This window comes from Epinephelus lanceolatus, chromosome 16, assembly GCF_041903045.1.
Source record: "Epinephelus lanceolatus isolate andai-2023 chromosome 16, ASM4190304v1, whole genome shotgun sequence".
NCBI lineage: Eukaryota > Metazoa > Chordata > Actinopteri > Perciformes > Serranidae > Epinephelus > Epinephelus lanceolatus.
Genome location: NC_135749.1, coordinates 19,897,147 through 19,999,139, shown reverse-complemented (window position 1 = coordinate 19,999,139; position 101,993 = coordinate 19,897,147). Strand labels below are relative to the sequence as shown.

Genomic DNA, 101,993 nt, shown 5'->3' with positions numbered 1-101,993 from the left:
CCTTCACACTTACCCTTCTTACAAAAGTGAGGGGTTCAGCCTTTATGCAGCATATGCTGTGGTGTAACTCTTGTGGGCCTTATCAGCTGCTATCAGAATGACAAGGAAAGACAGAGCCACATCACTCACTTCACTAGAGTTGTCTTTAAATGCCATTGATCAGAGCTAAATTGCTCACTGAGACAAAGACTGACCCCTTGATATTGTATGATGTGATAGGCTTACAATGGCTTATAAATAGATTAACGGCAGCCTGCTTGTGATCTGCATGGCTGTAAAGAGGCATGGATTAGTGTGACATAAAAGTGACTTTTATTTTGACCAAATTCAAGACTTTTAGACCATAAATGTACACAGAAAAGGCACACCTTGGTGTACAGACATAAACCGGAATGCAAGAAACTTGTTTGATGCTCAAAATCTTCTGGCTGAGGACTGTATGTGTCCCCCCACCCCCCAATATTAAAACAAAACCTACACCCTTATTTAGTCAGATTTTGTCTCAGTAGAGCTGGATGAAACCTTTCTAGGTTTATCTAGAGATAGTTTTTTTTGGTCAGGCAAGCTTCAAGTAAACAAGTGACAATTTTTGAGTATCATGGTACATCTACATGCAACACAACATGGCCTCTGAAGCAGCTGCAGAGGGCAGTGTTGTCAGTGAAAAGCATAAAAGCCCCCCTCTACCTAAAATCAAACTAGACCTCTGCAGCCTCTTCCAATGTGCTTTACCTGAGATTTTTAAATTTTGCACCTTAAACTATGATTTTTCATTCACCAGAGCTATGACAGGTAATGAAATAAGCTATAGCATTTCATCATCTCACTGGTCTTTCTCCAGCAACGTGTCACCTCATCAGCTGCAAGAGTAAATTTGTGTTTAAGCCTGTAATGTTGTTAAGAATGATGTGACATATTTGCCCTCAGTCAGAGCTGTAATCACATTGTAATTTACCCTCAAATTGTGGGCTAACATTAAGTTTTCACTTCGGGAGAGATTAACAAGTCATGAGGGTGCAAACGGTCTTTTTCCTTCCAAATAAAAATACATCAAACTTTATGTTCATTTGTTAGAGATCAAATTCATGGGTGTGTGCTTGAGGACATCCTATAGCTGCAATTTCCCCACATGGATGGTTACCCCTTTTCCACCAATGTGGAACAGGTTTAATTCTGGTTCCCGCACCAAATTTTGAACCATTCAGAGCATTGAGAACAAAAACAAATTGGTTCAGAACCTTAAATGTTTGTTCCCAGTTGGACCTAAAAAAATTAGATTTTCTGTGACGACATTAGTGTGTGTGTTATTCTATAGGTAGTAAAGAGAGGATGAAGAGGGAACAACAAAGAAGTTGAATGAGAAATGATTGGGATAAAAAAAAGTGTGCACTGTGCAGCGGTCTTCTTAATTGTCTTTTGGATAAAAGCAAAGGTGTAATAACAGAACAAAAGTTCACAGATAATCAGTGTGAGCCGCCATCTTGCTACTGCTACTTTCATTGTGTATTATGCAACGCCCTCCATTGCTGACACATTCTTAATTATAATCAGTCCACTCAACACAGGTGGAAACACGGGCTGGTTTGCTAGCTAGAACAAAGAGTCCTGAACAGAAATGATTCAAGTACCAGAGCTAATTTGGTGGAGAATAGGTAGGAGAGGTTGTCTCAATGTAAGCAGCTGGTGTGGTAAATAGTGGAAAACACAGCTTCTCATATGCATATATGTCATGTAAAGAGAGGAAACAAACACATTGAGCACAGCACACTTGATTTTAATGTTTTAATTCCACTTACATGAAAGCACATAACCAAGTAACGTACTCAGAGTGTAACTTGCAAATTTTGAATCCTGCATCCCATCTTTTTAAAACCAAGATAACTGTAATTAGAAGAAACTGGCACTACTTTGTGACTACTAAATGGTCAGAATGCAGCTTTCTACCAAGTTACTTTAATAATCAGTTTATGTTTTGCATTGTTTTAGTTTGTCTTTTCATGACGTACTTTCAAGGAAGGTAAATGTTACTGTAAACCACCTGGTTCAAGCTAAAGCCTAAGCAAAAATTGCCAGTTTCAAAGCACGGCTAACCCTCACACCATACTACTGAGAACCACATACATTCCAGGAGTCAAACCAAGAGTCAAAGGGAATAAAATACACAGAAAGGAAATACAAAACACCTGGATAGAAAAGGAGTAGAAAGCCACATAATAGCACATGGCAAAAGTATCCTCTGCACTGCTGGAAAGATAAAATATCAAAAGTTACAGTATCGAGCCATTTTGTCAAGTTGTTCACTTTGTCTTAGGCTGACTATACCTTGTCATGTGTTGTGGAAAATTGCAGGAAAATTATAGCTTACGCATTTCACTGAGAGTGAAAAGATGTCAGTAAAATGGAATGTAATCCTCTCAACAAAATGATCAACCAAACTTTTAACTACAGTTTTCCCAAGTGGTCATTCACACAGAAAAACCTTGCCTACACCCGAATGCACATAGAACCCACTGAGCCGTGACACATGTACCATCCATAAAAACACTACCTGCTACACTGGACACTGACAGGGCGGGATGGATACAAGCAATATGGTAACAGATCTTTACCCAGGCAAATTCTGCCATCAATATGATCACTATTGTCAGATGAGACTTAAAATTTAGTGAAGTCAGACCGCTGTGACCATTTTTTTTAACATGTTTACGTGCTTCCAAGGATTTTGTAGATCCAAGTGTCCCAAAGATCATAAATGTTGAGTTCAAGTAAAAACATAGAAATTACAGTTAGAGGTTTTTTTGTTTGTGTTTTCCTGCAACAGCAGCAGTTTGCTACAGTGAATAAGGTTAAAGAGCATGGGGCTGATTTGGATCTAAGGGAGGATTTCATCTGGACTGAACCACGGACAGAAAAACAAAATAAACATCCACTGTTTGACACAATGAGTAATGTTCAAAAAGAAAACAAAGTAACAGATCTATTCCATTCTTTTCTCTGTGGAGGTGCTCATACAATTAACACACACTTCAATGTATCTGCACACACATACTGTACTGTACACATTGTGAGTGGAGTGTAAACATACATATCCGTGCATGTATGTGCATACACAACCACACACACAACTTAGGCTGGTGAGAGGTAAAAAATGTGTGTTTTTCTTGTTTATTTTCTCTGAAGTTCAGTTCTGAGCGACCTGCTGGTTCTCCGTCTCCTCTCCCTCGCCCTCGCCTTCACCCTGGGTGTCTGACATCCACAGCTGCAACAGAGCAAAGGATACTAGGATTAGTGCATGCTAAGGCCCCGATCAGACAGAGCGCATTTGAGAACCACTGCACTGGCCTTTTTGTAGAAGCCTGCCCCTATCAGACTGAGCGCTTTCTTGAGCTGCGTCATTCTTTAAAAACTGTTACTGCTAAGCCACCACCGAATCATGTCCTTTGCTTAATTGCTATTTTGCTGTGAAGCAAACTCACAGATAACTTAAAATCTGCATAAAAAATGGACAGGCAGAGGGCACTACAAGAGGCTTTCCAATTAAATGGTGGTGAAATTTTAATATTTTGTGTTGTAAATGTCTTTACTATAACTTCCTGTTAGCTTTGCTGACAGACAGCCGGCTAGCCGCATTAACATGCAGAGACACAGTGCCCACTGCCCAACCTACTGGTCTCATATTAGCTACCCCTAGCCTTAGCTGCTCTGCACTGTGCATCACCTGAGTCAAGTGGGAGCCAGCTAACAGCATGACTCGATCGGCGATTACTGCTTCTAACACTGTCCCAGTGGCAGTGCAGCTTTGCTGCGGAAAGATGGTGGCCACCCTCTAGTCTCCCCCAGGAGGCCCCAGTGAGCAGATGGCTTCATTTTGAGCTGCAACACCCCTTTAGCATCTCTGTTAGCCCCACTAGCTGTGCTGACACTGCTAACAGCATTAAGAAAGGTAAGAGCAGCAATGCTAAAGGGAGTTTACAGCTCGAAAATGAGCCTCTGTACCCGAAGTACAGAGATAAGGGCCAGCAGAAAGTTTAAGTGTAAGACACAGCTGACATGCAGAGAGATGAGGATGAGACACTCACTGTCAGATTGTCACGGAGCAGCTGCATGATCAAGGTGCTGTCTTTGTAGGAGTCACTGTTGAGAGTGTCCAGCTTTGCAATGGCATCATCAAAGGCCTGGAGGACACAAAGAATACCATCAGTGCTTCCAAAAACAGTGTGCAGGCTTCAAAGGAGATTATAAACTCACCAACATGAGATGGATTTAAATAAATACTGGTCAGACAAAAAAAGACATGATTTGAATTAGAAAAATGACAGACAACAGCAATTAATGGTTTAAGATAAAAGGGTATATGAGTTCTTTGCTTAATAAAAATTCCATGGTGAAAGTAACAAGACCATAACAATCACAGAATATAGCATTAGTCAAATGAAGCAGATCACATAATGTCTGATGTTCCAATCTTTGGGGATAACCTTGCAGTTGATGCTATGACCCTTACTGAGTGTGTGTTTAAAAGTTTATCTTCATCAGACATAAGCCTGGAGGGGATCATGCATTCTGCCGTGTGTGAGATTGTGTGTGCATTTATCTGTCTGTCTGCAGCAAACTACTGGACCAATCAGCCTCACATTTTGTGTGAGTATTTATGATTGTATGCTCAAGGATCTTACATGGTTGTGGTGATTCACAACTGTCCAGAAAAACTGTTTTATACTGTCATTGACTGCTGACGCCTCACTCCTGTTGACTGACCAGTAGGGGCCAAAGGTTTACCAGAATTAAACTTGCCAACAAAAAGCTTTATTGTCCATTGCAGGTCATGCCACAGAAAAGTTTGGTGTCATTTTGAAACACAGCATCTGTTATGCAGCACAGAGGATCTATACAATCAGCAACGTTTTAAGGAGGGCACCTAAGATTAGTATCACTTCAGATTCTGACCAAATTTCTCACTCTCTGTTCCTGAGATATCATGTTAAATAATGGCCACAAAAGTTTTTTGCAGAGCATTATGATGTCACAGTGGAGTTGACCTTTGACCTTTTGGATACAACATGTCATCACTTCAATTTTTCCTGTTAGGCATTTGTGTGAGATTTTGTCATAATGAATGCATAATGAATGTTTTGTGAGGTCACAGTGACCTTGACCTTCAACCACCAAATTACAATTTGGATCATTATTGAGTCTAAGTAGATGTTTGTGCCAAATTTAAAGAAATTTCCTGAAGCTGTTCTTGCAATACCACGTTCACAAGAATGCCACAGACAATGATTTTGACTCTTGACCATCAAATTCTATTCAGTTCATCCTTGAGTGGACATTAGTGCCAAATTTGAAGAATTTCAAGTTCTTCTTAAGATATCATGTACACGAGAATGGGACTGACGGACAGACAACCCAAAAACACAATGCCTCAGCCATGGCTATCACTGGCGCAGAGGCATAAAAAAAGAAAACAGCGTTGTTCATGTTGATGTTCAAGCTCATTTTCATTAAATCAAATCAGGTACCACCATCACCCAAGTGTACTTGCAGCATGTTTATCAAATGCAAAATACTAAGAAGTCAGTAACTTCCTGGTCACACAAATCTTCCTTCTCATCTCTGTAGAGTTGCACATGCTCAATACTGGTTGAGCGGCCAGGACGAATCAGACACGGACCTGATAACATCTATGAATAGATATCCACATACATGAACATAATAAAAAGCTAAGTCATCATCAGACAATAGCAAATAGGTTACAAGATTGCATTTTGACCCAAGTATGACAAAGATAAAACATCTGCTTTGAAAAGGGCCGTAGCATTCCTCTTGTATCCAGCCACTGCCCGGATGAGTACCGTGACAGGGAGAGTCTCCGTATATAACCCAGGATAAACACCTCCACTTTCAAGTAAACTTCTCTTACAACCAACATTAACCCCATACAATTCCTTTAGAGGACAGAACAAATGGAAATAGAATTAAAGAGATACAAAAATACAACACTAATGTGAACAGAGAACGGTTCTTACCTTCTTGGCCAGTTTGCAGGCTTCACTAGGTGAGTTGACGATCTCATAAAAGAAGACAGAGAAGTTAAGAGCGAGGCCTAGGCGGATGGGATGTGTAGGCTCCATGTCTGCATAGCTGATATCCAAGGCTTGCTGGTAGGCTTCTTTTGAATTTGTGATGATATCTGCACATATGAAGATAGACCACTCAGGAAGCAGATTTTTTTCAAATGGGGAAAAACAAGATATCGTGATCATGGAGCACATACCACTGTGCACCATCTGTGTATGTGTGGTGGTGCATGTTCCTGCTTCTCAGACTTCTTTTTGATAATCACAACAACCTTTGCCAATATTTACACATATCAAGTATTCAAAAACTGAACTTTAACAGCCTGCATACAGTATAACTCCCATAAACATGACAGGCAAGCCCTGTTTGTGGTTCAACTGTCGGGTAGGGCTGCTGATTGTTTTTTCAACTAATCATTTGGTTAACAAAATGTAATTTAAAAAAAAGAAAAAAGCCCATCATAATTTCCCTAAACTCGCCATTACAATTTTGTTTTGTTCAAGCAACAGTTTAAAACCCAATCACATTCAGTTTAAGACAAAGAAAAGCATCCTCCCTCGTTAGAAGCTGGAACCATGAATGAACTGTTAAAAAAATCCTCAGAGTTACTGATTAATGTTCTGTCAATCAAGTGATTGTTTTAGCCCTACTGTCTACTACAGTAGTTCACACCAGTTGCTTGCCAAGACACATTTTGGGCTTTGGCCAGCATTTTACAGTTAAAAAAGTTATTTCAGCAGCATGAACCACACAGCAAAGACCTACTGTTACAGCAATAATTTAGAATTAAAGGTTCAGTGTGTAGGATTTAAGGGGATATATTGCACTAAACAAAACTAAACACTGGTTCTAGATAGAGCCATCTGCACTGTCGTGTCGGCCATCATAGTTCACAGCTCCTCCGCAACGAGAGCATTGGAAAAAACAGATTTCTTTTTCTACATGGAGCTGCTTTATTTAGTGTTTTTACCAGTTAAGATTCCTGAGTCTGTTTGTTTTGGAGAGAAAGAGACTTGTGCGGATAGTTCAGCTTCTGGTAAAACCCCCCCCGAATGTCTCGATCTTATCAGAGAAATAAAGGTGAGCACACATTAGCAGGTGCTAGGCTAGCAGTCCACCTGCAATATACCCAACAGCATAGGTCAAACACTAATGTGTAACATAAAACTGCTTAATTCAGTGTTTTTAGTGCACTCTAACCTGGTGAAGTTTCAGCTGGTTGCAATCTGCGACCCTACCCATCCTAAATCCCCCCCAAATCTTACACACTGTTCCTTTAATGGGAAAAAACAGGACTCAGTTAAGATGACAAAAAAATCTCCTCAAAATCAAAGAACTATCAGGTGTTATAAGTGCATTTTTAAGGTAAAGCCTTTAAGACAACAGCCATATTGGAACACTACGGGTCACAAACTGCCCAAGAAAAGGTGATAAACCACCTTCGGGGGCTGATTTTCCAGTGAGATGAAAACGATTGCACTAATTTCAATGCAACTGCAAATATACCACTGAAAGACACAGTATGACCCTCAACACAATCTGAAATTGAGAAAGAAGAAGAAAGAAAAAAAAAAAAAAAAAAAAACCACATACAAAGAAACTCTAAATATGCCTCCCAGCAACCAGCAGCAGCCAACACCCTGGCACTGCTCCTGTTGCCATGACAACCCAGCAGCAACCCTTGCATGCATTTCGGCTGATGGTTGTAGGTCAAGGACAGGGAGGGAGTCAGTATCCTGGCTACAAACAACACCTGAGGCAAGCCAGGTCACCTCATTTTAAAGAGGATTTTTATGGACTATTAATCAGCACATATGCACCAGATGTGCAGCAGCCTATTGCCGTTGAAACAAAGGGCTGGATCACACAGCACTGTGTGATTTTGGGGGATGATGGCATGATTTTTTTAAAGTGTTTGAAGTGTCTTGTGTATTGCTCATGAACCTTCAGCAATAATCTCTCTGTGTCATGTGATTTCCTCACGTGATTGCCCCGAGAGATGGATGGAGAAACTAATAGCCATGTATGATGACAAAAACAAACCTCCAAAATGACTTCAACTGTTACAGGACACATTGTCTGCTTTACTTACCGTCCTTTTTATTTCCAGTGGCCACCTCAGCCAGGTAGCGGTAGTAGTCTCCCTTCATCTTCAGGTAGAAGACTTTGCTGTCAGCAGGCTCAGCCTTGGGGATGAGATGATTGTCAAGCAGCTCCTGCAAGTGAAGGCGTGCAACATTAGTGTTGAAAAGTGTGGAACTCACCACACAACTGTACTGGCAGAAACAAGTCAGCTCAGGAGTTAACTTAATGTTGACAACAGTATTTGAAGAGGCGTGTTTGAGTGTGCAACTGGAACCTTTTGACACAACAGTCAGCATATTTGCTTTAAAAGGACATCCTTGTTGCAGACCGCTTATTTCCTGCCTTCCTTCAACACTGTCAGTCAAGTCTTTCATCGCATTTTTCTGAGACATGTTTGCTATTATCACCTCATATATGTTGCATCTTTAAAGGTAAAGATTTTAACATTTAAAATATAGATTTATGAACACATATTGACTATGCAGGGTTCCCACATTGTTTCATAAACAAAAATCCCAAACTTTCCAGTGACTTTTCAAGGAAACTTTTCTCTGCAGTTGCACCTCCACTTCAAAAAGAAAAGTGTGCGTTTTTTTCTTTGACTTTCTTTCAGTTTCTCTTTTTCTTTTTCTTCTTCTGTCTCCAAGTTTGCACATGGCCCTATATTCTCATGTCCTTACATGGAGATTCACAGGGCGTTTACCTGTGCTAATTAGGATCAACTGGCACACCCTGTCAGCTTTTGAAGACGGTGGGATTCATCACGATAAGAACACAGGTGCGAACAACTCTCCCGTTTAAGAACATGTCAAATCTGATGTACACTTTCTTAAGACCGAATTCAAGAAAAAACATAGGAAGTTATTGGTGAACGAGGCCCACTGGTCTGTGTGTGCCGCACAAATGGAACGTAGAGCTTGTTTGCAATCATGTGACTATTATGGCACGCAAAATTGATAAATCCATATACTGCGTTGATTGGAAATCGACAGGACTACAAAAAAAGGTTTGGATGAACCTGCAGGCAGCATGTATTGTCAGAATATTAAAACTCATGTTGGATGTGATCCATGCAAAACGAATTAAAGTTATTTTTCCCGCACCTTGACCGATTTGCCCGGTGATCGTCATCACAAATTACCTCGTCCTCCAGACTTCTTAACATTACTAATGTTACACAGTAAGCTGATGAAACCATACAAGAGTCTACTGGATTATAACTATTTTGTTTGCGGTAGGATCCACGACTCAAACGACTACTGTCTTCATTTTTACCGGGTGAGTAAATGTTGGAGTTTAGCTATCTTTTATATTTCCACTCTGTAAATGGATGCACCGCTGTCAGGCTAATGTTACTAGTCAAAGTTAGCTAACTTTAGCTACTTTTTTCTGCTGTCTAGGTCACCTGTTCCCTGGTGAAACACTGTGGAAAATCTGGGCCTTGGCTAAACATACAGAGAAGCTGTCACAGGTTGTTAACAGGTTAAGGTTAACAGTTGACATAAGTCGACTCTGTTCCTCCAGGCTGAAGATGGAGGTTTTTGATACACATCTGCTGCTGTTTCTCTGAGTATTTTTTTCTTACTTTATGTTCCACTATTTTGTGGACTTAAATTGGCCCTTATTTTTCCCGTTTTGATCGACTGGTCTTTTGTGCCACAAGGCATAGAAAACAAAATAAACTGATATACACAGCCGTCATTGTGGTTTTCACTGTTGATTTCCACATAGCAACATTTGACATTTTAATAACTTAGGAGTACTTCCTTTGAATACTTGTTTCTCACATTCTGTCCGTTCCACAGGAAGAGATTATTTCACTTGTAATGCTTTGTGGTCTCACTAAAAACAGCCATCTTCTGAACGCCTCCAAATTTTTTCTTTGTCTTAACAGCCATCTACAGATCTTGATCTTATTTCCCCTCCATCCACCCTCTTCACCCCTCTCCATTCGACATTTTCAGACCAGGAGTTTTCATAGCTCTAAGAACTCCACTTTTGTTCCACGGGAACTAGGAACTTCGTAGTCGTTCTGAGGTCGTTTTTTAGCTCCAATTTCAGAGTAGGTAATCACGCAGCACAAGAGGAACCGTGAGTCACAGAAGTGCGCGCTGACTGGTCGCACAAGGACAAGACAGCACCAGCAGCTGTCATTTAAAAAAAAAAACGTTAGCTATTAGGCATGTAACGATATATCGAATTTCGCGGTGTCGCGATAAAATAAATTCTCAATACGGTCGTGGGAATGCCATAGTAGTTATATAGCTGCGTTCTCCTACAGAGCCAGTAATATGACTGTGCGACTACATTCCCCACAATCCTTTGCATGCAACTGCGCGCACAGGTGAGATGAGACCCCTGCAGCTCAGCCTCTCAGCCTCCGACTCTGCCCATGCGTGACCAGAGGAAACGAGACAAGTGAACAGAAATGCTAGAATGGCGAACAAAGTAAGGAGATTGAGTGTTCTTCTCTGTGGATTTTCTCTGCGACCATTCGTCATAGTGAGAAGCCATATATGGAGCATACCACGTGAATCAGCGAAACCGTAGTTTTCCGACAAGGCCAAGCACTTGTCGGTAGTCCAATGTTTTCACAGCGAAAAAAAAAGATAAAGTTACACTAAAATTATGTATAACAAAGCTTTCATACAGCTTTGCACACACATTACTTTTGGATGGATTACTCGCGAATGCAGGCTCGCACAGAAATGCCACACATATCATATGAAAGCGCAGGACCAGAGCTTTCCTCTCCTCATCTCCTGTTCTGAGTGTTAGGGTCTCCTTGATGTCAACACTGTCAACCTGGCGTGAACAAACTGAGTGAATGTGTGTTTTTGAGTTTTTCTATGACCTCCAGGGAAATGGCTGGGCTTTATTTATTTTGGTTTTCTTTTACACACATCTCTACCCACCTCTCTCTCTCCCTCTGTATCTGTGAGTGAGGGATTGTGTGTTTTTGAGTTTACATTATTTATTACATTTGATGAAAGCACATGTTCAGCTGTCTTGATTTGTTTACGATACTTTATGATACACTTCCAAGTTAAAAATAACATGTTGTACAGTGTACATGCAATATTTTTGAATAAAATAGCTATTATTTAACAATAAATTGTCTCTTTTTTCCCCTTGTATAAATATCGTGATATATATCGTATTGTGGACTCTTTATCGTGATAATATCGTATCGTGAGTTTCTGGTATCATTACATCCCTATTAGCCATGTAAACAATACAAAACACAAACAACTGATTGTAACCAAAAAAATGGAAGAAAACACGGACAAATGGACCAACAGTGAAGTCCAGGCTTCATTGAACATCTATTTGACAGTGGTGACACAACATGATTTTGACTTGTCAAAGCCAAAGTCATGTTGTTACTTTGTTGTCACTTCAGCATTCCTATTGACGGTGCAAATGCAAACAGTAAAAAGCCCTTAAAAAGGTCTGTAGTTCTCAGGGGGAGCTTCCTAGTGGGCAGTTCCCTCAGAGAGTTGCAGAACTGTTTGGTCTGAAAACACCTATTGTCTCTGCTTCTTACCAGTACTTCGTTGCAGATGTCATTCAGCTCCACCTCAATCTTCTCTCTGTACTCCTTGGCCAGTGCCTTCCTCCCAAGTTCCTCAGACTTCTGCTCAATGCTGGACACCACCCTCCAGGAGGACCTCCTAGCTCCCACCACATTCTTGTAGGCGACAGAGAGCAGGTTGCGCTCCTCATTGTCGAGAACTGAGGACTCCACTGTGACATTCTTCATGGCTGCCGCCATGTCATCATAGCGCTCAGCCTGCTCAGCCAGTTTGGCTTTCTGTACCTGATCCTCCTTGTTTGCCATGGCTTCTGCATGGGCCGAGGAAGGAAGGACAGACGAGAGGGGGTCGGAAAGGACAAAACAAAGGGGACAGGAGACGGATTAGGAAGACAGAGAAGAGAGTGTTGGGGGAGGGCAGGGACAAGACAGGAGCAACATAGTGGGGAAGGGGGAGGGATATGATCAGTTAACTTACAGGAGGGAGGGCTACAGTGCATGTTAACACATTGTGTGTCCTGCAAAACCTGATTTCTCTGAAAAACCTGGCTCTTGGTATGCATGTTGTAAACGTACATTCAAAGATGCGTAAAAATAGCAAGCAGTCAATAGGGAATAAACACTTTTGCTACTCCCCGGAACACAATTTAACAACAAAAAAAAATCCTATCTGTGTTTCAGTCTCTCACAATGCTTGGAGTTTTTTATCCAATAGTTCGTCTTGAGTGTGTGCACACCAAAGCAGTTTTTGGATTTCAACCAGCTTGGCTCATCTGCACTCAAGCTGGCACAGACTTGATTTATACTGGTGACTAAAATGACTTGGCATCTAAGTCATTGGAATATGAAAAGGGAGAGCAGTTTTCTGTACAAAGATTTTACATCAGCAAGACTTGAAGATAGAAATGTGCAAAATAGCACTATGAATCAAACACTTCCAACAAAGTGGGGTTGTAGCAGGGCCCATGTTGAAAATAGAAAGTTCCATTAGTGAATGATCCTTTTCACGATCCCATAATTTTAGTTGTTGTTTTTTAAATAAAAGCCACCTTTCAATGTCATTAATCTGTACGTGTTTTCAAGATTGATTATTTGGGATGTGAAATGTTAAATGTAAAATACTAAATAATAAAAATCACAATTTCTCACAGCCCAAGATCAAGATGTTGTGTGAAGTCATCAAGTAACCTGCAGAATATTTGTCAATGAATCGTTTTGTCTACTACTAACTATCACAGTTTCCTACAGCACAAACTGATGTCTTTGCATTTTCATTTAAATTCACTGTCCAAAACCCCAACATATTTTGTTACCAATCATGCATGACATAGAAAAGCAGGAAATGCTCACATTACTGTGAAATCGTCAGCATTTTTGCCTATTAACAGCTTACGAAAATACTAGCAGACACATTTTCTGTCAATTACTCAATTTGACAAATAATTTCAGATGTATGTTACATAATTTAAAAACGAGGCTCTATCTGTGGTTTAACGCAAGGCAGAAAGTATAATATAATTTTAGCCTTTAGAATAACGCAGGTGAGGTTTTGCTGTACAGTTACCAATCAAATTTGGTTAAGGGTTAGTTTTGTTCTGATCAGAAGACACCCAATTCAGCTATTTCTTTCATAAGAAAGCTGCTTCCTAGCTATAATTCCCTTGCTTCATCTCGGGAGAACTGGGAGACTGCTGCAGTGCATTAACAATACATTAATTTGCAGGTTATTGCTTATCAGCTGCCTTAAAAAAATCAAATGCTACACCTATGAGACCACCTTTAAAAAAAATCTCACGACCCTTGAGTCACATTCGCCAGCATGCAGACACCTGCACCCTTCACAGGAATGTCGGCCACCCAGTTTCACGTCACACACACACACACACACACACACACACCTGCCCACCGAGCTCGTACTGTGTGCGGCAAGGACACAAACCGCAAAAAACAGCCTTCTTACATGATTTGGCTTCAATGTTTTTAGTGTGCAATGTGCAAAATGCTCAACAACGCTGCAGGTGGACAGATAAGACCCAAAAATGGTGTCACGGTCTGAGTTTAACTGGAATGAAAGGAGCCTAGCTTAGTTCAGTCCATAGTGAACGCCCTTTTTCGCTTCCCGGAAAACGACCCACCACTGTCGGTTTTGAGAGCATTAAGTGTTAATTTTAGGTCGCTACATGTACAAAAGCTTAAGTGGTACACCCAGAAGCTGCCTCCTGGACACAGCGTGTAAAAGAAATAGACGGGTTAAAGTGCAGTAACGCTTCCCATTCAGTCAGCGCCGAACAATGACTGAGCAGCGGCGCATCACTGGTTTCCTCTTACCGCCCCAGCAGCAACGATTCACGCAGGTTTAAAAGAGTCCCCGAGCCACGCGAAGCAAATGCTACGATTCCCCGTCGAAAGTACCACCGTTCACGAGGAGCAAATGCACGTGAACTAACCTGTGAGTGTCGTTAGACGATGCTGTTCCTGATTCCCGGCCGCACAGCTGATGATCTCTCCCGCTCATCCACGGGGTTTCCCTCCAATCAAAGACACGGCAGCAGGGTCGCACCGGGACGGATGACGTCAGACTCGAGTTGCTAGGGCAACCGAATTTAGAGGCAAAATTTTTAAAGCCATGGAAACTCAGTCAGCGGACAACTTTTCTGTCTTTTTTCCTCCCTAAATGTTTCCTTAACATATATTAACAGCAACTAAATGTTATTTTAATCATCAAATGACGTAAACTATGCAGTTAAAGCACACTATGTGTGTCCGTCTTCATTTGGTTCAATAACCCTTTTTATTCTCTGCTTCTGAAAGCATATAACCAAATCTACTAAATTTGGTGTTACCAAATACGTTACAGTGACTTTTTATGACGCATGACTGTGAAAAAAAAGACATATCTCATGAGCGTTTGTCCGATAACGTCCGCAAAGGTTCATGGGAGATGTAGTTTCTTTGTCTATCTTAGCTGTGACTGGAAGGTGTTCAACTTTTACTGCTTATATAGTAATAGATAACGATGTGTCTTAAAATTAGGACGGAAAACAGCATCCTGTTTCAGTGTTTAAAAGAATAATGAAAGAAATCCTTTATTTAACAAATATTAAAGGGGGACTACGTCCATTTTTAAAATTCATACATGTTATTACAACGGTCGACCAGAGTTCATGAATACTAGTAAACATAAACAACTATCTTCCAAAAGCTAGAGTGCTAAAACTCAAATGTGTGATGTCATAGGGTATAAAGGCGGGAGCTGCTCCATAATGAATTGTGAAAAATGTTACAGGGTGTGTTTGTAAATCCAATCTGACGCTGTACACCAAAATGAGAGTGTGGAGCGATCTATTTCTATATGAATAATGAATGGTTAGGTTCATCACACATTCACCCCACTTGTCTCCCCAGACAGAGTGCCCAGAATGTGCCCAGTACATTACAACAGCACTCCGACCTTCCACGTGCTCCAGTTTGTGCTGCGGTGCAAGTATTTCCAAACATATCCAGATGATAGTGAGAGCATCCAGGGGAATGAGTGTATGGGTACATTTTCTGTCTCAGAGCTGAGAGCATTACAATAGTATAAAGCTCATTTGGGCATTACAAATGCTCCCATTTATGGCCTATGGAGCAGCTCCAGACTTAGCTTACAGCTCATGTTCACAAGTATTGGCTGAACGTTCCTATAGGCCATTAAAATAACATATTGGAATTCTTAATTTAGGTGGTGTTCCCCAATCTAACCCAGAGGTGGAGCGTGACTGGCCCAAAGTGATCTTTTTTTGCACTCTTATTTTATCTACAGTACAAGTGTCCTAAAAGCTTTGAATGATACCTTCACCCAAGCAAAGATACACGGTTGCTTAACCAGGCTTTACAGTGAATCTATATGGTATCTGACAGGCAGTTTCGTGTCCCCCTCAGCAGTCGAGTCACCATACCTGTTTAACAAGTTGCACTAGTTTTACAAACAGCCACTTATCTGTCCCTCTTGTATCAGCAGAGATCCTGTCCCTCAACCTGTCTTGCAACATAAATAGTTCCATTTTTATTATGACATTAAATAAATAACAGAGACCCCGGAAGCTCCACATAATGTCTACCTCAACAACAGCATCACCAAAATCTGAAGATAGGCTATTCCAGCAATAAGATGCTGTAGAAAAATAATCAGCTTTTCTACAGGGTTTGCCTTGGTTGGGTAACGTTAGGGTGGGGGTTTGAGTTGTAAAGCAGGACAGTATGTTGCAAAAGACTTCTGTATTGTTGATTATTTGGGCCAAATTAACCCTGTATGTTTTAAGTCACTGTCACATAACGCCAGAAACCACAGTGTTCCTTCAGTACCAGTGCAGTGAGAGTGGTGTCTGGTTTGCAGTTGTTTTTGTCTCTGAGATATGGGCCCGGAAATAGATGATCTATAGCCGGTGGGAATCTAATTAATTTCTTCACCTAATTAAGTCAACTAATTCATTTTGTGCAAGTGCCCCTCTTTTTCCCGTCAGCCTGTGTGTGCTTGAATCCAAACAGACAGGCCAAAACGCAAAAAGGAAATCCAGCAAGGTGTGTGTGTTTGTATGAATGAACACGTGTTGTTTTTTAATTCACAAGATTACAGATGGAAGAGGAGGAGGTGGACTGTGTGTGTGGAGACAGGGAAACAATCTGAGCTATGACTCACTTAGCTGAGGCGCTGAAACCATTCAAAGAACAGGCAGCATAGCACTGGCTTCATTTCTCTGTTCTTCTGAGTACTCACAGTAAAAGGGGAAACAAGAGTTTTTTCTCAGGCTCATGATAAAGAGGTCATTCAGAGACACTGTGAGTACAAGGCAACCTTATAACACCACTAAATGCAGTGTTGTGGTTATGTCTTTGTCTGTACGGGCGGGACAACACGTCTTTTCAGCCACTGAGTCTGAGCTGAACTGATCATCCATCACAGCTGGAGAAAAAGCCACGACAGGAAATGAATGCTTCTTGTGACCAAATATAGACAAAGACATTATTTTCAGCTGGTCGACTGAGTTATGGGTTCAGACAGGACTCACTGTTTTTGTTAATTAGACAGACGCAGTGCTGCAGTTTGACTCATTTCCTGTTGTCAGCAGTTTGGCTGACGCAAGGCTTTTATGACAGTCGCTATCAGGGTCTACATCACACCACTGATATATTTGTTTCATTACAATTTGAATGTCCGTTTCAGATATGGCACCATTTTTCTTACCGTTAGCGTCAGTGTCATGTTTTCCTCGTGTAACCCTTTTTTCCTCTCAGCTGAAAGTTATTTGGAGGATGCTTTAATTCTTAAATCTCAGCATAAGATTTTTCTGTTAATAAAGTTTGAGTTGTATGTACTTATTTCTTTTCCTGTTTTGAGCTGTTTGTTATGACGTACATAGACTTCTATGTTTTGCAATTGAACCCAGAGAAAAACCAAGAAGAAAAGCACCCAGTGCACCAGGTGTTAAAACCTCTATGTACAAGCAAATGTATGGATTATTAACATGACCTCCCGGGATGACGTTCAAGTCTGTGAGTCTTTTGTCTTCCCTCCAGACACATGACAGGGTGACTTCAGTATTTCTTCAAACTGGACCCTTTTTCCCAACATTTTTGTCTTAGTGACTCATAACAACAAGCCCCTTCTACACTGCCAGATTTTCCGTGAATGTTGGGCCTTTTGCAGGCAAGCTGCAAGTGTTTAGACACACAGAGCCAGATTGGCGAGTTGATCCAAGGGGCCCAATTTTCCACCTCGTAGAGTAGTCATATTGGTAGAACCCCTTTAATTTAAACAGACCGAGGCGGCCTTCTGCAATGGGAGGGGCTGTTGATGACTTGTGGGAGGAGCTGTTGATGACGCACACATGCGACCCACTGGCGGTGGATAAACAGGAAACAGCTGATAGCAGGAATTAGCGAGCAGCTAGTAGCAAGAGGGAAACGCAAACCTGACAGACACTGTGAAGATGAGCAACTGGGGAGACAAAGAATTGCGCGCCCTGCTTGTCCTCGCAAACGAAGAGGCCATTAACCATCAGATGACAGGGACGGTGAAGAACGGGCCGACTTATGAGAGAAGTGCTGAAGGACTGACCAGCCGCGGCTTCCCTCCCACGTCACTGTTTACGTCACACGCTGAGCTACACGTTTTGTTCCTTGCTTACGCCCCCCATTGCCCCAAAAAAGGCGCATTCTGTATAAACAAAAGTAGGCAAGCGGCATTTCACTGCACTCCTCGATTTTGTTTTTATACTGCCAATGCTGAAAAAAGACTGCAGCCAACGAAACAGGCCGCAGTGTAACATTGTTATTTTTGTCACTGACAGGCTCAGATTGTAATTACAGGTATCTGACATTATGGAAGGGATCCCTACAGAGATAGACGTTTTTGCTGAAGAGTGAGATCCTTTATGTTTAACTATGATAAGCCAGGAAAACACTATTGCCAAGGCCACCACACACTTTTTAAGAATTAGTAATGTTACCATCATAAAACACACTTCATTAAAAGGTGACACACAAAACAGTCTTTTTTACTCTTCCAACAATCGCCAACTCTGGTTGAAATGAACCCTTAATTCACCTAGTTAGATGTGGAAATACGCTGGCTCTATACAGTAGTGATTTCGAGCCTGTTTCTGGTTAAAGAAAAAAATCTTACTCTTTAATAAAAAGGCCTTCCTCTGTAAGGATCCTTTCCATGATGTTGTCAGACACTTAACACAATAATCTGAGCCTGTAAATGAGAAACAAGCACTTTTAGTGGACATAAACCGAAAGTGCACAAATGCCCCATGTGGTTATATTGCAACCTGTTTCGCCGCTGTTGGCTGCAGTGCTTTTCACTCAATACTGGACCAGTTTCAAAACTTGTTCTTCCCATTAGACAAGTAAACACTAAAACATGGGACATTGGGTCCAAGTTTAAAAAATACATGTTACCCTTTAAGGCTCCTGATTGGCTTAATGCTGTGTGCAAAATATTCATTACTATTCATTCATTATTGCACATTTACAAGTGACAGCTGATGTCCTACAAATAATTCACATTTATACAATTAAAAAAAACATTTTGACTATGTGAGCAGAGCAGCAGAGAAATGCTGTCAATTTGGACAGTAAATATTGAACTGTCTGCAAAAGTACACAAGCTGACAAAACCATGAAAGCCAGAGGTGCATTATAGTCCACCAGGACAGAAAAACAAATAAAGGTGCATCATACAAAACCCTCAGGCAGAAAATTTGCACTCTATGAAAAAAAACAAACACCCTCTAGACAAACACAGATATACAACAAAGTAAAATTTAATAAAATGCTATAATACATAATTGGAGCATTCATTCATTTTCCAAGCGTACAAATGTTGCCGACGCGCTCCCGTAAAATTTTATTAACTTACAGTTCATGTAGAAGCCTGCAAATGGCTAGCAAAATTTCACATTTTAGCGACCTGACAAGAATTTAAGATTAGCTAGATGAAAGATTGCAGTATAACACGGCAGACAGTGCTGTGACAACTGATATGAGAGAAAAATACCGCAGCCTCCTTTTGATTCAAGCACAGATAAAATAGACGAGGTCAAATTAATCATTGCCTTGATTGCAGCAAATTTAAAACCAGAAATCTCCTACCCAAGCCAAATCCATGCTCTGTTTAAGGACAATATGCATTTACCTCGTGAGTCATGTTTGCTATAAAGGTTTGATTAGACTATTCAATCCACCAAAGCTTCAGGCAGAGGTACAGGTGCTAGCAGCGAGAAATAAATCAGGGCAGTGAAGCGTCTGTTTAGAGAAACTGTGTGAATGAAGGGAAAAATCTTCATTCACCACTTGGATTGTTCCTGGATCATACAGATCTTCAGTTGCCCTGAAATTAAAACCAGCGTTTAAGTTTACCCTGTGTGTATTTAAACACAATCAAAAATAGGACTGGATGGGAGGAAGCATTGTGTTCAAGGCAACCTGGCCTGTTAAAGCCTAAATGAAGTTAGGTGCTTCATGTTGGTTATATCAAATCATCCATTGCTGTCAGACTGAGTGCAGAGTTGGTGCAGGGCCTTGAAGGAAATCGGTTCGGTGTCCAGGGTGACCGTTTATGCCTCTACTCCCTCTAACTCGGGGGGCAGAGGAGATTTCGGGTGCTTGCTCTCAAAGTGTTGCTTGAAGGTTTTTGGGTCAGGCATCTGGGACTGCAGGAAGGGAAAACACATGCAGCAAATATGATGTTATAGTTTGGGGAAATATCAAATGATCAAAAGATTTCATACAATTCCAAAAAGAGGACCAAATGGCAGCAGAATTAAATGGAAAGAAAAAGCTTTTTCCCATCCTGAGTCGGGTTTTGGCTTGTGGGTTGTCAGAGTTGATACATACACACCTTGCACACCGAGCAGGTGAACACCAACGCTGCCTTGGCTGCCGTCTTTTGATCATGCCCCTTGGCCTTCTTCATCTCCGCCTGTCTCTTGGCATTTTTCTGCTGAGACTGAAGCTTCTGATGCCCACGTGCCATTCTGGCAAAGCCTATAGGGAAGGAAGCAAGGACAAAGAACTTACTGTTTACTGATACACATCAGTGTTGTGGACATACTTTTTTTTATCATTGCTGATACACATCTACCATAAACAAGTCAGTTAGTGAAAGCCCATTAATAGTTCTTTTTGTGCTTAGAGATAAGGATGCATAATACCATGTTTACTGTGATAGCAAAGGTCAAGTAATGGTGACAGAGATCATCACAAATTTTGGTCTATGAGACAGGCAATTCTCTCATTATTTTACATTTGTCGTCTGCAGGGCTAAACTCTAGGACTTTCTTACAGGCAGCTGGAAGTTAAGTGGATATACACACTGTAAAAGGAAAGCAAAGAACCAACATCTGCTGGTCAGCCATGGTCAGACAAAAGTAAACAAGATAACGCTTCGATTTAACCTGAACTGACATGCAGGTGCTTCTGCTGAATCACAGGCAGGGCTATAAAACCCTGACATACAAAAGAGTAGGAGGAATTCATGTCATGAAAGACATTCAAGGCATGGGAAACTAGTGACTGTAAACAGGCCGATACCAGGAAGCAAGTATGCCAAGTATAATTGTGTTGTATGAAGTGAACCTGTTTCCAGGTTTTAAATCTGCAAAGGTAACAAATCTGTTTCTTGGAACAGGGCCAGGTTTGGCAGGTTATGTTGCTGCAGATTTACGTGCAGATGGCATGTTTGAGAAAGCAGTATCAGGGAGGGAAACAAGTTCTCTCCTGCCCTCGCAGCCATTTAAATAGGGATGTTTGCTGGGCGTTGGGGTAAACCAGTTCCTCCGGTTCAGCCCAATTTCATCTGATGGCGCTTTCGCGAAGATCCTTCCCTGATAAAGGTCTAGGTGGATGAAGTTAAATGCATAAGTACTGTGCCTCTGTCTCATTACATAACTATAATGATGTCCCCTATTAAAAATCAGGTTTATAGCCTTGGTGTTGTTTGATGCATAAAAACATATTAAAAGGAAATACGAGGCAAACATCTGCAACCATAAAATCTGTTAAAGGTCCCCAGGGCAAAACGTACCTCTGAGCCCCAAGATTTGACACAAGGACCTCATAATAGGTATCAACTGCACAGATCTTTCTTGATTGTTGTCGTGCTTTGCCTTACATTTATTCCTTGAACAATGTTTATTGTATGTTTAAAGCATGCACCATAAACCAAGTGAGTGAAAACCTGCTTGACAATGAATACTTCCTGACTCTAATGCAGTAGTACCCACCTTAAAGCCCCTGACAGTTTATAAAGTTGGGTGGTGCATGCTCCCAAATTACCACAATCTAACTAAGAGGCTTTCAAGGCCCCTGGAGGTCTAGGAACTTTGGGTGGTTGCCCATTTCGCCCCTTTGGTAATCCAGCCTTGCTTATTGGCAGCTTCTATAAATAGTATGCTTCAGCTATGCATTCAGTGGTAACTAGCGTTGGTTAGCTTACGAAACATTTGGCAAGCCTGTGAGGCTGATCTGTATCAACACCATATATAAGCTAGCTGATTTAAAACCACGTTTATTTGGTGCTTAGAGCTTGAAGGATGTGATGTTATGACGTGATATTTCATTATTAAAATGTAGGAACAATGAGAGAATACAGACAGAATTAGCATGTTAACTGTTAGCTACTGTTTGTGTCTGAGATTTCATACCCTCCCCTTCTCTCTGACTACTGCTCGGGCAAAGTCCTCCTGTGAGCTCCTTGAGACACAACAGTGAAGATACCACACCACAGCACACATGGCTCCTTGTCATCGAGGTGACACCACTTTGTTTCTCCTTGCCTTAGCCGAGCTGTTAGCTGGAGCTCTAATGTAGGTTAGCCTACATGCTAACGATAGCCCAAGCTCACTCCGGCTATCTCGTTAGCTTCTCGGCTAACCTTGAACTGAACATTTCCTTCGGCCTGTGGGTAACATTAACCAGACAAATATCAGCGACATGTTTTAGATTCAAATGTTTTAAAGGGGCACTAATTCTTACCTCTTAAAGATAACAGTACGTGTCGTTTGCTGGATACACACACAAACACAAGCGTGACAGCTGCTCAGCTCCCAGACAGCTGAAGGCTATTGCCGCGTTCAAAGACACTCGAGAAAATCGGTTTTAATATTAAACACCTACTTGCGTGGGTAAAACATTGTATACATGTGAAGCTTAAAGGGTGAATAAAAGCAACATATGCTAGAGGGAATGTATTTTCTTTTGTCAGACACGTTACTGTCGCCATGTGTAGAAAATAAAGTAACTAATCCAAGGGGGTAAGCACCGAAATTCGTAGGGATGAAGCCATTTTTACGATTATAACGTGATTCCTGAACGCACTGTTTTTTTTAAAGAACTTTATTCAACAATACAACGTACAACAAACGTCACGCGTAAAACCAGAATACAACAATAAATGAGGGATAAAAACATAAATTACAATGAAAGATGAGTGACATTCTACAAAAGCTGAAAATAAAAAAAATACAATAACAAGAAAAGATGGACAGAGGGTTGTGGACCTAAGGATTTCTGCTCAAAAGTCAGGAATTTCCCCAATAAAATAAATGAACAACATAGTTCAGAGACCTTATCATCACAGTAACAAATTATATATCTAATAGTGAAACAATGAGAGACATTTGTGGTACTGAAAACATGAGAACTTATATCAGACCAAAATTTTATTGTTATTCTACACTATAAGAATGAATGGATTGAGGTTTCATCAGCATGTCACCCACTGAGTGATTGTAGTCACCAGGTTGCAGACACATGACGTTGGCAATGTCGCCCCTCTATGGCAGAGTTTGGTTAGTACACATCCACATACACTGCTGTCAGGATAGGAGAATCTGGTTTTCTTAAAATATTAGCAGTTGGAGGCTGTGGTTAATTCACTGCTTTATTCTTAATAGCTTTGTCATCATTATTGCATGATTATCTGAAGGCCTATAAAATGTACCTCCAGACACAGGCTCCTGTTATTTCTGTTTTTCTTTTCTTTTTTTGTGAGTTAGGAGATGGAAGAAGATTTCCTGTAGTTTGTGTCATAAATATTCGCACATCTATGGGGCTGGGAAAGTGTGCTTGCAATTAAAAGAGCCCCTGAGAAAGAGATTTGGGCAATAATAACCCTTTTATCATTTGATTATGATTTTTTTAGTAGAATGAAGTTGTGTTCCCGTGTCACGGGTCTGTATCATTTGCTTTTTGCACCTCAGTCTATGTTATTGCTGGTTTGACTACTACACTAAACACTATAAATCTATAACTGGCATCGTGCATATGCAGGGGACCAAAGTTCTTTGCATCATATATCAATTTTTAAAGATGAGTGTTTCAGAAAAAGTGAGGCTCTGTTCCCCAGAGCAACACTAGGGGGCAGGTACGTCAGACCACTGTATGCTGGAGTGTTGTGTGGGAGGATTAAGTTGCTGTGCCACCAGCATCCCCAACATGTGCACACAGGCTTAACCTAGTAGTAAGAATGGCTGTAATGCTACAAAAGTTAATTTCTCAACACAAGAATCTCAAATACATTTACTGCATGCACTGCTAGCCCGTTAAGGTCTGACTTGACTGTCTCACATTTATTCAAATCTATTTTTAATCACAGTTGAATAAATAATGTAGCCGAATGATTTGCACAGACCATGATGTGGTTCATGGGACTGCATCAGATATTCATCTCTCCTATTTGTGACTTTGTTTTGGGAACAGTGGAGCCGTTCACCTCCGTTTTGCATTTGACTGAATGCCGCTAACATGTAAATCAACTGCAACTCCAGTGGTGGAAACAAAGACTCATATGTTATCCCGGTCACATCAACATGTCAGTGTGAAAAGAAGGTCATAAATCGTAGATTTTATTGATCCAGTTGTGAGTTGCATTGATGTATTTGTCTATAATAGGAAGAATACGTCAGTCAAATCAGTGTGTGTCTATTTTTATTCACTAACAGTCATGGTAGCACTCACTCCTGGTGGAAGTCTTCCCAGTAGTAAGGTGTCATGACTTTCTTGGGAGAAATTTTATCATTGTGAGAAAAGTCTCCAGCCTGCCATTGTGTCCCCCCCTCATCATAAGAAAAGAGAGACAGCCTTTTGTGAAGGGGGGGAAATATCTCTCAAGAGAGAAGGATGTGATTATGCTTTCAGAAGGGGGCAAAAAGTAAAAAGAAAGAAGAGTGAAAAAAAAAGACAAAAGCCACACATTGCTCATGTTCCCCCCACCCTGGAGCTTGTTGTGCAGGGACTTGCTAGCTTAGGTTTGGGGTGAGGTTGTCCAGCCTTAGGGCCTGTGTGAAAACAAATCTTCCAGGTGTCAGCTATTCAATGGTGGAAGAGAATATTATCTGGCTGTCCATTGTATGTATGAATAAGCAGGGGTTTGCCGCAGACAGCCTGAGATTTTTTTCCCTTTTGGGTCCTTTCCTTCCGCCACAAGGGCTTTCAGGTTCACTTTCGGCTCAGCCAAGTTGTTGTTAAAGGATCCTTTTATTGTAAATTATCTTTTGCAGTTTCTGGTTTGTGTTTCTCACTGCATGACCACATATCCAGGATCAGCTAGTTTTCAAGAGAGGGTTAACCAGGGTCGAGGGAGAACATTTTTTTAAAAGATGCGTTTCAGGGTAGAAGAACTTGTCTGGCAACAAAACACACAGAGAGGGAGAAACAGTGGCTGTCAGGAGTGTGACCTCCGTGTTTCTCTGGAGGCTGTTGAGGGAAGAGGAAGTTGGATTTCATCTTCCCTATTGGCCACTTCCTCTCCCTGCTCCCTTCTCTTGTTTTTCCCCCTCCAAACCAACAGGTTTTGCCACAGTCCACTGTTGTTGCAACACCATGACATGTCACAATGCTGCCAGACCAGTTGGGCTGTACACAAGCCGTGACACAGTCACAACACGTCCACATGCAGGTAACTTTCACTGCTACCTTCAGAAGCCTCGTACCACGTGACTTGACTGACAGATATAGCACACACAGCTCTGTTCTTAAAGGGTGGGTCTATCATTTTGGTAATTCTATTTATTTATTAGGTTTTTATATCATTCTGTAGCTTTTGTTCCCAGTAGTATCCCTAATGTATTCAAATCCAAACATTCAAATTCAGGTTGAAGTCTGTATGTTGTACCATCAAAATGCTATTTGCCCTTTTCTGACCTGACACAAGTGTCTGCATGATGACATTCATGGGTGGATTATGAGACAATGGGCCCCTGGGCACAGATATGGAAAGGACCATGGAGCCCCCTGACACTTTGGACCCCTTGACCTATTACCACCTAACTGGCATGGAAGCTAGGCAGTGTACTGCTTTGGACATGACGTTGGTTTGGATTGAAAAGTCACACAATAACACAAACTAACTGATCTAGGCAGTAGTAGACTAAGAACTCCCATGTTCTGTGAGGTAAAAATTAATGTTTTTGTCAAACAAGTCTGGTGGCTTTGAATAGAGCAATAAATGTCTACAGTTTTCTGTCTGAAAAGGCTGTCTGGCAGCATGGTAAGGCAGTGAAAATATTCTAAATATAGCATACACACAAACTGATATTAATTGTTTTAGGTGGTCCTTCTTGCTGTGCTTTTGGCTAACACATGGGTGCATGCACACCAGGATAGAAAAATTTCACACCTTTATTTGATTCGGTTCACTTTCGCACTGCACTTTTTAAAGTAGACTAAACCGCCTGGACAACGTCACACAGTTACAACTGCTCTGTTGGGGGCGGTATTGCCCGAAACGACCACTGACCAGGAAGAAAAAAAGCATGAGGAAGAAGAAAACCCGGTGCATCGATTGGTCAGGACCGAAAACTGAAATCCATCCCCTTCAGCCAGCTTGGTCACCACAAAAACAATGGAGCAATAGTCCTCTGACCATATATCTATAAGCCCCTGCACCTCCTCACTACTCCACGTCTGCCCATGCAACATTTTCCAAGTTTTCTTTTTTTACCTCTGCTTCTCCTGGGTTTGTGCTGTTGGCTTTGTTTGTTTTTTTTCCTACCCAAAACTGTGCTCTATGTCACTTCCTCTCTCTGGTTCACTTCCTCTCTTTGGTTCCCTGAATGGTCCATTTGCATTTCCCACTGTAAGCGAACCGCACCAGGGTTCACTTGCAAGTAAATCGAGACCCCCAGTTTTTAAAGGCCCAGTGTGTAAAATGGGTTGAAAACAGTGACATCAGTGGTCAAATTCTAGATTGCAGGGCTCACTCGCTCACCCCTCCCGTCGGGTAAATGACAGCGGCCTCGTAGGGACAAAAAGCCTTGTGCAGACACAAGTTTTTCAGGAGTAGGTCTATCTAGCGATGAGGTGAATATTTATTTAGAAATCTAAACCATGTTAAGATATTGTTATGAATCCCTCACGAGCAGGAGACCAGAGTAGCGTTCGGGAAAAAGGCCTGTTTATTTGAGCACTCCAAAAACTCTGGTAACACTCCAGGGGGTAAAAGACTCCGTCCCAAACTCTGACTCTTCTAGCGTAACACACACACTTCATACACACATACTCACTTACAGTACCTAGCGGGTACCCCCTCCCCTCTCTGCTCCACCAATCTCCAGCCCGCACACTAACTGACAGCGTAGCCGGTAAACAGAGCTCAGCTGTTTATTTAGCCTAGCAGTATCTCCGGACTATAGTAGCTGCAATGGACGACTTTGAACGCGATTTTGAAGAGTTTCTTGTAGCGGACACAGACCCAGAGCCATACCTGTTTGAGCCGGAGCATACAGATGAGGAACTCCATGTGCTGGATGCTGAGCGGGCAAGAAGAGAGGCTGAATCCTCCGCTCCCATTTTGCTGCACAGAATGGGATTCGGTGCTACTGCTACCATCGCTGGGGAGATATATCATCAGGAGGAAAAGCACCGCAGAGAGTGCATCACAAGGAGTGAAGTTGCGTCTGCGTCCTCGCAGATGACGGTTCGGGTTCATTCTCTCCTGTTGTGTGGTAAGTGTGGTCCATTCGCGATCTTTATAACTAAAAAAACTTTTCACTACTCTCTATCGACGAACTACTAACACTCTCTGCTGTTTCCTCCTCCTTCTTCCTTCCTTCGGCTGTCTTCGTTGGTTTATTTATACACATGAAACGCGTTCTCTGGCTGGCTGGATTGTCCGCTCGGTCTGCCGTACATACATGGCGGCGCAAGATGGCGAACTCTCTAAAGCAAGGCCCTTGCTATATATATATAAAAGCATAATTATAAGGCTACGAAAACCAAACGAATTTTATTTTATAGCGATTATACACTTATATAAACATATTAATGGGTAGAATATTCAGATTCAGATTCAGATTTGACAATAAACCATGCCAAATATTACACACGGGCCCTTTAAGCGGACCAGGGGTCGCTCCATTCCAATCAAATCGAACTATTCGCGGAAGCGGACCAAGGTTCATTTAAAGTGGACCAAATAGCGCCAGTGTGAATGCGTCCTAAGTGTCTGCTTCTCCAAACTTGGAGTGTTCTGACTGCTGTCTACCCCAGATAACACACTGTTTATGGAGTATGAAGTACCGCATACAGGCCCACTTTAAAAAAAAATCAGAACTATCTCCTACTAATAGCGCTCTAACCATGTCACTACTTTTTGCTGACAGCTGAGCGGGCATTTCCATTTGAAAAATGCAGATGGAGTCGACCTACAAAGTGTATTTTGGCAAAGAAAAGTTATAAAATCCCAAATGAAACCACCAAACATCCCACATGAATGTATCTCCGTAGGGGAGAAAGTTAAAACCAAACTTAATGGTACAAAGCAAGAACTTTTTTGCAATGCAAATGTATTTCTTCATTGGTTTATTAAAACTGACCCTGAGATGCCCCAAGAAATCACATCAAGAGGGCAAACCATGCCTCCAGGGGGAAGAAGTTAATTTCTTACCTCAACACACACACAGACACACACACACACACACACACACACACACACACACACACACACACACACACACACCTCTACACGCAGAGCGCAACTGAAGGAGAGGCGAGGTCTGGGGTCGAGCAGACATAAGCCGGGCAGACAGAGGCTGATTGTGAAGGTGGTGACAGCGCTCACTAACCACACCAACAGCAGCAGCTCTGCACCAACTGTGGCTGTTAGTGAACGGAGTCAACAGCATCGGATCGGATGTCAGTTTTAACACAGATGTCATGGAATCTGGTGGAGACATAATGCTTTGTAGGATATCCTAAACTCCTAAAATTAAACAATATTTATTTGTGGCTCCTCTTGAGTTACAAGCAGATCCAGTTTTTTTTTTCAAGTGAACATAGTGTTTTACAAGAAAAAAGAATTTATGTAACAGAAATACATCTTTCATCCTTATCTCTTTAACCACTGGGTGACCAGTGATCAGTTTAATTGCACACAAAGAGATGACAGATTTGAGGAGTTGATGACCCACACACCTTACAAAGACACTTAATTTTGCTTTTTCCTCTGTTTTGTCATCTATCTACATAAATAAAGGGATATTTACCTTTATTTACCAGTTTAAATGAGCCTGTCAATCTGCCCAGATACCATTATTCCCCTTCTCTTGTCATCTCCTGCTTATCTTCCACTTCCTCCATCCCACCCTCCTGTTTTCCTCCCTGCTGCCCACCTGGAGAACGACACACACCGCCCCACGACTCTCCATCTGTGTCTCAGCTGTGAGTTTCTGTACTCAAACACATCCACTCTGACACCTAATCCTGGCCAAGTCCAGACAAGCTGCTTCTCCCTGCGAAAAAACTCCAGGTATGTAGGATACACCTTTCACCTCTCTCACAGAGTGGGACACACACACACACACACACACACACACACACACACACACACACACAGACGAAGGTATTCTGTGGCTCTTGGCCCCTGACTCTCCTGTCTTGCTCATCTCATGCCTGCATGTGGCGGCTTGTACGGTAGCCTTCGCACTATTTCAACTGTCATACCGCCACATGGCAGACATTCCAGCTGTGAGAAGTCATGCAGGGAGATATACACTGATAAGAGAAAAGCTTATACATAACCATTATGTTAATGAAGTCATGCAAAACTCATTTCTGACTTCGTTTTCTGAATAGAGTTAATGCCCCTGACATGTAAAAGCCCCCTCTTGCATGTTTGGTGTCTCTTAGTGGTAGTTTTGCATCTCATTGTGGTAGTTTTACATCTCTTTGTGTCTTTTAATGATAGTTTTGTATCTCTTTATGGCTGTCTTTGCAGCTGTTATGTGCTTCTTTTGGTAGTTTTATGTCTTTTTGTAGCTGGGTCACATGTTTTGTAGTTGTTTTTGTCTCTCTCTATAGTCCATTTGAATCTCTTTATGGTAGTTTGCGTCTCTTTTTTGACATTGCATCTTTTTTCATGGTAGTTTTGCATCTATTTGTAGTCATTCTGTGTCTCTTAGTCGTAATTTGGCTTGTGTTTTGTTGTTTTAGTTCTATTTGTAGTCGTATGCCTCTTAATGGTAGTTTTGCATCTGTTTGTAGTCCTGGTGTGTCTCTTCATGGTAGTTTTGTGTCTGTTTGTAGTCATTGTAATTCTCTTTGTGGTAGTTTTGCATCTCTTTGTAGTCATTATGTGTCTCTTTGTAGTAGTTTTGCATCTCTTTGTAGTCATTATGTGTCTTTGTAGTAGTTTTGCATCTCTTTGTAGTCCTTGTGTGTCTCTTCATGATAGTTTTGTGTTTGTTTGTAGTCACTGTATGGATCTTTGTGGTAGTTTTGCATCTCTTTGAAGTCATTGTAATTCTCTTTGTGGTAGTTTTGCATCTCTTCGTAGTCATTTTGTGTCTCTTCATGATAGTTTTGCATCTCTTTGTAATCATTGTGTGTCTCTTCATGATAGTTTTGCATCTCTTTGTAGTCCTTGTGTGTCTCTTCATGGTAGTTTTGCATCTCTTTGTAGTCCTTGTGTGTCTCTTCATGGTAGTTTTATGTCTGTTTGTAGTCACTGTGTGGATCTTTGTGGTAGTTTTGCATCTCTTTGAAGTCATTGTAATTCTCTTTGTGGTAGTTTTGCATCTCTTTGAAGTCATTGTAATTCTCTTTGTGGTAGTTTTGCATCTCTTCGTAGTCATTTTGTGTCTCTTCATGATAGTTTTGCATCTGTTTGTAGTCATTGTGTGTCTCTTTGTAGTGGTTTTGCATCTGTTTGTAGTCACTGTGTGTCTCTTTGTAGTAGTTTTGCATCTCTTTGTAGTCCTTGTGTGTCCCTTCGTGGTGGTTTTGCATTCCTTTGTAACCATTGTGTGTCTCTTTGTGGTAGTTTTGCATCTGTTTGTAATCACTGTGTGTCCCTTTGTAGTAGTTCTGTGTAGGTTTTGTGCATGTCTTTAAGGTAATCTAGTGTGTGTTTTTTTTGTTTATCTTGCATCTCTTTAAGGCACTTTTGCGTCTCTTTGTGGTCAATGTGTGTCTTATTGTGGTACTTTTGTGTCTCTTTGTACTCATCTTGCATCTCTTTGTACTCATTTGTCATGTCGTTTTGGTTGTAATGCATCTGTCTTGCAGTTGTTTTGCATCTCTTTGTAATTGTTTGATTGACTTTGCAACATTAAATGTTAACACTAATTCCAAACAGACAGCCCTGACAGACACCAGGGCAATACATCCATGTATATGGGAATAAATGGTAATAAAGCCGGACAGAAATATGCCGGAAATACATCAGCTATTCATCTTTTTTTCTCTCATGCTTTAAATGAGTTTTGTTGCCTCTCTCAGTCTGTTATTCATCTCTCTGTCTGTGTGGTGTTAGAAGAAAAGGACCCCACCCGTATTTATCTAGCAGCGCCATTCAAACATACGGAGAGAGCTCAGTAAAGGCCCAGGTGCTCTGTAAAACAAATTAGACAAGGGAGGATAGGAGTGATCACACACGCAAACACAAGCTTGCTCTTGACACACACATACACACACACACCACTGACGGTTTAACTGAATATGAAATGTACTTTTTAGATTTCCATATAAGAGTGCCTGAAGGCATTCATAAGCAAAAGGCTCATATTTTGTCATGCAAACACCGTCTAAGGACATCAACACTGTTTGGAAATTGCATCACAGCTGCTTCTGAAAATCGAATTGAGGGGGTGTTTATCTTTTCTGCATTATTTGTGTGCAACTCTGCAGCAGTGGTGGAAGAAATGCTGAGACCTTTTACAGCAGTAAATGTAGTGGGATTGAAAGTACATTGTCTCCATCTGAAATGAAGTGGAGTAGAGGAGTGGCAGAAGAATACTTGGATTCTTTAAATATGTAAAAGTACCAATAACATATGATCCACACCAGTATGAGACAGCATTTATTAGCTACTGGACCATTTAAAGTATCTGATGGAATAAGTGCTGAGGTCTTTTACAGCTGTCAGGCAAATGTACTAGAACTAAACGTACATTGTTAAATTGTCCCTCTCAATATTTAAAACATTTGTCCCCAGGGACGTAGCACCAAATTCTGGGCCCTGTGCACAAGTTTTCTGTGTGGGCCCCCCCACCCTTCCTCTCTTGATCCATGTCTCCCTCCTGCACCTTTTGAAATATTTTTTACAGTGTCAGTTTGCTTCCTTTCCCTTTCCTTTGATCTTTCCTTTCTTTCTCGGAACCCTTGATTTCCCTCTCTTGGGGAAAAACATGACAGTGTACATCGTCTCAAGCTGCAACTAGAGATGAATCCTAATGCAGGGGTGGATTAAACCATTTCGTGCCTGTAAGAGTGTCAGTTTATTTAACCAATCTGAATTTAGTTATGGCCAAAATTACTTAGAAAGCCACTGCTGCAAGGACACCGCCCCGCACATGGGACGCCCACTTCACCCATTAGGCCACTGAATGCCCCAGCGGACTCATATTTTGACAATATTACACATTAAATTGATGCAGAAAAGTCACATATCAGTGCGTAAAAGTTAAAAAAGTTCAGGTGGAGGACCCTCAGCCAATGTCAAAACAAAACCTACGCCTTGTGTCACAGTATGATTTTCCATTGTGATAATAAAATCTTCTATCAACAACATTACTTAAAACAACAACAAAACAAGGACTATTTAGGGTCAGTGGTCACAAATTGTTGTGCCACACCTCAGCTGTCCTTCAGCATTGTTTGAGACACACACATTCACACACACACAGATGCGGGGTAATCCCAAACACTGGGGTCTCCTCATACAATAGCTTCATTAAGGGGACAATGGCATTGTGTCAGCTAATGACAGGGCTCCTCCCTGCCTTCTGTCTGCTCTGAGATTACCTGAAACACACACACTCACAGAAAAGTCATGAAAATTCAGAGGGGGGAAAAGGTTAAATGTAGAAAACCTGTGGGGGTGTGTCAGTGTGTGAGGCTTTTTTTTTTTTAAATCAAATTTTCTAGAATAAAATATAATCTCAAGTATTTTGTTTTTGTGTTTTGAGTATGCAATTAAAAAGACACATGATTTTAAAAACAAAATGAAGGAAAACACAAAGAAATGGTAATTATTTCCATCCATCCTTGTTGCAGTTTAGTACCGAGAGGAAACGTCAGAGCTCAGTAGTTGGCTGTGTCCCTGTTTTCTGTCTCATTATGGTGCCTTCAATGCCGTCTTTTCGCTTGCTTGCAGGTGAGGTGGGCCTCTCTACCTGCCTCTCTGACCCAGCAGCCAATCAGAGCCCGGCTCAATCTGCAGCAGCCAATGAGCGCCAGACTCGCCCTGCACCTCCAATACTTTTTTTTTCTTTCTTTCTTTCTTTTTTTTTTTACAGTGAAAGAATTTCAGCCAAAGTTGACCCGCTGCCATTAAAGCGAGCCAAGGCAAATATTATAATGCATGGCAGCAGGATGTGTGCATGTTTGTCATTATAATCTGCAGGACAAATTGAAAGACGAGGTGCGCGGAGTGATTGGCTGCGTGGGGACAAAGGTGGCTTTTACCTGCCAGGTGGAGGAGAGACAGTGAGGAGGGACAGGGAGAGGGGCAGGGAGAAAAGAAGCGGGGCGAGAAAAGTCGACTTACCTGTAGCCCAACTTCTGGCAGCTCTCTCACTCTATTACCTGCTCCGACTTGAAAGTCCAGTTTCACGAGGAAGAATCGTAGAGGAAGCAAAATATGTCACAGGAGACAGACAAGTAAGTGATCGAGCGCGCGGAGAGGATCTTTGATGCTTTCAACTTAAAGGGAAAACTTTTCCATTTTTACTCGCTAATTAAAATAAACTTTTAAATGTAGGTTTTAGGTATCAGCGGATATAAAGACTTTCTGGTTGTATCACTTTGGGATATTTCTGACAGATATTAAAGTTTTATTTGGATGAAACAAGTAAAGTTGGCGCCGTGGATTTCATTAGAGCTGAATTCGCCATTTTTGACTGATGGGGGAAAAAGTGCAAGGACTGGATTTTCTAAACACTTAAATATCTTTGACTTAAAATGACAGTTTTATATCTGCTTCAGCATTGCAATACATGTTTCATATTGTGGGCCTACAGCGTGCAGTGTGTGTGCGTGTGAATGAGGACAGGTTGTGTTGACTGTGGGCCTCCTGTGTTGTTTTGTAACACCAGAAACTCTTTTATTTATATTAAATAATTAAGTATAACCTTTGTACTTTTGTCACAGCTGTTTCTACAAAAATCAGAAAGTCATTTTTAATATATCTTTTTTAATTAATATTAATATTATTTAAAGAAAAAGAAGTAAAAAACATATTAAATGTGAATATTTTCTGGTTTCTTCACTCCTTTATGACAGTAAACTGAATATCTGTGTGCAAACAAGACATTCAGGGACGTCATCTTGGGCTTGGGCAAACACTGACAGACATTTGTCACCATTTTCTGACATATTATAGGCACAACAACTAACAGATCAATTGAGAAAATAGTAAACAGATTAATCGACATTGAAAATAATCATTAGTTGCTCCACTTTTAAGAAGAGATTTAAATAAATGTACAGATTTAGTCAGCATGGGCTCATCACAACAGGTTGTTTCATTGTCTTTGAGTCCTGATTAATACTTATTTAAATTACTGATGATTACTAGACTTGCACTGAAATAGGGCAGTTGTTCCTAACATGGTGATTATGATCAAATATTATTAGTAATGTGTATTTAAAACAAATAAATGTTTCTTAGTGTGACTGTCTGCCACTATTATGACCCACAGCGGTAATATTTACTCAGATCCACCAGAGTAGAGACATCACCTCTGGCCTTTTTACACCTGCAGACGTTGGTTACCATGGAGAAGTCGGCCAGAGTTTGTTTTATATATATAAATATCCTGGGAGCCTCTTTTCTACCACTGCACCTTTTACTATAAAGGTTTGCATCAGCGTGACATCACAAATAAAGGCGGGATCAGTGGGTTTGTTTTATTTGGCAGGAAGATCTGGCAGATGGGAGTTAATGCCAGTAAGGAGAAACTACAACAGTAATACGAATTAGTTACTTAATGTCGTACGTTTCCGAGCTTCACAGCTAATAATATTACTGATTAATAATCCCGGTTGGTATCGATTAAACTATGACAGTTTGATGCAAGCACAAAGCAGGAAAATGAACTTGTATCCAGCTTCTGCATTATAAATGGATAAGTAAAAGACTTTTTCCAAAGGTGCGACATTACACTAATGCCGCTCATTGCACAAGTGCAAGCTGACACATTCAGAGCCTCTCCTGTGATTGGCTGAGTTCAAAGAGATGTTGTGACAACATTGTGTGTTTAACTGGTCTGTGATCTCGACTTAAGTGGGCCTACAGAGTGGAGACACAAACCCACATAAACACACTCAAGGCAGACTGTAAAAAGGGCTGTAGCATATTCATTTTGGATTAACTTTTGATCACTTGTTTGACGGAGAGAACGTCCAAAATAATGACAAAAGATATGAAAGTTTTCACATTTGTGAAGCCAAAATCAGCAGGTTAATTCTCGTCAACACAGGGCTGCAGAGTATGAGGAAAATATAAGATGACGTTGAATGTTGCGGCATTACATGTGATAATCAGATACTAAAGTTTACTCCACAACATTATTTTATTGAACAAATTAAACAGAGTTGAGTGCAATATCACATCACAGTGATGATAAAATACAATATATTGTGCAGCCCTGTGTCCACTTCAGATTCAAACGTCTATGTGTGTCCATCAGTAAGCGTCTGGTGGTGGTGGTCCCCAACGAGAGCTCCTTCCCTGCAGTGCGGCGGGCCTACACAAGCGAGGATGAGGCATGGAGGTCGTATCTGGAGAACCCACTGACAGCCGCCACCAAGGCCATGATGAGCATCAACGGGGACGAGGACAGCGCCAACGCCCTGGGCCTGCTCTACGACTACTACAAGGTCTGGATAGATGGTTTGATGCTTGTCTTTGTCTTGTGTCATTAACGAGAAACTGAATATCTTTGGAGTTCTTGAGTGGTGGTCAGACAAAACAAGACAGTTAAAGATGTCACTGTCTATTGTTACTTTAAAGAAGATTGAGTAAAGCATGTACTGAGATTTCCTTGACTTTTTGGTAAAAGCTGTAACAGTTTGGATGCTTAAAATATTTAGATGTGGCGCATTGCAGTGTGCCCTTCTTGCTTGTTCAACAGGAAACCCTGAGGACTGGATCCAATAAGTTTTTACAACTCTAATCATACTGTTTCAACCTTCAGAATAATTTTTCAGTGCAGTATTAATCTCAGTCATTTAATAGCATATTGATTTAGACGTCTAGACAATTCCAAATGACTTTGACTGTTCAAATTAAAGGAACACTTGACCCCCCTAATGACTGTTTGTGTAACAGTTACCCACCTCGTGTTACGTTGAATTTGTGAAGAAAACCTTCTTTTTCTCTAATGCCTCCACGGTAAACAAACAATCAAAAAAGTGAGAAAGTTATTGATGAATTGAAGTCAAAGGGGTCCTTGTTTAACAACAGCAAAACTATATCAAACCATCTGTTAACAAACTCACTACTTCCCACACAGACAGCCCTCTCTGACAGGCAACAGAACAGAAAGTGGTACTTATGCTCTTTCACAACCAGACTCCATTGACAAGCACAATAATTTTACCTCACTGAACACAGGAGCTGCTGGTCACAAGCTGCCTCAATCAGTCTTTGTTTGTGTTGTGTTATTGTATAACTTTGGTGTTTTAAAAGGTTAGTTCGGATTCATCAAAGTCACCCAATAACACAAGCAAACTACTGATTGAGGCAGTGGAAGACCAGCAGCTCCTGTGTTCAGTGAGGTAAAATTACCGTTTTTGTCAATGATGTCTGGTTGTGAAGAGAGCGTCCTTAAATTTGACTTTTAGTTCAGTTACCCATTGCAAGGCACTGTCTGTTTGGGAAGTACTGAGCATATGACTGGATAAATGAGGCTTGGATTATACTGCAGGAGTTGTGTGAGAGTTTCTGAATGGATGTTTTGAATTTTCTCCATTTTTGGATTCTTCTTTCACTGCAGAAATGTGAGGAAAACAGAAAAAAGTGTTGAAGTATTCCTCATCAGTGCAACAAATAATTCCCAGCTTACTGTTACTATTAAACCACATTTCTAACTACACTTCTGCTCAAAAACACATTGAGCAGACACCTGACGTAAACAGGCAAAAGCTATTTTCCACTGTTTCGTCAAACATGATAAATGAAAGAGACAGAAGTCATTCATCCAACACACTCTGACTTTTACAGCAGGAATAAATAGAAAAATGTCAAGTAAAGATTGAAAGCCGGCATAACACATCCTGCCTTTTTTTCCTCCTTCCAGGTGCCTAAAGAAAAGAGGCTTCTGCCAGTTCCCAAAGTTGTTGAAATTACAGAGGAACAGGAGAAGAGGTCAGTGAATTTGGGTCTCTCAGTGCCTCGCTCAAGGTTGCACACACATGTACAGACAGACTGAAAAAAATGCTAAACATGTAGTTGCTGGCAGATCTTTCCCAGCAGTGTGTGGAATTAAATCCTGGAGCTCAGCTATTGTAGCATCTGACATGTTGCACCTGTGGTTCATAAGAATAAAAAAAGAAAAATGGTTTAATTGAGAATAAAGCACAATTTCCATAAGATAATATCGATATGAGACAAACACCTCCAGTGTGCATGAGCACAAATATCACAGACCAGTGAGTCTTGTTTTGCTTGGAGATCTGATACTGAATGAAAGGAGCACAGGCTGGACTGAGGCCAATGAAAAGCTCCTTATGAGAAGAAGAGATGCAAAAGATTTTATGATATAATGTGTCTCTGATTTGTAACAAAAACCTTTTATCTCTAAAAAAAAGGCAACTTTTTTGTAATAAGGGCAACATAAATGGGGAAACATTTTATTTATTGTAGCGTGAATCTTTAAATAAAAGCAGGTGTAAATCAGGTTTAGCGTTTCAGACGTGCCAATCTTGAAATAATTAAAGCTGCTCTGAGGAGGTTTCTTGGATGTTTACATTCAGTATCACTCACCAAAATTCACAGTGTGTGTCCTCGAGGCCTAACGAGCATGCTGGCAGCATTTATTTACCTCCAGTTCACCAAACTATTTCATTACTCAGTAATTCACATTGCCGTGCTCGGTGGTTTTCTCAGCCCACAGAAGCATGAAATTAGTCTGGAATGCAAAATACAGCACAGCCATTCAATAAGGGTGGAAAGTAATTAAAAAACAAAGAGCAGAAATTCATCCTGAATCCTATTTCATCCTGTTTTCGTTCAGGTCTGTGTTGCCGAGCAACCCCAGCAACCAAAATGAGGCGGAGACGGTGGACAACCGTGTTCAGGTCCTCAAATCTGTTCCCGTCAACCTGTCGCTGAACACGGAGCACCAGGAGACCAAACGGGAGCACTTCAGCAGCTCCACCGAGGCGGCGACAGGGGATGGAGCCTCGCCAGCTGTGGCTGTGGTGAAGGCCGAGGTGTACGCGCCCGTCTTCATGGCGGGAGCGGGGCTTCACTACAGGGTGGAGGGAGAGGAGACGTCAAGGGTGATCTACGAACAGAGTCCGTACGAGGTCACCACAGTCAGTCACAGCTCGTATGTGAAAGAAGATCAGCAGAGTCCGCCTGACAGCCCGTATGAGGAGGAGAGAGATGGGGTGAGACAGAAACAGATACTGCGTTGTTACAGCAAAGGAAAACTACACCCAAAATGGTGGTTTCTGAGACAACTATCAAATTTGATCTATAATTGTATTATTACTATGGTGAAATCAGTAGAACAATAAAACACAATATGTGTGACAGGCCTTCAAACCATGCAACACAAGTTTTCCTCCTGGCAGACAAAAATTAAATGTCTGTCTCTCAGATGTTTGACAGTCATTTCTGATCATATCATATCGATAGGCCTCATGAAATAAAAGTGATAACATTTATCTACACCCTGAGATTGATCATTTGTAACCTTTTGAATCCTGCACATTGACTGCGACTCACCACTATAGGCACTTTTTTTGTCCTTGATCTTGAGGAGGGAAAAATAATAATAATAACAATAAAAAGATAATAAGCTCTAATTGCCTGACAGTCTAATGCTAATTGACTGATTGAATGATTCACGCCATTTATTGTGTTGCCATAAGGCCGAGTGACTTATTTGTCGGTTTACCCGCGGGACCCGCTGCTTTCCGAGTAACGTTAAGTTCTTAATAACTCATAGAAACAGTGCATGAAATAGTCCACCTTCCACCTACTCCTTCCCCTTTCTCTGTCTCTGTCTCTCAAACGCACACAACGGATTGACTGAACCCACTCGTAGGGGAATGGGTTGCGTATGTCTGCTATGATCAAGACAAAAGAAACGTGTAACGAGCTTTAAATTTCAGTAATTGAAGTATTTAGTCACATGTTTAATTACCACTAAAAGTAGTGCAATTACATTGATGCATGGCTTTGTAATTAAACTGATAGGAGGGAATTAAAAACACATTTTATTTGAACAAAAACTGGACTGGTCGACCATTTCAGGGCTTTAAAAAAAATGTTACCAATTTTTTATGACTTGTAGGCAAAGGTTATTCAACCCAAAACATGGTGATGGTTTCTTTCTTTCATAATGATGACCGTCAAAATGTATAAAAGTTAGATCATAAGTCAGGATTTTAGTCAGGTCGTCAATTTAAGTGTTATTATTCTGTTAGTTATACATACGGAACAAACTGCAGCTGAATGACTAATCAGACACACTATGAGGTTGCTGAAAGGCACTATGGGAAATTTAGTAAAGCACAGGGAATAGATGAAGACAGATTAAAGGGAAACTACAGCACTAGCAAATGGAGCATCACATGCTGATGATCTGAGGGTGGAGTTACTGTGTAATGATACATGAAGACAGATGGATGTTTAAATATGATTCACTGAGAGTCCAAAGGGTCATTACCAGAACAGGAATCTACAAGTATGTGTTTGCCTGAAATCTCCATGTCGTCATTCTGATCTTTATTTGCAACAATACTGTTTTGTTTTTTTTAAAATAATTTGCAGCATTGTTTAAGCAGTTCCTCTCACGCTAAATGAACTTGAATAATTTCCTCTTTCTGTGTGTTTTCTGCATCCTCAGCAGAAGTACCACACACCTTCCTCTCTGGCTACAGATGACTTCTTATTTCACCAGGAGGGAGTGTAAGTCACTCTGAACACAATCACATAGTTTATGAGTTATCCACACATATGTTACAGTGTGAATATTCAATTATGTGCCATTTTAAAATCAAAACAGCGAGTTGAAATGATCCAGAATGGAATGCAAAAGTGTGTTCTGTTGTGCCCCCATCCCACCTTGTTATGTCCAATCACATATCATTCTCTGTTTGTGTGTGTCTGTTGTTTGTAGTGACAGCTTCCAGTACACGCTGGACGCCACTCGCTCGCTGCGTCAGAAGCAGGGCGAGGGACCAATGACCTATCTGAACAAAGGCCAATTTTACGCTGTGACGCTCAACGAGCTCAGCGCCAACAAACGCCTCCGTCACCCCACCAGCAAAGTTCGGGTGAGGGTTTTTTTTTTATGGTATTAAGTGAGCCCAGTTTAATAGTTTATATATAGTTTATATTTTACGTAATTAAAGTGGACTTATGACCAAACATTAAGTTTTTCAAAGCTGTTCTTACCTTTCTTTATATATTAACATAGCCATGTGTAATGTGAGCGGTGACTCTCCAGTTCCCCTCAGCCGTACAGAGCATTTTAGCATCTTTCAGCTCGTCGTCTCAGATTCACAGTCTCCGACTTTTCCTGCAACAGGCAGCTGTTTCCAGTGGAAAAGGCTCTTATAAACCCACCGTACACTATCTACTCACCACCAGACAGCAGACAGACACAGTTAGTAATTATCTGGTGACCACAGTGGAGCACTTAGCGGCTAAAGAGACAGATGTTTCCCTCGGGAGTTGGTTGAGACCAAAAACAGAGCTAAAAGAGCTTGAATACTGGACTCACATTGGGCACAAACATGATTCCAAATTGAGTAGTTGACAGAACAACAGATTTGAAGATAATTCTGGTTAATTATATCTTGGGTATTTGTAGTTTTGTCCATTATTTCTAATAATTATTATATCATACTCAGAGTAATTGCTGAGATCTGGCACCATGGCTTCTAGAAGTCATCAGGTGAGCTACACTTTATTCTGAGATTAATCTAAAAGTTAGTGCACCCCAAAATATTGGTGATTACACAGGGAAAAAACTGCAGATAACTACGGCAAGAGCAGTATGTCAAAATTAGTCTTTAAAATGGGATTTATGTGTAGAACAGATAGTTTGAATGTCGTTAGATGTTGATATTTTGTTGTATTTAGTTTGTGGCGTCCTTCAATGTCAGGACAACGTCTGATGCCAACGGCAATTTGACATATATTCTGATGACAGATGATGTTGATATTTTGTCGGTTTTAAGTTATGTTGTTAAGTAACCCAAGTTCAGCGTCTTCCAAACATCTTATGCCAATGTCATCTTGATGTAGAACAATGACAATTAGTCATAACATATGGGGAACAAAACCCAATGTCTTCTGATGGTGTCAGACTTTTAAAATATCGTCAACCTGATTTCTATTTCAAACAAAATGTAGCATCTGTTCGATGAAGGAGTCCAACATCTTTCTGAAGTCACATTGGTGTCTGGTGCCAGCTGGGATAGTTCTACCCTTTGCCCCTTGCTGTCAGACAGCCCTTTCCGACAGGGAACTGAAGCTGTTACATTACCCTCACCAAAGCCACCAGAGTCCTTTGACAGGAACAGTAATTTTACCTCACAGCACACGGGAGTTGCTGGTGTGCTGCCAACTCGATTGTTTTGTTTGTTTAGTTTGTTTGTGTCATTGTGTGACTGTAAGAATTGAACTAACGCAGCGTCCACAGCAGAACAAGGGTTTATATGTAGCAAGAATATGATGTAGAAACCTACATCAGATCTCATAGGAAAAAGTTTTGAGTAGCATTTTGACGCAACAGCATACACACTTTGACCAAAATTGGAACTCTCTGATTTGAACACATAGGGGAGACTACTGGGAAGCTACAGAATAAACATTAAAACCTCAAAAAAATAAAAGATTGAGTCAACCTTTGAAGAAGTCATAGGAGACATCTGGTGGGATTTTATGCTCTCTTGAGTCATCTAAACTTGGGCCTTTGTTCCTGTCTCGTTCCCCTCCTCAGAGTGTGATCATGGTCGTGTTCAGTGAAGACAAGAACCGAGACGAGCAGCTGAAGTACTGGAAGTACTGGCACTCTCGGCAGCACACAGCCAAACAGAGAGTCTTAGACATCGGTAAGACCTAGACTTTCTCTTTGTTTATAATATGTGAACAGCTGTAATTCTTGAATGAATCAAAACGAACAACACGAACCGAAAGACAATGACAGATTTATGTTGCTGCACAAGCTGGAATGCACCTAGCCAATAGACAAGGCATGACCAAACTCAGAGCAAACAAGCCCCCACCCAACTGTCTGCCTGAGGCTGTTTAGCTGCCCACCTTCATCCACCATCAGACAGGAGGCTGGGCTGCCCTTCACACACACACACACCTGAATCTCTTAATGTCTAGGTGTTGCTGAGACACACAACATAAATCCTCTAATCTCCTCGACATTGCCTGGGAGATTGAGCAAAACACTCATAAGAGAAAAAACTTGATCATCCAAAACAACGTGACAACCTTTCTCTTTCTGGCAGCGTTTCCCACGAGTGTACGCTGTCGACCTGCAGCCTTCTATTATATTTGTATCTTAAAACTTTTGACCTTTTGTCTGCCGGCGTTTTTCCGCTTGACAGATTCGAATTTGAACCGAGCATTTTTACGCCTTGTTGAATGAGTGTGTGTGAGAAGCTCGTAGGCGGTTTGTGTTTGACAGGTCCGAGCCTGCTAACCAGGCAGAGATTCAGAGGTATGTGGGAAACTTGGTGTGGATGGGAGACACACTTGCTCACAAACACACACACCTATACACAGCTTGTTGGGACAGGGAGAGGAATGCTAGCTGCGCTGTTACCTAGGCTGGTTTTGGTCTGTTGAAAGTAATTCTTACCCAATTTAGATCTTCATCTTAATTCCTATGTTTACATGAACCAAGACAAATCCTAATCAGCCTGCGATTCACACCTATCTGTACTGTGTATCTGCCTACTGTTCCCAACCTGGGCGTAGCAAGGTAGATTTAAGATTCGATTTAAGGTTGTGATTTTTACTGTGGCAGGAAAAGGAAAAATACAAAATTCAGCTGCATCAAATAAAGTTTTGGATTTTTCTCTAACCTTTACATTTTTTTTCTTTTGGAATACTGAATACTTGCTATGTTCATACTATGAGCGACAAAGCAACAGTGGTACCAGCTATATTATTGCAGAGTTGCTACTGAAGTGCTGCTTGTTAACGTAGTTACATCATCACGGGCTTGTGTGTGTCTGCTACAAAGCACCTCGACTATACGTCATCTAACTTTTGTATTTGGTAAAAAAAATATCTGTGCTTTTAATTGATGCCTGAGCCCCATTTTGACATCACATTTCACCACCCAATCAGTGTCGTCTTGGCTCCTTCATCAATGCGATTTTTACCATTGGACTTTGGATTATAATAGAAAATAAGCTCTATGGCAAACAAATGTTAATGATACTTACATGTTTTGTTCAGCGAGATAATCTTCACAAATGAACACCACTTTCGTGATTTTTGAAGCCTTAATGAAATCATCAGAAGTAAAAAGCTAACGTTAGGCTATGAATCAATTACACTACAGTCACATGACCCAACGTCACCACTGCCATGAGGCTGTAAAGCCGCGTTTGGTGTGATGACTCCCTGTAGTCTCATTTAGCCACTTGTTAGCGACCATCTTTTTTAAGAAAAGCTTCGAAGTTGATCGAACAAATTGTGAAAGTCGCTTGTGTCAACTTCAGACCTTATTTCAGGCATCTAACCAAAAATCCATTCAACAAGACTTCGAGACGAGGGAACTGGGAGTGCTACAATGCTAACTCATTTCAGGGGTTTTAGGACTCACCCCTGAGGCAATCTGTTGCATCCCCATGTGCACAACAATGCACATGGGGATGAAGTTAGCATAGCATCAGCTAACCAAAATAAATAATGCAGTACCACAGCTAGAAACAAGAACAAATGATTGGTTGGTGCTTCACTGCGTTATTGGTATTAAAAAAAGTTGAGGCCAGCTCCAGTCTGGTTTTTAGCTTGTCATGGCCAATGTACAGCAACAATGTCGGGTGTCAGATGTAGCTTCACCAGCTTCCATTTTAAATAACTTAGATGCAAGATTGATATCACTTTTATATCTCTCTGTTAAATATAAAGCCACAGCCAGCAGCCCGTTAGCTTAGCTTAGCATCAAGACTGGAAGGAGGGAAAAACAGGTAGCCTGGCTGTGGCCAAAGGTAACAAGGCCTACCTGCACCTCTACAAGCACATCAACAAGAATTAGTGCCTTGTATAACCACAAATTGACATCTTCCCTTTGTTTGAAGTACAAATTAAACAAAGTAGATGTAATGTGTCATGTAGTGAGCTTTAGAGGTGCTGCTAGCCAGTCTGCAACTAACGATTATTTTGATTGTCTGTGAATCTGTCTCTTATTTTCTCAATTAATAGATTAGTTGTTCGTAAAATGTCAGAAAATGTCAGAAAATGTTGTTAGTGTTTCCCAAAGCCCAAGATGATGTCCTCAAATGTCTTGTTTTGTCCACAAACCAAAGATATTCAGTTTATTGCCATAGAGGAGCAAAGAAACCAGAAAATATTCACATCTAAGAAGCTGAAATCAGAGAATTTTTCTTAATTTAATTGCTGACAGATGATCAATTAACCAGTTAAGTGTTAGATTCTTGTCTTTATGCTAAGCTAAGCTAACAGTCTGTGGGTTGTGGCTTCATATTCACCGTAGTGTACACACGTGAGAGAGGCATTAATCTTCTCCTCTGACGCTCAGCAAGAAGGCAAATAAGTGTATTTCCCAAAATGTCAAACTCAAGCAAAATGGGCTGGGAACTGCTGTTCTAAAAAATGCAAAAAAATGTGTTTACAGCACATTTTGAAATGATGCTACTGAAGATAACTGCAGTGCAGTAAGATGACGTTTTGTTGTTTTGGTGTCAAACAGCGTTTCAATATTGACATGATTTATAGATGAAACATTTTTCAAAGCCGCCAGTTGATCCTGTCAGGAGGAAGTGTGTTATCTATTCAGCATGATTATCTTTGGCATCCTGTTACATTTGCCAGTGTAATGAGTCTGTGTTTGTTTGTGCGAGTGACTCATAGACAGATAATGTGCATCAACAGCTATACAACTATCTGCTCAAAGATGCACGCACAGTTTTAGCATGTACAAACATAGTTCCCTGTGACTGACTGCCGACAAGGATGTGAAGTAACCACTTAACATATTAAAGTTTAAAATTACAAAACGATTAATTGACTAATCATTTTAGCTCTAATTTATATATGTGAATTTAAGACTGTGCGTTAAAGTGGGGAGTCTCATTAAACAGCTCAGTAGGTCAAATGACCGACCCCTCCACCCTGCTCCTCAGAGCCAGGTCGGCCTGTAGCTGGATGCAGCCTGTAACCTGAAGCTGTCCAGAGAGCTGATTTGAATAGCGGTGGAGGGTTTGCCATGCCCCTGGGCCGCGTCACAGAATGGATCATTTGAATAGGATTATTTAACGGGGGATACTGGCGGACAGGCATGTTGCTGCCTGCCCTGCTGCTTTGTGCACCTGCTGAAGGAACAGGAAGTGTCGTTGTCACGGCAGTTGGGATGATGGAGGAGGTTGGAGGTCACTGAAGCAGAGGTGTGTGTGGGGGGGGTGGGGGGTGGGGGGGGGGGGGGGGGTGCTTTGAGATGTGACCAGCAGAATTGTTGGGACGGACAGATTTTTATTGTAGTTGAAACCCAAACCAAACTTTCCTACCATGTTCAAGCTTATTTCTACTGAAGATGTAAATCTTTGTGCAAAACAGGTGACACATGCATAGTTTACTTTTTTTTAAAGGAGCAGTACGCAACATTCAGAACATTGATACGGCAACAAACAACTATTTGCTTTGTAAATATCTAGTGGAGTTACACTGTCCTGAGCAGAGAATGAAGTCACGCTACCTCTGTGTGTGCTTTACTCCAAACGTCTCTGTTCTTTGTTGTGGTGGACGTAGGCCTGGGCGATATGGCTAAAAATGTATCAGTCGATATTGATAATTATCACGCTAAAAAAGCCAAATCATCATTTTTTTCAAGTTCAAAGGCTGATTGTTGCTCCTGAGCAAAGGTTGAAGAAACAACCTGGTTAATTGTGGTTTAAACTTTTATATATTGTCAGAACATGATGTTTGCCAAACAGCAGGACATTTCACAAATCTGAGGTAGATTCAAAACAATTACAATCAAGATAATGTCAATAAATAAAACAAATAGACAAAGAAATCTTAAATCTGTTCAGGAGCATGTCAGACTCTTTGTACAGATGGTTTAAAACATGCTATGTAAGGCCTGGTTGTGATCTTTGTGAACTTAACTGATGATCTTACCTGGTGATTCGCTGAAATATTTGTAAATGTATGTCACTACTGGCCATTGACTGGGATCATTTCTCCAAAATAAGCAAGGCAAGGAGAAGAGGACACTGAGATAGACGGATGATATTGAGTTTGTCAGTGTAACTTTTGCTCTCTGGAAGACATAAGGTGCTAAAATAATCCTTTGACATGCTGATATCTAATGTTTTTAGCTAACTACGGGCATTTTGTTAGCATTTTAGCCCTTGGTTGCTAATTGTGGCGCCAATATTTTCCCCATCCAGTAGGTGTTGTTTTCAGAGTGTGACATGTTACACTCTCTCTAAAAGATAAAAATAACTATGAGAGTGTTGAATGTTGTTGTAAAATTAAAATGTTATCGTGTGCATTAGAGGCTGGTATTTTCTTCTTCTTCATCTTCTGGTTAATGGCAGGTGACAACTACCATTTAAGGTGCATTGTTTCCCCCTTCTACGGGTGTATGGGTGGTTTAATTATATTGAACATTTATTGAACATTTATTATATTTCCATCAGGGAAAATTGTATTGAAATAATTATCATTATCATTTTATCCCCCAGCCCTAGGTCGAATGTCCGGCCGCACGTGTATGTGAATGCGTGTGTGTGTGTCCCATTGGCATTATTTTTTTCCCAAGTTGTGTTCTGCTTAGTTGGAAACATGCTTGGGAAAAAATGTGCATCCCACTGACTACGTAAACTTTCTACTGGTAATGTTGTGGAAGCATAACACCCCACTGTGTTTCCCCCCGCAGGTTAACAAAGCTAGCTTTGTCAGCACTGTTGGTATTGTTAGCACTGTTAGCACCATAGGCTACTAGCCACCTCCATATTGAGAGCCGTGTGCAGACAGACACTCCCGGCCCAGACTCTGAATCATAGATATGCTGTGAATGTCCCACACAGCTCCTTTGACATGCCTGTGAGCCTTTCCCACAGCATACCTTAGTACTCAGTGACTCACATTTAAAGTCAGTCCAGTTTGTGGTCCCTCAGGTCAACAATAGCCGCCGATGCGCTCACCTGACTGGCTTTTAATATTGTTCTCACAGCCAGATAGCCTCCTGTGTTTCCTCCCGCTGCCTTTGAAGCCTTTGAGAGTTTGTTTGCTCAAGCAGATAAGGTTTTATCTTATAAAATTGAAGCGTGCCATTTGATTGCTTATCTTAACAAACAATAGCTACCTGCTTGTGTCATTTATTGACCAATTTGTGCTGTGTACAGAGGGAAGATATGATGTTTGGTCAGGATTTTTTTAACAACAGATATCAACAAAGTAAAACTTGATCATAGTAATTTTGACTACGCCTTCATAGCTGAAGTTATATTTGAAATGTGACGGCAGAAATAACCCTCCTTCTGTTTTTGTTCTCACAGCTGATTACAAGGAGAGCTTCAACACGATCAGCAACATCGAAGAAATCGCCTATAACGCCATCTCCTTCACCTGGGACGTGAATGAAGAAGCTAAGGTACAAAACAGAAATATTACAGCCTTTTTTTTTTTGTGCAGGTACTTAATGTCACTGTAATTTTCCTAGAAACCGGTCTACTATATTTACTCTCGCTGAAGGCGTGTTGTAGATGAAAAAAAAAAAAAGTAGTGGGACAGGTTTTTTGTGCTGATTCAGATGTTGGCAAACAAACGCACTGGCTTGACAAATTAACTGTGATGCAAGAACCTCACCTGTAGACATCACAAACACTCAAAAATGGTGAATTAAAGCGTCAACATTTTGTGATAATACAAGAATTAAAAGCCTAAAGAAGTTCCCGTCAGTATGTTCTTTGCTGCCCGTCACAAAGCTGATGTGCAGTGTTGTGTACTTTTGCTGTGTTTGTCTTCTTTGTCTCTGTGAAACCCACTCCTTTGTGGCCGCTCCTTAAATGGAGCTCCATCACTGTTTAACTCCAGAGGCCCCCAAGGGCCAACACACACCAATCCCTGTCCCCACCCTCTGTTGTTTGTTTTGCCCTCATTTCTGTGTGAATGTGACCGACTGTGTGTATGTGTGTGTGTGTGTGTGTGTGTGTTATATGGCTCGTTCATTGTAATAGCAGCCTGCAGACAAAGACGTTGCTGGAGGAAATCCAAGCACACTTCTCTGGGCCAATATTGACTCTTTCTCTCTCTCTCTGCTTCTATTGCTCTCTTTCTCTTAATCTGTGTGACTATTGAGCCTGAACATATCTGTTGCAGCGCAGAAACAGGTGTAATGCCCAGGTGCTTTAATCTACATGTTGTATTGTGCTGTTGTAGGGCTAGAAAGAGGAAGTGAAAGAGTGTTCCAAATGTCTGCATTAATTTCTACAAAGAAAAATTAGAAGCCGTCTCAGAGAGATAGATCAAGTTTTTAAAAAGTGTTTTCTAGTAACGTTTTTACGTATGAAACTTTCTGACAAGTTATTTATACCTGTAAGGTAAATACAAGGATCTAGTTTTCACAGGTGGGGGCACAAAAACCTCAGTGGATACCACATTAAAGCCCCACTGCAGCCACTGTTACTTCCTGTTATTCAGTTAACGTTCTTTCTCAAACAGTGAATGGCAGTGTGGTTAATAGTTGGACGCAATACATCAACATTATGAAGGCAACCAGACTGCCATTCCAGCGTATGTTTCAAGGTCAACATCATTAGTAAGGATAGTGATAGCATGGATATTAGCATGAGACGTACACTGCTTGCACACATCTCATCACCTGGCAGAGCAGCAAGCGGCAAGTTTGCTACGTTCCACAAGCTCTCTTAGCTTTTTTACGCCTCAGCACTGGCAATAGCCATGGCTGGAGGCGTTACATTATCAGGTTGTTCGTCCATCCGACCCATTCTTGTGAATGCAATCATTCATGAAAGCCTTCAGGGATTTTCTCCAGATTTGGCACAAACGTCCACTTGGACTCAACAATAAACTGGTTAGATTTTGGTGGTCAAAGGTCAAGGTCTATGTGACCTCATCTGTCTCATTCCAGCTTCTTTAGATTTAGCACGAACGTCCACTTGGACTTAACAATAAAGTGGTTAGATTTTGGTGGTCAAAGGTCAAGGTCTATGTGACCTCATCTGTCTCATTCCAGCTTCTTTAGATTTAGCACGAATGTCCACTTGGACTCAACAATAAACTGATTTTGGATTTTGGTTGTCGAAAATCAAGGTCACTGTGATATTGCATCTGTCTAATTCTCATGAACACAGTGTCTCAAGAATGCCTTGAGGGAGTTTCCTCAGATTTGGCACAAACATCCGCTTGGGCTCAAGAATGAACTGATTAGAATCTGGTGGTCGAAGGTGAAGGTCAAGGTCACTGTGACCTCACAAACATGCTTTTGGCCATAACTCAAGAATTTATACGTTAATTATGACATAATTTCACACAAATGTCCAACAGAGTATAACGCTGAAGGGATGACATTTTATATTCAACAGGTCAAAGGTCAGCTTCACTGTGACATCATAATGTTCTGTAAAAACACTTTTCCAGCCATTACTCAGCGTCATATCTCAGGAACAAAAGGGGAGACGTGGTCAGATACTGAATTGGTGACACTAATCTTGGGTGTCCACTTTGCAACTGTGCTGCTGTTGAGGGGAAGATGTGTCCATGTTTTCACAGATATGGATGTAAACTGTAAATGCAACTTGACTGGTTCGCTGAAGCAGTAATTGTTGTTCTTTACCATGAGATTTGCTATACTCTCATTAGTTGTGTGGGTTAGAAACTGAATTAGTACTATATCTATTCAATTTTCATATTTTTCAATTAGAAAGAGAGCTCATAAAAAGCATAATGTAGCTTTCGGTGGGGCTAGCAGTGGTTATCTTCATATAAATACCTTGTATTCTTAATTGATTCACTCTCTTTAAGGCCTCACATTCAGCAACTTGTAGAGATGTTGAAGCTGAGGCTGAACTTTTATTTCAGAAATAAGTCCTGCTTTTCTTTTGATGCTAAAAGAAGACTTGCTGCTGCTACTTTTATGCTTAAGATTGACAGTGGGCATGTTTTATACATGCACGCATCTTCTCAGTGACTTCACTCCATAGATACTGTACACCATGGAGCACTGAGGTTCATTATAAATCTTAGGGCCCTCACTTGCTCCCTGTGTTCTAGGGTTGGCTGACCTGCATTATCCATCTGTAGATTTTATTACTGGCATGTCCTTATTTATAAGGCAGTTCTTAACTTGCTTCCTTGAAATATATGTAGATGTATCCAACTAAAATTTGCTGGACGCTCCCAGATACACTCTGATATTTTTGCAAGACCTACTCTTGAAATGGGAAAAAGTCGGTATGCTGTCCCTGCGGTTTGGAATCTGCTGCAGACTGATTTGGGTCCTGGGGAGCTGGAGGAAGAGGCATCAGGTTGTAGGTGCTTAGACTAACTATCTGCCTCTGTGTGATCAAAGATACATTGACCTGATTTCTTGATATGCTGTGATTTCGACTTTTTTTTTTTGTCTGCAACTTTGCTTAGATGTGCTGCTGTCTGTCTTCACCAGGACACTTCTGTAAAGGAGATTGTTAACGTCAGCAAGGCCTTAGTATAACACAGAAATCAATGCAGAAATACAGCACAGTCATTGCACTGCAGAAACCCTGCAGTATGTTGCAAACAAAAGCAGTGGGTGCCAGATTATTGAAGGCTAATTTTCCTTGAGTAACCAAATAAAAAGAAACAGTTCCTCGTTAATCTGGTGTGCTGTGTAACCATGCAGATTTCTATCTACAGGGATTCTGAGATATCTGAAACTTCTGCTGCAAAACAAACGCAACAGAGGTGAAAGGAATTTTGTTTGTGTTTCTCAGAGTGTTGAGAAAAAAAATACACATGAACACCCAACAACAAAAGTGTCTCTAGAAACGTCACCCACTGTGGATAATCCATGACCCTCTCTCCCTCTACAATCACTAATAAATAGAAGAATCCACATGGATGCCAGTTTTTATTGTCTGTTCTGGGCCACGCTATGCAAGCACCAGCTATTTGCACCTGTCAACGTTTTGAGTTGTTGCGCATGTTTTAGTGTGTTTAATTGTGCACAAAAAATGAAAACATTCCTCTAAAGAAAATAGCTGGGAAAAAAAACAATTGTTACCTATTGTAATACCCACTTCTCCCTCCATCCTCGATGTACCCTGCAGATCTTCATCACGGTCAACTGTCTGAGCACTGACTTCTCCTCTCAGAAGGGCGTGAAGGGTCTTCCTCTGATGATCCAGATCGACACGTACAGCTACAACAACCGCAGCAACAAGCCGCTGCACAGGGCCTACTCACAGATCAAGGTCTTCTGTGACAAGGTGAGAAATCACTGCCTCTCCGTCACCCATTTCATTAAATATAGATACTCTTAACTCATCATAATGAGGACAGTACAGGAGAAGATGTGAGTTGTTTTCCTGGATGTTTTTAAATGTGCCAACTTGAAGGGCCAGTGGAAGGATTCCTGTTGTCAACTGTGCGACTAAAGACCTCTGACTCCTTGATAAGTTACTAAGACAAGGTTCAGTGCCATATTTGTGCTTCATTTAAATACATGTTCGTAATTTTGGTGTTAACAAGATATTTTTTAACCATCTTTCTTCAAATCTGGCAGGTGACTTTCTTCTAGTTCACACTGCATGTTAAAATATTCCTCTACATTGTACTTTAGCCTCCTCAAAAACAACATGAGGCTCTGTAGCCCATGGAGATTTATGCAGTTCACTCCACTGAAAAACCTTTCATACTGACTGCAACTAATGCAACCAATAAATCTGCAGATTATTTTCTCATTAAACCAATTGTTTCATTTGTAAAAATGCCAGAAAAGAGTGAAAAATGCTTGTTATAGTTTCCCCACAGCCCAAAGTGGTGTTTTGAAATTGCTTGTTTTATTCAACCGTCAGTCAAAAACCAAACGATATTAAGTTTACTAAAATATGTGAAAAATAAAAGCAGCAGTTGAATGTGTTGAGCTGCTGCAGTCTTTACCATCCAGTGAATATGCTGTTTGACGGCACTAAAGGTGGAGTGAGTGAGTTCAATCATGACATCAGTCCTCCCTCTAGTGGTGTCACCTGCACAGTGAGCCTCCACACACACCTGTACATGTAGTACACACATACACCATGCAATACAAACCTCTCCTCTCCTTTTTTGACTTTTCTGTCAAACAGAAACAACATAGTGATTACTCATTTTGTCAGCGGAGAAGTGTTTTTGAAGGAGGCTCGTAATATTTTCACAAACTGATGTGTTTTTGTCTGTGTTTTTTTGTTTGTTTTTTTCTACCTCAGGGAGCCGAGAGGAAAATAAGGGACGAGGAGAGAAAACTGTTCCGCAAGAAGTCAAAAGGTTTGAGTTGCACGTCGAATCATTGTTTGTAACATTTTGGCATCAAAATCAGACGTAATTATAGATCCAGGGTGTGATGTGAGGACAAGAGAAGAATAAAATGCACTTTTGATTACATGAAATCACACTGAACACATCTCACTCTCCTGGTTTTACATAATAGTGACTACAAGGTGCTGATTTGGATGTGAGTGGTTGTCTTTTTGCTGGAAAAAAAGATCTGTTCTTTTCTAAATTTCCTTCTTCACCGGTGTTCAGGTAAAGACGGAGGTGTAGGCGTGATAACCATTCCCAAGAAGTCCGACACCACTTACTTCAAGACCATGAGCGACTTGGAGGCTCAGCCTGTGCTCTTCATCCCCGACGTTCACTTTGGTAACCTGCAGAGGGCTGGACAGGTAGATACACTCATACACACACACACACACACACACATTCTTCTTTTCTATAACCAAAAGCGAAAAAACTTGTTTTATATCAGCTGAGTTCATCTGCTGGAAGGGGAAATTGGAGCCACAGCTCGGTTTCCGAATGACCCGAGGGCTGCATTCAGATCCAGATCTAAACTTTTAACATTTCTGTCTGGTTTTGCTAGGTGGGAAAGTTTGTTGACTCAAGGATATCCATTTTCAGCTACTTCCTACAACTACTTAACTACATTTCAGAGGGAAATATTCTACTTTTTAATCTTCATTTGACGGATATAGTTTTCAGATCAAGGATGATAATACGATGATCAACTTCTCAGATGGTTTTATTTTAATGTTTGATGCCTGACGAGGCCCAAGTCTCACATGTCACAAAAACACACATTTAGTTTTTCTATTTATTTTTTTTTTATTTTATGTCCTATTATCATCTCATGGTTTATTCTGTGACCTTAAGAAGGGGCTCTCTCCCCTAAATGGAGACCCACTGGACTAAACTACCTTCTTTAACAGTATATAAAGTAGTTTGAATTAGCTCCACCTTGACCAGCTACAGCAGCATGCATCAATATCAACAATCTAATCATAAATATATAAATATTATCAGTCACAGTGGCTATTTTCGTGCAGATTGAGTGAATATAGCCTATATTCTGCTGATAATACTACTAATACTACTTCAGAGTTTTTAAGTGCGGTTGTATGACGCACTTATCCGTAGTAATAAGCTCTGTACTGGTGTGGACAGGCACAGTAACAAAATGTGTTCTAGCTGCCAAAATCTTATCTTAACTTCTTCTTAATATGGTGTTAACCTAAACTGATAATGATTTTTTCATGGGGCTAAATTTAGTTTTGCTGCTGCCCTCGTCCACAGCAGTACATAGTTTAGCTTACATGACCGTAACTGTTTTTTATTTGTGCATAAAGCTTAAAACTTGCATTAATACCTAACACTTCATTTGCAGGTGTTTACCTTCAACACAGAGGAGATCGAGAGAGAAGGGTGAGTGTGCGTCAACAGGAAATGGGCTTTTCATTTACATCAGGTCACACAAATATAATAAGTATGCCAGTGAAAGCAGGCACAGATACCGAGCAAATACATCAAGATGAAGTGCATGTCACCACAAATGCAAACACTGTGCATACCTTTACAGCACCTGACGCTTGTCTGATGTCGCTTTTGTGTGTTTTTCACCAGGAGTGTGCTAGTGAAGAGGATGTTCAGGCCGGCAGATGAAGATCTGTGTCCGTCGCCTCACAAACAGATCAAAGAGGAGACACACAAGAAAGGTATAAGATGGTGGCTTTCTCCGCTCATTTTTTAAATCTTTTTTCTTATCATTTTTTAACGGACATCAGAAACCACATAGTTATTATGGAAGTTTTGATTATTTTGATGATTATTGAAGAATTATTTAGTTTATAAAATGTAAAAAAAAAAAAAAAAAAAGCCTAAAGTGGTGTCTTTGAATTGCTCCTCTGTCAATAGAAATCAAATTTTCCAGACATTCAAAACATAAAGATGTGAAACAGTCTTATTTTTGACATGCTGAAAACACAACCTGTTCTCAATCTGAAGTCGTCAAAAACCACCGCTTGCTCAGTGATTTTGGCGTCAGACACCAACGCAAAAAAGGGAATCGTCAGTTTGAAACGCTGCTGGATAACAACGTAATTTAAGAGCTAGAAAGTCTCTGTAGAGTGTACGGGTATATGGAGGTGGATGGGTCCAACAAACCTGGGTTTTCACCCAGGAACCCAGTGTCCACTTCCTGTATGAATGTTGAGCCAAACCATGATGTTTTTTTCTAAACCTAACCACGTGCTTTTGTTGCACAAGGAAATAAACATAAATACGTGGTGTTTTACCGACGTAAGTTTATTTTGGAAAAGACTGTATGCATCAAACAAGCAAAACTGGGGGCTGGGGGCTTCGGTGGCTTAGTGGGTAGAGCGGGCACCCCATGTACAAGGCTGTTGCCGCAGCAGCCCGGGCTCAAATGCTTGTATATGGGCCTAATGACTCATCACATTAAAGAAAATATTACTAAATATTATTAGCCTGACAGACGATGTGAAACCAACGTCTAATATTCACATTATTGCATTATGTGTGCTCAAAGCACAGCTGCAGCTCACAGTTAAAGGTTCACTCTTCCTCCTCTCTCTGCAGTGCTGTTGTATGTAAGAAAGGAGACAGACGAGGTGTTTGACGCTCTGATGCTGAAGTCGCCCACGCTCAGAGGCCTGATGGATGCTGTGAGTGACGCCTCTCTGATTACATGTGAGAGTGATGTCAAAGGTACAATTTGTTTGCAGCAGAGCGCCTGTTTACAAACTCCTTCATTTGTCATTGGCAGATATCAGAGAAGTACGGCGTGCCCACAGAGAGGATAGCCAAAGTGTACAAGAAAAGTAAAAAAGGGTAAGTGAGGACATGAAGTGCAGGTTTTTTTTGCCTATTTGGGGATTTATGTTATGAAATTAAACTTTATGTGTGTTTTGTATCAGGATCCTGGTGAACATGGACGATAACATCATCGAGCATTACTCCAACGAAGACACCTTCATCCTCAACATTGAGAACTACGCAGACGCCTACAAGATCACGCTGACAGAGATCTGACAGCTCGTCGGCTGACTTGAAGGACCGCAGGTTGAGATGCAAGAGACGCTGTGACTGCCGGTTGGCTGAAATCTACAAGGCTGCTATTGATTGGCTGATAAGCTGACTGACAGTATTGGAGACAGTCCATTGGCGACGTTGCTCTGGGGTCAACGTTGACACACCTGATCCCTCTCTGACACTGTTACACTATGAAGCAAGTCGTATTTTCTGCGCAGGAGGACGACAATAATAAAAAGAGGACATTATTATTCTTATGAACTCATATTTACTTCCTCATCCTCTGTGTCGTGAGGTGAAACGATGGAGCACACATCCACGTCCTCCACTCTTGCTGAATATTTTTTATTGTATAAAAAAGTTCTACTTTTCTGTACAGTTTTTGCCAAATAACGCATCAGGAGTAGCCTCATGAAATGCCTGGTGCACTGTATGTATAGCTTGAATTAGTTGGTCCTAATTAACGTAGCTTCTTTGCATGCCAGCCAATTGTTTTTGTTAGTTGTGTTATTATTTATTAATGACAATGTTTTTGCATTTCTTTAGCAATTTTATCCAAGGATTTCAAGTACTTTACATTTCAGTGACTCTGTCTGTAGTCACCCTCTCTAAGTACTCAAGGAGTTTTTAAATGGCTTATCTATTTTTTTAGCCATGTCGTACTATTTACACGTCAACAGATAGCTCAAGTGTTTGTTTGTAGGACCTAACGAGATGGTAATGACTTAGAAAATATACCGTAAACAACTTCTGTCGGGTGACAAATGGCACTTGGCCTCATGTGCTTGGCTGTATTGAAAAATGAATAAAGGTATAAACACAGAAATGTAACTTTTGGTGAAACGAGTGAGTCTTTGTGAAGCTGTAGCTAAGGCGCAGCTAAATGCTAACATGCTGATGTTAAACAGACACAATGAAGATGAGAAAAAAGGTGAGGCGGCGTTTAGCTTAAAGGAAAGGTTGCAATGCTTAATGCCTTCATTTTGTGTGTTTTAAGGCAACCTCCCCACACCAAATGCAGCTGGGAGATGTTTTCCTCGAGGGGTTTCCACCTAAAAATGGATTCCTTGGTTATAAAAAAAACATGATGCTATGCATACAGTAAGCACTACTGTAATTGCACCGCTTCGTTCAGTGGCATTTATCTAACGCTATACAGCTCAACAAGTTGGATAAAGTGAGTGAATCTCATTTCACGGTACATCCCTCAGGATTATACTGCATGAGTTGTGTGTGTAAACAGATTTTTGTTTGTTTGTTTCGACAGCAGTTTACAAAGCAAAACATAGAATATGGCAAGCAAAGTAATTTTTCCTGCTGTTCAAATTTTAAGAACTTTGTAGAACATTTTGGGAGAGATTAAGAGTACATATAAGCACCATATGTTGGGGAGACTTGAGGAGGCATTAAAGAGACAGGAAGGAAAAAATAGAATAGCAGTGAATGAGGTTTGCTTGACTGAACATCATAGGGTCTTTTGTGCGATACCTCCACAGAGTCAGGTCGTAAGGGTCTTACGTTTTTCACCCAACTCGCCCAGAATTTAATGAGCACATTTTTCTGAAGATGAAGAGATTGGATGAAGAGATGATTTACAATATCTATCCACTCCTCTAATGTGGGGGGTTCAGGAAGCAACCAGCGCCTTATATCAAAACACCAAACATACACTTGTCAGAACGCTTTGCCTTCAAATTCATACATCCTAAACATAATGTAGAAAATTGCAAAGGAAGATCAGTATTAAGAATCTTTTTTTAGTGCTTAATGAAATTCTGTCCAGAAAGGTCTGATCACTGGACACTCCCAGAATACATGCCAGTGATTGGCCTCCTGAAACCCACTGTCTACAGCACTTGGCGTCTCCTCCAGCAAAATGTGCTCTTGCTTAATAAAAAGAAAAATGAATAAAACATTTCCACCCATCCATCCATCCATCCATCCATCCATCTTCATCCACTTATCTAGGGCTGGGTTGCAGGGGCAGCAGGCCAAGCAAAGCGCCTAGGACATCCGTCTCCCCAGCAACACTTTCCAGCTCCTCCTGAGGGACTACAAGGCGTACCCAGGCCAGATGAGATATGTAATCCCTCCAGCATGTTCTGGGTCTGCCCCGGGTCCTCCTACCAGTTGGATGTGCCTGAAATACCTCTAGCAGGAGGCGCCCAGGAGGCATCCTGATCAGATGTCCGAACCACCTCAACTGACCCTCTTTCGACGCGAAGGAGCAGCGGCTCTACTCCGAGCTCCCTCCGGATGTCCGAGCTCCTCACCCTATCTCTAAGGCTGAGCCCAGCCACCCTATGAAGGAAACTCATTTTGGCCGCTTGTATCCGCAATCTCATTCTTTCTGTCACTACCCAGAGCTCATGACCATAGGTGAGGGTTGGGACATAGATGGACCAGTAAATCGAAAGCTTCGCCTTCTGGCTCAGCTCCCTCTTCACCACGACACACCAGCAGAGCAACCGCATCGCTACAGAAGCTGCCCCAAACCGCCGGTCCATCTCACACTCCATTCTACCCTCACTCCTTAACATAACCCAAGATACTTGAACTCCCTTGCTTGAGGCAGTTGCTGCATTTCCACTGAAATTTACACACATCCAGCCAGTCCTCATTCGATATAGACAAATTACCTTCTCTTTCCCATTTCTTTAAAATATATTCTGTAGTGTTGGGTTTTCTTGTTGTAAGGCCTTTATAGAGTTTAGAAACAGCACCCCTATTTGAGACATTTTGTGGGCATCAATAAATACTCTCAGTATTGGATCATTGAAGTCTGTAATAATTCTAAAGTTATGTTCAAAGTGACTGCGTACCTGGAGACAAGACAATAATCTTTCTTAAGGTTTTCAAATTCTTTAAATCATCTCTCTTCTGTAAGGGAACAGAATGTTGTTAATCCTTTTAAAATCCAGGACTTTAATGTATTATCCATTTTATTAGGCTTGAAAGCAGGGTCGGAGGCACACCATTGAATAATTGGTCATTTTTGATCAAGTTTATATTCTCCTCTTATCACATTCCAGATTTTTAATTGAGCTGTAATAGAAGTTTTGATATAGTTTTGCTAGTGTTTAACTTGGTCCCCGTTTACTTAAATCAATCAAACATGTTTGCTGTTCTTGGATTCTTCACGTATTGGAAGCAGGCGATAACAGTTTTCCTTATGAATTCAAGGTAACAAGACATGAATAACTTAAACATAAATAGCTATTTTGTGTTTGAGGTGTTCCTTTAAACTTATTGACCTGATGATGTGAGACAAGGAGTCGCCAAAGTTACAATTCATCCTGTGTGAAACATTAATGTGTGTTGCAAATATCATGATGATCTATCCTGTTACTTTCAACAAAAAAAAATTGACTCCCATAGTGGTGTTGACGGAAAAATTAAGGAATCAAAGAAGTCATCAGGATTTGTCGCCTGGTAACCACGACATTTATCGACAATCCATCCAATACGTGTTCAGCTATTTCAGTCTGGAGCAAAGTGGTCCGACTCGCTGCTTACAAGGGTAATTACGCCTTTATTACATGCTACATTATGTCTAAATATATAAATGTATATATACATAAAAAGACAATCAGTCAATTTCCCATTTTGTCTTTATTTGAATAACAAAATGGACATCCTACACAGAACACATAATGCAAGTTAACAATACAAAATCTACAAAATGATACAGTGACAAAGTTTTTTTTGTTCGACAGGTATCAACTGTACAGTATAAATGGATACAATACTGTGTTTTTTTCCTTTTAATTGATTCATCTATATTTGGCACTTGACCACAAGATGCTATTGAAGTGAAATGTGGGACTGGCATACCTGATCACCTACTTGAAACGTGCAGAAGCCCAGAGAATTTATCACAGCTATTTTGTCCGTCACTCATCTGCCTGTGAAGACTACGATATTTCATGTATGTTTCAGACCAGCAGGTGAAAGTTAAGCAGAATGGAAGCAGTACTATCAGTAAATCCTTCGAAAACACAGTGAGGTTTGGTGGATGCTGCTGTTAACTCACTACCAACGTCAGCGCATTGTTCTGCGAGTCATTACTGTGTGTCATAGTCATAAAAATATTGTCACAGTAGCAAACAAAATGTCTTACAATAACATTTGTTTTTAAAACTTGGTGCACATTCATGAGATGAAAAGTCATATTTGCACAAAACTTGAGATTTGCAGATGCTATTGTAGCACCGTTATGACGCATACACCATTGGGAGACTGCTTACACACTGATTACACACAGTACAGGAACTTAATGACTGCCAGCACTTCCTGGGAAATATGGTGTCAGCAGAGGGGCATCTTGGGATTAAACTGAGATCTGTAGCTATTTCCTCTCTTAAAAGGACAAAAAAAAAGAAGCTACAAACAAATGTAGCGGTGGATATTGGAGGCTGAATGCATAGCAATATGTGTGGTCCTCTCCTTTATAACATCTCTAGCATAAATATGAGTGAATATACTGTACAACTTTCTTTCATATCATATTTGTCAAGTAAAAGAAAATAAAATGTTTATTGTCACATTGCAATAATTTATATGTCAAAAAAAAAAATTCCACTGCGGCAAATCGCCACAGTGTGATCACAGAGTAAAAGAATATATAAGTAACGTACTATATATTCATATAACATCTAACTTTTTTCTTTTTTCTTTTTTTTTTTTGCTTATACACATGTTGAATCGTAGTTGAAGAAAGAGAATCACAGCTCGGTTTATACGCACGTGTCAAGTTCATGTGTTTATCAGTAAAATGATGATGGAGGTGTGAGTGTAGATTTGTGTGTACGTGTGAGGACACAGAACTTGGCATAAAAAGTCACTTTCAACAGACGGTTGTAATCTGTAGTCGAAATATCCCCCTTCATTTAGAAATCTGAGTCAGTTTTGGTTTGATGTAACATTCATCACAAAAATACATAAAAAAAAAATTAAAAAAAAAAAACGGCTTTCATCCTTTCTAAAATTCTTCTATGGTTAAAAACTACATTTTCCAGATCTCCTGTCTACACACTGTAAGCTGTGAACACTTGTTGTCCCAAACTCACATACTTCATTTCATCCAGTGTTAATGTGAAATTAGACTGCAATACTTTGTGAAGATCTGTCCGTCATCACTCAAAAAACCCGGGTCAGTTAAAAGAAAACAAAATGATCAGGGATCGTGTTTCAAAAAGAAAAGAATTAAAAGAAACAGCGAACTTGGATTCGGCTAAGTGTACCTCACGAACCTGTTGGATTATCCTTGCCGGCCTTCTTCCCAGACAGACGTAGCAGAACGTTGATTCAGTGTTTAACAAGTCTTTGATGGGATTTCAATCCTGTGAGTTATGTTTGTACCGTTTATGAGACCCGTGATGTCTGTAGCGCTTGACCTGGCATAGAGGCACATGTACAGTTTGTGCGTGTGGGCATCTGAAAGATTATATATGCAGCAGGCTTTGGTATTTGAAGTATGTACAGTTACATGTCGCCTATGTGTGTGTGTGTGTGTGTGTGTGTGTGTGTGTGTGTGTGTGTGTGTGTGTGCATGTGCATGTGCCTCTAAACCTCAAGTGATCAAATGTCAACAATCTCAGGTGGGTCAGCTGGGAGAGGTTTTGAAAATGTGTTAAATTAAACAAACTGCAATGGGGAAAAAAGTCCAGTTTCCTACTGCCCAGCACTGCTGGGGTCGCACTGAAGCAGTCGCACGATGGAGGGGTCGTTCCTCGCTCCTTCAACAAACTCCTCAAGGGACAGTTTACCTGAGAGAGAGAGAGAGAGAGAGACGGAGATTATTATTTAACTGTCTTGCTTCTTCATTACAGCAGAACTAAGATGATCAAGAACAGATTAAAACAAAACAAAGAGTAGATATCTTTCCTGAGGTGATGTGACACATCATTATCAAAGTTATTTGCCTGCAGTTTGGACTGCAGGAGTGCATGTTCAGAACTTCTCCAATGTTGCCAGACTGGGTGATTATCCACTTCTTTTCCTTAATTTGGTAGATTGTGACCTTTTCTCTTTTTTTTTTTTAATGAAAAGTTAGACTATATTTCAATACACTGGCCCATATTCCCCTTTGTGTTGTATGACTGATATTGACAGGGCACTGAGTTCAGTAGTATGGAGTCATAGGAGAGCCATTAAAAAGAATAAATGCGTAATGGAAATATAAAAATAAATAAGTAAATTTATAAAATGTGGAAGTATCAGGATAAAAAAATAAGTAAGTAAATAAATTAATATAAAGATATTAATAAATATAAAGACACATAACGAGAAGAATAAATAACTAAATAAAAAATAAATAAAAAAATAATGAGTAAACTAAAGAATGTAGAAATATAAAGAGTAATAAATAAAAAATAAATAAGTAAATAAAGAAATATAAAGATATAAAGAAATATAAAGACAGATGACGAGAAGAATAAATAACTAAATAAAAAAAGACAAATAAATAAAAAAATAATGAGTAAACTAAAGAATGTAGAAATATAAAGAGTAATAAATAAGTAAATAAAGAAATATAAAGATATAAAGAAATATAAAGACAGATAAAGAGAAGAATAAATAACTTAATAAAAAAGACAAAAAATTAAAAAATGAGTAAACTAAAGAATGTAGAAATACAAAGAGGAATAAATAATAAATAAACAAGTAAATAAAAAAATGTGGAAATACAAATAAAATATAAAAGAATAATTATAGCATTTTTGTTATTTTTCATTTTTGCATCTAAGTAATTATTGTTTTGTATATTTTTAAATGCATTTATTTTATAAAATTTAATTTATTTATTTCTAGCCTTTAAATTTTTTTTTTTTTACTTTGCTGTTTTTATGGCACTCCTATGACTCCTTATAAGTAGGCTCAACATGCAGAGGCTGATAATAGATGACCAATCAGTTAATTATTATTTATTTATTAAGCAGGTTGAAACTGTTCTTTTTCGAGTTATCATTTGATCATAGCTGTGTGATAAAAGCCTTTTATGACAGGCTCCAGGCTCTGATCTGTGTCAGTCAAACCTGGCAACACTGAATTTAATTAAGGCTGATGTAAAATTGATCAACCAATAGCAGCCGGAATAAAATAATATGAGATGGATCGCTGTGTTCATACTGTTTCAGCAGAGTGAAAGGAAAAATCTGAGAACTAACCATCTCGATTTGTGTCCATCTGCCTGAAGATCTTGTCTGTGCGCTTCTCAGGTGTGGACTCATCCTCAGGCATCTTCATCACCGAGGAAACCATCTTGTAAATAGCCTGAAGATGGGGGACACATCAGAAGGAAATTATTAACACAAGTATCATTATGAAAGCTTTTATGTGTCTGACTGCATAGCAGATATCTCAGTCAAATACTCCAACAAACAATACAACCATAAAGAGTCTACAGTCGGATCACGTTCCATATCAGTTATTCTGTCCAGGAGCACAACTGCAAGCACAGTTGCATCAGCTGGATTGTTGCAAAGTGCAGTGAAATATACAGTATATGCAATCCATCAATCAACTTATCTCTTCAGGGAGGAAGAGAGATAAAGGATTACTTTCATTATGTTTGGCTCTGGGGCCTGATTTGACTCTGCAGAGACACACAGGAAGTCTTCATGTCTAAAAGACGTAGGTTAGGCTTTTAGAATTAAAGATACATCAAGAAAAGTGTTCCTCATAATAATGAACAGTGTGTTGGCTCATCTGTCCAAATAGCGAAGAACCAGAGCAGCTGTGTTCATCTGCATCACACACACACCACTGAGATGGCAATCATTCTTATTATCAGGTAGTTAGTGTTAGATTGTGTGTTGACTTTTTAAATTAGTTGATCAATCAAAGTCTGCAGCCACAAAATCTAAATTATTTAATTACATATAATGATAAGACACAAGCAGCTCCAAGCATTTGAATAGGGGTTAGAAAATGTTTTGCATTTGTAGTAGATAAAGGGATAATTAATTAAAATAATGTAAATTAAAATATCAGTATTTCTGCTGATCTTATCGCTTCATCAAGTACTTGGCATTAACAGTTATTGTTGTTCTGACGCTAATTTGACAGCTTTATTGAGAAAGATAACTCCAGAAAATAAGGTTACAGAAACTTTATATATAGTTGAAACAAATAAGTAGATTAAATCGACTGACAGAAAATGAATCAATTAATTAGTTTCAGTAATTTATCAAGTAACAATAACATGTAACAGCTTCTTGTATGCCAGCCCTGTCTCTTAGAAATTGTTTTTATACAACTAATTTGAAACAGCAAATATGCTTTTGAGGGAAACAACGACGACCGAGATTCGTTTTCTCTTAACATAATGAGGAAATGTTGCTAATTAATTAATCTGGCAAGTTGCAAAAATGTTTACCAAAATGTTCACTGACAACATATTTAATTTGTTTTACCCCCAAAAAAGGCAACACATTTGTAATACACTGTCTACCATTATTATTTTATTATGACCTTTCATATTAAATCATGATTTTTCCCTAACCTCAACCAAAGTGCTTTTGTGACACGAGTATGGACGCCAACCCGAAGTCCTAGTATCACAGTCTATGTCCATTATTTCCCCTGAACACGTCCCTGCACGTTCACTGATAGTGTTTCATTGACTCAAAGAAACATTGTCTCTGAACATATCCAGGCAACGATTACGTTACCACAACGTAATTATGGATGCAATCTACTCATACACAAGTGGAATTTCTAGGAGACAGGGTTGGAAATGTGAAGATGTGTTGCTTTTCTGTGTTTTATATCCGGGAAATTTAGTATCTTTCAGTTTTGGAGCATTGGTCAGACGAATTATAATACTTAAGACGCCACATTGGATTCTAGGTAATTGTGATAAACATTATTTACAACTTTTCATGGACATGGGAACCGTCAGTGAATCCAAAAAAAAAAGATAACTCAAGAAATGTTAGTTAAAATAATCATTGGACTGACATATTTTGCCCTCTACACATAAACACACACGCTCACTTCACACGCTATAAATACAGAACGCTGATTGGAGAATGGGATTACACATTCTTTGGCACTCTGCTCGCTTCAGCACTGCGATGTGTGATGTAACGACATGTGTAAGGGATTGCTGCTATGTGTGTCTGACGCTCTGACAGAAGTCTGAACCATTTATCCAATAAGACGCGGAGCCCGTGTGAGACTATTTGTTGCAAAGCCACACTGGAGCCGCAGAGGAAACGATGAGGGGACAGCTCTAGAACGGCAGAGCCGATGGATGCGGCACTGCTGAGTCAATAGGAGAATCAGAGGAGGGCAGCTCCCCTCTAGAAATACACCAAAGTGTTATTTAGAGGCGTATGACGGCTCGAGAGGAACTGCTGGTCTCTAAAATTACACAGCAGCTGGTTTTCCTGCTGTGGGCAGCCAAATGGTGCAGAACACAGAGGCAGATGGATATATGATGTAGCAGCTGGTGTGGATGGCTGAGCAAAATGTTGCTTCGCTGCAGGAGAAGTTTTAGGACCAGGGAAGATGGCGTTACCATGATGGCCACTGCAATACTGAGGGATATATAAAGCTAGAGAAGCAGAGTCTGAATGGTTGAGTGAAACAGAAATTAACATGGAGGGAACCAAAACAGACTGACACCCAAACAGTAAACCCACCGTTACAATCTCCAGCATCTCTGCCTTGCTAATGTATCCGTTCCCGTCCAGATCGTACATACTGAACGCCCACTTCAGCTTCTGGTCCAGCCGACCACGAGAGGTGACGCTCAGGGCGATGATGAACTCCCTGAAGTCTATAGTCCCATCTCCGTTGGCGTCAAACGTGCGGAAGACGTGCTCAGCAAACTTGGAGGCGTCTCCGTAAGGGAAGAAGTTGGCGTAGATCTTCTTGAACTCCTCCATGGATAGCGCGCCGCTGGGGCAGTCCCGCAAGAAGCCCTTGTACCACTCCATGATCTCGTGCTCGGTGAAGTCCGTGTTCTCCATCAGGTCCTGCATGACGTCGGGACGGAGCTTGCTGTTCTGTTTGCCCATGGTCGCTGCTGTTGATGAAGCTGTGGGTGATGTGAGGGCAGCGGCGATTTAGACTGCTGATGGTGAGAGAGAGAAAGAAAGAGAGACAGAAAAAGGTTGTTAGAAACAATCTGAAATGACCTTGAGCCTTTTTGATGCAAGAGGGAGGAGGAAGGACAGAAATCTTTTTAGTTTTACAAGCAACTTGTAAATGTGACGATAACAGTACTAAAAATAAGTGATTGGTCGTGACACAACATCCACATTGTGAAGACATAAACGATTAAAACCAGGACAGTTGGACAATAGTGACACTGTTTTAGAGGAACAAATGTTTTACTTCTAACAGCGGACAGTGGCAGTCTAGATATCTTAGGTGTTGAGACTTAATTTTTGGACACTTTCAGCCTGGTGGGGATCTTTGTCTCCTTCTGGCTGTCCTTCATTTGCTTATAAAGGGGAATACGACTGCTTTCACTGAAGTTGAGCTCATCATCGTTGAAGGACGCCTCCATTTAGGAAACATGATTCATTGTTACTATGGCATTTTCATTGGGTTAACGCAATGGCATAAAATAATAAGAATTTTACCAATAAGCTTAACAAATTATAAGCCGATAATAAATCGACTAATCACAAATACATCTTAAAAAACAGAATAATAAATACAATCATAGGACACAGACAATACAGTCTAACAGTACAGTGCGGACACAACACCAACACACATCATCAACATTCACTCTCTGCCTGCTCCTGATGAAAACGTCTGCCTCTTAGCTCCTAAAAACGAGACAGGCTATCATATACCAGCTAAACTGCTAAATAATTTCCTGTGGGAAACCCTGTGGGGAGTTTTGGGATGTCAGAGTGCCCTGACATTATGTGTACATACACTGTTAACATCACAGTGTTGTTATCACAAAGAGCTGTTATTGAAACTTGAGTAGAAGTGTTACAGGTCCTGAGACATCAGCTGCTCAAAATTGGTCCCTACTAACCTCTGACTTCTAAAAAAGGGACGTTTACATGATGGAAAATGCAGTAGTCAACACAAACTGTGGATTATACATTGTTTTTGTCAATGGTTTTTCTTCACATCATCTCTAAGTTGAGTGTGTGTTCGTGTGCACATGCACAACAAGAATTCAGTCTTGCACCTGCAGCAGAAGACCACCAAATGTTTTCATGGTGCACAATCACACACAGCTACACCCACACTTACAGTGTAGCACACACACCCTGCTGATAAGCCCAATGCATGCCAATGTGTCTGTGCGTGCATCTCTGCAGATGCAGCTTCCATTTCCTGCAGGAACTACGATGCTGTTGCCTCCACACACACATACACATCCTCTGTATTAATAGTCAAAATATTTGTTGACCTAGTTTGGGTGCTTTTGAAGTAAAACCTGAAGAAACAGACACAATATATGAGAGAAAGCCCTAGAGTCCAATTTGACTTGTGCTTTCCAAGTGTATAAAAAGATGTATACAAGCCACCAGGCTGACCCAACTTGGTGTGTCTAATAAAAATCACACTCCTCTGTAATGAATGAGTCGCTGCAGAAAATGAACAGGGAGCCTTAACACTCGACAGAAGACGCAGTTCATCATTTAACCCTGCAGCTAATGTGCTTAGCACTTTCCCGTCAGACCGCTAGCTGCTGCTGAGCTCTCCGGGCTAAAGAGAAGAGAGAGGCTGTTCCAAGCTTAGTCGAGGATAATGACAGATACAATCAGCAATGTCAGGTCAGGCCAAAGCAAATTACTGTGCAGGTAGCTTGTTCCAGGAAGGGAAACAAAAATCTGTCACCTCTGTGTTCCCGGTCAACGTTTGTGCCTCCTCTTACTTTGTTTAAAGACCCCAGAGCTAAAACATGAAACCGCTGTTGCGCTTTACACTGATGCATTAATTAAGACCATCAAGACTGAAAATGAGCTGCCATCACGTTAACTTCGCTGCAATGTGCGTGCTCTTCTTGCTAATTACAATAAACTTGGCATTAATGGAAAGCGATGCTTCAGTGACAAACTCAACAGGAAACAGACCATCTTGAAAACACTGCACAAACTGACTCAGCAACTTTGGCAATTTAAGTGACACTGTACAAATGCGAGAAAGCGGATGCAGTTTGAATTAAACTGCATTTTCATTAGTTCTGTTAAGTGCTAATGTGAGGACTCAGTATTCTTCTTCTCCCTTTGTTTCACATTCGTATGTTCCATAAAACAGCCAGCTATAATCCTTTAATTAACTCAGAGTAAACAATGGGCTCTAGCAATGTGGCAGCACCCTCTAATGACTTCCCGGCTGTTACCCCCAGTTCAATTCAATGCCAGCGTGAAAAGGAGATTAACACCTGTTTAGACACTCATTGCTCCTGGAAGAAAACACAGCAGCAGCTACACAGCGGGGGTCCAGTGTGAACTGCTGATATACAGACTGGAAGTACGTCTGCCTTTAAATTAGACCGAAGCAAACAGTCTAGACCTGAACGGAGCAATGCGGGGGGCTGTTGACAGCACAACAATAAAAGCTAAGGTATCGGCTAATATGCTCGTAGATAACTTTATTAAAACAAGACATTTTTTTGTGCTCAATACTGTGATGTTTCTCTGTTTTCTGGTGCTTTATAAACCAAATGGTTAATCAAGAAGATAATTCACTGGTTAATCAATAATCATTAGTTGCAGCCTGAGCAAATTTACCACTGAAATACTCCCAAAATCTTCATTTAAAGGCCCGTGAGCACACCCATATTGCATGAACACAGGCGTTTTCAATTACTCTCTCTGATTAGACCTCTTCTCAGGACTGTTTTTCTCACAGCAGACATTTCGGCTCGTCACCGCCGGGGAAGCACAGGTGTAACAAATACTATTGATTACATGTCCTAGTAAGCCATTCCAGTGAGCCAGCATGCACAGCACCAAAACCCTGAAGCTCCTAAATGGACCGCATCATTATTAAATCATTATTTACACCTGTGCTTTTCCTGCCGTGAGACATCAAAATGTCTGCTGTAAAAAACCTGAGCAACCTGAGCAGAGGAAATAAAGAAAGGAAATAAAGGATTCCCCGGGACAAAGATTGTGAATTATACATAACTGAATGGAAATACATCTTAAGGGTGTAAATTCAAGTACTGGCGTTCCTGTTTTAGACATAAACTAAAAAACAAAACTAAAACTAGAAAAGTTGCTCTGTAGAGTGCAGATCTCCAACAGGTGGCTAGAGCTCCCTCACATTCAAGATGGCAGCGAAGATGACAAAACAGGACTTTCTTTTACTCATGTATCATGCCTGACTTTAGAGGATCATGACATATCAGGTATAGAATAAATCTGCAGGTGCTCTGATTCAAAATGAGACCATCTTTTAGTTTTTGAGCCACAACGAAGACCGAAATGTGGCCCGTTGTTTTTAACTGAGCCCCTACCAGCCGGTTAAGAGGAGTGAGGTGTCGGGTTTTTCAACAATTATGAACCACTGCAACCATGAGAAGTTTTGCACATACAGTCATGAATGTGCACACAAATAAAGTATTCAAGACTAGCTGAAGACAGACAGATACAAACTCTCAGACACACACCACCAAAAGCATGGTCGGCTCACGCCTGGTGGCGATAACAAGCCAGCAAATACTTGTCAGCTGATTCAACAACTGAATTTGTTACTTGTTAAATTAGATTCACCATAGGACCATGACAGAAGCTCTTACACAACAGCACACAGTGAGAGGAACAGCTTGAATTCGTCCTCTCCTGTGTTCAACTTCAACCTCAACTTTACTGATAATCTGCAAACAGCGTCTGACGTCTGCCATATATTTGTACACAATCTTGAATTTTTGCAGCCAGGAAGTGAGACAAAGAGAACAAACCGTAGCTTACATGTTGTGGGCAGAAGGATAATGATCACACTATAGCCTGACTGGACCAAAGTGACATTGGCAGGTATACATGCAGTTTAATGTGCTGCAGCTAAACTTACATTATGGAGCACTTTTCAACATGCTCATTCAACAAGCTGGGGGGAGGACAACACGTGTGTTCATGTTTGTAAGATCGATAAGAAGGAGACTTCAGCAGGAAAGCTAATGTCGGTTCTTCACCATAGAAACCAAGTACACAAAACAACATCACCGTAATTTTCCTACTCACTGTGTGCACCCAATCAAAGTTAGAAATGTTTCTTGTCGCACCTCGAGCCTGCTTCACTTGGATACATAAATCATGTTTGAGGTGTGACTATCAACTGGGAGCATCTCAGACACAGTCAGTCTACCCTGCACACACACACACATATCAGACTGTCAATCTGCTAATCAACAGGTTGACGTCATCATGACTAACTCTATTCATTTCATTCACCCGCTCCTTCTTTGTCTCATGCAGTAACCCAGAGCAGTACGTTCTGTGCAACCTGCATTTAAATATTTTAATGGATTGCGAAGCGTTTTTAGCAGCCAGTTGGCAAAAAAAAAACAAAAAAACAACAACATATTACTTTACACGCTGTCTTTGATAGCATTTAATTATACTTTCTGTGCAGAACTGACGGCTTGTTTTAATTGTTTGCTTTCAGCTGCGGCTCTAATCATACAGACGCCTTTCAGCCAAACTGTTTACACACACAGAGCCGACTAAAATGTTTCTCTCCACATGACTCTAAATGACGGAAGCAAGGTTAATTAGTGTTATTTTTACTGGCTTCACAGCAACATATTATAATGACATTTTCACTTTTTTTTGACATTTAATGGAAAATATTTTTAATTGACTAATTGGTGACGGAAATAATTCGTTGCAGCTCTATTGTGTCTTATGAACTCGTCTTTGTCTCATACTGGATGCTCTATTATTTTCATATTCACAATTTTACTTATCTATATGTTGCTGTTATGCTGGTTTTTAGACAATACAGCTGGGGGTTGTTTGTGTGTGGAGTTTGCATGTCACTCCCTGTGGGTTTTCGCTTCCTCCCACAGTACACAGACATGCAGGTATTGCTCCATGTGTACAGTGTGTATGAGCAAAAATGTAAGTTGTTGTGAGTCTGCCAAACAAGTGTAATGTAATTTAAAATCTAATGCTAGCACTGCACCCCATCCCTCTCTCTCTCCCGTCTATGGATGGATTACTGTTTGGATGGATTACTGAACGGGCCTATCGGGCACAGGCTCAGGGTGGCCCCCTGGCCTTCATCTACAAAATGACACTTGAAGAGACACATACTGACCAGGAAGAGACTCCAAATGATCAGGGAGAGACACAAAATGACTACAAAGAGACACAAAAAGACCAGAAAGACACAAAATGTCGACAAAGGGATGCAAAACAGCTGCAAAGAGACACGATGAAACTCATGACGACTAGGAAAAGGAAATACAAAGAGATGCAAAACACCTGCAAAGAGACATAAAAGACTTATGATGACTAAATTAGATGAAAAAACAGCTGCAAAGGGACATATAAAGACACAAAATGACTACAAGGAGACACAAAGAGACACAAAATGACTACAGACACACAAAACAGCTGCAAAGAGACATAAAAAGATTCATGACTAAATTAGATGAAAAAAAAAAAACAGCTGCAAAGAGACACAAAATGACTACAAAGAGACACAAAACAGCAGCAAAAAGGTGCTTAAAAACTCTAAAGTCTCTCTTGCTCCTATGTAGGAGAGGTGCTTGGGCCTTCTCATGTCTGTACCCAGGCTCACTGTCTCATAATCCGCCCATGCTCCTGGCTGAAAGTTTCTGTATATGTTAAAAGAAGCAATGATGGGATGAGAGCTCAGACCTCCACCGAACATCCTTTCAACAAGTCACCCCTAAGATCTCAGCTATTCCTGGCTCTCGGAGATCACTGACTACATTTAACCGCTAAGGCTCTTACCTGCTGCTGCTGCTGCTGCTGCTGCTGGCAGACCTTTGATGGCCCTATTACATAACCGAGGCTTTGACAAGTGGACAGGTCACGTGATCGAGCCAAGTCTCTACCTCTGCCACCTCATGAGGTCAAGACAAGCTAGTGGACACCAGGCACTTGCTTAAGCTTGCGAGTGCGTCTGAGAGGAGAACATGCCTGAGATAGAGTGACATCAGCCTGTGCAGGTATAATCCAGCAGTCACACCAACAGTACACACATGTTGTTCAGCAGAGGACAAGATCAACCTGCTGGGCTTTGAGACAGATTTAACTCCTAAAACCAACAACAACCCTGCATCATAGTCACCTGAAGAGCGAACAACATCATCAGTGGCACCAACAAGAGACTCAAAGTATCTAATGACTACAGCAAGCTACACATCTACAATTATTAAAACAATATCCACTCATCTGTAAGCAGGGTAAAAAATTAGCACCATCCACCAGCTGAATGCTGGTAAAATATCCAAGCGGCTCGTAAATTTGCTTCACTCACCAGCCCAAAAAAACAGTGGCAGTCTAGTAGCTGGTAAAATTCAAACAGACATTGGCCGGTGGATTAACAAGTTAATTTTGAGCCATGTCATGTGTAAGACTGCGGCAATTATTTTTTATTATTTTATTATTATTACCATCCACCCAATAGTCCAAAACCCAAAGATTTTACATTAACTATAATATATATATTTTTTTAAAGCAAATCTTCACATTGAGCGTAAACCAGTGACTGTTTAACATTTTAGTTAATAAAAATTATTATCAATATAGTTGCAGCTTAATTTTCTGTAAACCAAGTTACTGACTAATCATTTAAGCTCTAATATTTGTTAAATATAAATGGTTTCCACTCCAACACAAAGCATTGAAGCAAGCATTCATGGAACATTTAAGTTTCTTTAAATACTGGTACTACCTGAGCCTCAATACTTAATTTGAGGAAAATAAATATATTTTAACCCTTTTTCCAGTTAACAACAAATGATAAATTGCTCAAGAAACAATGTTCAAAAGCTTTGCCTGAAAAAAATATACATTAGTTAGTAGTGTTGTCATGACACTGGAATTTCTAACTTCGATACAATACCTTGAAAAATATGGATATCTGATACCATTTTCAATACCATGTGGTAAAACTGAGATTGAGTGCATACTTTGTTTTTTTAAATAAATAAATATAACAAGGCTTTAACATGACAGCAGAGAACAGCAGAATAACTGTAGTGAACATTAACAATAAGAGAGAGCCAAAGAGTGCAAGCTGCTACTGGTGTATTGATACTGCGGGAAATGAGTACTGTCACAGTTTCAGATATTCCAAATCTATATGTATTTCTGACAACACTACTAGTTGGAAATTTTTACTGATTTAAATAAGTAAGTATCTGAAATAGAGCTAAAACTACAAGCAAATAAACCTTATATGACTGTAAAATTAATGTATTCGGGTTTTAGACTGTCGGTCGAAGACTGAATTGATCACGAAAATGATCAGCAGATTAATTAATAATGAAAACAACTGTTAGTTGTAAGTAAGCAACCCTGAAACCTTAGGTAGTAGATGCTAGTGTTGTCAAAAATATTGATTTATCAATGCTTATTGGTTTCAGTATTCATTTTTCACTGTATCCATACACCGGTACCAGCTGCAGTTTATCGCTCTCTGTTACTGTCAGTATCGATTTTTAATGTTTACTACAGTCATTCTGCTGTTCTCTGCTACTAAACAAGACGAGGAAGGTCTTCGTTGTCATGTTATAGCCTTGTTACGTATATATATATATATCTTTTAACAAATGTTTTACATTAAATGCCCTTAATGTCAGTTTTTCCCTGTAGTAGATGTTTGAGTATCGATGTTTTTCAAGGTACTGAATCAAAGTTAGAAATTCCAGTATCGTCACAACTAGGGTTGAAGCTGTATACCGGTTTTAAGGTGTACCATGATATAAAAATTGACAATTATCAAACCGAGCACATTTGCTTATCTACGAAACTGGACAAATGCAACTGTATTGAGAATATTTTTTTCCACAAAGGAGACTTTTACACAAATTTCCATTTTTAAAAAATGGTTTCAAGTTTTATTTTACTTTTTACACATAATTCCAGTTAAAAAACAGTTTCCAGTTTCACTTATAGTAATGATAGTCATTCCTTTTAGAGCCACTTTGACATATGATAATAATAATTCTGTAATACTGTGCTATTTTCTGACATGGTTATCATACCATGAAAATCTCACACAACACTATTAGATGCACACTCTAATTACCTGACACATTTCAATATTTAATGCAAAAGTAATGAGGGTTCATATCTTTGCATTCACTGAAAATGACCTGCTTTTATTTTGAAGAGACATCTATTTACTCCTGACATGAAGCAAGAGGATGAAATCCCACACGACTGAGCTGCAGCAGCTGAACGGTTGACTCATTCTTGCTGTTTGAGTCAAAAGCCCTCAACACGGCATTCCTCCTGGAACATCTTGTTGCCCGCTTACGTAACAGGCACAAGTCTCCATTTAGATCCTTCAGGTAAATCTTAAACCAAAGGTCCTACAGATAATCCCAGACAGCAGGAGAAAGCTGAGGGGAGGCCTGACTGAGCAAGGGGGACTGAAAGAGACCCGATGAGCGATGGCGAGTTTATGAATGATACATTCATAATGCAACATGATCCCTCTGTGATCAGCCTGCAGAGCTGAGGCCAGTCATTCTCCACCTAACAGACAGGCAATTATTAGACCTGCAAGATCTGCGAGCTGTTTGCACCCACAGGTCAAAATTAAATAATTAGGTTTCATTTCAGCTGTGATAAAATACCTAAAAACAACAACTTTACTTTATCAGATTAAACCCGTTCAGCCGAGGACAAATTGGAACAAACCTGAGAGGCAGCAGCTCGAGTTAGAGTTAATTTTGATCTCAGGCACAGACACATGATTTTGAGAACTGCAACATCACAAGGAGTCTTTTTTCTCTGCTGTTTAAGCGAGTAATTGATTCTGCAAGAGCACAGAGATGTGTGTTTGATTAACACAGTCCAACAACTGTTTTTACAGCAGCATGGAAAGAAACCATCAGGGAGGAGCTGAAAGCTGAGATTTTTTTGACATTTTTTGCTCAAAGAAATGACTTATCAGTCTGTCTGTCTGTCTCCTAGTTAGGGCACAAAAGGGGACAAAAACATAAGGAGCAGGACTCAAAAGAGGCCCCACGATATGATATCATCACGATACTTGACGTCATGATACAGTATAATTGGGATTTTAATCATTTGGGGATATGCTGAGTATTCCGATAACATAAACTACTGCAATATATTGCGACCAATTACCTTTTTTCAAAAGGAAAACTTGACGAACCCAGGCTGCTGCAAAGGACTCAGCCTACATGGGGCACACACTCTACTGGGTGAGCTAGAGGTCGCCCCACTTCAATCATTTTCATTGCAGCAAAATGGCGTCCCTGTTTTCATACAGTATTGCAAAGCACAGCCAGTATTCCCCTACCCTAAAAATTATATCAGTCAGTGTGAACGTAATAATAAAGAATCTATGGCCTCCCATGCTTAAGTGTGTACATGAATAAATACATTATCTTGTAGGTGGAGAACATTTATGTGCAATTAAGAAAGCTGTTGACACTAAAAAAGGCGGCGGTTGTTGTCACAACTGACTCTGGACGCTCTGCCAAAGATCAACATCAGTGTAATTAAAGTGCAATTAAGTTCAGTGCAGGCGACAAACGCTGACATGGCAGCAAACTCTCTAACACTACTGAGATCCTACAGCACATCAAAGACCCAACTCAAGACTACTCATTTAATCTCAGACTCACATCTACCTCTGCAAATGAGCGACTGAAGACCACCAACAGCATGTTGAGAACATCAAAGTCATGTCAGAGCGCGTAAAGCAACTGAAACTAGCCTCTAATGTTGAGCACAGAAAGCTTGCATGGTGTGTGTTCTCTGCAACAAATGACTATACTTAAAAAAGAAAAAGGTTAAAACACATTAGCCATGACTCTTATAAGTCTGGCGTGTATGAACTACGAGGTTACGAGCTTCTCAGCTGTGCCATTTGTCTCAAATTTTACAGGATCTAAAACGGATGCCCTGCAGGTCTCCTCAACATCTCGACACACCACATACATCAGTCTCAGCAAAGGTCTTCTGCTGGCAGCCCGTTCGCAAACACATGTCAGCAGCACATTTCAAACCACTGTCGAACACAGCACGGCATAGCATTGGGAGCACCAGTGCTCACGTTACAAGTATCGTGAGGAGCGCTGTTCAGTGTAGCATGCTTTAATGGCTCCTTGAATGTCTGACTGCAACTCTATCTCCTGTGTTATTTAGTATAAGGTCAGGGCTGTTGGTTCGACCGGTACCAGAGTCTGTCTGGGGAAACTAACGTCTTCAGCAGAACAACTGCCACTAAGCAAAAAGGATTAGAAAGTCAGGTAAAAGTAAAAGACTGTTTGACTTCTAGAAGTTAAATTAATGTTCCTGATTTGTATAATTTTGATGCCACAGTTTCCTGACATGGATATTTGGTTTAAAGCTGAAACACCTGACTTGACTTTGGCTCCCAGCTTCTCCAGTGTGAGAATTTACTGCTTTTCTTTGTTATTTATGACACTAAATTCAATATATGTTGGTTTCTGGAGTGATGGCCGATAAAATTGGAGATTGATTAACAGATTATGATACCAGAACCAATACCAGTGCCCTCAAAGTAATACCAATACCAATACAGTACCTTATTTGTTACCGTTTTTCTACTTCAGTCAATACCCACATGTGAATGGAAGCATTCAGTTGCGTAAAATGCCAGTGTACTTTCGAATATGTTGGTGGCATCTCGTCACGCTGAACTGTTAACTCTGTCATATACACTTCACCACACCAAAGACTATGTGGGTTTTAGCTGCTAGAATGGTCAGCAACATGTCACATTAAATTAAAGAATATTTGCGGTGACTGGCTGTGAGAAAAACATACAAATAGTCATTTTTTTCTGGATCTGGACAGAAAAGTTTCAAATGCAAGTACTAGCTGATTGGAGAAGTTTCAGTGCTACTTGGTGCAGGGTTATTTGGTCGAAACTTTAAGGCTATGGAGTACAGATACCAAGCAATGTCGGACAAAACAAGAAATTTGAGCACGCCACCAAAGACTCTGAAAATTAAAAATTAGACTGAACAATTCATTGAGAAAATAATCAGCATGTTGGTCTACATATGAAGTAAACGTAAGTTACAGCCAGCTTCCCCCAACATAAAACAGTTCACATTAAACTGAGGCTGAAGGTCAAATCACTACTATAACACAAAGTTTCATAGCAACAGCCCTAAAAATAGCCCCAACTTCCTCTTACACTTCCTTAATATTTGTGTTTATCACAACACTACCTTCATTATGGCCTCTATCTGTCATTTCAATGGACATCAGTGGAATGTGAATATTGGCAAATGCTCCGACACAACTGCCATTACGACTCAAATATTTGCACAATTGACAGGGTTTTATTGTTCTCAACATTTTGTTTCTTTAATGGCACCCTTCAAATGTAATTGACGTGAATAACAACGTGTTTAAAAATCTCTTTCTCTCCTTGATTATTTCTTAAACCATTTCTTTACTTCTCCAAATCCCATCCATACTGCCTTTGAGAAACCTGAGGCAGCAACTTCATCATAATGCAGCACACATGTCATGAGCTCCCATTGTCAGCCAGAGAGCTTCGTGCGTCAAGGCGCTGCAGAAAACCACAATCATGACAGAGAAGCCATTATGAGGGAGCGAATGAGAACAAGATAAAAAAGTGTCACTGACAACAACTCCAAGAAGGCAGAGCTGCAGCACATTCAGGATTGGACAAACACACACACAAACACACACACACAATCGCAGCAAATTGTCACTGATTGCACGAGGAGAGTGCTGTTTACTTTGCACTGAATATCTAAAAGGGCGCCTCTCTCTGAAACAGCCTGTTGTAAAGACAAAGGCTACAGAGATGGAAATGTCAATCTGTCCGATGACTAAACAACTCCCACCCCTCTCAGCCACTGATATCTGCTGCACAGCATGTGTGAAAGGCGGCTTTCTATCTAAAATATTATCTGTGTGACAGGCCGAAATCTGTTTCTTTATCTCAGCTTTTGAAGTGCTTTCTTCCCCCTTCAATTTAATCTTTCACTCATCTGTGCTTTCTCCTGATCACTCTCCCCGTCCGCTTTCTCTAAAAAAGGTCTAATTCAATTCAAAAGAGCAGTGACTGCTTCACAGACGAACATAACTACAGAGGATGCTGCCACTGTGGTCAGTCTGGCCCAAAACAAACCCACGCACACAAAAATAGAACATCTGTTCAAATTTAGCATCTGCATGTAAGAGTTCAGCATCTTGAAATGTTCGGAGGGATGCTTTTTGACACCAAGGGGGCTATTATCTCGACTCCACCCTTGCATCAGCACCTCTGCAGGTCTTTAAATTTTCTTGCTGTGTTGTGTTGGCTGCCTGAAGTGAAAGGAGGAGCCAGATGGAGTATTTCACTTCAGTTGTGGTTTAAATTCCCTAAAAACATTTCAGACATTTGGAAGCCACAGAGCTTTAAAGACAGCAAAACTGGATGTCACTACATGTGTCTGTGATAGTTCTCCGTTTACTGTGCGTGAGTGAACCTGTTTCCTCTCATTTCCTGCATCAACTTTTTTTTTCATCCAGTGAACTCGAGCTCGTCTTATCACTGAAACATTTAATTTTCTCCTCATGTGTTTGCTCGTGTCTTTCCACAACACCGCCCGCTCTCGATCACTTCGTCAACACTTCACAGGGACCGCCAGAGGAAATTCAACTACGACAGGTTCTTGTTTAAATCCCACATCAAAACCAAACCAGTGGTGTTCAATTACCACAAGTCACCAGCCAGAAAAAAAGTAAATTTACACAGAGACTCTTAATTCTACAAGTCACTTTGAGGGGCAGCAAACTTGTCTTCAGTCCTCAGTAGCAGCTTGACTTACTAATGAAAACCTGAAATCAGTATGGTCCACTGATAGACATGTAATGCAGGATTGCAACTAGTCTCATTTGCTGGTTGTTTTTTTGTTTCAATTATTTAGTCTGTATACTGTATAATAGAAAAGCAATACATTCTCATGTTATAGAAGCTGGAACATGTGAATTTTTGGCATTTTTATTTTATAAATGACTTGGCCTACACCACATTAGTCGATTAATGGACTTAATGTTTCAGCACTACTTGTTTTATATTGTTTAAGTCTTTGGATTTGGGCTCAAGAGAAACTGCGATCCTTTTTTCGCCCTCACCTTTTGACATTTAATAGACTAAACAATCAATGACTTCGCAATAATTAAAGTTATAATGACTGTAAATAATGGAAAATGGGTTATTTATGCTCTAGTTAAAGACAAGTTTAAGTGTAAAGTTTCTTATTAAACATATTCGAGTAGGAGTAATTTAAACACCTCACTTTGGGCTGAGGGAAACTGCAATTTTTGGGGCCTATAAAACAAGAGAAAGCTACAAATCCTCACTTTTAAGGAGATGAAACCTGCAAGTGTTTAATAACTTTACTAGATGTATAGATGTCTTAAGCTCTGAGTGCTACTTTCTACCCAAGTCCTTTGTTTCTGAATATTTGGGAACTATAACAGATTGTATAGGAAGTATCACAAACAGCATTCATTCATTCATTCATTCATTCACAATAAAACAGGCATTTCAATTCACTTGTCAAGGTGAAGCACCACCAGTCCGCTGCTTTAATCCACTGACTGACTGATGTGTATTTGCTGAAATGAGATACCCTTTCTCATTCAACCTTGTGTGGTGGCAGGACTCCCTTTTCACTTCCTGTCCTCACTGATTCCTCAATTAAATATGGAGAGTGTGTAAAGACAACGAGCACCTGTACCGGCTCCCCTGAGAGTTCATTTGGGACAGAAGAAGAAGCAGCTTCATCCGATTAGAAATCTAGGTAAAGCTTTATCCGCTGCTAGCATCTTGTAATGCTAGCGAACTGCAAAGTTGTGGAAGAAAATGAGCACACAGTTATTCCTGCTGTGTTATACAGGTGAATAATAGTGTTAGTAAGAGTTTGTGGATGTAAAGTAGCCGCTTCATCCTGTAAACTCATCTCACCTGAGCTGCAGGCAAAAAAAAGAAAAAGAAAGGAAAAGTAACAGGAAGCGGGTAAACTGCGAGGGAGGGACAACATTAGCGACAACTTACCTCGTATTTAAGTTGCGGTGGAAGGCCTGTTCAAAGTCTCCCTAATAGTCCATTACCTCGTGTCGAAAAGTTTCAGAGGCGAGGGGGGCAACAGGTTGCAGGAGCCACTCAGGAGCTGCAGTTTCCCGGCTGCTCTCAGTCCAAACTCTGCCAGGCTTGTTCCGCTGCTCAGACTCCGCTTCGCCCTGCAGCCTCTCGCCGTGACGTCAGGCTGCTCGTCACGTGGTGCCGCGGCGGCCAATGGCAGGGGAAGCCGCGTTGTCGTGGCAACAAGAACCCGGCCCATCCGTGTGATTAGCATGTGAAAAATTCACACACAGAAGTTAGCTGTTTATGTGACTTATAAACTCTTTAAAACATGGTTATAATATGAATATAAGCACAAGTAGTTCTGTAGTATTAAAGAGTGGCAGTGTAGTGAAGCTGGCGTGTTTTATAATGTTTTAAATACCTCAGGAATGTGAAGAAATTGTGACACTTAATAGTGAAACCTGTTTGTTTTGGCACATACCACCTACAATACTGCACATACAATAGGCCTACATTGTATATAGCTTCCCTTTTTCTGTTTATCTTATATATTTTTTTCTACATATACTGCATAATGTCCTGTATTTAATTTATATCTCTATATCTTTCTCTTTAATTGTGATTCATGGTGCACATCTCCCCATTTCCTTTGCTGTTTTATCCCTTTTGCACCTTGAGGATCAATTAAGTGTTATTTTTTTATGTTGTCTTTGCTACTTACTTTTATTTTGATGCAAATGTAATTTGATGCAAATACAATTTTTAGCCATAGTTTTGCATGCATTATGTGTATTTATCCGCCTTGCTGTTTTTCCCTAATGAGGAGCATTTGCAACTTAATCCTTTGCAGGGATTCAAATGATAAAGATAAATAGTTGTAGACTTTGTTTAGTTTTTTTTTTCTTCTACATTACCTCAAATTACCTCTGGTTGATATATTCTGTTGGACTGACAACATAATAAGCTTATTCATTTCTGAGTACTGCATGATAATGATGATGAAAGAGATTATGGTGATGATAACCATGCATTTGCAGTGGCCCAGTACAGTACAGGTGTTCCCTTGCAGGCACATTGGGAGCCACGCTTTGCCTAAGATGATTAGTGGAAGTCAAAGCCACAGGGCTTATTCAGGCGGTGTTCCAGGGAGCATTTTCTTAATGGCCTTATAAAGTACACTGAGAACCCCTCCAGCCAGCTGAGTCAGCAAACTCCTCCTGACCTCAAAAGCTAAAATTTAAAAAAACTAAACATACTGTAATAAAGAAGTTATAAATGTCTGAAAAGCATTCAGGACACATGCAGACAGGCATCATCTTACCTTATGTCAGATAAAATTTCATGCTGCACTTCTCTGTAATACCGCAGTCCAAATTAATGACCGCTATAACATTGTCCCTTAAAATTTTGGTGGTAAATGATCTTATATAAACCCTGATATTGCCACAGTGAGTTGAAATGCATGTATGAATGCATACACCAATGGTGACACATGCAACATCATACTAAGGTCAGTATGCAGCAAGCAGTCATGCTCCACCAATATGAAAACAAATCTCATCATAATTAGTCAGAGGTGGAATGTGTGTGCATCCAACCCAAGGTGAATATGGGTGCAAAAGCATTTTTTAGGGAGTCATGTCAGGCCTTTATTATAGACAGTAGGTCTATAGAGATATAAGAAGAAATGAGGGGGAGAGTGATGCAGCAAAGATCTCCAGCCAGACTGGAACCGAGGACGTTGTGGTTCATGCTAGGTTTATTAATTCCCAAGGTACGTTGTACACGGACATAAAACACTGATACTCAACTTACGACCAAAAGGGTGCTAAAAGGGTGCTGTGTGACAATTTTCTAATGAACAATGAAAATAAATGCAATCACACTGAGAAATTTATTTGTACTTTAAATTTTAATATTGTGCCAGAGTGAATAAAAAAGCCTAAAAATAGAGCTTCAAAAGACGGGCCAGGGGAGGATCCTCCGAACCCCCCAACAGAGGTCTGTGCTAAGGCACGAATGTTCCCGATCCTAGAAGCACCCTTGCGTACACCTGACCTGTGCTGCGACTCAGTTTGCCTCTTAGCAAAGATGAGTGCAGACAGCAAACTTGGAAACATGAAAACAGACAATTAATTTACTGAACTGGCCCCTGGCCTCCTGTCATTTTGCAAAAGTGACCACCGGGCCAAGTAAGTTGAGTATCCCCACCTTTAAACATAGTCCTGCATTCAGAGAAAACATCAAGTTCTCAAAATATTGTAGAGTGTGGCATGCAATTTGTGATCATAACAATACAAACCTTAAAGGAACAGTATGAAAGGTTTAGGGGGTTTAGTGGCATCTAGTGGTGAGGATTGCAGACTGCAACCAGCTGAAACTTCTCCCGCTTAGAATTCCTTCAGGAGGTTTTTACCAGGAGCCGAATTATCTGCAGAAGTCTCCTTGTCTCCAAAACAAGGAGACCCAGTGATTAAAACCAGTAACAACGCTGAATTAGCTGTTTCACATTTCAAATCAGTGTTTCTCCTACGCTGTTGGCATATTGCAGACGGGCTGCTAACCCAGCACCTGCTAATCTGTGCTCACATATGTTCTTCGATAAATTAATATGCTCACCTTATTTCTGATCCAGACGTTCAGGAGGTTTTAAGCGGGAGCCAAATTATCCTCAGAGGTCTCTTCCTCTCCAAAAGTGGGCCCAGTGATTTAAACCGGTAAAAACAATGAATAAAGCAGTTTTATGTTAAAAGTCAGTGTTTCTCTGACACTGTCATTGCTGATGGTCTACAGAAACATGCTGGTGCAACACAGCAATCTCCATGGCTGAGGACCTGCTCGCTATGTAGATATAAACAGCTCATTCTGAGGTAATGACAACACAGCAAGTCTTATTTTCAGGTCATTAAACACAAGAGAAAACATGCTTATTATATATATTTCAATTCTGCCAATATATGCCCCTAAACCCTACACACTGTACCTTTGAATTTACAAATAATTTTGTCTTGTCCTGTCTCATTTAGGCCATCTATATGTTTTTATTCCACATTGTTGTAATTAAAATTACAATAAGAAAACTTGCATGTTTTACACAATAGCTTATGAAATGTCAATGACCCAATTTTCAATCAATCAACTTGGATCATGATTCTCTGACGTCAGCACCAGTGCAGTTTGAGGGTGAGCCATTCAGCATCATGGTAGCATTATTTGGTATTGTAATGCTGTAATCCACTGTCATTGGCTGTAACCAGCAACAACATTTGTATTCACTCTTACCAGGAGTGAGAGAGCTCATCAGTGAGTTTGACCCTGAGGGAGAGTCCCTGAGTACTGTGGAGCTAGCACTGCAACCTCTCACTAATAGGTTTGCATAACATTGATCTGACTGGAGAGCAATCCCCAACTCTGCGCGCGCACACACACACACACACACACACACACACCAGTGAGTTCTGGTTCGCCACAGCTCAAACGCCAAGAGGCTTTGAACTGAAGAGCCACCTTCTAAATCAGCCGGCCCATGGCTCTACACGGGCTCTGTCATTAGGTAACAACGGCTTTAGAGACAAGCCTAAGTAGCTGGTGCTGGATGGAGAAGCTACTGAGCTGCACAGTACAGGACCAAACACCTCTTCTCACTGATTATCTGTTATCTAACCACACACAGCGCTAACCTTGTACTGCTTTGAACCCGCTGAGGAGTGTGCCCAAAAGTTCTAAGGTGAGCTAAGCTCTCTGGCAGCCATCCCTGAGGCTGAGGACTGTGATCTTATGAGGAAAGGTCTCTGAAAGTTACACTTTCTGAAAAGTTCTCCACAACAAAAGTAGAAGTCTGCATCATAATGACTTTGTTACTGTCTCTGTTATGATTTTGTTTTCAAAGTTTCCACTGACTTTCCACTGAAAAGTACTGAACAATATGTGATATCACGATCTGCTGAGTGGTTACAGATGTTTAGTGAATATTATAGTGTTCCCTGTATCAGAAGACAAAGCACTGGACACCAGTGAGGAGCAGGTGATCCTCCAGCAGTCAGAGAACAGGGCCAGCTCTACTGAGTCGACCTGTGCGTCATGAGCAGCAGACTTATGCTCAGGCTGACTGGATTACCCAAAGGGTGAATTTATTCTCAACCAGGACATGCTGAGTGCTGCATGTTGAGCCTCTTCAGAACCTCAGAAGGGAAACAAATGTGAACTCCCTGTTGTATTCCTGCGAGACAACAGCACCTACAGGAGGGGATATCCTCTAAACTTGTTCAGGAACATCCCGGGCAGAAAACCCTGTGGGGGAAGCCTGAGTCACTGAAGACATGCGCTTTTTTATTTAGCACAGAATCGGTCAGAACAATGACCTGCAGATGTCTGCTAACAAGTTCAACAGGATTTAGACACAAGAAGTTAGCTCAGACATGAAAACAGCAGCAGATACACAGTGAAGGGAACAGAGATGTTTTTTCACAAGACAGCACAACCACTTACATTATATTTTCAATGTCTAGAGAGCTTAACTGGAGTTAAGTGCATGCAACACACCCATGCAAATCCTCCGTTTTCCTCAATGCAATCACACATGTGCTAAAAGGGTCAAATTAGATGCACTCTTTATAATATTTCCTGCTGTTTCACTATACACCAGGATCATGAATGAAACATGACTGGAGGACTGCCAGTTATTAATATCAGTTTTAAAAGGAGACCAAATGTAAGAAAATAGGTTTTGCAAGACTGCGATAATGTGCTTAAAAGTAACATGATAATATATCACTCACAGCGGCCATTTTCTGCATAATTAATACTTTTTCTTCAGCTACATTAAGAGCATTTTGCTGACAGTACATTCTTGTAGTGAGATCTTGTATTTCTCCCATCACTGTTTAGTGGCACCAGGGTCTGGAAATATGTGTAATACTTTGGGAAGTGCCAGCTATTGCTTACAGTTTTAAAAAGATGCAGCAACATGAAAAAAAGTAAAAATGCTTGCACAAAGTAAGTTAAATCTAGCCATAAGGTTCATTCATTCATTTCCCGCTGTCTCTATGTGTCAGCCCTGTGATAGTCTGGTGACCTGTTCAGGGTGTACCCTGCCTCTTGCCCAATGTCAGCTGGGATAGGCTCCAGCCCCGCCATGACCCTCAAGAGGATAAGCGGTTAGAAAATGGATGGATGGATAGATCCCCCTAAATCCTACACACTGGACCTTTAAATCACATTCATACAATGATGAATGTAAGCACCCCAAACAAGTCACCATACAGGACTCTTTCTGGTCCAGTTTGATAACCCATTTAATTTGCTGATTGTTTGCAAATATAACCAGCATTTACCTGCATCATTTCTGACTCTTAACAGACCATTTTTTATCATTTTGTCTCTGGGAGTGACAGCAGAAAACAATTATATATATATATATATATATATATATATATATATATGGAGAGAGAGAGAGAGAGAGGGAGAGAAAGAGAGAATTTCTCCTGTCTTGTTTCTTGTTTCACTGCAATTTCCTTCTGCCAGAAAACACAAGAAAGCAGATACCACAGCCCTAACACCATTTATAAATCCTACAAAGTCATGTGCATTGTTTGGGAGTTTTATTTATATCTGCTCTGAGGAGGCACAGTGAAAAGCAGCTACACCTTGACTTCAAAGAGCTCTGCGGCGCTGATAAGCTGAGTCAGGATGAAGCTGTGGACGCACGTCAGCAAGTCTCCTCTGGGCTGTACCGTGACAACTATGACACCACAGGTCAGGTATAAGTCCTCACCTGTCTGCTGACATGAGACCATGACACGCGGCGCAATACGTTTGTACTGAGCCACCATGTGAAGTGTTTATAAGGAGGGGTGGTACTGACACTTTCAACTCGATGAAATGTGTGATGCATTACTCTTAAAATGCAAAAAAATAACCTGCCCTTTGACCTCCTGCTATGACATGTATCATAATTCCATGTTTTCTTATTGATCAGAGCATTGTCAACAATATCCAAAATGCTGTGTGATGGTGCAGATATAATATTGCTGTGTCTAACATGTGAGTCAGCACTTTGCTCCAAGGCCACCTGCTGTATGGCGGCAAATCAAACTGGAGATCTGAACTGGCTTAATGAAAGCCTTAATGACTCCTGGCCAGAAGAGATAAAACAAAGATGAAGGTTGCAGCTTCAGATGCTTGAAGGAGAGACAAAGAGAGGGGGCTGGTAAACATACCAAAGAAAAAGAGAAGAAGATGGAGAAGACACAAAAAAAAGGTGGATGAGAAAATGTGGCGTTTGGATGGGAAGGTTTGGAGGAGTGCCCAGATGACAGAGTAGAGACAGGGTAGAGTGAGAAGGGAGAGACTGAAGGAGGTGAAAAGGAGCAACAGACACAAGGGTGGAGGGGGTGTGAAATGACAGAGGGAGGTATAAGGAGCTGCAGGGAGGAGAGGAGGAGCAGATTTAAGTTCAGGTGGTTTCAGATTACATAACAGTGAAAAGCAGGTAAGCTGCTGATCTGTAGCTGCCTCACACACATGGCCTCCCCTGATGCTCTGGCTTGTTGCAAGAACACACACACGCACACACACGCACACACACACGCACACATTCACAGCTAACTTTGAATTACCAACTTTTCACAAATCTAGTGGGAAGTTGCATTTTAAAAGTTTGACAGGTGACCTTGTGACGGTGCAGTCTCTCCTCTGTTTGTATTTACAGACCATGTGAATGCAAACTATGCTGAGCACCAGTGAGTCACCTTATTGAGAAACAGTGAGTCGTCAAAAAGTGGCAATAACAGATTTCAGATGCAGATGTTTGCACCTGAATGTAAACACCATGTGCAGCTAGAACACAACAAATGTTCCACTAAAAAGGTTTTGGAAAGAACCCTGATCATCTTAAAGGCTTTAAATTCACATAAACAGCCAATTCAGCTTGCTCTAATCAAAGATAAAGAAGCTACATTCAAAATTATAATACATTGTTTATTAATATAAGTAGTATTATAAACAGTTACTGTTTCCATAATGTTTACAACATGACAACAAACAAACTAGACATTATATCCTAATACATTCAGTAAATCACTGTTAAAATGTGTTCACAACAGTGTAAGGGTTCAGTGTGTAGGGTATAGTGACATCTAGCGGTGAGACTGCAAAACTGAGCTGCTATTCACTTTATCATGTATGACAAAGACAAATTTCTGATTTAAGAACACTTGAAAGTCATCACAGATTTAAATAGATTGCACTTAAAATGTATTTTCAACACATTTTACTTTGATTATGGACATATTTATTGTATATTGTGAGTGTATTAACAGCTTTCTTTAAAAAGATTTTAAAGTTTTAGTAATAAAAGATGTTTAGGCTATGTTTAAGTGCATCTCAATGGTGTCAATATGGTATCATGTCACACTTATCTATCTGTCTGTCTGTCTGTCTGTCTGTCTATCTATCTATCTATTTATCCTTCATATTACTCCCCCCTTTCATAATATCTTTTACCTTTCGACATTGTGTTGATGCAAGGGTCCATACTTTTGCACATGCGTTGTCATAAATGAAGTTAGTTAACTGCCAGTGTGCATGTCCTTAGTATACTGCATTAACTCCTTTTAAAATTATCCTCCTGAGACCCCGTGTCCTCATATGAGGACATCACATTTTCGATTAACTTCACCTTAGACTTTATTCTACTTAACTTAACTTAGACCTGTTGTCCTCGTTTGTAGGCACTTTTTTGTGCCATCTAGTGGCAATAGGACCACAATACACCAATCCATGTAAAAACAAGATGGCAGCCATCTCTACCAAGTCAGTCTGCAGCCCATCCTGACACAAAAGTGGACAAGGTCCAAAATCTGACCACATTTTATGGTAGAAACTTGTTAATTTGATTGTTAATGTTTGTAGTTTGGTATGGCAACAAATTAGACCAACAGTAATAAGCTGAGACACAGTAAATTATGAAGTACTTGTTTGAAGACATTGGGACTTAATTATTGTTGACACTGTTTAGGTTTTTATACTTATTGGGTCCTACTGATCCCAAATGGCTAGGAGAAATTAAAAATGCACACCAGACAAAAGTTTGGGTCTCAAGAGGTTATTATTCTCTTCCAGTTATTATGTGTTGCAACAGCTTAACTTGCCCTTAGAGGAAAATTTGTTTCCTCAGATCAAATCAGAATTTTCCAGTGAACTGGGGGGACACCTGGATGACACTGACAAGCAGATACAATAGGAGGAGAACTGATTTGAAAAGTACGTTTTTTTCTGTGCACTGTCTCTTTAAGGGTGGTGGGGAGATTTGTGACCATTGGTTGCTGTGTTCAGTCTTGTGCAATCACCGCCCTGCAGCCTCTGCCTGCCCAGTCAATGTTCCCAGTGACTTCCCTCTTTCAGGTTGTTCTCATGCACCGTTCATAAGTTTTCCTGTGGAAGGTAATGCACCAAAACTCATACATATTCCACGTAATATCGTGGCAGTAATTCATGCATAACCCCTGTATTTTGGAAGGCTGCGACCACGTGCGGTGACGGGAAGGAAACGGCCCCTAAAGGTGCGGTTAGGAGGGAAGTTTTCACGGTGGACGGGTCACAAAACACAGACCGTCTCTGGAGCCGTGTGAACTTGACGTCATCATAAGGTACGTCCTCACCCTGTTTCTTTTCCTAAACCTAACCTCAGTAACTTCACATGCCAAAACCTTTTTTTCTCAACTTTATTGAAACAAGCTAAATGCTACAGTCTGACATGGCAGAAATCACATATTGTCATACAGACATCCCAGTCAACGTCAGTAAGTGGGCCCCATGTGGTTAGTAAATGAGCTTTGAAAATGAGCCCTGTATGGGATTGTCAGTGGGTTCCAAAATGGCCACATGCCAATTGGCCACATTAAGCCAAGTGGGCCTCACGTGGGTTATGCTACAACTATCTGGGTACTAAGTGGGTATGAGCCCAAAATGGGCATATTATCATCAACCCACTTGGTTAAAAACACCCATGTAGGCAATATGCATGGGGCCATTATGGAACCCTTGGACAATCCCATACAGGGCCCATTTTTCAGCACATTTACTACTCACATGGGGCTCACATGCACATTTAATACTAAGTAAATAGTAGACAAAACTACAGACATAAAACGAAAGTTACAATGGTAACTACGGTTCTATGAGTCCTGGATGACCGCCAGAGGCGGTGCATAAGCACTGGATAACTCCGCCCGCGCTAGCGCATGTCGAGTACGAATATCAACAATGTCACCCGTGATCCCTGCATGAACTCCGGGAGGCTATATCTTCCGGTGTCAGCAGGTGATCTGTTCCCAAAATCTGCTCGCGAGCATGCGAGGATTCAGAGTGACCAGATACTCTGGCGGCCACCGGAGGCCGCAGCCTCAGTGCCCCCCTGAGAAAAGAAGACACCAACCGCTGGCACCCCACGGTGGCATTCTCAACCAAAACATGTCGCGATGAAATTGCCGCCACATACACCCTCAAGGTGGAAGGAGTGTGACCGTTCTCCAAGAGAGACTGGAGAAACTCCAGAATGGTGGCCACCGTACAAGAGGCGGGATCCTCCCCCCTGCCTGCACACCAGGCAGAGAACCTCCTCCACTTGCACTCATACTGGAGGCGGGTGGATGGTGCACAAGCATGCGAAATGGTGCACCTGACCGACTCAGTGCAAGCAGTCAGGAGCGGGTCGGGCCCTGCAGTGGCCAGACCCAAAGCTGGAGGCAGCAGGGGTCGGGGTGCCAAATCCGACCCCCCAGCTGTGACTGTGACAGGAGATCCGTCCTCTCTGGGAGGCGCCACGGCGAGGCGCAGCAAAGCCTCCGCAGCAGTGGAAACCAAATCCTCCCCGGCCAGAATGGGGCCACCAGGAGGAGACGGTAGCCCTGTTGAAGGACCCGCTGCAGCGTCGGGAGGATCAGAGGCAATGGCGGAAAGGCATACAGGAGGCCGTCGGGCCACTGGTGCCCCAGGGCATCCCGTCCCAGAGGACCGTCCCCCTCTGTCCAGGAGAACCAGAGGGGACAATGAGTTGACTCCCTCGAGGCAAAAAGATCCACCTCCACCCTGCCGAAAATGCCCCAGATCATCCCCATGACCTCCGGATGAAGCCTCCATTCCCCCGGAGGAGGCTTGTGTCGGGAAAGGAAGTCCGCCACCCGATTCTGGTCGCCGGACAGCCACACAGCCCGCAGGCTGGACAGACGGGGAGCGGCCCATGTAAACAGGCGCCGGGACACACTTAACAGTCGCACCGACTTGGTGCCCCCCTGATGGTTGATCTGGGAGACAACAGCCTTGTTGTCTGACCGGATCAGCACATGTTTCTCCTGCAGGTGTGGTAGAAAGTGCCTGAGAGCCAGATGGACAGCCCGCAGCTCCAGCACATTGATGTGGTATGCACGGTCCCGGACAGACCACGCCCTGAGCCGGTCTGCCCCTGGAGGAGCCGGAAGTGCGGCGGTCGGGCTTGGGGTCCTGAGGCTTCCGAGGTGAGCGGCGCAGAGTGGAACGAAAGTCACCCGCTGACTTCCTCTCGTCCCGCCGTCGCCTTTGGCCACCCCGGGGAGATTGTAGTGGAGGACCCTGAGGGGCAGATGGAAAACTCCTCGAGCTGCCCCTGGAAACAGGTGCTCTCTTATGGAGGCTTGCAAGCCGCCGCCTGGTGTCGTCGGCCTCAGCGGTGCGGTCCAGTGCATCCAGAGCAGCAGAGCCAAACAGCTCCCCAGGTTCTGCTGGCACCCGGCAAAGGACCCTACGAGTCGCCTCCGTCAGAGGCGACTGTGCCAACCAGACATGACGACGAGTGTGGACAAGTGTCGACATCAGCTGTCCCAGCTCCCTCGTCTGGTAGGCAAAAGCCTGCAGTGACGCATCACACATGTCGCGGACGGAGTCGTCCACCTGTGCATCCTGCAGGGAGGCTGAGAGGGCAAGGAGTAAGTGGGAGAGGGTGTTCCTCAAGCGGCCGACACGTGCTGCTGTGTTGTAGGCCTTGCAGATGTAATCGTCCGTAACCTTACACTGCGCAGAAGGGCACTAAGGGTCGGACTTCATCGCCTCATCCAGAGCCACAATCAAGGCCGCGATTGGAGGCTCAACCGCCGGCATGTGGAGGAGCCCCACCGACTCGGCATCCTCCATGGCAGCCAAGGCCCGATCATCTGACCCCAGCCTGGTGAGGGCTGAAGCGTCCCTCCAACAGGAGTGCAGCTCCTTCAAGAAGTCCGGAGAATGCGGCACTGTAACCCTCGCCGGGGGAGGGTTGCGCCTATGGAACGCACTGGGAGCCTGCCCCCGGCTCAGGACATCGAGCTGTAGACGTGCCAGGGCTGCTCGGATGATCGCCCCCATGGAGGAGTCATCAGACCCCCGCCGAGAACTCTGGGCAGAGGAACGGGAGGAGCTTGCCGCCGTCAGAGGGGCCGGACTACCCTGTGAGTCCCGAAACTGACTCGACGAAGCTGCGATGGAAAGCGCATCGTCCAGTGGCAGTGGTGACTCCTGGGCCGGCACAACAGCAGGAGGTGCCACCACACCAGCAGGCTGGAGATTCATGAGGAGCGCCTTCATGTGCTCCATGTCAGCAGCCAAGCGGTCGACCTTGGAGGAGAGCCAGTCCGTCGCCGCCGTCTTCCTCCTTTTCGCGGGAGCACCGTTCCCGCTCCGTGTGGCAGTCCTCTTCTGCGCAGGAGCCCCACAGAAGTCCGCCCTCTCAGACTGGAAGGAAGGGAGGCAGGCCGGAGGACCCAGTTGGGCCAGTAGGGCCAACCTCACTGACGAGGCCTGCATGAACTGCAGTATCATGCCTTGGTCAGTGAGGGCCTCCTGCAGGTGGTCCACGCCAAGACACGCCACACAGTGGTCATGGCCCGTCTTCAGGCTCAAGGGGGGTCTACAGGTGGCACAGGCGTGCTCTATCCGCAACCAGGTGGAGAAGCCAGCGAGGAGCCCAGAAAAGTATGACACTGCCGGGAGCGGAAACGTCAACACAACTGAACAAAACCACCAGACCAAGTTGGGAGAGGGGGCGGCTATGCAACCGTCACCAACAAGGTTATCAGCCTTCTTCCTTTTCCGTCTTTTTTTTTTTTTTTTTAAATATATATATATATATATATATATATATATATATATATATATATATATATATATATATGTCTGACAAACACAACTGAGCTGGGAGAGGGTAGCGGAAACACCACCGTCACCAATCACAATTGAATCCTTCACTTTGAATCCCAAACTGCAAAAAAAAAAAACAGAACACAGTTATCAGAATTCAACTTCCACTGACCTGCTCACACAGCCTTCAGCAGCTGCAGGCAATGCTGGAAGCGGGGGGCGGGGACGCCGCCATACCAGCAAAGCCACAATACCAGAGCAGGGACAACGACATACATGCAATCGTGCAACACGCTGGCCACAGCCCCTGGGAGAACGAGCGTCAGCCCGTTACTCCCACCACAGAGGCACAAGGCTGCCCAGGGCCAGCAACACATGAAACCAACAGCAAACACTTATGTACACCTCGACGCGCGATCGCGAGAAGAATGAAGGAACAGATCACCTGCTGACACCGGAAGATATAGCCTCCCGGAGTTCATGCAGGGGTCACGGGTGACATTGTTGATATTCGTACTCGACATGCGCTAGCGCGGGCGGAGTTATCCAGTGCTTATGCACCGCCTCTGGCGGTCAGTAGGGACGAAATAGAAACAGCCTTTTAAAATCATTTAGAGGACAAAGTACCAAATAGCTGGTTATAATATTGTATAATAGATACACTTTTCTTGTTCCACATGTTCCATAAACTGCATAAGACTACAAAAAAATCAATCCAGAAACCTTTTAAATGGTGATGATTTGGCAAATTTAGATTTGTGTATATGAAATTTACCATACAGGATCATGAGGTTTATCATAAAATTAAATGCATTAACATTGCGTTCAAAATGAACAATAACATCTTTAAAACTGATTTTAACAGAGTGATCACTGTTCTTTAGTACACGTGTTTTCAAATCAGTCCAAAACTGAATAGTGTGAGAGCAGCTGTAAAACAAATGTATTCGTGTTTCAGGTTTATTATTGCAAAATGTACATTTTCATCCAAGTCCAAGTAAACCTTGACACCATTGTGTTACAAGGGTTGTAATTGTGCAAAATTTTAAAATGAATCTCTCTAATCTTGTTAGAAATGCAGACTTTGAGGGACAAAGCCGTGCCCTCTGCCAAACAATGTCAAACCCTAACCTCTGTAACTTTAAGTTAATCACGTAACTAACTGCTAATTCGTGGGATATCATTCGTAAGGTAATATTCTTACACCTACTTTCCTTATTAAACATTAAAATATAACAGTGCACTGTTTGAATTCATGTTTCTCTCCTTTACCAAACTAAGACGAGGTTAATTGCCTTCCCAAACTGTTACTCTTGTTAGTCTTTTAGTTAATTAGTTTAATGTTCCAACAATAAATAAAACCTTAATTCACCGAGTTAGATGTGAAAATAAGCTGTCGTGTTATCTCCATCACTTGTGGTCAGCTCAGCTGTCTGTTGCACTGGAGTGACATCTGGTGGTTTGTGATGTGTACTACAAAAAAAAATCCTCATCACAGCCTTTCTAGTTTGAGGTTAACCTGAGCAAATTGGCTTTATTTTTTTTAGAACATGGGAAGAGGGCAATGAGCAACAGAAGGGGAAATCGCTCAAAGAATTAGCAAGTAATTAATAAAAAGTGAAAATTAAAAACAAGAAAATTAGTTAGAAAATAAAAAAAATAGAAGTTAAAAACAAACAAGGAATTGACCTGGAATACATGCTTAAAAATTCTAATAATTCTGCAACAAAATTTTAAAGTATAAAAATGATAATTATTGCTATTATTTGAAATATAGCCTTTCTTTTTACCTATTTTTTTTTTAAAAATAATAATTTTCTTTGTTTTTTTTTTTTTTTAATTTGTAGGACATTTCTTACCAAGTTACTCAGTGCCTTTGCCTGTTTTTTTTTAAAGAAATCACACAAATTTGCTCAGGGTTCAAAAGTTTAAATACTTGGGAAAGGTGTCTGAAAGCAGCAAAAAAGTGATGTTGCTCCACGTTTCAATTAATAGAAAGATGAACCTCCGTATTTGTGACGGTATTCAAAATCCTATCATCCAGATATCTCAGTTCCCCGGTATACCGTAATACCATGATACCACCCAAGCATGTTCTCAAGTGGCATTTTGGTGTGTGTAATGAAATTGTTGCAGTAATCTACAATGCACATATAACATACCAGCTAATTTATTTTCTGTAGCTGCCAACGTAACATAGCTCTAATATTCCTCTATGTGTGACGTAACTCATTGCATGTGGGGCAAGAAAAAAAATGATTAATGGTCCTTGAAATGTCATGGAAAACTTTTGAAATTTTGTCCATGAAAATGGATAACATTGGTTTAATCTTCATCTAAAGCACATAGGAGGTTGAATATTGTCTTCCATCACCCCCTCCCTCTTAACCTCAGGTTTGACTCCTTATAGCTGAGAGGTTAGACGAAAACTCCTCCAGCTCCAGGTGAAGGTGAGAACTCAACTAACATGAAGTGAAATTGATGCTATTTGAAAGAATTTACAGCAACATGCATATAAAATTCTCAATTCTTTCTGAGCACCCATATGCTTTTTTGTGATTGTGCAGTTGACACACAAGTTAATAATCTATCACAATTTGACCTGTGGACTTTCACTGCATGCTCATTTTTACATACATGACACATACTTTGCTTCACACGTTGCATTTTGCTGTTTCTTGTTGACTCTCTTGAGGATTATTTGCACATTAGATCAGCACGTAATTATTGATTATTGATAAAACTTTAAACTGACAATATCATTAACCTGCCAGCTGGAATGCAGAGCATCAGCTATGTCCGGTGTGTGAGGAGACTGTGGGGTCCAGCACAAGCATCCCAGCTTCTTAAAGTCACAAACCTGCACAGATCTGTACGTCAACTGCAACACAAAAAGGTATTGTCCAATTTGCAATTCACAGATTAGACATTTAGCAGATGTGACTTTGGTCGGGGTAAGAAGACAGGCTTGGGTGCAGGTATTTCAAGTACTTAATTCAGCTGGATCAAATCAGTGCAACCAAAGACAACTTTAAGGTTAAGTGCCTGTGAAAACAGTTGCATTAGGTCCTCTGTGGCTCTGAATGTGGCTTTCAGAAGTCTCAGAAAATAACCTCAATGAAGTCTGTCTCACCATTTCTGGGCAAGCGCGCCTCCGCTCAAACAACAAACAGAGCTCAGAAATAAAATGGTCAAATCATATTCTAGTTGTTTTTGTGAGTTGATGTAAATGATTGTGTTAGATGGGCATATGATATCGCGTCATATCGATCGCAGGCTCCTGAATCGAATCGAATCAAAATCGTATCGTGACAGACTTTGTGATATCGGCAAACATCGTATCGTCATCCAGACAAATCGATATAATATCTTATCGTGATGAAGCTGGTGATTTACACCCCTAGTTATGACCCAGGCCTGGAAGAACCTGGGCCACACACGATTAGTACCCCCAGTACCCCCCCTCTTCCCACTCCCAAGAAGGTCAGCCAACTTCAATGTCAAAGTTCAAAGTAGCAGTTTTATTTTTGTCTTCGGAGGAGAGCAATGCCAAAATAACAAACAAAACTAAACCAAGATCCCTACCTTACCTGCAAGAAAATAAATGTGGAAACAAAAGACAATGAAGCTAACCTAACTCCTGACTGAACAACAGTAGAAAAAAGGAATGATCAACTAAAATGGCCTCTCCCTCCTCTTGTAGTGCTGCTACTGGATTAAGCAGGCCATTTACAATATTTACAAATGGTATAATCTACTAAGCTCAGTTCCTTAATCAAAGTTGCAATTAACCTTTACACGAGAACCAAAGCTGCTAAAAGCTTCTACACAAAGATGCTCTAGTTCACAGAATGCTATTGTAACACACAAAAGATCACTATCACAGAATATGTTACACACAGGCTGCTGACAGGTTGGGCATGGGAGAGTGAGAGGGGCCAAGTTTAAAACTCAGCAGCCAGCCAATCAGCCTGCAGCAACCCGGTCACATGGTCAGTTGGTAAATCACACACACCTGCAGCTCATCTCTCACACACACACACACACACACACACACACACACACACACACACACACACACACTTACATGGACTCTGATTGCCACAGCTGAGGAGGGGAGGTGAGAGAGAGCTGTCAGTACAGAAAACAAACATAAATGACCACAGTCAACACATGGCACAGAGCACACATCCACTGGGCTAAGGAGCAAATCATTTATGAACACAAATCCTCTAGTCTCTATGTTATTATTGTTGTTATTATTATTTTCAGTAGTAGTACTAGTGTTATTATTGTATCATAGTGGTAATAATAGTAGAAACAATCAATCTAGGAGTATTAGTAATGGTAGAAGTAGTAGTAGTTGTTGTGCCACGGAAAAACAAAGCTCTTATTTTGAAATCCTCCACATAGTAACCCTTCCTGGTTCAACTGCAGAGAAAACAAGGATCACTTGTGAGTGCTGCACATTGTGTTTCCAAGTTTTGCAAGTTTTAAACTTCCTGCTCGTTTTCTTGTTATTCATAATATGTGACCTTCTAATGTGTCACTGGTTATTATTGATAACAGTCTATTCATGTGTGTAATTAATGAGTTACTAGAGGCAAACCTGTGCAACAGCTGGCAGCTGCTTAGCTTAGCTTAGTTTAGCTTAGCATAAAGACTGGAAACAGGGAAACAGCTACCCTTTTTCTGTTCACAGGGAGCAGTCACTTCTTGAAATCTCTGCAGGTTGCCTGTCAAGAAATAGTGTGCCACAAAACCTCCCATATAACAGTGAAATGTATTTTTACAGTTCAGTGTTTCTATGGATACAACAAACAATGTGATTTTTAGCGAGATTTCTTTCTTTTAGACCGAGCCAGGATAGCTGATTCTCCCTTTTTCTGGTCTTTATGCTAAGCTAAGCTAAGCTAATTGGCTGGTGGACACAAGTGGTATAAATTTCTCTCATTTAACTCTCCTCCAGAAAGTGAGTAAGCATATTTCCTAACATGTCAAACTTTCACTACAAGGAGTATTTTTTGAGTTTATAATGTGATTTAGTTTATACAGTAGGGGAGACCGAGGTTAGTCCTTTTAACTTTTGTCTCGTCCTTCCAGGTAATGGAGGACAACAAGCCATGGGCTCTGATCTCAGAGGTGGGAGAACAAGGTTACCTTGAAGAGTTCGTTGACATAATAAAACAGCGCTTTCAAATCATCTGCCTCAAAGACTTCCTTCAAAACCCTCAGCTGCACGGCCCTAAAATCCAGGCAATGCTTGTGTGGGTTGCCTGCCCTGCAGCCGAGCCATCGCTGCTCAGTTTGCTTCCCTCGCTAAAGGTGGTTGCCAACGGAGGAGTGGGCATTGACCACCTGGATGTGCCGTACATCAGCAGTCTGGGAGTGAAGGTAACCAACACGCCTGGTGTGGTGAGCGATGCCACTGCAGATATGGCGATGGGTCTGCTTCTGGCATCGGCACGCAAGATCGTTGAAGGTGAGTCAAGACCATAATCAGGAATTTACTCAAAGAGCTTTACAAAGTATATGACACCATGTCTCCAAGACTCTCGAGGTCAAAGGTTAACTGAATCCTTTCAATTACAAAACCAAGACCTGCATCTTTTCCACCTGGATTTGACAGCAAGTCTGACAAAAATTAAAACATAATGTGCTCATAAATTGTTTGTTGCTGAAGGCAAAACAAGAGGCAGTATAAAATTTTGAAGAACAATCCACATTGTGGTACTGGTCTTAAAGAATAAATACATTTGTAATAAATCTGTTTTTCTTGTAGGTCACCAAATAGCTGTTAACCCCAATAGCACCCACATGTCACTAGACCTGATGGGAGATGAAGTTACAGGGTCGACAATGGGGATCATTGGAATGGGAGATATTGGCTGCAAAATTGCAAAAAGAGGCAAAGGATTTGACATGAAGATCCTGTATCACAACAGGAACAGGAGGTAAAGGTTTGATAGTTAATTTGGGTAATTTAGAAAATCCCGAGTTCTTAGTCATTACATTTTCAGACTAATTCACAGTGTTGTAGTGGTTGAGTTCAGTCTCGGTTTCAAGAATTTCCTTTCAGGGATAGGCTCCAGCCCCTCCTGCAACCCTCAAGGGGATAAGCGGTGACGGTTACTTATTCAGTCTCACTTTAAACTCAATGTCAACTAATTTGGAAACATGTCCGAGTGCTGCTTGCACAGAGATGTACAGTATTTAGTGGTGGCACATCATTACATTGTGCTGGAAGAGGGACAAAAATTTGCACTTCCACCTGGTGTTCCACCTTGTTGTAAATTTTGTTGGTACCGAGTTTGAAAGAGAGACTGAACAACCACCATAACATTTTCACTGGCCTCCACACTGCTTTCTGCTGTTAACTAACCTGTTTGCTCGCTCATCTGTGACATTGAATGTGACGCATCAGAAAAAAAAAAGGCAAAACAGAAAGGCATACTGATCTACTGCAGAGCTATGAACTTGGCTCTGGTCTACTGGTAATGGGAAAGGAGATTATCCCATAATTTTAATGAATTTTCCCATGTTTAAAAAAACCTGCATACACATGCTAATCTTGGTGGAACGGGTAGGCGGGTCTTGGGTCTTGGTTTTGTCTCTGCCTTGACACACTGGTCATGTACTCACTATTATAACTAGATATTTCAGAGCACTGAATCATGAGAGAGTGTTAATGGTGAGCTTCATGTTTTCTCTGTGCTGTTCAGGAGCATTGAAGATGAGCAGGCGGTGGGTGCCAGTTACTGTGAGAACATGGACGAACTGCTGAAAGAGTCAGACTTTGTCGTGCTGGCTGTCAACCTCACCCCTGAAACCACAGGACTGATTAGCCACAGAGAGCTGGCCCTCATGAAACCCACAGCAACACTGGTCAACATCAGCAGAGGTGAGGTTAATGTGTCTCCTTGTCTTTACTAATCTTGGTTAAAGAATTATTAAGGTTTCTGTGAGGTCATTATGAAACACTGATGTCTAATGTTTTACCTTTCATGCCTCAGGTCTGGTTGTGGACCAGGATGCTTTAGTCAAAGCTCTGCAGTCGGGAACAATCCATGCAGCGGCATTAGATGTGACTTACCCTGAACCTTTACCGAGGTCTCACTACACTCTTAAACCACAATCACAACTTTTTAAACTGAGACTATGTCACCTCTAAAAATATTCCTCCTCCTTAAATTTAACTTTGTACCTATGAGCAATAAAACACACTGCTTGACATTACTTAGTCAGTTCCCAGTCAAAGTTACATCATCTCACTTTTACTGAAAAATGAGCCTTGTCACATCAACACATCAGAGGAGCACAGTATGTACTGATACATGAGGTAATCAGGGACCTCAGCACCTTACATACAGTGTAAAAGGACAGCGCGGTTATTGTGTTAAAGTGACAGTCCACCCCAAAAATCCAAAATACATATTTTTCCTCTTATCTGTAGTATTGTTTATCAGTCTAGATTGTTTTAGTGTGAGTTGGTGAATGTTGGAGATATCAGCTATATTCAGCTATAGCCTATATAATAGTTACAATCAACCAACTCCTTGCTGGCTCCTAACATCTCCTCTTCTTCATCTTGTGCAGGGATCATCCTCTCCTTGGCCTTCCAAATGTGGTGATCACACCCCACTATGGCACCAACACCTACACTACAACAAGAAAGATGGTGCAGAGGATGGTAGAAAACGCTGTGGCTGCAGTGAACGGCCAGTCTGTTCCTAATGAAGTCAAACCAAAATGACTTCACTGATGGTGCTTCATCTGTCTGCAGTTAGGAGTGTTTTCCTACTCTAAGATGATGTACATAAAGTTAACCTGTTAGGTTGTTTGATAAACATGATAATTATTGTTACATCAGGATAACTAATGCACCAAATGCATTTCATTGTGCAACTCTGTCTTGTAGAATGAGTGCTGAGTTTGTAAATAGATTTTCACTTGTACACTTCTACTCTGACTTCTTCAATTATTTGATTGTTGTGTTTTTGTCGTCTTCTGTCTCCCATCTTCAAAAGGGAACATAGCTTACAGCATTAAGTGTTCAACTCCAGTGTTACACATTAAATTGTAAGAGGGAGATGAAAACCCAGATATAATACACCTTATTTGTTTTTATCAGATGTAATTTTATCAGTTTTTTGAGAGGTCATAATAGCTGGCTTGTTTGTTGTTATGTTAGAAACACAGTCAAAGAGTAATTCAACACAAAACAGATATTTGGTGTAATCTGAAACACTTGAGCATCATGGATGTGATATTTGCCAACAAGACATACAAGCTTTTGAACATTGTTAGTAGGTTGTGAGCCTGATTATGTCTTCTGATACTGGTGTTAATCTATTTAAAGATAAAGATAAATTAACAGAGAAGCTTCTAAACCTTCAGTTGAACTTCTTTTATTTGCAATGAGGAATTAATTGTGGTCTGACCAAACTTTCTCTGCAAAGATTTCCAGAAAATGTAGTTTCCATAAAAGAGCTCACTTTGGAAAGTAACTCTGATTTGAGGTCAACATTTTTCTGACATGGTGATTATAACGTGTACGATCAAATAGGTCTTTCTTTTCTTTGTCCCTTTATTTATCACGGGAGAAGGTACAGAACAAGTCGGGGAATACAAGTACACAAGTTCAAGGATGGAAGAAATTGGACCAAGATGTGTAAAAACAAACTAGAAAGCTGGGGAGTGTGCCTATGTTCCCACAGCTCTATGTTCCCACAGCTCTATGTTCCCACAGCTCCATGTTCCCACAGCTCCATGTTCCCACAGCCCTATGTTCCCACAGCTCTATGTTCCCACATTTCCTTTTTGCATATGTATGTATATATACACAGTGGCGTTTTTACATGTAAACAAATGGTGGGGCACCAACCACTTCATGATACCAGGAAAACTACAGTGCTCTCTCTTGATACAGCATTGCAAACATGGCTCCATAAAACACCTTTTTTTTTAAGACAAAATGGCTTGCCTCTAGCAGGTCTTACATATCTTGTACAGAGTGTGTGAGAGTGTGTGCGTGTGTGAGAGTGAGTGAGTGAGTGACCTAAATTAACAATGCAATATTCCATGTGATAAACTGTCAAAACCAGTAATCACCGGCGCTGTGTTGGTTACTCGTCGGCCTGGCTCGTCTGCTCCATCGTGCGCGATGGCGGCCAATTCATCAGTTTGCTCCCGCATTTTCTGTACATTCTCCTTGAAATGGGAGAGCGCACTGTTAATCCAGGGTCCATCAATGCTCCGTTTTTGCAGAGTGTTGTACAAAATATCCACTTCTGGCATAAGCATGGAAAAGAATTCCAACAGCTGCAGAAAGGCTCTGTCCCGGAGTTCCTTTGACAGGCCGTAAGCTTCACTTATAGTGGCCTCATCCCATCCCGGTTGTGTACGTATGTCCTCCATACACTGTAGCAGCGCAGCACGGTTCTCCCAAACTGCACGGACAGTTCTGCTTTTAACGTTCCAGCGCACTGCCGGTGGCCTTGGGATGCGTCCCTGGGTTGCCCCTGCAAGAGCCGCAACACGTTTTGGGGCGCCAGAAAAAAATGTGGCAAAAGCAGTTAAATCAGCAAAAAACACCTTCAGGATGCTCATCCGTGCTGAACAAAGTTGCTGCAAGGTCAGGTTCAGCTGGTGGGCGTAGCAGTGAACAAAGTGGGCATGTGGGTATGTCTGTCTCATGAGCGTCTGTACCCCACGGACGTTCCCACTCATAACAGCCGCTCCGTCATAAGTTTGAGCGATCAGCTTTTCTCCCAACTTCAGCGGTTCCAGCACATCTTTAATGCTATTACAGAGTCCCAGTCCAGTTTTATCTTTGACCTCAACAAACTCCAAAAACCTCTCTGTCACTGTATTGTTGGGCAACATGTAACGCAGCACAACCACCATTTGGGATTTACAAGAGACATCAGTTGTCTC

General features: G+C 41.1%; 5 protein-coding genes across 14 annotated transcripts; 2 read left to right on the top strand and 3 right to left on the bottom strand.

Annotated features, from left to right (window-relative positions):
- Positions 1-1,758: 1,758 nt before the first annotated feature.
- LOC117264163 (14-3-3 protein beta/alpha-1-like) lies at positions 1,759-14,278 on the bottom strand. 2 transcript variants are annotated; one of them, XM_033638012.2, is made up of 6 exons: positions 14,146-14,278; positions 11,711-12,009; positions 8,171-8,294; positions 6,027-6,190; positions 4,080-4,175; positions 1,759-3,259 (listed from the first exon to the last, which is right to left on the bottom strand). In XM_033638012.2, the coding sequence occupies exons 2-6, from the start codon at positions 12,002-12,004 to the stop codon at positions 3,182-3,184; spliced, it is 756 nt and encodes a 251-aa protein (XP_033493903.2). In that variant the 5' UTR covers positions 12,005-12,009; positions 14,146-14,278; the 3' UTR covers positions 1,759-3,181. The 2 variants fall into 2 exon arrangements, with proteins under 2 accessions (XP_033493903.2, XP_033493905.2); XM_033638014.2 differs by having other exon boundaries at positions 14,027-14,159.
- Positions 14,279-18,992: 4,714 nt separating this feature from the next.
- znf706 (zinc finger protein 706) lies at positions 18,993-22,354 on the bottom strand. Its single transcript, XM_033636461.2, has 3 exons — positions 22,220-22,354; positions 20,085-20,230; positions 18,993-19,896 (listed from the first exon to the last, which is right to left on the bottom strand). Exons 2-3 carry the CDS (start codon positions 20,217-20,219, stop codon positions 19,801-19,803), a joined length of 231 nt encoding a protein of 76 aa, XP_033492352.1. The 5' UTR covers positions 20,220-20,230; positions 22,220-22,354; the 3' UTR covers positions 18,993-19,800.
- Positions 22,355-32,984: 10,630 nt separating this feature from the next.
- On the top strand, positions 32,985-56,495 carry grhl2b (grainyhead-like transcription factor 2b). 2 transcript variants are annotated; one of them, XM_033636321.2, is made up of 16 exons: positions 32,985-33,343; positions 35,374-35,563; positions 36,985-37,052; positions 37,921-38,299; positions 39,769-39,827; positions 40,039-40,195; positions 41,869-41,980; positions 47,639-47,733; positions 51,410-51,568; positions 52,547-52,604; positions 52,863-53,002; positions 54,001-54,038; positions 54,237-54,328; positions 55,212-55,297; positions 55,399-55,463; positions 55,550-56,495. In XM_033636321.2, the coding sequence occupies exons 1-16, from the start codon at positions 33,324-33,326 to the stop codon at positions 55,662-55,664; spliced, it is 1,833 nt and encodes a 610-aa protein (XP_033492212.2). In that variant the 5' UTR covers positions 32,985-33,323; the 3' UTR covers positions 55,665-56,495. The 2 variants fall into 2 exon arrangements, with proteins under 2 accessions (XP_033492212.2, XP_033492211.2); XM_033636320.2 differs by having other exon boundaries at positions 39,766-39,827.
- Positions 56,496-59,257: 2,762 nt separating this feature from the next.
- LOC117264105 (neurocalcin-delta B) lies at positions 59,258-80,090 on the bottom strand. 2 transcript variants are annotated; one of them, XM_033637925.2, is made up of 4 exons: positions 79,881-80,090; positions 65,315-65,748; positions 62,834-62,939; positions 59,258-61,432 (listed from the first exon to the last, which is right to left on the bottom strand). In XM_033637925.2, exons 2-4 carry the CDS (start codon positions 65,690-65,692, stop codon positions 61,338-61,340), a joined length of 579 nt encoding a protein of 192 aa, XP_033493816.1. In that variant the 5' UTR covers positions 65,693-65,748; positions 79,881-80,090; the 3' UTR covers positions 59,258-61,337. The 2 variants fall into 2 exon arrangements, with proteins under 2 accessions (XP_033493816.1, XP_033493817.1); XM_033637926.2 differs by having other exon boundaries at positions 65,315-65,745.
- Positions 80,091-88,212: 8,122 nt separating this feature from the next.
- Positions 88,213-100,020, top strand: LOC117263532 (putative 2-ketogluconate reductase). 7 transcript variants are annotated; one of them, XM_033637009.2, is made up of 9 exons: positions 88,213-88,352; positions 88,429-88,558; positions 94,452-94,507; positions 94,832-94,953; positions 97,161-97,539; positions 97,840-98,011; positions 98,780-98,958; positions 99,071-99,167; positions 99,654-100,020. In XM_033637009.2, the coding sequence occupies exons 4-9, from the start codon at positions 94,837-94,839 to the stop codon at positions 99,808-99,810; spliced, it is 1,101 nt and encodes a 366-aa protein (XP_033492900.2). In that variant the 5' UTR covers positions 88,213-88,352; positions 88,429-88,558; positions 94,452-94,507; positions 94,832-94,836; the 3' UTR covers positions 99,811-100,020. The 7 variants fall into 7 exon arrangements, with proteins under 7 accessions (XP_033492900.2, XP_033492899.2, XP_033492903.2 ...); XM_033637008.2 differs by lacking the exon at positions 94,452-94,507; XM_033637012.2 differs by lacking the exons at positions 94,452-94,507; positions 94,832-94,953.
- The last annotated feature ends 1,973 nt before the right edge of the window (positions 100,021-101,993 follow it).

What these genes read in the sequence shown, in the direction of transcription:
- LOC117264163 (XM_033638012.2), bottom strand. Translation starts at nt 12,004, where the DNA reads ATGGCAAACAAGGAGGATCAGGTACAGAAAGCCAAACTGGCTGAGCAG. An exon ending in ACATCTGCAACGAAGTACTG is followed by an intron (nt 8,295 to 11,710) that starts GTAAGAAGCAGA and finishes CTTCACTTGCAG; the next exon opens with GAGCTGCTTGACAATCATCT. An exon ending in CCTGCAAACTGGCCAAGAAG is followed by an intron (nt 4,176 to 6,026) that starts GTAAGAACCGTT and finishes TGTGTCCTCCAG; the next exon opens with GCCTTTGATGATGCCATTGC.
- znf706 (XM_033636461.2), bottom strand. Translation starts at nt 20,219, where the DNA reads ATGGCACGTGGGCATCAGAAGCTTCAGTCTCAGCAGAAAAATGCCAAG. An exon ending in TCACCTGCTCGGTGTGCAAG is followed by an intron (nt 19,897 to 20,084) that starts GTGTGTATGTAT and finishes CCCTTCCTGCAG; the next exon opens with TCCCAGATGCCTGACCCAAA.
- grhl2b (XM_033636320.2), top strand. Translation starts at nt 33,324, where the DNA reads ATGTCACAGGAGACAGACAA. An exon ending in ACAGAGGAACAGGAGAAGAG is followed by an intron (nt 37,053 to 37,920) that starts GTCAGTGAATTT and finishes GTTTTCGTTCAG; the next exon opens with GTCTGTGTTGCCGAGCAACC. An exon ending in TCAGAGGCCTGATGGATGCT is followed by an intron (nt 55,298 to 55,398) that starts GTGAGTGACGCC and finishes TGTCATTGGCAG; the next exon opens with ATATCAGAGAAGTACGGCGT.
- LOC117264105 (XM_033637925.2), bottom strand. Translation starts at nt 65,692, where the DNA reads ATGGGCAAACAGAACAGCAAGCTCCGTCCCGACGTCATGCAGGACCTG. An exon ending in AGATGCTGGAGATTGTAACG is followed by an intron (nt 62,940 to 65,314) that starts GTGGGTTTACTG and finishes CCCCATCTTCAG; the next exon opens with GCTATTTACAAGATGGTTTC. An exon ending in GATGGACACAAATCGAGATG is followed by an intron (nt 61,433 to 62,833) that starts GTTAGTTCTCAG and finishes TCTCTCTCTCAG; the next exon opens with GTAAACTGTCCCTTGAGGAG.
- LOC117263532 (XM_033637008.2), top strand. Translation starts at nt 94,837, where the DNA reads ATGCAGAGCATCAGCTATGTCCGGTGTGTGAGGAGACTGTGGGGTCCA. An exon ending in GGCACGCAAGATCGTTGAAG is followed by an intron (nt 97,540 to 97,839) that starts GTGAGTCAAGAC and finishes TTTTTCTTGTAG; the next exon opens with GTCACCAAATAGCTGTTAAC. An exon ending in TATCACAACAGGAACAGGAG is followed by an intron (nt 98,012 to 98,779) that starts GTAAAGGTTTGA and finishes TGTGCTGTTCAG; the next exon opens with GAGCATTGAAGATGAGCAGG.